Here is a 144,179-nt window from a genome sequence, read left to right on the forward strand (position 1 = left end):
GTCTTTACTGAAAATACCAAAAAAATTTAGCCAGGTGTGGTGGCAGGCGCCTGTAATCCCAGCTACTCAGGAGGCTGAGGCAGGAGAATTGCTTGAACCCAAGAGGCGGAGGTTGCAGTGAGCCGAGATGATGCCACTGCACTCCAGCCTAGGCTACAGAGCAAGACTCTGTCTCAAAAAAAGAAAAAAATATATATATATACATATATATATATATATATATATCTCCAGGCATGGTGGTATGCACCCATGCTCCCAGCTCCTCAGCTACTCAGGAGGCTTACACGGGAGGATCACTTGAGCCCAGGAGGCTGAGGCTGCAGTTAGCTATGATTATGCCATGGCACTCTAGCACAGACCCTGTCTAAAAAAAAAAAAAATCCACATGCAATTATAGTTGGCCTGAAGAGGATGAGGTCCAGCTCTGGGTGGTGACAATCATATTTCTATAGTATGTGGCATGGGTTGAAAGAACAAGCTGAGACCACATTCTCCTTCCTGGATCCCTCTAATACTCTGGCCAGAACAAAGAACCATAAGAAAGATGAAGTTCAGAGTCAAGAAGGCTTCCCAGGATCACAAAGCAAGCTGGAAACAACTCCCCACCCAGGCTGGAACCCACCTCCTGACCTCCAGTTGTGAGATCCTTTAGTCTCAGAAAATCAAAACCATCTTCTTCCAACCCCCAGAAGGGGAACTATCAGGCATGACTCCTCCAAACAAAGACAACTACCCAAGAAGTACTCGAAGTTCAGCAGAATCTAATTTTGCCCTGGAGGCGACCAGAGCATGGGGTTACCTCTACACTCGCTTAGAGAAGGCCTGGGTTTGAACAGCGAGAAGGGGCCGTGCCCTCTCTGAACATCTTAGCTACAGACGTGTCTCCACGGGGCCTGGGATGCCCAGAGAAATGTGCATCCTCTGGCACAGGCATTTGGGTGTCTCCTGGCAGTTACAGGTGTATATGAAGGCGGCTGAAGAGCCTGGCTCACCTGGCTGGTGGAAATACGTCTCAGGAACACCGGGCCCTTCAAGTTGGTTTGACAAGCTCCCTTCTGGAGTCTCTGGGGTCCTCACTGCTAAGACAAATTCCTGACAGAACCCCATACTCACCTTGACCTTGGGCCACTGGGGGAAGCCTGCAGAGGGTTTGACAGGAGCACACAGCGCAATGTCAACGCTGCTGCAGAGGGATCTGCAGAAGACAGGCCCAGACCGTCAGAGGATCACGGTCCATCCCGGCACTCAGCAAGGCCGGCACCCTCTTGGAGCCTCTACTTCCTCATCTGTAAGAGGGAACAGCTGAAATCCTATCCCTAGAGTCACTGTGAAAAGTCACATTTTTGGGTTTTGTTTTTTTGGGTTTTTTTGAGCCGGAGTCTCACTCTTTCGCCCAGGCCGGACTGCAGCGGCGCTATCTCGGCTCACTGCAAGCTCCGCCTCCCGGGGTCACACCATTGTCCTGCCTCAGCCTCCCTAGTAGCTGGGACTACAGGCGCCCGCCACCGCGCCTGTCTAATTTTTTGTATTTTCAGTAGAGACGGGGTTTCACCGTGTTAGCCAAGATGGCCTCGATCTCCTGACCTCGTGATCCGCCCGCCTCAGCCTCCCAAAGTGCTGGGATTACAGGTGTGAGCCACCGTGCCCGGCCTTTGGGTTTTTTATTTTTTTTAGAGACAGAGTCTTGCCCTGTCACCTAGGCTAGAGCACAATGGTGCAATCACAGCTCACTGCAGCCTCACCCTGCCAGGCTCAAGCAATCCTCCCACCTCAGCCTCTCAAGTGGCCAGACTACAGCCACATGCCACCATGCCCAGCTAATTAAAAAAAAAAAAAATTTGCAGAGATGAGGTCTCATAATATTGCCCAGGCTGGTCTGAAATTCCTGGGCTCAAGCCATCCTCCCACCTCGGCCTTCAAGTCATGATTTTTTGTTTGTTCGTTTGTTTTATGGAAGCAAAACTCACAGGATGTAAAATTGACCATTTAAAAGTGAACAATTTAGCCAGGCATGCCGGCTTTTGCCTGTAATCCCAGCACTTTGGGAGACAGAGGCGGGCAGATCATTTGAGGTCATGAATTCAAGACCAGCCTGGCCAACATGGTTAAACCCCATCTCTACTAAATACAAAAACATTAGCCAGGCATAGTGGCGCACACCTGTAATCTCAGCTACACAGAAGGTTGAGGCAGGAGAATCGCTTGGACCCAGAAGGTGGAGGTTGCAGTGAGCTGAGATCACACAACTGCACTCCAGCCTGGGTGACAGAGGCTCTGTCTCAAAAAATAAAAAAAAAAATAAAAAATAAATCTAAATAAAATCAAACACTAAATAAAAGTGAACAATTCAGCAGCAATTAGTGCATTCATAGTGTTGTACAACCACCACTTCTATCTAGTTCCAAGCATTTTAATCACCGCAAAAGGAAACCCTACACCCATTAAGCAGTCACTCCCCATTCACCCCTCCCCCAGCCCCTGGCAGCCACCAATCCACTTTCTGTCTCTATGGAGTTGCCTATTCTAGACACTTCATATAAATGGAACCATATAACTATGTGGCCTTTTGTGGCTGGCTGCTTTCACTTAGCAGAATGTTTCCAAGGTCCATCCATGTTGCAGCATGTCTCAGTATTTCATTCCTTTTTAGGGCTGAATAATACCCCATTGTTTGGATATACCACATTCTGTTTATCCACATCAATGGACATTTGGGTTGTTTCTACCTTTTTTTTTTTTTGAGACGGAATCTCGCTCTGTTGTCCAGGCTGGTGTGCAGTGGTGCAATCTCGGCTCACTGCAAGCTCCGCCTCCTGGGTTCACGCCATTCTCCTGCCTCAGCCTCCTGAGTAGCTGGGACTACAGGTGCCGGCCACCATGCCCAGCTAAGTTTTTGTATTTTCAGTAGAGACAGGGTTTCACCATGTTAGCCAGAATGGTCTCGAACCACCTTTTGCCTATTGCGAATAATGCTGCTGTGGACCTGCGTGTAAATATCTTTTTTTTTTTTTGGAGCGCCTACTATGTGCCTGGCATGTCCCTGAGCACTGGTAAAACAATAGGAAAAGAAGCTAGAAACCTGGTCATCTTTCTGAGCCCTGGGTCTGTGTGGTACAGCATGCGTGAGGCAGGTGGATTACACGGTGTGGTGCCTGCTGGACAGCTTCTCTATCAGTTCTCCTACTCACCTCAACCAATATTGGATGAATGAATGAGTGAATGAATGAATGAATGAACCAATGTCTTCACTTTATTCATTACTGGATCCCCAGTGCCTGCAGAGGGGTGATACGTGATAGATACTCAACATATGTTTGCAGAATAATTGGACCTAAAACCCAATGCCTGGTCCCACAGAGGAGCACAGGGCTTACATTCAGATCCAAATTCAAATCCTAGCAGTGCCACTCACGTGCTGGGTGATCTTGATTCAGTCCATCCCCTGATCCCTGCTCCACGTCTGGAAATTGAGGACGGTGCTAGTGTCCCCTCTCCAGGCTACTGTGATGAGATCACCAAGCCTGGGAAATATCAGGGAAGAGGGGTTGCCAGCCTCAGGACCTGCAGAGTTAAGCCTTCCTCCCCCACCCCCACCACCCCATGTCATGTGGCTGATGGCCATTCCCTCCAGGACAAAAGGCCCGATTTAATCCAGCCCACCATCACCACTGTCGCCACTGGGACACAATGCAGCAGGTTTGTGGCCAACGTCTACCGATCCGGTTTCGTGTAACATCCCTGCCAGCCTGCCCGGGCCGGCAGACAAAGGCCTCTTTGTTGCAAATATGTTTTTTAAATCCCTGAAGATATTAGCAGTGCGGGTGAACTCACACTGTGAAACAGTTCAGAAATTGTTTAAGAACATGTTTCAAACTGGGGGTGATCATTTAAATGGAATCTGCCCTCCTGCTTTCTTATCGAGAGCAAGATTCCTCAGAGCCAGCTTGGGCCCTGGACCTGGGCAGGGAAGTTTCCGAGGCCAAATAACCCTAACACTCATCATAACAACAATGCCAGCAGCCATTTATGGAGTCTGCAAGGCCAGGCGCCAGCCCGCTTCTGCATGTGTGCATGTGACCGCCAACCTCGGTACTTAGAGAGATTCAGATGAGCAGTCCCATTATACAGATGGAAAATCTGGGGTCTAGGGAAGTGTTTGGCCCAAGTCCCAGCTGGCCTTGAACCAGGTTTGTTGGATCCTCCACACAGCCCCTGTGCCCTCTTCATGCTGTTGATGGCCATAGGCACGGAACACATCCTCACCTCTGAACTCTGTCCCATCAGGCATCCCGGAGGGCATCCGACGGGCACCTGGTCCCTTCATATCCTCTTCCTTCAAGTTCACACAAGAGGGCCTCCTCCGACATATCTCTCCACCTACTTCTCTGTTACCTGGGCTGAGTGCAGGGGCCACGATCATGGGTTATTGCAGCCTCAACGTCCCAGGCTCAACCAATCCTCCCACCTCAGCCTTTTGAGTAGCTGGGATTATAGGCACACACCAACACACCCAGCTAATTTTTGTATTTTTAAAATTTATTATTATTTTATTTATTTATTCATTTGTTTTGAGATGGAGTCTTGCTCTGTCACCCAGGCTGGAGTGCAGTGGCGCAATCTTGGCTCACTGCAACCTCCGCCTCCTGGGTTCAAGTGATTCTCCTGCCTCAGCCTCCTGAATAGCTGGGACTATAGGCGCCCACCACCACACCTGGCTAATTTTTTTTGTTTTTTTGTTTTTTTTTTAATTTTTGTTTGTTTGTTTGTTTCTGAGATGAAGTCTCACTCTGTCACCCAGGCTGGAGTGCAATGGGCTGGTCTCAGCTCACTGCAACCTCTGCCTCCCAGGTTCAAGTGATTCTCCTGCCTCAGCCTCCCACACACCTGTGACTACAGGTGCATGCTGCCACACCTGGCTAATTTTTGTATTTTCAGTAGAGACAGGGTTTCACTATGTTGGCCACGCTGGTCTCAATCTCCTGACCTCGTGATCCGCCCACCTTGGCCTCCCAAAATGCTGAGATTACAGGCATGAGCCACTGCACCCGGCATTTTTTTTGTATTTTTTAGTAGGGACGGGGTTTCACCACGTTGTCCAGGCTGGTCACGAACTCCTGACCTCAGGTGATCCACCTGCCTCTGCCTCCCAGAGTGCTGGGATTACAGGCGTGAGCCACTGAGCCCAGCCCTAATTTTTGTATTTTTTGTAGAGACAGTTTCACCATGTTGCCGAGGCTGGTCCACCTACTATTCTCACCTCCTCTGAGCAATTCCATTAGTCCCAAACTGTGCCATAAACTTCAGCTTTTAATAAGTGACACAGTGACAACTCTTCAGAGCTGTGTGGGGGCCTAACCTGGGCAGGCACTTCCGTACCCCTCAGAACCAGGAGAGCACTGTGGCAATGAACTCAGGCTCAAGTCAGAAACACCAGCTCTATCTTAATTTTCACAAACTGTGACCAATGGCAAGTTAAAAGTTAATTCAGGTTTATCAATAAGTTAAACTTAGAATTACCCATAGGCCCCAGCAATTCCACTCCTAGGTATAATAAACCCAAGAGAACTGAAAACAGGTCTTCAAACAAAACTTGAGCACACCTGTTTATAGCAGCATTATTCATAGTAGGCAAAAGGTGGACACCATCTAAATGTCCATCAGCTGATGAATGAATGAAAACAATGTGGTACATGTATCTATGCAACAGAATATTATTCAGCCATGAAAAGGAATGAAGTCTTGATGCACGCTATGTCATGGATGAACCTTGACAACACTATGCTAAGTGAAAGAAGCCAGACACAAAAAGTCATTGGTTATATGATGCTATTTATAGGAAATGTCCAGATTAGGCACATCCAGAAACACAGAAAGTAAATGAGTGGTTGTCGGGGCCTGGGGGTGTGTTGGGCAGGGGAATAGGTACTGACCGCTTAATGGATATGGAGGGGTTTTTTGGTGTGAAGATGTCCTGGAACTATTTAGAAGTCGTGTTTGCATAACACTGTGAATGTACCTAATGCCACTGAATTGTACCATTTAAAATGGTCAAAATGACAGGGCACAGTGGCTCATGCCTGTAATCCCAGAAATTTGGGAGGCTGAGGAGGGCAGATCACTTGAGGTCAGAAGTTTGAGGCCAGCCTGGCCAACACGATAAAACCCCATCTCTACTTAAAAACACAAAAATTAGCCAGGCATGGTGGTGCACATGCCTGTAGTCTCAACTACTCTGGAGGATGAGGCAGGAGGATTGCTTGAACCTGGGAGGCGGAGGTTGCAGTGAGCTGAGATTGTGCCACTGCACTCCAGCCTGGGTGACAAAGTGAGACTCTGTCTAAAAAAATACATAAAATAAAACAGTTAAAATGATAATTTTATGTCATGTACAGTTTTTAAAAACTGCATGTCACTCACCTCTCAAGAGGTGGTGTGGGAGCAGGAAAGAAATCATCAGAAGACACAGGTCCCCCAGCTGATCTCTGCACACCGTGCTGGGCACCCTCAGGCAGGTCAGCGCACCTCTCTGAACACTATTGTCCTTTGTGTCCTGGGACTATTGCCCTTGGCTCTGCAGACCTCACAGGCTCAGGGGAGGCTCATGCGGGAGACTACAGAGCACGCCATAAAGTGCTACAACAGGGTTAGAATCATAAAGGAATAGTACCACGATAATGAGAACACACAGGAATAGAGCATGATGTAGTTTTGGATATTTGTCCCCACTCGAATCTTACGTTGAATTGTAATCCTCAGTGTCAGAGGTGGGGCCTGGTGGGAGGTGTCCGGGTCATAGTGGAGGATCCCTCATGGCTTGGTGCTGTTCTTGCGATAGTGAGTGAGTTCTCTTGAGAGCTGGTTGTTGTAAAGTGTGGCACCTCCCCAACCCCTCTTCTCTTGCTCCTGTTCTCATCGTGTGATGGAGGTACAAGCTCCCGCTTGGCCTTCTGCCATGATTGGAAGCTTCCAGAGACCTCCCCAGAAGCAGATGCTGGAGCTATCTATGCTTCCTATATAGCCTGTATAACTGTGAGACAATTAAACCTATTTTCTTGTAAATTACCTAGTCTTAGGGATTTCTTTTTTTCTTTTTCTTTTTTTTTTTTTTTTTTGATGAGGTTTCACTCTTTCACCCAGCCTGGAATGCAGTGGCGCCATCTCAGCCTACTGCAACCTCCATCTCCCAGGCTCAGAGGATCCTCCCACCTCAGCCTCCTGAGTAGCTGGGACTACAGGTGTGCACCACCACACCAGCTAATTTTTTGTATTTCTTTGTAGAGATAGGGTTTCGCCATGTTTCCCAGGCTGGTCTCAAACTCCTGGCCTAAAGTGACCTGCCCACTTTGGCCTCCCAAAGTGCTAGGATTACAGGTGTGAGCCACCACACCCAGCCAGGTATTTCTTTATAGCAATGCAAGAACGGCCTAACTCAGAACCCTTGGGCTCCATTCTGACAGCTAAACATCCCTTCCATTGGTCAAGCTTTCCTCCCTTTTCCAAAGGGCCCTACCCCACATTGTCTCATAAAATCCCTGGAAAGAAGGCAGGCCAGAGATGAGCAGGGGTTCTTCTCCCAGTGTGACCTACCAATGTGTCTTCCCTAGCTGGCTTTCCAGAGGACACCCCCTGGGTGTGCACATGGAGGGGGATGGGGAGCCTTCAGATGTCTACGGATGTTGGTGAACCTGGACCTATCTCATTGCCAATGTGTCTTGGTAAGAGACAGCAGGAAGCAGCAGCAGGCACACCAGCCTTGACGCCCCCTGCTGGCACTCTGCTGTGCAGGCCATGTTCTTACCTCCAGGCCTTTGCACATGCTGTTCCCTCTGCCTGGAACTGTCTTCCACTGTATTAGTTTCCTATTGCTGCTGTAACAAATTACCACAAACTTACAAGGCTTAAAACAACATCAATTTATGAATGGACAGTTCGGGAGGTCTGAAGGCAGCCATGGGTCAGACTGGACTAAAATCGAGGTGCTGGGGCTGTGCTCCTTTCCAGAGACTCTAGAGGAGCTCCTGTCCTCTTGCCTCTTCCAGATCCCGGAGGTTACTGCATTCCTTGGCTCCTAGCTTTCTCCTTCCATCTTCAACGCCAAGCAGCGTTGCCTCTCTCCAGCCATTCTTCCATAGTCACACCTCCCTCTCCGTGCGGTCAGGAAAAGCTCTCCGCTTTTAAGGACCTAGATGGTTAGATTGGGCCCACCCAGATAATCCAGGATAATCTCCCCATCTCAAGACTCCTTAACCCTAATCTCATCTGCAAAGTCCCTTTTGCCCTGTAAGGTAACATAGTCACAGGTCCTGGGGATGAGGAGGTGGATATCTGTGGGGGCTATTATTCTGTCTACCACAACCACTTCCTCTTACCTTGCCTACTTGTTCAGTGATTCGATGCATACATTTTGGGTGCCTACAATGTCTCAATGCTGGGCAACCATGGTGAGCAGGATAAATGCAGCCTCTGCCATCATGAACCTTCTAGGCTGGTATTTCTTGGTGTAATCACCACCTCCAAGAAGCCTTCCCTCACTGCTCCCTTGGACCCCCAAGATGCTCCATTCCAGCACTGTCACTTTTCAAGGTCTCTGGCCTATCTCCCCAGCCAGACACCTTAAGGACTAGGAGTGCGTCTCATTCACCTCCACATTGTCAGAGGCCTCACCTAGCAGCATGAGTATTTGGGACACATCGATTGAATCGGGTGAACGTTGGTTCCATCTCCACTCCACCGTCTCCAAGCTGTGTGACCTTGGGCAATCCCATTCCCTCTCAGAGCCCAGGTTCACTGGCTCTACAGTGGGTATACATGGCAGCACCTGGCTTCAGAGGTTTTTGTAAGGATTAAATCAGACAAGGTCCATCATGCATATAGTAGGTGTTCGGCCAATTGGCAGCTCCTTTCTCTCTTTGAACTGTTTCATGGACGCAGGCTCTGAGTTAAGTGTTTGCAATTCTTGATCTGGGGCCAACACTGAAATTATCCCAGGCCTCAGATTTCTCCATCAGAGAACCAGGTTATAAGAGCATTCATCACAGGCCCATTAGTAAACACAGTGTGGCTGCAGGTGCCAGCCTCTAGAACAGAACTCTCCCCACCCCGAAAACACCAAATACTGGCCGGGCGAGGTGGCTCACGCCTGTAATCCCAGCACTTTGGGAGGCTGAGGAGGGTGGATCATGAGGTCAGGAGATCGAGACCAGCCTGGCCAACATGGTGAAATCCCATCTCTACTAAAAATATAAAAATTAGCCAGGCGTGTTGGCGGGTGCCTGTAGTCCCAGCTACTCAGGAGGCTGAGACAGGAGAAGTGCTTGAACCCGGGAGGCAGAGGTTGCAGTGAGCCAAGATCGTGCCACTGCACTCCAGCCTAGGCGACAGAGTGAGACTCCGTCAAAAAAAACAAAACAAAACAAAAAAAACACCAAATGCCACCTTTTGGAGGACTGGCTAGAAGTATGGAAGCTGGCCAGGTGCCGTGGTTCATGCCTGTAATCCCACTTTGGAAGGTGGGTGGATGGCTTGAGCCCAGGAGTTCAAGACCAGCATGGACAACATGGTGAAACTCCATCTCTACAAAAAAAAAAAAAAAAAAAAAATAGCCAGGCATGGTGGCATGTGCCTGTAGTCCCAATTACTGAGGAAGCTGAGGTGGGAGGATTGCTTGAACCCAGGAGGTCGAGACTGCAGTGAGCCACGGTTTCACCACTGCATTCCAGCCTGGGTGACTGAAGGACACTGAATCTCAAAAAATAAAAAATATAAAAGAAGTATGGAAGCTGAGTCTTGGCTAGATATTCAGCAGGAAAGCCCCATGAAAGCTGAACATGCATCTATCTGCACACAGCAGGTACTTCATCTGACATCATGCAGTGGTGGTCTATATTTTGGAGTCAGGCTGACCTGGATTCAAATCGCTACTCTCCAGTAATCAGTACGCTGACCTTGAACAAGGGTCTTCCATTTCTCTGAACTTGATTTTTCTCCTCTGCAAAATGGGGATAATAAGAGGACCCATTTGTGAGGAAGAAATAAGATAAAGGAGAGAAGTGTCTCACCTGGCACCTGGCACGTAGTAAGGACAAGATCACGGTCAGCTGTAATGATCACAGGAAAAAGCCCACCGCCGTTGAGGAAGCAGCCAGGAGACGGGGCCCCTGGAAGTTACACCAGGTCAGCCTCCAATTTCCCGTAACTCAGCGACTCCTACTTGCCTGGTAACTTTGGAAAATATTATCTTAGTGTTTGCAATTCTTGATCTGGGCCCAAGACTGAAATTATTGCAGACTTTCTTCTCCTTTTTCTTCTTCTTCTTCTTCTCTTTTTTGACAGTTTGAGCAAAAGGAGTTGTTTTTGAACTTCAGAAGGGGAAAAACACACGCGCTCACGCACACGCCCCAAACAGCATCATTTTGCAGGACAAAATGTCCCCTGTGCTCCAGAGCAGGCAGCCCCAGCCGCACTTCAGCAGGCCTCACAAACACTTAGTGTCACTGCGGGTTATGTAAGCGTGGTTTGGGCCTGTGAGGTTGGACGTGGCCTTGGGTTTTGAAAGGAGGCAGAGGAGTTTGGGTGAGGAGCCGTTTGGCTCAAAATAAATCCAGGAACTCAGTGCAGAAAAAAAATAAATAAAGAAAATCTCCTAGACTCTACTGAAAGGAATATTTAGATGTATAGTCTGGAGTGTCCAGAACTGAGAAAACACAAGCCAGACTGTGGCCAACATGGCTTTCTTGGCCCCATCACGCACATGGGTGGGGCTGAGAGGTCGTGGAGTGTCACAATGTGACCTGTGCTGTGGGACAAGGGTAACATGCAGACCACGCCACTGCTGGAAGGAAAACGCCAGTCCTTAGTATTTTCAAAACTGGTTGGTCCCTTTGTTCCTGGAGTTCCCTGCCTTTCCGTTGTGGTGCCGGATTTAGTGATTCCTACTGAACAGTGGGGTCAGGGCAGGCAAGCAAGATCTTTGTCCCAGGGAAAAGAAAGAAGGAGATGCAGGGTAACCAACTCATCCTGATTTGCCTGAGACCTTTCCCAGTTTCAAAACGGAAAGTCTCACATTCAAGGAAACCCCTCTGTCCTGGGCAAATGGGGACAATGAGTTGCCCTGCAAGACAGCATAACCCTAATGACCATCATAACCACTGTGGAGCCCTAACTAAGTGTCCCTCGACAGGCTTATATACATTGTCGCACTTCATCCCCCCAGCTGCCTTCCCAGGTAGGTTTCTCATACCCATTTTACAGACAAATGAGGCTCAGAGGAGGAAAACACATGGGGCAGTGGGGGAGAGAGGAAGATGCTCAGGGGTCTTATTAAAATCAGAGATTCGGCAGGGAACGGTGGCTCACGTCTGTAATCCCAGCACTTTGGGAGGCCGAGGCGGGTGGATAACCTGAGGTCAGGAGTTCAAGACCAGCTTGGCCAACATGGTGAAACCTTGTCTCTGCTAAAACTACAAAAATTAGCCGGGCCTGGTGGTGGGCACCTATAATCAAAGCTACTCGAGAGGCTGAGGTGGGAGAATCATTTGAATCCAGGATGTGGATTTTGCAGCGAGCCAAAATCACGCCACTGCACTCCAGCCTAGGCAACAGAGTGAGACTCTGTCTCAAAAAAAAGATTCCTGGCCCCCATCCCAGAGAATCCAACCCAGTAGTTGGGGGGAACTGCATTTATAATGCACACTCCTGGTAGTTCCATGAGCAAGTAATTTCAATGTGCAAAACCCAACCCAGCTCCACTGGAAATTAGCTTGGAACTGAGCATGGAAGGTGAAGTTCAATGGGGACAGGCATTTGAGCTGAGGGAACAGCATGAGGAAGGGCACAAAGGTGTAGTGACAGGGAGTGTATAGCTGAATATAATGTCCTTGATGGACGAAGTGGGAAAGGAGGCTGCCATTGACAGATCTAGGGCTTGAACACCAGGCTAAGGAGTTCAGGCTTTATCCTGAGGGGACTGGGGAGACTTGCATGGCTTTAAACAGTTGTGACAAGGTCAAATTTGTGTTTTGGAAAGATGATTCCAGCTCTTATGCAGCAGTTATGTTGCACAGGAGTATGAGTGGAGGCAACAGAACAGTCAGGAGTGACAGAAACCCAGCGCAAACTGGCTGACACCAAAATGGAAATTCATTGACTCAAATAATTGACTCCTGCTTCAGGTATGGCTGCATTCAGGGCTCAATTTAGAAACCAGCCTCTCTCCATGTCTTGGCTATGTTCTGGCTTCTTTCCAGACAGGCCCTCCCTCTGTGATGACAAGATAGTCTCCGGAAGCTCAAGGCTTGCCTCCTGTGGCTTAGCAACCCCACCAGAGAGAAAATCCCTCTTGCATAGAACTTTCAGCCAAAGTCTGAGAGCTGGCCCTTGCTGGCTCTGATGGGCCCATCCCCCAGCCAATTACAGTGGTATCTTGTTGGCCAGGTCTGCATTAAGGCCCACCCCTAGAGTTAGGGAGTGAGATCAGCCCCATCCCAAATCCGCAGTCTGGGATGGGAGAGCAGGTGCCTGGCCCCAAAGGAAAATCTGGAGTCTGTCCCCAGGAACCTTGATCATGGACCATGTAGGGGAGAGAGCAAAGTGCCCCAGCTTGGGCTGGAACCCAAGGATTATCACCCCTTGCCTGAAGTGGAAAGAGAACAATGAAGTGAGTGGCAGAAGGACACACAGCGACCCAAGGGCAGCAGGTCTCAAACTTCCTTCAGACAACCACTAAGGCCAGCAGTTTGTGATGGGGGCCCCTGCAGGGTGGGATTTCTGCACACTCCCTGGAAGTAGACCACAGAAGCTGCTCAGTGATTCTCAGAAACTTAAGAAGTAACTTCCACAGCTGCTATCTGAAAAGCCCATTGCAATCTTTAATAACTGCAATTTTTTTTTTTTTTGAGATGAAGTCTTGTTCTGTCACCCAGGCTGGAGTGCAGTGGCGCCATCTCGGCTCACTGTAACCTCCACCTCCCAGGTTCAAGTGATTCTCCTGTCTCAGCCTCCCGAGTAACTCGGACTGCAGGCGCACACCACCACACCCGGCTAATTTTTGTATTTTTAGTAGAGATGGGGTTTCACCATGTTGATCAGGCTGGTCTCGAACTCCTGACCTCGTGATCCACCCGCCTCAGCCTCCCAAAGTGCTGGGATTACAGTCATGAGCCACCGTGCCCAGTGTGTATATTTTTTTAATGCATTAATTTCTTTTGATTGATTGAATGATTGAGCTAGGGTCTCACTCTGTCACCCAGGCTGGAGTGCACTGGTGCAATCATGGCTCACGGCAGCCTCAAACTCCCGAGCTCAAGCAGTCTTCCCACCTCAGCCTGCAGAGTAGCTGAGACCACAGGTGGGTGTCACCACACCTGGCTAATTTTTTATTTTATTTTTTTTGCTATGTTGCCCAGGCTGGTCTTGAACTCCTGGGCTCAAGCGATCCTCCCACCTCACCCTCCTGAAGTGATGAGATTACAGGTGTGAGCCACCACACCTGGCCTTTATATTTAATTGACAAACAAAAATTATATTTATATTTATATTTATATTTATATATAATTTATATTTATATTTGACAAAAACTATATGCATGTATATACACATACAAGGGAATACTATTCAGCATTATAAAAGACAGAAACCCTGTCATTTGCGACAACACAGATGAACCTAGAGGACATTATGCTAAGTGAATAAGCCAGACACAGAGAGATAAGTACGGCGTGATCTCATATATATGTGGAATCTAAAAAAGTCAAACTCACAGAAGCAGAGTAGGAGACTGGTTACCAGGGGCTGGGGGTGGGGCATGGGGGAATGAGGAAATGTTGATCAAAGAGTACCCAGCAATCAGGCAGGAGGAATAAATTCTACAGGTAAATGTTAAAAGGGGAGAACCCTCGAGTAATCTCTGGTCTAAAGTCAGGATTGAATGGAACAATCATATCTCATGCAATGGCCTCTCTGAATTGCAAGGTCACACCAGGGGAAGACAGAGCCAGAGGCTGATGGAGCTGAGGTTCCCTGAAGCATGGGATACCACGGTCCTTGCCCAGGCACGATTCATCCAGACATGCAGAGCTGTGGCTGCCTGGAGTGCGGTCCTCACAGCATGGGCCAGGGAGTCACCAGTCCTGAGCTTCCCCAGCCCCTAACCCTGCCTTGTACACTGTAAGACCCAACAAATAGTTGTCAGATCAATGGATGGCTGCCCCAATTGTCTTGCACACCTCTGGGCATGGGAGGCTCACTGCCACCCAAGGCAGCCTGCCCCTTTGTTGAACAGCCTGCTGGAAAGGCCGCTCTTTACCCCAAATGGCAAAATTACGGAGCAACATCCAGGGAACTCTGGCTTTGGAATTTATCCTCACGAGAGAATTCAAAAGCAGTAAAAACAAGTAATCAATAGGAAGGTGTTCATTCTAGTGTTGTCTGTCATGGTAGAAATCTAGCAGTGATCTGAATGCCTCACAGATGGCAAAGATTCTCTCTCTCTCTCTCTCTTTCTCTTTCTCTCTGTGTATGTGTGTGTGTGTGTGAGAGAGAGAGAGAGAGACAGAGACAGAGAAGGAGTGTGTGTTACTCCTGAGACACCACCACAATGGACAACCTAGCAACCATTAAAAACATGAACTCTGAGAAGCATGTAGAAACATGAGGAATTGCAATCTAACAGAAGGTTAAGAAAAGCAGAATGCACATTGCGCCTGCAGCCACGTAAGCTAAATGTGCACAGACAGGAGGGGGTGGAAATAAGCAGGAAAGAAAATAGCTGTGTGGTCAAAGTGGCTGCACCTTAGGCTGTTTTAAAAAGCTTATTTACAATTGTATCTCCTCATTTTCTATGTACGATTATTCCCATTTTAGAGATGACGAAATCAACGCCCAGAGAACTGAAGCCATTTGCACATAGCGGCTGCTGGGACAAACCTGGCAGTTGACTCTGAGCCCCTTTATGATCCTGTTTGTCATCCCCTACCTGGGCCTGCAAGTTCTGCAGCCCTTCTGAGAGCTGAAGGCAAAACCCTTGCCCCGAGAGCCTTGTCTTCTCGATGACCGTTCCTGTGCCCTCATTGTCCCCACTTGGAGACTTGGTCTCAATTCTCCCTATCACAGACCAAGAAGGAGACATGGCCAGAGAGAGATGCCTCCCCGATAGACAAGAATTGCCTGGAAACATTCATGCTACCACAGCCTGACCTCTGCATGAATCTCGGGAACAAAGACCCCGTGTGCCCACCGGGGCGACCCTGCCAGGCGAGCCAACAGAGTGATGTGTGAAACCACCTGGCATGGCCATCTGCTCTCCAGGACGCTATTAAACCTGACCTGGCAATTATAACTTTGCAATAGGTGATGGCCTCATAACCACAGTACATCCCTGGGCTCCAGGTTCTGGGCTCTGTGGAGAATTCTAGAGCATCAAGACCAGGTAAAGAGCCCCTTCTTTGAAGAAAAGTAGAAGACATAACCTATCTGCAGATAGAGCTGGCTTTGCTGAGCCATGTATTAGGTGGTGCAAAAGGAATTGTGGTTTTTGCCATTACTGTCAATGACAAAAACAGCGATTACTTTTTTTTCTGAGACGGAGTCTCACTCTTGTTGCCCAGGCTGGAGTGCAATGGCACGATCTTGGCTCCCCGAAACCACCTCCCGGGTTCAAGCGATTTGATTCTCCTGCCTCAGCCTCCCGAGTAGCTGGGATTACAGGCGTGCACCACCACACCTGGCTAATTTTGTATTTTTAGTAGACACAGGGTTTCTCCATGTTGGTCAGGCTGGTCTCGAACTCCTGACCTCAGGTGATCTGCCCGCCTCGGCCTCCCAAAGTGCTGGGATTACAGACCTGAGCCACCGTGCCCAGCTGTGATTACTTTCGTACCAATCGAACCACAATACTTTTTCACCAATCTAATACTTATCTCCTCTTCCTGACAACTCGCTAAGGTGCATGTTATTCTCCCTGTTTTACAGATGAAGAGCCTGAGGCTCCACAGGTGGGCAGCATCACTGAGCTTGCAAGAGCCACAGCTGGGCTCTGAACACAGGCTCATCAGGCCCCACAAACATGCCCCTTTCCTCCAGCCTGGACTAAACAGCTGAAACAAACACAACTCTCTTCCCTCACCTACCCGAGCCCAAAATTCTTTACATTTGAGCTATACGTTCAGGAGTTTCCTGAAGACACAAGCCTCCTATTCAGACATTCACTCAACAAACATTCATTGGGCATTGATTGTATGCCAGAATCTGCATGCAGAGGTAGGGAAGCTTTCACAAACCAAAAAGCCATGGCCCCTGCCCTCTTGGGGCTCAGGCTAAAGGGAGAGGCCACCTCCAACAAGCATGTGAAGCTGTATAGTTGGAACAATGGGAAGGAAGGTTATGAGATGCCATTTGGACGTCAGGATTGTGGAGGGCTTCCAGGCAGCAGAAACAGCACATGCAAAGGCCCTGTGGTGGGAACAAAATAGGCCATTGTGGCAGGAGTATAGTGAGTGTTGGGGATAAAATACATTTTGATTAACTCCTCATACCACTGGTTCCAACACTGCCACATGGCCACTGCACACTGCCTCTGAGCCTCTTGTACATAACCTCTAAATCCTTACAGTGCTTTCATGGTGAGGATATTTGCCCCCACTTCCCATTTTACAGGTGAAAGCAAATGGAAACTCAGAGAGACATTGAAAGTTCCTGAACCCAGCAACTGAGTCTCAGCCTGCACACCCAGCCTCCATGGTGAGGGTTTACCACGTGCCCAGCTCTGTATGAAGCACTTACACATCTTATTGCAACGAGTCATTTCAGCAACCTGTGATGCGGAAACTCTTCCACAGACAAGAAAAGTGAGGCTCAGAAGCAGATGTGACCCACAGAGCCCAGCAGCTGCGGGGCTGGAATCTAAACCCAGGTGGGTCTGACTCCAAGCAAGCCAGGGCTGTTTCCCCAGGACCACAGTTGCAGCAGCTTCGAGGTGTCTCTTGGGGCCTCGGGCAGAAGCCAGCCCTACTCTGCGCACAGACATGAGTGATGAATTCACCCGCGGTTCCTCGTCCGGCCACTGACCTGCAGCCTCGGCAGATCCCCAGGCTTAACAATCTCCAGCCACAGAACTAAGAACTCTCCTGGTGACTGGGGGCATCTTTCTGTGAGTCATCTGAGGGCCTGGCCCCATTCTTCATCCTGTAGGTCCCCTCTATCATCAGCCGATCCTTTGACATCTGCCACTACCTTGGCTGGAGCCATCAGCTTGAACTCCACTTCACCACTGCCTCAGTCTGGGTTCCCCCAAAAGAAGACCCTCAGGCAAGGATCTCGGGGTGAGCCCTTTGTCTGTCAGGTAATTCCAGGAGTAGGGTCGGGAGTGGGGAAGTGAGAGAGGAGGAAACCAGCAAAGGATGCATTAGGAAGTGACTGACCACTGTGGGAAGCGGGCGCAGTCCTGCGGGGGACCTCTGGGAGACTGTGCGCACTACGCTGCAGCTGCCCCAACGGAGGGGCGAGGGAGCTGGGGTATTTACCCACCAGCGCCTATCCCTCTCTGGCTGAGGGCTGCTCCTGGGGTGGGGCTGGGGATGTTAACTCTCCAGCCCTTCTAGCCAGCCTGTCCAGTCACCCGGCCAAGAGCACAGGGGTTATCTCTCCACAGATGACCTGCAGGGAGCCGAGACATGTGAGTGGGGCATTGATTAGGGGAAGTTCACCCGTCCTTCCAGTCTGCCAAGGCAGCAAACATTTCTACAGCCTCCATCCTGTGCCTGGCAGTGCTACCATCTGAAAAGAGGCAGCCTGGAAGGGCAGAACAATCAAACGCCTACTATGCGTGAGGCACCACGCTGAATACTTAAATATGCAAGCTTTTCAAAATACATGTACAGGTATAAGCGTCAACACCACCTCACGGGGCCACGTTTGGTGGCTCACGCCTGTAATATCAACACTTTGGAGGCTGAGGTGGGAGGATCACTTGAGCCCAGGAATTTGAGACGAGCCTTGGCAACACAATGAGACTACAAACAATAAACAAAACTAGCCGAGCATGATGGTGCGTGCCTGCAGTCCCAGCTACTCGGGAGGCTGAGGTGGGAGGATCACTTGACCCCACGAGGTTGAGGCTACAGTGAGCTGTGATCACACCACTACACTCCAGCCTGGGTGACAGAGGCAGACCCTGTCTCCAAAAGACAAAAACAAAAGCAAATGCTTCAGCATATTTTGCATTCCCTACATACTGACTGTGACCAGTATGAGCATGTGAATCCCCCTTGGAACCCTGGCTTTGCCATCCATAAAACGAAACCCCGTCTCCTAGGGTTGATGAGAGGGTTACATTGTAAAGTTCACAGACACACTGCCTGACACAGAGTAAGCACTCTGTGCTCGGTGGCGATTGGTAGTTATTCTTCTATTTTTCTCTTCTTATCATCCTAGTTCACCAAATCTAAGACACCGCCTGTTGTAAACCACATCACAATTCTAGAGATGTTAAAATGAGGGAAGAAAAGCACTTCTTAGAATTGATGGGCTATGGTCTTGTTCCCATTTTCCAGATTAAGGCGTTATTGAGGCTTGGGGCAGGAATAGCACTGGCCTGTTTTCCCCCTAGGATCCCTGCTTCCCGTCCCTGGGACAGGACCCTCACTAGGTCACCCTGGTGTCAGGTTCAGGCAGATTTTGCTGTTCTTGCTAAGCTACAGGAGGAAAATCAACACTTTTCAAGCGGTGGATTAATTTATTTCAGTGCTGTGTCAAAGAGAACCAGAAGTCTGGAGCAATTATGCTGATGGGGCCCACACCCACCCAACACCCTCCTCCCAGCCTCCACCAGGATGACTCAGCCCAAATTATCCCCCTAATTGTCTCAACCTGTGAGGACTCCAGCTGGGGCCCTCCTTCCCCCAAACCCGCATGACTGGATCCTTGAGGGCTGCAGACAGGCAGAGCGCTCCCCTCTCTCTGAAATGGAATGTTGCTTTCCAGGCCCTTCCACCATTGCTCATCAACTCAGTTTCCGCTTCCCTCCCGCTTCGGCCCACCCTCCTCTGCGCACAGGCCTGGTTGTTGATGGTCTTTATGAAAGCTCCTGGGCCAGGCATGCACTTTGGGAGGCCAAGGCGAGAGATTGCTTGAATCTGGGAGTTTGAGACCAGCCTGGGCAACATAGTGAGGCCCTGTGTCTTTAAAATAATAATAATACATTATTTATTATGATAATTTTTTTTTTTTGAGACGGAGTCTCACTCTGTCACCAGGCTGGAGTGCTGTGGTGTGATCTTGGCTCACTGCAACTTCCCACTCCCTGCTTCCAGCGATTCTCCTGCCTCAGCCTCCTGAGTAGCGGGGATTACAGGCACGTGCCACCACGCCCGGCTAATTTTTATATTTTTAGTAGAAACGGAGTTTCACCATGTTGGCCAGGATGGTCTCTATCTCCTGACCTCATGATCCACCCGCCTCGGCCTCCCAAAGTGCTGGGATTATGGGCATGAGCCACTGTGCCTGGCCAATAAATTAATTTTAAATTTTAAATTAATTTTTAAAAAATTTAAAAAGTAGCTGGCATGGTTGCATATGCCTGTGGTCCCAGGCACTTGGGAGGCTGAAGTGGGAGGATTGCTTGAGCCCATGAGGTTGAGGCCACAGTGAGCTGTGACTGCACTGCTGCACTCATCCTGGGTGACAGAGTGAGACCCTGTCTCAAAAAAAAAAAGAAAGAAGGAGAGAGAGAGAGAGACAGAAGAAAGAAAGAGAGAGAGAGAGACAGAAGAAAGAAAGAAAGAGAAAGAAAGAAAGAAGGAAGGAGGGAGAGAAAGGAAGGAAGGAAGGCAGGCAGGCAGGGAGGGAGGGAAAGGGAGAGAAAGAGAAGAAAAAGAAGACAGAAAGAAAGTTACTTCTCTGAATAGACCTCCCTTTGGAGATCCCTGTTCCTTCACAGCTGACCCTGCCTTACCCTGTTGCTAGGCCTGGGGGAGGGGACTACTGAATTTTAAGTCCCTTGAGGGGAGGAACTATCTTGCACTGCCATCTGGATCCCACCCAGCAGAGATCATGGCACAGAGATGATGTTCAAGGTAAGTGGGGTTGGATGGAGAGAAGGAAAAAAAAAAGAACCAAAGAAGTTTGATCATAGAAGAACAAAGGAGGCCTCTGAGGAAGGAGGGGATGTGCTAAGGCTGAATCAGCCTCCCTTAGCAAAAACAAGAAGATATAACAGCAAAAACAAGCAGACACAGTGATGTTCCACGTAAACCAAAGAACACACAGGATCTCCAGGCAGACGGGAGAATGCACTTGGGGGTAGACTTTTATATTCAGGATTCAGAAGAGAATTTTTTGTTGGCTAAGAAAGCTTTCCTAGTATATTGATTTTATGAATGCAGAAGTCTCATGAATTGGACAGGTATTTTTTGAAGACCCATTGGGGAGGCAGATTGGGAGTCATGGGCCCCTGGCCCAGGCTGTGTTCATTGCAGGCTGGGAGACACTGGGAAACTTATTCGCTTATTTTAATTGGCAGGCACAGAGGAATGAATTGATTCCCTCAAGGACACTTGTCTGTGAGAGGCTCAATATCATCACTGGTCTGGACAGCCCCTCAAACCCAGTCAACTCCCCTCCCCATGGCCACAGACATGGGCCATCCTGTATTCAACATAGTTTTGTTCTTCCAGGCTATCTGCCACCCTTTTATGTACACACATGTATATATTCAAGAACTGCCGTGGGTAAACAGTTTTTAAAATGAACATAAATGATATTACCAACTGTGGCTCCTTTGCAACTTTCTTTTCTTGGTCAATATTAATTTTTAAGAATCATCCTTGCTGGTAAGTGTGGCGATAACTCACTCCTTTTCATTGCTGTATAATAATCCATTCTACAAATATGCCTTTAAAAAAAAAAGTTTAAGAGACAGGTTCTTGCTTTGTTGCCCAGGCTGGAGTGTAGTGGTATGATCATAGCTCACTATAACCTCGAACTCCTGGGCTCAAGTGATCCTCCCACTTCAGCCTCCCAAGTAGGGGGGACTACAGATGCACCACCACACCTGGCGATTTTTGTTTTTTAGTTTTTATAGAGACGGGGGTCTCATTCTGTTGCTGAGGCTGGTCTCAAACTCCTGGCCTCAGGCGATCCTCCTGCCTTGGCCTCCCAAAGTGCTGGGATTACAGATATGAGCCAATGTGCCCACCTAGTATCCGTTATTATATCTATCCATTTCCCCACAGATGAATATCTAAGTTGTTTCCAACCCTCACCCACTAGACACTTCACTTCCTCCTTTAATGGTCTCATCTATAAAAATGAGATGCCACAGATGACTTCCAAGTTGCCACAGGCTGGCTGCTTCAAATGCAGACTTCACCCCCAGGAAGTTCACAGTTCAGTCGGGGAGCCATGATTTGTACATAAGTGAAAGAAATCTCACTCCATGACTGAATTGGGTGATAACTGGCGTCTTAATCCTCATCTCTGTTATTGGCCTCTAAACTCTTGCCACCCTGAGAATGCTTTGCACAGTGTCTGGCACTCCTGGAAGAGTGAGGCTAGTGGGTGGTGTGGCATGGGTGAGAGAGGGAGGAGTGGGGTGCAGCTCTGCCAGTTGCATCAATTGCATTGGGGGGCCCTGCCTGGCGCATCCATAGCAGTCCAGCCTGGGCAGCTTCCTGTCCCAGCCTGGCAGGATGCACCTCACGTCACACAGTGGGAATCCTCTTGCTGTTATTTACACTGCTTGCAAAATCCAGGAAATCATCCCTGAATATGTGGCCCAATGTCTTGAGATTAAATCCTTTCAGCAGGATTCTCTCTCCCCAGTATTCTCCTGTGATCCAGACCACAGAGCCCGCCTGACGGTGGATCTGGATTTGATGTTACTGGGAACAAGAAAGAAACCGTGTTGCAAAAGCTCAGAATCAGATCTCCGGCCCGGTGGAAACACTGCCATATGCTTAATTGTGCTCCAATTACACAGAATGCTCCAGAATCGCTGCTCTGGGGTGGAGAGACGCTAATGGCCATCATTACATTTGGACAGCCCTGTTCAGCTTTATGTGATCTTTGCAACTACTGTGAGGTTCACTGAGAGTTGCTGGCCTATTTTAACACGGGAGAGGCGGTGGAGTTCCTCATTTGCAAAAGCTGACTGAGCACCTAGGATGGACCAAGCCTGGTTCCAGGCACTGAGGACAGTGCAAACTAGGCTCTCATGGAACTTCTAGTCCAGTGGGGAGACAAGCAAAACACACACACACACACACACTGCCCGTAGAGATAAGTGCCGTGAAGAATTAAGAGCTATGAGAAATGGGAATAGGGCCTAAACAGTGGTCCAGGAAGGCCTCCTGCAGAGGAGCATTTGGGTACCTATGTGAGGTAAGGGAGGGAGCTGTGAGGAGGAGATCTGGTGGAAGAGTGTTCCAGGCAGCAGGAACAGCCAGTGCAAAGGCTAAGGGGAGCTGCTTAGTGTGTTGGACAGCTGGTGTGGCTGGAGTGGCGAGAGGGACTGGCAGATGGGGAGAGGATGACACTGTAAGGGCCACAGTAAGGAATCTGCACTTCACTATGAGTTGCATGGGACAGCTTTGAGCAGAGGAGGGATGTGACCTGTTGGATACTTAGAAGAATCTCCCCCACTTTTATTGGAGACAAGGTCTTGCTCTGTTGCCCTGGCTGAAGTGTAGTGGTGTAGATAGTTCACTGCAGCCTCAAACTCCTGGGGCTCAAGGAATCCTCCCACCTCAGCCTCCCAAGTAGCTGGAACCACAGGCATATGCCACTGCGCCCAGCTAATTTTTAAATTTTTTGTAGAGATGGGGTCTCACTTTGTTGCCCAGGCTGGTCTTGAGCTCCTGGGCTCAAGCGATCCTCCCACCTCGGCCTCCCAAAGTGCTGGGATCACAGGCATAAGCCACCACGCCTGGCTAGAATCTCTGTGGTTCCTCTGCGGGAGGGGAAGGGGCCAGTTAGAAAGCTCTTAAGCAACAATCCAGGGAGGGAGGATGGCAGCCGGACAGGGTCAGGGTGGAAGCGACAGAAGCAATGAGAAGATGAGAAGAGTCAGACCCTGGGCAGATTCTGAAGACAGAGCCAACAGGATCCACTGATGCATCCAGTGTGGGCATGAGAGGCGCATCTGACCCAGTCAGAGAGCAAGGAGTTGAGCCAGGTTTCCAGCTCACCGGTGCCCAGGGCTGTCTGCCACAGCCTGTCACTGGAGCTTTAGTGCATGCATTTGAACAAGTATGATGACTGCCACTAAATCCAGTGGGTTCGATCCCTTGTTAAGGGGGTCACTCGGCTTCTTTTCCATTTGCAGACTCTATTCCTCACCTCCGTTCTCTCTTGCAAACAAGAGGATCTTGGGCAGGGTGTGGGTCTAGGCCCCTGGGTCAACTGCAGTGTTTCACGGAAAGGTAAAGCCCATTCAAATAATCCTGTATGTCTGCACCTACTTTGAAGCCTCACCTCAAGAGAGAGAAGGACCTTTTCATCTTCACTGCACAGACTGGAACAGAGGTGGCAAAATCTGCTGCTCAAGGCAACAGCGCAACTTGGAGTGATGGGGAGATAGTCAGGACCTGGGTGAGCCCTGCGTAAGTTGAGTGAAGGATCACGGTACTGGGATCCTGCTGGACCCAGACACTAGTTCCCACTCCCTCCCCATGGCTTGGCCTATTTCCCAGTTCCTACTGCCCGGCCTGGAGACCTCACACTTGAGTCCACCTTCATGCACAGCTGTACTGGAGGAGCTTCGAACTTTAAATATTTGAAAGCACTCAGGAATGTTGAACTTCGTTAATCAGGTACAAGGGGTCCAGCTTCTTATTCGTTCAGCCAACAGAAGCTCCCATGACGATTAAGGAAGAGAGAGCAATTCCATCTCAGAACATTCACAGTTCTAGTCCATTCTGTCTTTGAATCTCTTAGATCTAATTCCTTATCTGTTCCATCTTGAAACTTTCAAGGTTTTCATTCCTTTGAAAAAATAGCCTAGATCAGATGCCTGCCCTACTAGAATTTCTGTGATCTAATTTCTAATAGACTCCACCCCAGAACTTTGGAAAAGTGTGTGGCAAAGAATTGTGTGTCCCATTCTCTACCATGAATATCTGCTTGTATCCAATTATTCCTCCAGTCAATCTTTTCTGAGTGGTAACTGCAAGCCAGGCACAGCGTTGGGAACTGAGAACAGAAAAGGGACCCGGACAGAGGGAGACAAATGCCGTAAGTACATGATGATGGTGTACTAAAATCATAAGAATGTCCTCTAAGTCCACTGTGTGCCAGGCACTGGAGAGAGACAGCATGGGTCCTGCAGCCACCTGTGGCTGATGGCTTTTAGAATCACCATCAGAATTACACATGAGAGCAAATTAAAATGCAGGTCTTTAGGCCTGAGCCCTCAGAAGTTCTTGTTCTGCCAGTCTGGATCAGTAGGTGGGCCCAGCTAGGGTGACCCATCGTCCCAGTTTGCCCCCAATCTAACGGGTTCTACAGGAGGTGGGGCTTTCAGTGCTAAGACCAGGACAGTCCTGGGCAAAGTGTGGTGGTTGGTGCCTCCTACACCCAAGAGTCTCTATTTTTAACACACTCCCCCGTTGATTCAGACACAGGGAGTCTGCAGGGCCAGGTCAGGACAGAGAGGAAGCCCTGAGTTCTCATCTTCCCTGGGACAGACTCCAAAATCCAGAGGAGTTTGTGCGGGCAAGGCTGGCTGGCAAAGGATGGGTAATCCAGGCAGAGGGGGCAGCCAAGGCCCCCTAGAGTAAAAGTGCTGGTGAGTTCTAAGACCCCAGATCTGCTCACCTAGATCTGCTTCAGAGCATTCCCAGCACAGCAGGCCAGTGCAAGGAGAAGTAAAAATTAAAAAGGATTTGATGAGCCTAACTGAGTGGAGAGGTCCGAGCTCACCCATACTGCCAGGCCAAATTTCCCTGCAGCCCCCAGCTGGGCACAGCTGAGCTATGGCTTCCGTGAGCTGCAGGATATTTGGAATAAAGGCTCAACCTTGGAAAAGTATTAATGAAAATGTCACAGGCACTAAAGTCAAAGCAGATGTGAATCCAGCTACACGGGCAGACATAACTGATAAGAAACAGCCCAGGAGAGAACAAAACCTCTTGAGATTAGGTCAAGGGCAGACAAAAAAAAAAAAAAAAATGACATCCGGGGGTCCCCCATGGCAACTCGGAGGAACACTGTCACTCCTGTGGAACAAGCTGACATTTTTGTGCTGCTGTGTTATATATTGACATCCCAACAGGACAGCATTCAGAGGCCTCCACATCAGCAAATAAATATTACGTCTCCATCTTCAGCTAAGCAGAGCTGTGGTGCATTCCTATTACTTCATGTGGATTAACCATCTGGAAGTTGAATCAAGCCACAGAGTAAAGAATGAGATCCAATTTTGCATTCACCAAAATAAGCTGTACTAGTCTCAATTTATGGCAGATGGTTATGCAGTCTCAGCGGGCCAAAAAATCTCTCTGCAAAAGAATAAAGTTTATGCCAATTACTGTAATAGGAAACAGCACAACAACTGTGTGGGGTTGACTAAGATCGCAGATATTGCTGTACAGCTCATAAACTGTGGGGGGCCAGGGGAACTATGGGGACCCAGTTAATTCATTAAGATAACGCAAGAGAAATGAGGAGCAGAGTTCGTCATAAAACAGAAATATTTCCCTGCAAAGGATGGGAGGGAATCGAGGTAGAGTGGCTCCTTTCGGGGTGGGGCCTGGGTCATGCTGCAGGCAGGGCAAGGGAAATGGTTAATGGTCACAGGGAGGCTGCCTGGTGACCAGTGGGAAAGGTATAGGAAGAGAGCCATTAAACTCTGGCCTTCTCCACTCCATTCATTCAAAACAGGTCTGTTGAGCATGGGCTAGTCTGTGGCAGGCAATGGGCAGGCCTCGAGCCTACCGTGGCCAGTGCCCTGCACTCCCGGGATCTGCCCTTAAGGAGCTCCCAGCTTGGCGGTGCCCAGGAGGGAGGCTGGTCGAGTCGGGAGGTCCAGGGAGGCTTCTTGGAGGACATGGCCTTGGGGCTGAGGATGAAGGATGAAGAGGAGGGAAAAGGGCTCTGGGCCTACAGGACACACTGTGGGATTTGGTCTCAGAGAACCTGGAAGGCTATCGTGAGGGGCAACAGCTAGGCAAAGATGGAGAGGGTGGCTGGGCCTTTTGGGCCCAGAGAGCTTTGTGTCCTGAAATCAAAGATGGAATGATATGCTCTCTCTTCCTTTTGGATAGGGATCTTTGGCTACAGGAGCTCTTGACTCTTTTCAGCTGAGAGCAGCTTTTTAAAATTTTTCACTTTTATTTTGAAACAGGGCCTCACTGTTGCCCAGGCTGGAGTACAGGGGTGTAATCTTGGCTCATTGCAGCCTCAACCTCCTGGGCTCAAGCTATCCTCCCACCTCAGCCTCCTGAGTAACTGGGACTACAGGTGTGCACCACCACACCTAGCTAATGTTTTACCTTTTTTTTGTAGAGATGTGGGTCTTGCTATGTTGCCTAGGCTGGTCTGGAACTCCCAAGCTCAAGTGATCCTCCTGTCTCAGCCTCTCATAGTGTTGATATTACAGGCATAGGCCCGGCCTGAGAGCAGCTTCCTGACCTATGTGTGCTCAAGGAGATGGGAGGGCAGTAACTCCTCACTCCCCAGGGTGCTGTCATGATGGAATGAGGCACTATAGCACAGAGGAGGGATTCACTCTTTCTCCATCATCCTGCCTGAGGAAAGTGCTGCCGGTGACCTCCTGGCCAGCACCTCCTGGGATAACGGCTTCCATGTAACCTGTTCCCCACCCCCACCCTGGGAACTTTCGTGCCCTGCTACGACTCAAGTGGGAAAGTTTAGGCAGTTGGTCTGGGACACATCGGGTTTCAAAACAAGGTTGCCCGTTTCCTATACAATGTTGGTTCAGCTCTTGTATTTGTTTTTAAATGAATGCTGACATTTGGGGTTCACAATAGGGTGACCAGCTGTTCCAGTTCCCCCAGGAATGTACTGGTTTTAGCACCAAAAGTCCAGCCTTCCAGGAAACCCTCTATCCTGGGCAAACCAGAATGGCTGGTCACCCTCGCTGAGTAACAGACCAACCAAGAGGCAACCCCAGTGTTGCAGAGATTTCCACACATCACTGTGGCATTGCCTGTCGCATGGCCACATTCTGTGTTGGTATAATGACCTAGAGTTCCACCAGCAGGACACTGAGGCTCAGGGAGGCTGCGACCACATGAGGGCCCGTTGCTTGGTAAGTGGAGGCAGTGGGCTTGGAATGCAGGTGTTGGATGCTAAAGCCCCAGCAGCAACATCAGTCACGACCGCCGAGCTGCACATTCTCGAGATAGGTTGACAAGTAATGGAACGAAGCTCTTCCCAATCAACAGCAATCCCACTGTTCCTTGCTTGGCCAGAGGTCTCTTCCCTGTTCCTATGAAGGCCTGACCAGACAGAGGCCATCTCCTCTTGGTGGCCCGGAGCCAGGCTGGGGCTGGCTGCCCACAGAGTGACTCTGTCACCCCCAGAGTCCCCCTCCTGCCCACCCCCCCATCCCCAAGGATACTGGGTGCCCTGCGGCACACCCTGCGGGGACAGCGGACCAACGTGGAGAGTGAATCGCAGGGCAAGTGGGAGAAGCCCCCGCCTGAGGTGGGGAGCTCACCAGCAGGAATGCAGGAGCTGACCTCAATCGCACAAGTGGAAAATCTGAGCCTGTCGGGTTGGAAGAGGCCGGGAGGAATCCTGAAATACAGCCCCCACCCCCACATGGACTTTCTGGCACGCACTGTGCCGAGGAAGGGGAGTGAGCTCATGGGCCATGAGATGCCAAACTGAAAAAATCTGATCCCCAGTGTTAGAAGGCACCGCTGGACAGTCACATATGGAAAGGGTTCTTGAGGCCTTGTGCTTTACAAAAAGCTTTAGTGAGATTCTCTTGTCAAGTAAAACACTGAAGACAGTTCTGGGGGTTAGGGAGGCGTCTACCCTCGATCCCCCCACGCTAACAAAACCACCACAGAGGCTCCCTTCTGGATGCTGGCAGGCCAGGAGACTTCCTGCCTGGCTATGGCAGGAGAGGGAGGGCAGGTATTCTGATTTCTCACCCCACTGCAGCACAGTTCCTGTCTCTGCATTTCATTATCATTAAACCTTGCCCTCTAAGTACTCGGAGGCGGCTTACAATAGAGGCATGGATACAGGAGACCCTGAAACCTTCAAGCCTCCCAGCACCGTTGCAAAAACCAAGGATGAGGGGTGGGAAGGGGGAATGAGGAGTTATGCCAGAAAGCCTTGCCTGAGGAGGGTGTCTCAGTTGGATGTAAAATGCAACATGGCGGTTCCTGACACCAAGACTGAGGGGATGCTCAACACTGTCTAGGAAGAAATGTTTTCTCGGCTCTGGGAAGAATCAGCCATGGAAGTTTACTCCTAAGGAGTGTTTGGGAGCCTAGGGTGTCCATAATACAATTTTTGTCATTAGGGTCGCCCCGTGCTGAACGCCACAAGCATGGGACTTTGCAGTTCTCAAAGACAAGGCAGCAGGATGAGCACCTCTGGAGCAGCCCCTGGATGACAGCCCTGGCTCCACCACTTTTAGTAATAAAATCTGGGGCAAAATATATTAATCTGGGCCCCAGCTTCCTCAAGCATAAAAGGATAGTGACAGCACCCACTTCATAGGGTGATTGTGAAGATTAGAGGTCAATTATGTGCTGTAGCTGACTTACAGTAGGTGCTAGCTATTAAGTGCTGGTTGGTACTGCTATTATTGTTTGCAATCTGATATGTTAAGAGGAATAACCATGAAAAGAATCTTAAAGCAGGGGTTGGGGAAACTGTGGCCCTTGGGCCAAATCTGGCCTGCTGCCTGTTTGTGTGAAGCTCTGTTGAAACAGCCATGCCCATTTAGGTAATGTCTATGGTTATTTTCCCACTATAAAGGCAGCGTTGAGTAGTTTAGTTGCAACAGAGACCGTATGGGCCCACAAAGCCAAAAATACGTACTATCCAGCACTTTACAGAAAGTTTGCTGACCTCTGATTTAAGGGAATGAATGGATTGAGTGATGTCTATGCATGGCTGTTCTGGGCTTGATCCCGAGCCTCCCTCCAGCCTCACTTGGGAGAAGTCTCTCATCCTACACAGCACCTCCCTTAGAATGACACTGGGAGAGAAGGCTATAGGACACATTGGGTGGGGAGCACTCGCAGCACCTCTTGGTAGGCTGAAAAGTTGTTTCAGGGACTCCCTGGGCCATGGGAAAGTGGAGATGGCGCTGACAACCTGGCATCAGTATTCTGGGCTGCAGAGAGCCAGCATGCAATGGGATGCCCAGAGACGAAGCTTTTGTTTAGCACATACATTAATAAACACAGGAGGCCACTCCTTCGTTCCACTTCATGAACCTCCCTCAGTCTGGAGTGCAAGGCAATTCTGCTATCGACTGATTAGCAGGTGGTGTCAGAACATATAAGGGATCAACAAGACAGAAGCATGTCATGGCGCTTTACTGCTTTCTAGAAATCCAAGAAGTAAACAGATTCAACTCAAGGTGGAGTGTCACTGACTCGCAGAAACTCTGGGCTCATTTTCTAGGCAAAGGCCTGGCCTTAGCACATCCCATCAGAAGCCAAGACCCCAAGCCCAGGGTAAGGCGTTCGTATAGGGAGTCATATTTCAATCGTGGAAAAGGTACAGGATAGCTATGAGCCTTGTTATGAGTGTAGGATTTAGTTTAAGAGCCACAGACAGCATTTTCTGGACAACAGATGCAGAGAGAAATTATGCCAGTTGAGAAGAGTTTAATCAGAATTATCTTTTTTTTTTTCTTTTTTTGAGATGGAGTCTTGCTCTGTCGCCCAGGCTGGAGTGCAGTGGCGCCATCTCGGCTCACTGCAACCTCCTCCTCCAGGGTTCACACCATTCTCCTGCCTCAGTCTCCTGAGTAGCTGCGATTACAGGTACGTGCCACCACGCCTGGCTAATTTTTGTATTTTTAGTAGAGATGGGGTTTCATCATGTTGGTCAGGCTGGTCTCCAACTCCTGACCTTGTGATCTGCCTGCCTTGGCCTCCCAGTGTTGGGATTACAGGTGTGAGCCACCGCGCCCAGTCTATCTTCATTCTATTCCATATATCAACTGCTTTCGTTAACCCATCATAGCTCTGCCCTTCAGCTTTCTGTGCATATTGGTGGGGGATCAGGTGCTTAGCGCTATTTCTGTGGTCAATGTGCATGTTTAGGGCAGCAGAGAAATCAGTTTGATTCCTTCCACCTGTGACTGACCCTGTACAGGCAGTGAGACTGATGAGCCTCACTGGCTTCACTTTAAGAATGGCAAAAGGACACTGGCTTTCGCTGCAGTAGTTTTTTGGGCCTCAGGAAGTCATGCAGGTGTTCCAGAAGGGGCACAGCACCAAAATTAACTCTGGCAGAGACTGATTATCCACACAATGCCCTAACCAAGGCTTGGCAAACGAGGCATGGCCTCTCCAGTCAAATCCGGCCTCCCATTTCTTTGTGTAAATAAAGTTTTATTAGAACAGGTACAGTGCTCATTTATGTGTCTTCTATGGATGTTTCTGCACTGTGAGGGCAGAGCTGAATAACTTGGAGTAGACTATATGGCCCACAAAGCCTAAAATCTTTTATAGGAAGTTTGCAGACCCCACCCTAGATGAGAGGACGGTGCATCAGAGCACAGTTTGCATTGGACCAGGACATACAAAAGGGGCAGGATTTCAGTTACTTGGGGGCGTTTTTTAGACTTAGGGACCAGTTAGGATTTCTGGCTTGGGCAGCACAGCCAGTGATACAGTTAACCGATAGTAAATGCAGACAGTACATTTGGGGGAAGGAGGAAGGACTAAAAAGAGTTTTGCTTTAGATTCGTTTAGTTTGCAGTCTCTGAAACCTCTGGTTTAGGTGCCTGGAAAGCAAGGAGGGAAATGCAGACTTGGAGCTCCCTCCTCTGTTCTCATCGAATTTTCTACAATCAGCTACCAAAACTACTACTTCCCACTGCTAGTTTGTAGGCTTCAATTCTGAGGGCAGAAGTTACATCTTACTGACTTTTTGGTTATTCTTCCCTCTGCTCAAACCCCAGGACTCAAAAGGGGCCTTGGTACAGTGCAGGCAGATATCTGTTATAGGTAAAAAGGAGCAATTTTCAGAGTCAGTTTCCATCAGGGAAAGTTACTTGGGGGCACAGCTGTGGCGCTTACCTCTAAGGAGCTCCCAAACTCTTTGGGACACAAAACACACAGAGATCTAAAGATGACATCTATTAACCAAGGCATAGTCTATATGAGCCAAATGAGGGGTGTGGACTGCTGCAGTGGGAGTCATTCCAAGTTAAGGCCCCCTAGAGGAAGTGCCACTCGACGCCAGAGCTTTGAAGAATGGGTAAGGGAGAGAAGGCAGTCATCTCAATGATCTTCCAGGAAGACAGAATGGGAATTCTCTTAGCAATTTACCCCATCCTTTGAACAGAGAGCACACCAAACCCAAGCCACAGAAAGACAACTGGTAGATAAGTGATATTTTCTTTTCTTTTTTTTTTTTTTTTTAGGCAGAGTCTCACTGTGTTGCCCAGGCTGGAGAGCAGTGGCACGAACTTGGCTCACTGCAACCTCCGCCTCCCGGGTTCAAGCAATTCTCCTGCCTCAGCCTCCCAAGTAGGTGGGACTACAGGTGCCCGCCACCATGCCTGGCTGGTTTTTTTTTTTTTTTTTGTATTTTTAGTAGAGACGGGGTTTCACTATGTTGGCCAGGCTGGTCTCGAACTCCTGACCTCGTGATTCACCCACCTCAGCCTCCCAAAGTGTTGGGATTACAGGCGTGAGCCACCGCACCCGGCTGATAAGTGATATTTTCAAAGCCTCCCCACATGGGTTCCCCACAGGGTGGAGGGCACAGGTTTACACGAGCTGAATTTTTTCAAACCAGTCTTTCTAGCATAACAGAACTGACAAGAGATGGAGAGTCCTGAAGACACAGTCTGGGTACAGTGAGAAGAGCCCAGAATGGAGGAAGCATTCTTTTTTCCTCTAGGGACAAGTTTTAGTTCATGATTTAAGTCAATAGAAGAGAAAAATGTAAATGCCTGAGGAAGTCATGAAGCAGCGATTCCTCCTAAGAGGCTGTAACCCCCACTGGGGAGTGTATGTGATCTTGAGGGAGTGGGGGAAGTAAAAATGAGTCCTAAAATATTTTTAAAACAATAGATGCCTTCCAGTGGGGGCCCTTTTGGATGGAAGAAAGGGATGGCCACCAATGCATCAGGTGTCCCAGCTGCTGAGTACTGCATTCAATATTTAGCCTGGCCTTGGAACTTCTGTGAGAGGCACTTTTAGAAGAGCTGCAATCTCTGCTTTCCCAGGGCAATCCGGCTGAAGAACCAGTTCTGGAGAGACCTGCTACTGCTTAATGTTTCCAAATCAGAAAACATAACCCCAAGTGACACTGGCAGGGTTCCTGGGAAGCACTCCGGGTTGGCAGGAGATGCTCCAAGCTCAGCGGGACAACTTTTAACCCGTTCTCCAGCATTCCCTCTCCCTCCCAATCATGCAAAGTCCCAAATCCTAACATTGGCAGTAAGTCTAACTTGAAAACATTCCTTCTGTATCCACAGAACTCTACCTCGCAACATTCTACGGCTCTCACATGAGAGCTGAGGGTCTAAGAACAAAGAACATTCTCCTTCCAAATGAGCAAGAACAGGAAATCCCACACGGTGCCCTTGTCAACTAAGCTGCTGAGAGGAGAGGTACAAAACAAATGTTAACAAATGTCTCTTATTTCCTGAGACAAGATTTGTGGAGGTTGGGCTGCAACACTTTTCAATTTAGCAAGTTGAAGAAGGGACAGAAAGTTAAACTTTAAAAGCCAGGTGTTAGGTCCACAAAGACAAAAGATCCAAGTGATTTCAGATCATTTAGGAGGCCTTTTGGTAAATGAATGAAACAGGAGGGAAGAATCACCCCCACTGTGCTAGAGGGTATAGTGTCTCAAGTGATCCTGACCACCTTACAGCTGGGCATCATGGCCTCCAATTAGAGACAAAGAGTCCAAGACTCAGCCAGGAAACCAGGAGGGCCCCGGGTGTGCCTAACCCCGCACTGCCCAAGGAGTGGCACCCTAGGCTTCTTGGGTCCCAGCTGCCAGGCTGCCTTGGTGACTTTTGCTTTCTCATCTATACAATAAGGATGGTGTCTAAGATCTCTCTCAACCAACTCTCTCCTCTTAATCACACTGCCTTGTAATTTACCTGTCCACATGTCTGTCTCCCACACTGCAATGTACACTGCTTTCATTCATCTTGGCAGAGAGACCCGAGTGCCCGCTGTATCCACGCTCAGATGGCCAAGTGCATGAATGATAGTGTCACCATAAACACAAACACAATGTCTAAAACACAACACTAAGAAACTTACCTCAGAAAACAAACCAGTAAGATATCCCAACATATAACATTATATATTAAATCCAACCATACAGCTGGCTACCTCTCCTTATGTTCAGCAGTTCTACAATGTGAGCCAGAACCACAAGAATATGGTTGTGACATGCACAAAAAGAGTAGACTAGAAAGGACTAAATCCTAAAAGGAGAGGTAAAAGGTGACCCCGCACCAAAAGGCCCTAATCTTCAAACAATCAGAAACAAACGGCAAAATCCTTACTAAGTGCTTTACAAATACGACGGGTTTTCCCTGTTTTCCCCTTTAAAAATAAATCCGAAAACCGCTGTGACTAATAATATATAATCCTTTAGTTTACTGCTTAGCTTTTAAAGACAGAAAATTACTTAAGAAATCAAACGTAACCACTTAGTGTGGCACAGGTACATTTCAAGAATAAGAGTTTGCAGTTAAAACAAAACAATTTTCCCAGAGTGGTAGTGCTGCAAATTACAGAATTCTTGAAAAACAGAATAGTGGTCTGAGGTGTTGCGAACCAGACATGGCTCAGGGAAACAACCACTCAAGCACACAAGTGGCATTTTGTGATCAAATTTATTTTTTCTTTAAATTTCATTTACTTTGTTTTACTGTAATTTACACAAGAGACTGCCAAGTAAACTAGGTATTTTACATTCACCACACATTCCCTCAAATCTCCACAGTTGTTAGAAAAACATTAAAATCCATGCGCCGGGCTCTCATTTCCATGTGCGCCTAAGCTCCCAATGATACTACAGATGCCAGCGAGAGTTAAGTTCATTAAAAGGAGAGGGCTAGACTCTTTATTTCACAAAATTAGCAATAATCTTCCTCGCACCAAACACTTTGCAGACAATGATTATGCTCTGACAAAAACCTATCTTACAACAGTGCCCAGAGAGTAAACATCAGTCTTTATCCTGAGTACACAAAGGATGTATGAAATGTGGGTTTTGTTGCTGAGGATAACAGGGTATCGCAATGCAGTAGTGATCCTACACATCCTTCCTTGTCTGATTCACTGAAATCACTTCAGTGGGGGAGGGACGCAGGACATGTGGGAAAACGAGGAGCAGGCAGGGCAGGACTGTCAGCAAATCAGATTACTAATGTGATTTGACTGCAGGGGTTGGCGTGTTTTAGGAGGGACACGAGGTTAAAAACGACAGTTTGTGACCTGAAGGCTTCAACAATATAATTCTATTCAAGCTTCCAGGACTGACAGAGGAAAAACTGGATTCAGACAGAGAAAGCTGATAAAAATCTTACCTAGCTATTGTTCCTTCCTTTAAATAAAAAATAAAATAAAATAAAAAAAAAAGTGGCAGCCGTTTCTGACCAGCATTCTCATGATGCCTATTCAGAATCTGTTCTGATGACGTCCTACTTGAGAGCACATCCCACAGTCGGAGGTCCACCAGCCTCTTGGCGGGGCCTCCTCACCACACGCAGGCCAGACTCACACTGCATCTTAAACTGTTCCTATCTCAAAGTCACCATCTACCCCTTGAAGTGTGTGTTTCCACAAGAAGAGCAAAATGTCATCACTAACTATATCCTATCATGTGAGCTCTAAGGAATCTAGACCACTTGCATAGTTTCCAAGCTGTAGTTACAGAAAACTGTCATCTTCAAAACAAGACTCCATGAAGTGCTATATTTCCAGCTTTTCTACACAGCCTACAATCCTAACAAGACTATTTTTTTCATCAATGTGTTTGCCTAATAGGAGCCTGAAAATTGTCTAGTGTTTATTATAAATCAGAAACCGTCATCTCCATTTTTGCTAGGTTTGACGTAGAAAAATATTTGAAATTTAAAATACAAAAATCCAATAAAAACCAGAATTTTTTTTAAAAGGGTTTTTCCCTCAGGGCAAACAAGTAAAAACTGGCCTGTAACTTTGCTCCTTACTTTATATTGTCAAATTTGGCTACAAGATAATGACCATCCAGAAATAAATAGTTATAAATACATTCAGAGTTTACATCCTAGATTCATTGGAATACCAAAAAATTTTGAAGAAATTTTCTGTGGGAGTCTACTGGTTATGGGACTAAAATAAAAATTTATAAGAGACTGACTTAAAAGAAGAGAAAAATAATAAAAGGCTATATATGTTGGTCCACAACTTGACATTTATGAAACATACCAGCTAGTATTACATTGCAGTCAATTTGTCCATTAATGGTATTACTCTGATAATTATTAAAATCTGTTCCAGGTATATATATTGAAAATATTTTCTTTTGCATTCTTGCTGAAGATAGGTACAGTACTTTGGAGAAATTGTACTAATCCCTTCAGTATGTCTGTATGTACATATATACACAAGTGTGTGTATCAGGATCTGTAGCTCTACATGCGCTTTATATACAGCTACAGACATATGCACACATACATATATACACACGTGGTTGAGAACCTGTGCTTGTGTGTGTATCATCACAAGCACACATCTGGGAAACGTCAACACTGCAAGATACTGGTCAGATTCTTCTTCACTCATCACTGGCTGCACTTGTTCCCCTCACTTGACCTTGATTACGTAACTGTAAGAAAAGTGAAAGACAGTGCAAAATGTGTTAAAATACAGAGACAGGAAATGTTAGACAGCAGCTTGTCATACACACTCTCCAAATGCATCAAAACTTTTGGCAGAAAATGTACCCCAACTACTGCATCTTACAATTTTCATCTGTTTAAAAAGATTTTGGTCTTACTACTAATGCCACAATATATTGTCTCATCAGAGGGGAAAATAAAGTCAAAGCAGAAATAAATCACAAAAACTTAGGAGAGTTTAACAAAAGTAACAATAACTTAAATTTTTTTTTTTTTAATGAACATGGAATTTAAAAGTGTTTGGGGGGAATCTTGGAAGAGTTACTTCATTCTTATTTGGCACAACTAGCTTTTCTCACAACTGAACATTTCATTCGTCCCAGTGTTCAAAAATTAAAGAGCAGGTAGCTCATGTGGCGCAGCAAAGAACCACAGTGGAGGGAGGGGAGTGTTACATCTCGTTCTTTATAATAAACATTACAGTTCAATATAAATAAATGATGACAGCATACTGTCGATTTTTGTTTACTCACACTGGTTTCAAGTTGTGAGGTAGATTTTAATTTTTTTTTTTTTTTTTTTTTGCATCTCTGGGAAAATGTGTTATATGGGCATATAATGTGTTAGAGAAATAAGACCACAGAAATGTTTTATACCATAAATTAAAACTAAAGTGCATTTACGCAGAGTAAAGCTAACTGTAATAACTGAAGATGAAACATCAAGGAAGACTTTCTGGTGCACAGAAAATATTGCAGCCAAAATAAATTATTGAGGTTGGCTCGTATGGTATGGGATAGAAGATCTTTATTTGATCTCAAGTGATTTTGCATATTTCCTTACCACAAATGGTTCTACAAAGAACCAGGTCAATTAACTCGGTACTGAAAAATCAGCCAGCTTCTAGGACAATGTGCTACATGATGAGTAAGAGCACCTGGCGGCTGGGTTCTAACCCATAACACTAAAAACTAACCCAGGATTACCAAATACAACCTGGTCCACAGGTAAAAATTTTAAAGACTATATAATAAGTGTTCACTATTAATTTCTAAAATATTTATCTTTTAAATTCTAAAAATAAAACCACATTTAACACTTAGAGCTTCTCCTCAGCAAGTTAACTGGCCCATCACCAAAAAGGTACAGGTTTTGAAACATCTTTTTACCCAGGTCTTCACTTACACAGTTTGATATTGTCTCTGACCCTACAGGGGACTCATCTAGACATCAGCAGCCGACGTGCCTCGAACGGAACCCCTCTTACGCATCTAAACGTAAAATAAAATTGTGAGCTGCTGAAATCATACTCTAAATAGGGGTTAGTAAGCAAGGGGAGAAAAAAGATCTAGAAGAGATTATGAAGTGACGGCTGACTGTTCATAACCATATCCACATTAAGAATGAAGTTCTGAGGCCCCTCGAATAACCTTGGTTTAAAGACATTCTTGCAAAAGGCTTTTCTTGGCACAGAAAAGGTTTATCTATCCTTAACTGTAAAAAACAAAAGCCTGCAGACTGATAAAAAATTATGAAAAACAGCCAATGGGTAAATAAATTGTTTGCCAATATAATGTGAGAAAATGCCCCAAGGGTCTGGTCCATATTTGTATAGTCCCTAGGCCAGAAAAGGAAGCCATGAGGGTGTGGGCCACACCTCTTTGCTGCTTCTGAGAACAGGGTCTCTCAGTGGAGTCCTTTAAAGGAAGTTTACTGAAAGGAGGGAGAATGAAAGGGAGAAAAGGCAAGCAAAGAAACAATGTATGGCAAACCATGAAGGGCACACAGATGTATTAGAAAGGACAGGCATTCATAACAATAGCCTCCAGACAAGCAACACAACTCAATGAGAAAACAAAAAACCAAATGAACAGAAAACAAATAAATGCAATAAATACATTAAAACTCAACACATCCTCGCCCCCACCCCCATACCAGAAGTGCCAGTTAAGAACAAACAGGTAAAATGTTAACCTAAAGTCCTCCTTCAGCTGCTGAGCCTCAACCCCAGGGCAGTTCCCTGCAGATCATAGGCAGGGGCATTCCTCGTGTGCTTAACCTCTCAAGATGCTAGTCCTCTCCAGAGCCAAAACCCATTTGAAAGAAATCCAATTCTTAAAATATTTGTGAATTAAGAGCATTATAACATCATTAAAATCTATCATCAGGTGTCAGGGGTCAGGACCTCAAGGAAAAAGAAATTCCTGTGTGTGAAGAGGACTCTAAAACGGGATGCCTCTTCAGGAGGCAGGTGCTTTCTGGGTAGGCATTCTTGGCCTGCAGGCTTGATGCTGCCCAGATTCTGAGGATGCTTTCACAAAGCCACCATTAGGACTCAAAGCAGCAGCATCTTGATTCTGTGTGTGGAATCAAGCACTCCCCAATGACCTACAGCAAAATAACTTAAATGGGATTCAACGTTAAGATGCAGCACTTAATGGCGAAATTTGTCTTAAAATGTTTTTGAGATATTTGACAAAGCAACTGCTATGTGCCCTCACTCTGAACCAATGACAGATTTTCTACCAGCTTTATGAGGGGGTTAATCAGTTTCAGCAATGTAGGTATAAGAATGGTGACACTGTCTAAGGAATTGGGCTTTTACTTGTCTATCTTATACCTTCTTCTCGAGTGCAATTCCCAACTCACAAATAACTGATCTGCATGGAGCAGCAGCTGCATCTGCAGGCCCATTGCCATAGGTGACAGCAAGAGTCACCAGCTCCACAGCGGAGGGTCACAGCGTGTTGAGGCTGGGACCATTCTGTGTTCAGGTATCGTGAGACTGAGAACTTGTTAGGGAAGCAAGAGCACTTCCCTGGGGGAAGAAATCTCAGTCAAGTTCTGTCCAAGGGGTCCAGAGATAGGTAGGGTTCAGAGTCCAAACCAGATAGGGCTTATCACCTGGCCAATGGTAACTACTCTTCCCCATGTGACACACAGTTCTTCAGCGTAAAAATTAAAAACTGAGAGAAGGGCTCTCTCCCAAGAGTTTGAGCTGTTGGTAAATCCTTGTTGGAAATGCCAGCACTGCATTATGGGCTTAGCGTGGATGGGTGTCTCTTGCTGCTTCTGTTTCATGTTCAGTGGGCACCCACCAGCTGCTTGGAAGGGCCAAAGGCAGAGCTGGCAGGTATTCCTGAAGCCTTGGGCACTTGGAGGGAGTGAAACCAGACAAGGCAAATGGGACTACAACTGGATAGGGTATCAAGGGCCAGGTGGGTGCTTGTTAAGAGTCAGAGAAAGGCACCTGACTCTTGAAAAAGGGGAACACAGAAGTGGGAGAGAGGCCTAGAAAGAAAGGTAGGAAGTGCCCATGACCTGCTCTTGCCTATTTAAATGTTTTGCCTGTGGCTAGACTAAAAATAAGGAATGAGGGGGGTATCTTCCGCTCTTGCCATCTCATCACCCTATTCCCTATATCCAGAACTCAGAGCCCTAATATTAATATGAGAAATTGGGGTCAAAGAGGCTTATGCTGGCTAGTCTAGAAACCAAACCCTAATTTATAACATTGTCTCTATGGGAAAATATGTTCCAAATTTCAAACAATCAACTTAAAATTTTTTGGAGCAAAATCCATTCATAAGTTGGAGTCTGCCTATAGTTTACTTTATGTATAAGATAAGGTTAAAATATTTTATTGCCTTATAAAGAAAATATGTCCTAGTCCTCTCAGAAGGTTTATATAAAACTAATTAGAAGCAGATCTGCTGTAATCACCAAAAGTAAGCAATTTTAAACAGATTCTTTACGATGCTATGTGCCAGAAAAATAGGTTTCCTTTTGTGCCAAAGAATCTGATTTGCTGCCATTCTCCTGTGATTAAATGGAGTTTCTGCCTCACACGCAGGCATCTGTCAAACGCTGACACCTGCAGGGCTTCCAAAACTGGGCCTGCTGGCAGGACTCGAGATGACCACATGGAAACCACTAGCAGGCCCTGGACATTCCTTGGGTTTGTTTCACCCACGGGGCCTTACTGCCAACTGAAGACAAGCATGGCCCAGGGCAAAAACAAAACCAGACACATGCAAGAGGAAGCCAGGGGAGAATCCATCCCGAGGAGAGAGAAGACGCCCACTGGCTGCCGGCCCTGCCCACTGGTGGTGGGGAGCAGCTGGGATGGGCTGTCAACACTGAACTGTGGCATGCTGACCTCCTGCCCAAGGATCACCTGAATCTGCCTAAAGCTTAGGAAGAAATAAGGATTCACTGCTAGTTGGGGGAAGCAGAGGAGGCATTTCCAGAATTAGTAACAATACCATTAGCCTTACCTTTTCTACAAAAAAAGCGAACTAGGACTTATCGTTTTAACATTTGTAAGCTTGCTGTGATACAAACTGAGCCAAAAGCAACTTAGTCTGACAAAGTGTCTAAAAGGACTGTGAACCAGGAACCAGCATACAGAACTAAAGCTAGTGTGTAAGAAAGAATACAGAACCATTAGATATTTAACAGGTAACAAATTCTAGACTGAGAAAACTCTAATCTATCTTTATGCAAGATGCTCAACAAAAGAGAGATCAGAATATGTGAAGGAATAGCAGTGTCTAAGAAACTCCATTTTGATGAGAATAAGTAGAATAGGGAATGGCTTTTAGCAACAGTCTTCCTAATTCTAACCCTGTATTTACCAAGCATGTATACAGTTTTAGAAAAAGGAAAATTAGAGAATTGCCATAGAACAGCCAGTCTTACTGTTTCTAGTTCTTTCTGAGTCTCGTCTTCCATTCTCCTAATGTCTTCCATCGTGAGATCGATCCACTTGTCAATCCAACAAAAAAGCTGGCGATGGAAGTTTGTAAATATCCGTTTTTCTTGCTTTTAAAACAACAACAAAAAAGTAGCATAAGATGACAAAAACCTAAGATCAATGACACATTAACTTTACATGTTCCAATTAACCCATGAAATTTACACATCTGGTTCAAAAAGACTACTCTGTAGATTTGTGGAAATCATAATTCCATTTTATTATCGTGTCCAGCAAAATTAAACAAACAACAAAAAACTTTCCCTGTGAAATGAAAAATAATCTCCCAGGCAAACGTGTCATGATCTCGTAGAAACTAAAAAAATGCGGTGTGTATGACCTAATCCAACACATTCCTGCTGGGCCTGATTTATTTTTACCTTTTTCTAAATGTCAATGAGCAAAGGTCAACTAGATTTCTTCTGCTATAAAACTATATATTGTCATTCTTAACATCCACTATGAGGTGGAATACAATAATGCATTGAAAGAAAAGAGTCCTGGGTTCTTTTATTAAATTAAGAATCATTACAAACTCTCCCTTAATTTTTCTACACAACATGTTGCTGCCACTATTATAAATATATTTAAAAACCATGTATATAATTAGTGGTTTCAACTGCTGGATTATTTAAGTTTTATTCAGCTTTCCCAAGAAGAGAAAAAAGTGCATGGAACAGAAAGTACTTCTGGACAATCTTCAACTTAAAAATCTTCTTCCATGAATAGAAAGGACTTTATCAATTACATGTGTGACTTCTATTTATCAGAACTGGATTGTTAATCTATGATTATGATCCAGAGGAAGGAAGAATGCCAATATTTACAGAATGCCTACTGTAAGCAGGGCCCATGAATAATCAAAGTTTCCAGCACTTTGAGATCCTTGTCTTATAAAATATTACAGCAGCTATAGTTTAAAAATAGAAAAGTTATGATGAAACAGACATAACTAATTGTGGAGATCTGAGATATAATGAGGGCTTCTTTATAATAATAACAGAACAAATATTCACCCTACAGGAAAAGTAAATACCAAGGAAATGTTTCAACATTCCTAGGTAGTAACAACCGTGTGCATTTATAAAATTCCAATTCTCCCCTCCTCCTAGATCTAACTGCCCACGTTACTTTCACTTTAATAAAGAAGACATAAAAAACAAACAAGTAGAATCTGGATCCTCAGATTGTGTACCTTAGTTCAGGGTGTGCCTATTTTTCAGTAAAGACCTCTAAAGAAGACGTCCCCTATGACAGCACAAGGCACACATATATATTCTGAGAGATATGGAGGGCAGGGGGAAGGGTCCAGCTGAGATGGGGCAGGGGAGCCCTTCAGCAGGCTGGGCCCGCTCTCTCCCTCCAGCCAGGATCAGAACACCAGGTCCTCTTGGGGATGTGCTGTATGGGGAAAGGGCTCTCTACAGAAGCACTGGGCAAACCATAAGGTAAGCACTTTGAACAAAAAGCTGCTGTGCTTGTCTCCAAAGAAAGTTCCTTAAAACCTCTGCTGCCATCTGTCTTTGCTGCTTCGAGGTATAAAGAAGGGCTGAAATGAATTACGTAGGGACAATAATTTTCATATCATAAAGAAGGAAAAAAGTAACAACAGAGAAGATATCCCATTAATAGCTAGCTCCGATCTCATCCTAAATCTAAGTCGCCACATTTTGAGCAGATTTTACCTTTTGAATGAAGTTTTCTACTTTGCTTTGCAGTCCCCACCACTTGAATTTGATGGTCACCAGCTTATAGGCACACATCTGGGGACAGTCAGGGCTATTTGCCAGCTCCTTCTAGATGAGAAAAATTGAAAAGGAGAAATTGTGACTTAAATATTTATGTTTTCATTAAAATTGACTGTTGTGTAACAACATCACAGACATACATGAAGAAAATTACAATCTCATGTGTTTAATTCAGATATTTGAAAATTTGAAATCATTTTAGCAAAAGCCACAGTATTCCCCTGCTGTAAACCCTCCTTCCACAGACCAAGTTACTTCGTAGCTCTAAAGTTTAATAGGTATGTTGTTCTGCCTCAAATTACACTATTCAGATTTCATATTAAATACCAAATTCTATTCACATCAAACCAATAGTGAGCCTTTAATACGTAAGGGTTCTCATAACACCATTACCGCACTCCCACTGTGGATGTGGTGAGGCACAATAAAAAATGACAAGGAAGTTCAGCCTTCTTCTGTATCTTCAGATATTGGCAAGTGGAGCTGCACTGTTTATTAACTGAGGTATTTTCAATAGAAGGGAGATATGAAAAGTGACGCAACAGCAAAAATGATCTGTAATTACCAAATATTTGGAGGTAAATCCTATACATACAGACTTCAATTTCCACAAATGACTACACACCTCACAGTTTTAATGGTGTAGTCAGGAATCAAATCAGGACTTGTTCTGGTAAACAAGAGAAAATAAACTATTTTTTTTAAAGCGCCAAGAGATGCTGGGCACAGTGGCTCACGCCTGTAATCCCAGAGCTTTGGGAGGCTGAGGTGGAAGGATCACCTGAGGCCAGCAGTTGGAGACCAGCCTGGGTAAGATAGCAAGACCCCATTTCTAAAAAAAAAAAAAAAAAAAAAAAAAAGAAAAAAAAAATTGGCTGGGCACTGTGGCTCACACCTGTAATCCCAGCACTTTGGGAGGCCGAGGTGGGCAGATCACTTGAGGTCAGGAGTTCAAGACCAGCCTGGCCAACATGGTGAAACCCCGTCTCCACTAAAATATGCAAAAATTTGCTGGGGGTGGTGGTGGCAGCCTGTAATCCCAGCTCCTAGGGAGGCAGAGACAGGAGAATCACCTGAACTCAGGAGGCAGAGGTTGCAGTGAGCTGAGGTCACATCGTTGCCCTCCAGCCTGAGCGACAGAGCAAGACTCCGTCTCAAAAAATAATAATAAAGAAATAAATAAACTGGGGTGGGAGGTGGGGCACTGCAACCTATGTTATTATTGATGATTTCTGTGAGTCTTACTGAGGCTTTGCCTTACTTAGGGAGTTCAATATACTAGCATGTTTATTTTCAGGAAGGAGTGAGTGGGTGTGAACCAGGAGCTTGCAGCATACATCAGTGACTTAAATATACAGGTCCACTTCCAAGGTGATGTGTGCAAAAGACCAAAATACTTCTGAGCTGACCCAGAAAAGCCTGAAACAGGTTCACAGCAGTGAGCAAACACAGGCATGGTCCTGTCCTCAGGGGCTCAGTCTACTGCAGAAGGCACATATCAAAGCACCACAGATAGCAGAGGCAGAATGCACGTATGGTCTGGGGAAAAGAGCCATTCTGTAAACTTGAAGCCCCAGTGTTGGTGTGCTTACAAGATGATTTAAAAAAAAAAGGGGGGACATCATCTTAGGACTGTTGTGAGGTTGTGCGGACTGAGTAAGGCAGTGTAGTAGGTGCTTAGTAGGTGAGACTGAAGGGCTTAATACACATTAGTTCTCTCTTTCCCTTGTTCTTTAATAAGTGTTGTATTGACCGCTTTTGAATCTGCAAGACAGTTTTAAACAAATTGCCTCATAAGAGAAGAAAGTCAGTGCAATACGACGGGGATCCCTTTTATAAAAACTAAATCACTGAGTCAAAGGCCAAAGCAGTCTCTCCCACGGAATCTTCCCTCATCACCGCTGTCCCTGTCTTCAAACGGTGGTGCCCAGACTTCACCACTGATCCAGTGATCAGTCCCACTGGGTGCTGCCACCACTGCTTGTCAGCTTCAACTTACCAGCTTCAACTCATCCCACACCTTCAAAAAGCTGCATGTGAGCAAAGATTCTTTATCAAATCGGTCACATACATTCAAAAAATGACTAACTTCTAAGTCTTATTCTAAACCTCAAGATTATTTTTCCTTTATATGATTGAAGCACCAGACCTCATTTTTCCCCATTATCTGCCATGGCCCAGTTTTAAGTTAATTCTAGGGATATACTATATGAAAAATTATATCTTGGTATTATTAATGCAACTGAATGTTCTACAGAGTCCTACATGATTGATCAACTTTTCTCAAGATATGTGTCCTGTAGTAACATTTCATCTTCTGAAGAATAACCTGATACATGGGCTAAATCAATGAGGTAACACCAGTAAGCAGTTAAATAAAAACATTATAATAAACTGTCCTCTTGCAGGTGAGCTCTGTTAACAAAATATCTCGGCTAGCTTAGCTCTATTTTTCCATGACTTTTCCCCCATAAAACAGAGTACCAATGTGAAAATTCAGGATGTATGTGTATGTGTATGTGTATACACATACAAACCCATATTTTAGTAATACAATTCAGCAGGTATTAAGTGGGCACCATTTACCCTTTACTCTGTGCTAGGTGCTGTTAGGGGACATAAATGTAGCTAATAGAGAAGAGGATAATTATGTAAATAATGCTGCCCTTGGTGTCAATATTCTCTCCCCGGAAACATCCTCCTGTTGTGGATGCTGGCTTGGGCTAAAATCAAATATTTACATACTACTCCCCTTGCTCTGCAGGCCCCTGGCACTTAAGCTGGGCTCCTGGATGCAGAAGCAGTCAACAAGCCTTCCATAAGACACAGCTAGCTTCTAAGTGCCCAGCTTTATTGAAATGACAACAAAGTTAGTCTTTCACAGATCATCTGATCAATAAACAACGAGCCAATGCTGAAGTACTTTCTAATTCAATGAATGTCACTGAAAATCCTCATATGCAATACAACTTGGGTATATGTAGAATACGGCATTTAATTGTGAGATATAGCTGACAAACAGTAGCACTAGACTAGGAGTAAGGGGACTCGGGTTGCAAGGTAACTCCTGTTTAACAAAGGGCAGGATCCTTAACCTCTCTCTGGGCCTCGTTTCTCCATCTGTAACAGGAAAACTAGACTCTATCGGGACTTTTCATTCCCCACTGAGGAAAAACTAAAAGCAGGGGTGAGCAAACTAAGGTCCTTGAGGGCCAGGATTGGTCTAGGGCTGTAGGTGGTAAACATTACATATCCTTGACATCCAATGACTTGTCCTAAAACTTCCTACAATTTTGTGTTTTATTCTGTAATATGACTGGGCTTCAGAAAATATTCCCCTGCCTGCCACCCACCCATAGTGAATTTCCTCTATGACTGAGTACCCCACCAAACCACTGATGAACTCTAAGATACTTTCCAGATTGAACATTAGAAGGTCCTATTAATTATGAGCTCCTGAAAGCTTTCTTTTACAATTTCAAATCATTGGACACCTTGTACTAAATGAAAATCTTGGGTGTCCCTAGAACACTGACGCTTCAGAATTCTCCAGCAATTTTATAAAAGCAGTGAGATGAAGCATGGTTCTAATTAAAGGAGTAAGCTAAATGTAATACAAATATGCCTACACTAAACTTGAGCTCCAAGAACAGAGTACACATACGTGACTTCAACAATTAACCAAGTTTATTTCTCACATTCTTTCTAGTGACTCTGGCAAGCTGCTCAAATCAATTAATACTGGTAATTCATCAATTAACACTGGTCTATAAAATTCATTTTAGAAACTATAAGCCATGGGACAAAAAGAAACCAGTTCTCTAAGCTATCTTTTCAGATCTAAAATGTATATTCAGTCCCAATCTGATTTTTGTTTTCCATCCAATTTACAAGTAATTATTTTTTTAAAAACCCGTCAGAGAAGAACACGTACCCAACTAAAAAACAAACAACTAAACAGCCTGCTGCCTAAAAACATAAATATTACCAGAAGAAAGTTGAGAACACACAAGCGATATACATTTCTTTCAATCATTATTATTGTTAACGTACACATGGTATCTAAAAGTTCTCACACAATTCTCAAAATGATTTGTGGGGGTCATCTGTTAAATGTGAGCTAAAAAAAAGTACTGATTAAGTTAAGAATATGGCTTTGAAAGTCTCCATACTTATGATGGCACAGAAAATAGTGAAAATGTCTGAATGTCGTACATTAACCTAAAAGAATCCTTTTGGTATCATCTCTCTGGAGTGAAATCTGACACTAGGTAATAAAAAGTCTTAAAAGCTGTTCATATCCTACCCTGTACCCTTTAAGCTGGTAATTCCACTTTCAGAAACATATCCTATTAACCAAGTAAAGAAATGATACCACAGATTTATCTGTTAACAGCAAAAATCTGGACTTACTAATTATTAACTGAAATACCCACTACAGGAGACAGGTGAAATACTTCATAGGCCTTCCATACAATGGGCTATTATGCATACAGCCATTAAAAAACATTTTTTTCCAGCAGTGCAGTGGTTCACACCTGTAATCCCAGTACTTTGGGAGGCCGAGGCAGGTGGATCACCTGATGTTAGGAGTTCAAAATCAGCCTGGCCAACATGGTGAAACCCCGTCTCTACTAAAAATACAAAAATTAGCTGGTCGCGGTAGCGGGTGCCTATAATCCCAGTTACTCGGGAGGCTGAGGCATGAGAATTGTTTGCACCCAGGAGGCAGAGGTTGCAGTGAGCTGACTTTGTGCCACTCCAGCCTGGAAAACAACAGCAAAAGTCAAAAAAAACTCTCAAAAAAAAAAAAAAAAAAAAAAAAATTCAAATAACAGTCAACAATGTGGGAGGAAAAAAAGGAGAATTAATATAAATAGGTATCTATGTATGGTATAAACATTCCTAACAAAATAAACTACAGGAATCAGAAAATATACCAAATAATAGTAATTAAATGAGACTACAACTAATTTTTTTCTTTTGTGTACAATTATTTTCAAAATTATCATTTAAAAATTTAAAAAAACCTAATATGCTGAAAAACAAATTGACTCTAAAAAAGTTTTTTTGCCCTCAGCAGAGTATTTTCAGACAAAGACTGACTTTACCCTAAATTATCTGGGTACTATTTCAAGCCTTCATTCTTCTTTCACTATAAACAATCTGGCTTTTGGCTTCTTTTTTCTGATATTTAATAAATCTAAACAAAGTTAAACAAAATCAAGTTAAAAGCTGAATTAAGATCTTTAATACGTAACTTTAGTCCATCCCGTATTTAATTTTTCTTGAAAGCAATCACAAGGTATACATGCAAAATAAAATGATCAACTCTTCTAGGTTATCAGCAACATTCTAGTGAAGAAATGTGTAATCTTCAAAATGTGAAAAATCTCAATGAGGCAAATATTTGGGACCCCACTCTCAGAGCAATGTTCTAGAATCCACAGGACCCAAGGAAGTTCCAGCATCTCTGCCCAGCTCTCAAGAGGTTCACAGCCTGTGGCAAGGCAAAGCTTCCTCTCTGGCTTTAAAAAAATACAAATGTTGTGCGGAGGGTGAAAGGAGGGAGAGGAACAAAAAAAGATAACTATTGCGTATGGGGGGAGCGGGCGGTGAGAAATACTATGTACAACAAATCCCCATGACATGTGTTTACCTACATAACAAACCTTCACATGTACCTCCAAACCTAAAATAAAAAGTTTTAAAAAAATGTTTTCTGATTCTTTCTTCTTCATTGGCTAACAAATAACCCCAAAGCAAATAAAACCAAAATCTGAATTAAGATCTTTAATACATAACTCCAATCCAGTCGAAACCTAACATTTTCCTCCTCTAAGACAAAACAGTTAACTCTTTCCTAATCTGAGAGTAAATAAAATGATTTTGCTAATAAATTGAGTTTTACATAAAGCATGAAAATTTAAAAGGACAACTTAAAAGGGTAAAGAATGGTTGATTACAAAGAGAACAATCAAAAGTTCTACAAGATGAACGTCATGGGCTAACAAGAACCTCAAATTTTGACTCATTGCTACGTAATTTAAATTTCATCTGTAATATAGTAAGCACTAGTTGTGAAATGTTTCCAAAATTGTATTTAAATAGTTTGTATATTCACTGAATTCCTTACATTTCATGTTTCTAACTGTAAATGAAACTCCCAAGCCCGAGTCATGTTTTTAATTTAACAACACATATTAGGTTACTCTAAGGTATGTGGATGAGGTCTTAGGGGGAATAATGTATACTAGAGGCACATAATGTAACTAAACAAAACACAGCGTGTTTAACTGGAAGAGTGAGCAATCAGTGCATGTTATCCACAAGAACTAGTTTCTCGAATCTGTGACAAACAAATATAAACAAACGTAAAAGAGATTTAACATTTTTTAAAAAGAATCCAAAGGCATTCTGGAAATGTATTTTCTAAAAATACAGTCCCTTCAGTTTCATGAGACTTGTCAAGTTTACACATACTTTTTCCTATTTAAAACTGTGTTGGGATGAAGATGGAATAGGTATGTGCTACACTGAACCAGAGTTAATGCTTTGCAAAGACACAGCAGTTTCTATAAGGCTCATAACTGTCTTCATGTTTTCATTTTTCAATTTTAGGCAATGTGAATGCTTAATTTCAGCTGCTGATTTTATGATGTTAAGTTTCCAACCCAGATTTCACCAAGAAAGTTAAAAATAAATGCACTGCTGGGAGTGCTGCCAGTGTGTGTGCATCAGTAAATATCAACACAAGATTACAAAATATATGTGACGTCTATGTACTGAAATTTCAAGCAGAACCCCATTCCCCAACTCAGCTATTCTCTCTATTTAGGTAACCTAAACTTTATTTAGGTAACCATTTATTTTAGTAGCCATTTGGACAGACCTACATTGGACATTATATTTCTGTAAATACATGGGAAGTCCAATATTTGATTTTTATTTGGTTTAAGGTAGTTACCTTGAATCTAGCAAATACTTACAAGCCCCCACTATGAGCAAACCTCCCCGCTTGGCACTGACCCATATCAAGGTTAAGTCAGACGCAAAGCCTATCGTTTAAAATTCAGTGTGAACAACAGGAGATGGAGGAGGTGGGGGGAAGGAAGACAGAGGGAATACATAAACCACCGCCCTGACCCAAGACACACCAGGAGCCATGAGAAGGTCATCGGCAAGACTCTAGTGGCATTCAAAGGTGGGGGAGTCCCATCTGGTGGGGCAAATGGAAAATATTAAATGGAAGAAGTAAACGTGAGATTAAATGTGAGTTTAAAAAGACTGAACTAATTGTAGGTTAATCTAGTTTCACAAAAATAGGCGAAATAAGATCCAGACAGGAAAGCTTACTGCCTGTGAGAGGATAATCAGTCACATTTTCCATGTTCCTCCAAACTTAATTTTTTGTGTGGCTCACACCCATTTTACTAAAGAGGACTATGTTAAATGCTTCATGCTTGTGTCTGATTACTCCAGGAGTGACACTATTTTCAAGTAAAACCCCAAGTTCACCTTCAAATGAAACTCATGAAGAGAACTTTGTTTCTGGAAGTGTCTGGAAGAATCTCTGCAAGAAGCTCACGCTGCCAAATCACTTCTTGAACCTGAATAAGACATTCATTCGTCTGTGCCTGAATCCTTCAACTCTGTCTGAGAACAGACATTCCATAGCCAAGATAAGGTTAGAATTAATCAGTTTCATTCTTTGGGCACTTAGCTCCTTAAAGACATGGAACAGCTTTTTTTTGATATCTTCTGTAGGAGTTAATATAATTAGTACATACTATGTGCTATATATTTATTTTAAAAATCAAATAAAAAATGTAGTCATCAAACTAGATATTAAAAAAAAATCAGCCATGCTTGAAGGTCTGCTTTATTATACATAATCCAAAATGTGGTCTAACCAGAAACTAATTACTAAGCCTCTTTATGACACCCACTATGGGGTTTCAAATATGAGATTACAGGGAGGGAACATGTTTTCAAATGCTTCGTATCCTCCCTGGACCTCACAGACATGTCGAGGCTAAGAAACAAGAGAGCACCTCCCCGTCTTTCCACTAGGGCGGCTAACAAGTAAAAAACACTGCTCATAAGCCACTTGAGTCTCTGAGTGGCTTTCCTGCCACTCTCTATCTCAAAAGAGATTTCCACACCTGAATTTCAACTTCTCCCTCATCACTCACTTCTACTCCTCCTATCCCTGGCCAAAAAAAAATTGCAGTTTCCTTATCTTAGGTCACTGACACCAAGGGTACCAACATCTTTTCACAGACATGGGGTAGAAAAAGAAAGACATCTTGGTAGCACGGCAGTAAACAAATTAACATCTCTATAATGCACAAATATGGTTTCCCTCCACTGGCATGAAGGATCCAGAATGGCCTCTACGGCTGTTCTAGAATGAGTCTAAAGCTGACTGAGCAGCTAAATAGTATGAAAACCTGAAAGGCCAACCTCAGACTGCTGGAGCATTTGCTCAGGCTAGAGTTAACACAGAAGACAAATGGGGCATGCCTTTATGATGAGAAAGAACATGTACATAAAGATAATTTAAAAACCACCATAATTTCTGGATCAACTTATTTATTTGACCTGATCCCCTTATATATTCCAAAGTTCAGAGCTCTGGCTAAGACTTCCGAGACAAATGAAGCCCTATAAGGAAGAGACGCTTTGACAAAGCCTCTTACAAAGACCTTTAGAGCCTAATTATTAACTATCATGTATTTGTAGACACAGAAGCTTAAATCTTCAAGAGGTGTCTGGCTTAAATGAAGGAAGAAATGAGGCCTTGCCATGGGATAAAAATGAAACCATAATCTTCAAAGATAGTGTTTCAATCTATTAAAATGATAATTCCTCACCCAAATCAGAGAAGGGAAACTGAAAAGCTAAAAACAAATGGAAACAGGTACACACACACACACACACACACACACAAACACACGTGCACACAGTGCTATAGAGAAGCAAGACATTTACATCCTTCAGAAATGCACAGTTCTGCCTTGAAGCAAAAATCTTAATCAGGTTATAAATCGCTTTCCTATTACTATGCACACAGTCACTTCATCAAGTGCTGAACCCTAAGTAACAAAAATATAATTTATGCACTCAGATTTTAAAAATTCTTTCTTCAGAGGGAAAATAAATATACAACTGAGGCCTGCATCTCTGGGTTTGTAGTTTTTTAAAAATAAAAGATATGTATCACATCATAGGCTAAAAAAAATTGTCTGTACTCTTAACAAATGTGGAAAATATGAAAATATATTCCTTAGCAACCTCATCATCCCCAGCTAGTGAATCCTCTCTAAACCATGTGGCTCTCTGCTTTATGGATGACCAAATAAAATCACTCATTAAACATATATAACCATGAGGGGTAAAGACACGTGAACCCGGATGTGTTTATCAATCCTTAGATACCAGAATGAGGGGAACACATTCTAGAATGAGGGGAACTCTCTGGATACTAGACAGATAAGAATTACACGTCATAAATACAGGGGCACATTTATAGATCTCAGCAACCCCAAGAGACAAAAGACAAAAGCATGATGACAATAACAGTTAACATTGATTGTGCACTTCCTCTGTGCAGGGAACTTAACATTATTTCACCCAGTCTTTACAACTACCTTCTGAGGTAGTTACTAAAATCATTTCCATTTTGGAGATGTGGAAATCAAGGCTCACAGTGAGGGCTGTTACAACTTGTGTAGATTCCCAATGGCTTTTTAATGGATCTCCCTTAGTGCCTCCGACACTTACAGATTCCCTGACCATTGAAAACGTACCACTAGTGTAACAGAAATTATCAAATTCTGGCAAATACCATGAATAGGGAGTCACACAATTGCCAATGATGCAACAGGGCATAAAAGGTACAGAATGGTGATCTAGGAGTCACTGGATTAAGAGTTAAAACCTGCTACATCTCCATACCTTACGCACTGCTGTAACTACCACCAAATCAGGTGTTCCAGATATGGCAGACATTGTGCTGTTTCTCCTACAACTATTACATGTGTTTCTCTGCCCAAGTTTCTCAACTATATAAAATAAAGCAGCTGAACTTACACCACAGGAAGGTTGTAAAGATTAAATATAACCTTGTATATAGCACCTGGTACCAAGGAAAAGTTTCTTTACCCCAGTCAGTCTGGTGCAGACAGGAAGTAAATACTGCAATAATTCAGAGGGAAAATACCACCATCAGACAAGTAAGGAAAAGTTTCAAAGAAATCATAGGATTTACATTTAGCTTTGAATAGACTTTGGAATCTGTACTGGTAAGGCAGGTTTCTGCTGAAGGGTATGTGTGGGATGGCTCACGGAGGCCTTTTGAGAGAGAGACTGTGGAACTACCAGGCAGCTCTTCTATAAGAACATTCTTCCACACAACCCTGGTTAAGCGGGTCCACAATAAGATTTCTTCTTCCTTTAAGCCATAATTATCATGTTTGTTCCCTATTTCTTCCTTGCATTTCAGAAGTATAAAAATTTCCAACTATTATCGTTCCCTAGTGCTACCCTCAGTGCCTCCACCAGGACTGTAATTGGCACAGAGGGCCTGCTGAACATGTTTACAGAAGACACTGGTAAGATCAAGTCCAAAGGTTCCTATTTTCCTGTATGCCATATTATCAGCTATCTTCTTACTCTTTATTTCCCTCCACAGCAGCAAGTGGATGGCTTAATTATTATTAGTTATTCTTGACTGCACTAGTTATTTCTGAGATCACGGTAATTCACAGAAATTCAATCAGGCAGTAGCTCAATTTATAAGAGTAGCTGGATCCACCACCATCTGGATAAAATGAACAATCAACAGGCAAATGGGCAGAAACAACCAGCACCCTACCAGCCTAATAAGTTACTGTTTAACACAGGGGGGAAAATGGAAAAAAACCGCAGTTCTGCAATCTGCAGAAATATAAAATTCACATTATTTCTAAGAACTAAACCTATTCTAGAATTTCAATCATTAGTCAATAATAAAAGACATAGCAATATCAGTTAAAAATCAGGCCAGACCTGGTATATATTCCAAGTTTCTAAAAAGTTAGAAATCAGTAGAAGTCACAGTATCAAACTACTTTTGCTGCCTGTTATAAAATCAGGAGTTCCTACAGGAAGGATCTGAGCCCAAACATAAAGTCCACCACATAATGTAGCATTGTCTTTTAATGTTTATACTTGAAAAGCTAATAATTTCAAGAAAATACAATATTTAATTCACCTCTGGGTCTCAACCTCATACCCCTTTACTCCCTGTAAAAGTATTGTCAGCTACAGCTACTACTCACTGGAACAAGATGTACTTTTTTAGAAGTTACAGCACCAGTGGAGGTAGCCACCATCTGGGCTGCTCTCTGGCATGGTGTCCTTGTTTAGAAGACCAGTGTGAAATCTCAAAGGGCTTCTCCTCCAACTAAGATTGAGTTCTAAAGTCTGAAGCTAGAAATCTGGAAAAGGGTGGGGACATTTTCTAAATCCATTAAAGCAAATTAACATCAAGCAGGCTGAATTTGTTAATTTATAAGTGGTATATATCACTTTCTGGGTAATATAGATTGGAAATTTGTCCCTGCTCAAATCTCATGCTGAAATGTAATCCCCAATGTTGAAATGCAATCCCTAATGTTAGAGGTAAAGCCTCTAACAGGTGTTTGGATCATGAGTGCAGATCCTTCATGAATGGCTTGGGCCACCCCCTGGTGATAAGTGAGCTCTCACTCTGAGTTCACATGAGATCTGGTTGTATAAAAGTGCATGGCACACTTCCCTGCCCCACTTCCACCATGTGAGACGCCTGCTCCTCCTTTGCCTACCATGACTGTAAGCTTTCGGAAGCCTCCCCAAAAGCAGATACCAGCACTATGCTTCCTGTACAGTGTGCAAAACCGTGAGCCAATTAAACCTCTTTTTCTTTTTTTTGGGGGGGACGGAGTCTCACTCTGTCGCCCAGGTTGGAGTGCAGTGGTGCAATCTTAGCTCATTGCAACCTCTACCTCCCAGGTTCAAGTGATTCTCCTGCCTCAGCCTCCTGAGTAGCTGGGATTACATGCAAGCACCACCGCATCCAGCTAATTTTTGGATTTTTAGTAGAGATGGGGTTTCAACATGTTGCCCAGGCTGGTATTGAACTCCTGACCTCAGGTGATCCACCTGCCTTAGCCTCCCAAAGTACTGGGATTACAGGCGTGAGCCACCATGCCTGGCCCAAGCCTCTTTTCTTTATATATTACCCAATCTCAGGTTCTTTATAATAATGCAAGATTGGCCTAACATGCTAAGTATTAAAACTGGGAGAATTTTGAACTAAACTCTACCCAGAGAACAAAAGTGAAAATAAGATAGTTATGAATCATTTCTTATAAACCAAAGTCAAATTCATTTTTCCTTTTAGTTGATGCACAAGACAGTCCACAAAACAGTCTAACGCGCAGGGAGAACCACTCAGTGAGTTCTCTGTGGGGCTGTAACAATAATCCTCTATCTGCATGCAACAACTAGTACCTAGACATCATTTATCGATGACCCGTAACTGGCTTCAGCACAGACAGGTTGGTTACCAAGTAAGACCCTGTGAGTGAAAAATACGCTCCGGGCATGTTTAAGTTTTTATGCTCTTCTCTTGTCAAATTAGCTGTAGTAACTTGCCAATAACACATTAAGACTTCTTTAAGGATCTGTCATTTAGTTTAGTAGATGTCTTTAAAATGCATTATATTTCTATAGCAATTTAAATTATTACCTTGACATTACCTTACTTCCATGAATAAAGTAAAGGTGTGCACTTTATTTAGCCGGGCGCAGTGGCTCATGCCTGTAATCCCAGCACTTTGGGAGGCCAAGGCAGGTGGATCACCTGAGGTCGGGAGTTCGAGACCAGCCTGACCAACATGGAGAAACCCCGTCTCTACTAAAAATACAAAATTAGCCAGGCATGGTGGCGCATGCCTGTAATCCCAGTTACCCGGGAGGCTGAGGCAGGAGAATCACTTCAACCTGGGAGGCAGAGGCTGCAGTGAGCCCAGATTGCGCCACTGCAACCCAGCCTGGGCAACAAGAGGGAAACTCCGTCTCAAAAAAAAAAAAAAAAAAAACAAATATAAAAACTACTTGCCACAAAAATTGCTCGCTCGTGTCCTGCTTTCCAAAAATATAACTATTAAAAGTCCAGGAATATGAGCTTGGGTGAAGGGAGCTTGTTCAGTTTTTACTAAGACTAAAGTTAAACTAGAAACCTTCATTTAACATGGATTTTTATACTGCTTCAGGTCTCAGAACACTACAATCCCCAAAGACTAAATCACTTGTCTCTTTTAAGAGTTATTGGAGCAGCATTATGCTGAAAGTGACAGTCTGGCTCTGTTCTGTTTGTTAATGCAGCACAGATTTGCTGGCCAACTGCAACTGGCTGTAAGTCCTTATCGCAAATAAAACTATTTTTGTGCCATTTCTATTTTTCACTTAAACGTCACCAGCTCTTCAAGACTCAGGACCTGTCAAGTATTCTGTTGCCAAGACTCTGCCTGTCAGAAAGGTCAGCATCCAGTACCTTCCAGTTGGGTCCCAAAGGGCCTCTCTTGGTCTTGACTGACTGGAATAATGCTGGGTCTTCATCAGCTTTGTAGTCCTGCAAAGCAAAACAAAGTCAGAGGCAGAGAAGAAAACCAGAGAATATTCTTTAACCTTGCCAGAACAGCTCTTCGCAGCTACCAAAACACAGGACAGAAATCAATTAGACTCACTGTGCTTTTGCGTAAAAGTAGAAAACTGCTTCTTTAAGACATTGTTTTCAGTTTGGCTTCCTTTGCTTTAAGCTTTTACCTTGGGCTAAATAACTACATAATAAGAAATAATAAAAGTCCTGGACTAGCAATCCATTCTGACTGGTTACTGGACAGCTGTCTCCAAGAACAAATCTTCCAACAGTTTTTTAAATAATTTAAACATTTTGATATATGGATAATCACATTCAAAGAATGAAACATACCCATCCCAGTTTTGACACTACAGGTAAATGACGACACTGGACTGTTAATGCTGGCCACAGCAACTACTGTGGCTGGGAACAAAATCAGAACTACCGATTCTGCAGCATCCCCAACCTCTTCCTACAGCTGGGTCTGTGGTGGACATCGCAATTTCTTGACTGGCCTCTCCAAACCCTTGTTCAGAGAGCCCTGGGATACACATGGTTTGACTTCCTCATAGAAGGACTGCACTCACGTCAGCCCCTCACTGTCAAAGGAGGCGAAGGAGGGGTGTCACGGGACTGCCTCAGTTATATACCACAGAGGAACGGCTCTAAAATGAAGGTTTTATTCAGGGTTCTAGTGTGTGCAAATTCTGTTTCCCTTAGGATATCCTTTTCCTGACAGAATGGAGGAAATGAAAAAAGAAAATCTTTTAAAATCTATCTGCTTTACAAAAGTTCTCGTCATTACACACACACACACACACACACACACACACACACAATCTCTCTCTCTCTCTCCAGAAGAAAAGATAAAATTATTTTTGAAGAGCTAGAGCCCAGATTAATAATAATAAGAGAGACTTGCAACAATAACTTGACCGTGGTCGGTTGGTCAGTTTAAAACACTGCAAAGAGAGAGAGGCAGGGAGAGTCCCTTCCTTCTTGAGCAGACTTTCTGACTCTGGGGTCCTTCACAGAATTCGTGAAGAGACCCCATACTTAGTAAAAAATGCCCAGATAAGTCAGATATGAAAACTTAACTAAAAATCACTGTTCTAGAGATAAGGGCAGTACGAGCAAAAGCAAGAACTGAACATGCTCTACAGTATAGTACGAACTTTCCACAAATCAAAAAAAAACAAAAAAACACGTTGAGAAGCAGCCACTCAAAACTCAACAGTTACTCAGTAAGTGCATATGCCATGCTAATAATTCCTAAAGAGAAAGTTACAAACAAATTATGTGAGGCAGGAAAAATGTTCAGTTCAGAGAGAAAACAAAACTTTAAAGAAAGATAACTGTGTAAATATGTGACCCAGAACTTGAAGCCTCTCTAAAGGTTGTCTACAAAAAGGACCAACAATAAGCTCAAATTATTAAACAGCAAATAGGTCTGGCTATACTGGGTCTTAATGTTTTACAATATGCAATGTGGCACAGCCACAGGCATCAGCATTATCCAGGAACGACAAACTGGGATGGACAGTCTGCAAGGAGCTGGACAACTGGACTTACTTCCTATGTCTGGGCAAAGAAGCAGAAACATCAGTTACTGTCAGCAAGTGTGAATTCTTAAACTACAATTTTGAACTGCATCCTAAAAACGAATAACTCCACTTCTGATTGACAAAAGAATCAACTGTGTGTACAGGTGGTTTCAAGACCTGGATTCACAATGAGAAATAAGCTACTCTATTAACATAAATAAACCTGTAACACCATAAAGCATTTTCTTCTAGGTCAGAGACTTGGAATTAAAACCTAAAACCAAGCTCATTTTTTTTCAAACATTGAAAGTATTTAACATTGTATCAAATAATCACGTTCAGCATCATTTCCCTCAATCAAAATACAGTTATTGAACAGCCACCATATCGCAGGTAGCACACCAGATGTTATTAATAAGAGCTAATTCAAGGAAACAGATAAAGTAAAGGAGAACTAGCACAGTTCTGGCTCTTAAAGAATCAGTCTAGTTGGGATAAAGAAAGAAGCAAGCAAAGAACAGGTAACTCAAACCCCAGGAAGTACCTGTTAACTGCCAACAGAGAATGGAGACAATTACTGTCAGAATCAAAACCAAACAAAACCAGCAAAGGAAACGCACTTTTAAAATGAATTTTAAAATCATGTTTAACAGGAGAAAAATCTGAACTATGGATTCACAGAATCACAGAAGTAAAGTGAACCTTAAAGACCACCCAAGCTCCTTCATTTGACAGATGCTAAAACCACAGTCTGATGAGGAAGTGGCAGGGCTCACCTACTCCAGCACTTCAACTCAAGCCTCCTTAGCCTCAGTCCTGGGCACATTCTGGTACACCTCACAGGATGATGGCAAAACGTGTCAACAAATGCCAGACAATCAAACCACATTTCAAAAATACCAAGAAGCCGCAGCACTAGAGATATCAAAAGTGGATTTTCCTATGAAGCACAACTGTGTGTATGTAAAATATCATACACATATACATATGCATATATGAAATGAAGTCTTCCTCTCTCTGCTTTTTCTCCTCTTGAATACAAAGCAAAAAATATTAAAGATATTATACTGAAAACATAACAAAACCCAATTATTAACAATAGCAATTTAACTTTGAAAGATGAGAATAATAAATCTTGTCAAAACCCAGGAATTCCTGTTTTACGTTACTTTGAATATGAAGAATATGTAAATGTTTAATCAGCTGAATTAAGTGGCAAGATATTAAGAAGCAGGAAGTAGCTTTTTAACAACCTCAGTTTTGTATTTCCACAACATACACCTAATTTTTTGAACAGTATCGTCTTTGCTACATTTTCACTGTTGGGTACCTAGTTTGGTCTTGCTGTATCTGAAAACTGGCCAATTTACATCCGTATCACAATGAACAAATATATTCCTTCATGTATGACAGTTTCAGCATACAGAATGCAACCTCAGCTACCAATTATAGCTGCAAATGAGCAATAGTGTGGAATGAGACAGCCTGCTGGCTTTGTTAGTATTCTGTCTCCTTCGGGATCCCATGGGGAAAGGGGAGGCTCTGATGAAGAGAAGCCCTTGGCTCATGGTTTATTGTGCTTGCCACCAGCTGCAGACTTCTCATCTCATTAGTTCTTTTAGAATACTGTGGGTGAAGACAGCTGTAGCCTACTTGAGTCTTCAGCTCCTGGGTATTCTGAAGGCTGAATTTGCTATGCACTTTCTGTAATCTTGGGAAAAAAAAAGAGAGCAAATTCACCAGGCCAAGGAAATGCATTTTTAAAATGGGTTTTAAAATCATGTTTAAAAGTAGAAAAATCTTATTGCTAAGGTGCATTGTGTTTAAAATTTTTTAAGATTCAATTTTAATTATCTGTATAATGCCCAGAGGCCTGGCCAGGATAAGAGCTTAGTAAAACCATCATTATCAAGTTAGGTGTAATATCCCTAGACACTACTTGCTCCACCAATAATAGTGCCTGAACAACGAAAAAATACAATAGTATCAGCATAAGGTATATTCGGATTAGTGTTAATACAACTCTATTTAATTGAAAACTCTTATTTAAGAAAAAAAGGCAGGATAGCCTTCAGAGAACAAAATAAAATATAATATGGTAAATAAATGGATTACTGAGCTCCACACTGGAGTCACAGACTACACTCATTAATTTCTTATAAATAACTGTTTTCTGTCACTGGAATACTAAAGTTGTGCTACCTCTTGGGCGTACATCTGTTACTCACTACAGATCTTAACAGAAACTCTCAATAGAAACCAGATTCATTTCGAATACAAAGAATATTAGTTTCATGAATCTTTGAGCATAGTGGCCGCCCCCCAAATGAAAGTACAAAATCTGTCTGTGCTGAGCCAAACTAAATGTCCCTGAGCCCAGATTTAACTCCTAATTATGAATGGGGAAGTGAGTAGGAGGTGGGGGGCAGGCTGGTAGGAGTTTCTTGACAGCTTGTGGAAAAACTGAGATGAGCTCCAGACACCAGAAATTGCTTAAATAACCATGCATGGGTTACCAGAGGTGAGGCTAAGTGTAAACCAAGGAAAAGAGGACCCAAACCACAAGCATTAGCAACTCCTTGGCACCTGCTTATAAAAGATCAACCCCTATTTTCTATCCTGTGGAGAGGGGGTGTTTTACTGGGCAAGCACAAAAGCTTGAGACAGACATTAGGATCCTGCAGCTTGCTATATAAAATGCTTTCCTTTAGCATACAATGATTAATTAGGTGTCTATTAAAATAGCTCAAAAATAATCATTAAGTTTTAAATGCATGGGTATTGCAGTTCAACTTAGCAAGGCTTATTTCCTCTAATCGCATCCTAAAAATAAAGCCCAGGATGGGGTTTAAAGCTGAATTAAATATGAAGATAAATAACAAACATCATTTATTAGCACTGCCCTGAATTTTCCAGTATTGTGGCACCTAAATGAGTTCCTGGATCCTATCACTGTTGACCCTAATGCCAAACGAATAACTAACTCGAGCTGACAAAATTCAAGCGAGACTCCAAAGAGTAAGTAAGCCCATTAAAAAAAATGTTTGCATTAAATTTTGCAAAAGCAAGTAACAGAGGTGTAAAGAGAAATAACATTTACTAACTTGTTTAAGAAACTGATTTCAACAGTTATTTTCAAAGAAGCAGCTTTCTTTTCTATTTTTAATTACATCTCCCCAGTGACTCCTCAACCTTTCAGGTTCCCACAGAGTACCATTAATATAGTATAAGTAAATCTCATTAATTCAGGTCCTACTACCTTGGAATACATAATCATTCGGACAGGGGCTGGGCTGAAGTTTATCTTTGCATGATCTATGAAAAAAAGATTTGCTACACAAATTAATAGAGTAACAAGATCTCAGGAGGGCTGTTTAAACAGTTCAGAAGTGTTTTAGAGCAATTCAGAAGCATTCATTTGCATATAATTATTATGCTAATTACAAATCATTCTTATCTATTCATTAAAGCACATTCCCAAAGGACCACTAATTGTCAATAACTTGTTGGCCTAGTTTCTGTTACTGAATGTACCTCAGAGGGACAAAACTGCATTAAAAAATATTCTGTAATTCAGCCCTCTCATTAAACCTTACTGGCTTTCCACCAATGAATCCTAAAAGCTGAATTTTAAACAACTGTATTGAGAACTGAGAAATGCAGTCAAATCTACAACCCTGAACATAACACTTTTTTTTGGTAATCTTTCTGATCTCATAGAGACCCTCCACAGAGTCCTGAGATGGTGGGGGTGAGCCTGGCATGTGGGTGGTGGGAGCACTGCTAGGCTAGAGCACAACTAAACTAATCGCTCATTCCATTCTTTCTGATCTTATTCTTATCACCAATACTGTCATGTTTATGAAGGCAGACTCCTAAAGCCTTTGGAAGGATACAAATTAATAGAGAAAGAGAAAGAAATCAGAATTTCAGCACCAAGAAAAGGTTACAACCAGATGGCTATGTGACACACTCCATATCCTACAACACAGCAAGGAAACCAAATAGCTGTGCTCCAGGATAAGATGGGAAAGTGAGGCCCAACGGAGCAAGCTCTTGAGATTCCTGTATAGCCCAGAGCTACTGGAGCTAGTGAGCTGCCTTAAGCAGCTGCCCATGGGCTACACCCCAGCACTCTCCTCAGGAGGAGGTGGGTTCCTGCTTTGGGCAGTTCATGTACAAATATAGAATATATTTATTATTGTAATATTGTATTTATTACTAATATATGTTTATACATTATAGCACTTAAAAATGAAGACATTTCAAACTCTGTACACCAATGAAATGAGTTTTAACAAACAAGTTAATTCCATAAAGGTGCTTGTTAAACATTACATATTTTAAAATTATACTGCATATACCTGAAATGTAAGTGCTACGTTTAGAAAAGTTTTATTTACAAAAGGCATGTTTCCTTAAATGATAGTAAATCACTGAACATATATCAATTTCCTTAAACTGAAATGGGGGAAAACACCCTCTCTCACTCTAAATGTTAGTTCATGATTTGGCCTTTAGCTTCTAAGTCTCAAGATTCCATTTAGTCCATTAGCATTAAGTTAACAAATATTCAATATGAAAACGTTAAAATATGAAAAAAAGTAAACTTTTTTAAAAGTAAGAACAAAATCCAATAAGCAACATCATTCCTGCTACCATTTTGAAGCACACACTTATGTGTCAGGCCCCCACATTCTCCCAGTTAATACTCAAAAACTTGAAATAAAGGTACTGGACTATCACCGCCACTAGGGGCAGGGAAGTGAAATTCTTTGCCAGAGTCCAACATCACTGCGCAGAAGAGCCACGACTCAGATGCTGCCCTGTGTGACACCAAAGCCAACCATGATCCTTTATTGAAAAAACGTGATTTACACTCTACCATTTGATTAGACTCAAGTACCTGAAGGGATGCTTGCTCCCTCTCAGCCTAGAGAGCCTTCCATAAAAAAGAGTTTACACGGCTGAAAAGGGGCTTTTATAAGAAATGCACTTTAACGCCGGGCGCGGTGGCTCACGCTTGTAATCCCAGCACTTTGGGAGGCCGAGGAGGGCAGATCACGAGGTCAGGAGATCGAGACCATGGTGAAACCCCGTCTCTACTAAAAATACAAAAAAAATTGGCCGGGCATGGTGGCGGGCGCCTGTAGTCCCAGCTACTCAGAGAGGCTGAGGCAGGAGAATGTCGTGAACCCGGGAGGCGGAGCTTGCAGTGAGCCGAGATTGCGCCACTGCACTCCAGCCTGGGCGACAGAGCGAGACTCCGTCTCAAAAAAAAAAAAAAAAAAAAAAGAAATGCACTTTAAAAACTTGGCTTGGAGCTGTTTATGCTTATTTCTTTAAAAATATCTGCCATGAGCTGCTCAAAAACATTTTCTGGCTCTCAGAGAATTTTATCCCCCACCCAAGGAACTAGAGCAAATCCTATTCACACCCCCATCACCTCCATTACCCTCCCCTCCTTTTTACTTTTAAAACATGGAAGAAATTAGGAATAAACTTTAAATTAATAATGGGTTCTAGTGAAAAAGCATTTTGTACAAAACATGCTTGTACGCACCGATTTTTTTTTTTTTTTTTGAGACGGAGTTTTGCTCTTGTTGCCCAGGCTGGAGTGCAATGGCGCGATCTCGGCTCACTGCAACCTCCGCCTCCCGAGTTCAAGCGATTCTCCTGCCTCAGCTTCCCGAGTAGCTGGGATTACAGGCACGTGCCACCACGCCCAGCTAATTTTGTACTTTTAGTAGAGACAGTTTCTCCATGTTGGTCAGGCTGGTCTCGAACTCCCAACTTAGGTGATCTGCCTGCCTCAGCCTCCCAAAGTGCTGGGATTGCAGGCGTGAGCCACTGCACCCAGTTAATAAAATTTTAAAATCCTTGCTAATGTTTAAAGCAAGCATGACATAAGCAATATGTTGTTTTCCCACAAGAGGGCACTATCCAACCATGCCTTCGAATATAGTGGACATTCTCTAAAGCTACTACTGGAAATGACCTGAAAGTGTGTGACCATGTAAGGCAGTGGAATAATGTAGGAAACATTTTCACATTTCTTTTTAATAGAAACCATGCCTACATTTATTTATATCTTCTTTGAAGATGGAGGAAAAAATCTCTTACAAAAGACCTTGACAACAGTCTGTTTCACAGTGCAGTAAAGGCGAAATGAGACAAGCGTTTGACAAACAGAAATTTCTTAAGCATAAGCAAAATCACTGCTACCTCAAAACATGTATTTGAGATGCTTTCCCCCTAAGTTCAGGAAAGCTACTATCACATGCATTCATCTTGAGTTAGGAGCTGGGTCACAATTCTCATGTTTTTAGTATGCACACACTTTAATAAAGAGTTTTTGCATCACACACCCTAGTGATAAGTAACACATTTTTAAGACAGAAATGAACGTCTAGGTTCATTTTAACAGCAAAAAGACATGGTACTCTCTACTGAGATCAAGTGTGTCTCTGCTCATGCCGAAGAAAACAACCAAAGCAGCATTTGGCAACCATAGGCCTGGCTAGGACTGGCTGGATCTCAGCCACAGACTTCTAATAAACAAAAGCTCTTTTCAGGTCTAAAGAGCCGGGTAGCCACCGCATAGCTCCAAGAAGCAGAAAGCCCTTCTTAGGAAATAAGCAGCAGCAGTTGGAACAAATGTAACATCTAAAACACAGGAGCTTCTTGAAAGCTGCGAGAGAGAACCAAAAGGACTGCTGACCATTTAGGGTATCATCTACCAAAAATTAATTTGGAGGATATATTAGGTTGACCCATAAGAAAATTTCATTTTTGTAGCTCAAAAGCTTACAAATATTAACAACTTCACATGGCTTCAACCAATATTTAACTTTTTCTGGTCATGTTCCATCATTCTTTTTCATTTTGAAAAGAAAAAAGTTTTAATATTATAAAGATTATTTAGAGAATGCAATTACGAAGTTTTTTCTAAAGGCAGTGCAGTAAAGCATGCGTTACCAAGGCTATCTACTCAAGTATGTAACATCTGGGCATTGTCTCAGAGAATGTATGATCAAAAGAAAAGATATACTAAATCCTTCTGAGAGCACAAGAAACAAGCACTGTTTAAGGTGTGACCAAAACTTACATGCCCCTAAGATTCAATCCAAATAAATTAAACCAAGTTTCATCAGTTTGCCAACTTTCAGAAAAAATATGTTTAAAAAGAACAAAATACCTTTTTTTAAAACAATATACACCCGTGGTTTAAAACAATTAAGAAGTGTCAGATTGCTCACTAAAAACTCAAAAAATGGAACGGTATGTTCAAAGTGAAAAGTGAACGGTATGTTCAAAGTGAAAAGAACTAAATGTATGGAAAAGCAAATCATTTATGTTCATTCCCAAAGGCAAGTGAAATTTCAAAAAAACAGGTACTGGCTTAGTATATCCCTGCCCTCAACTAAAACAGGACACTGTTCTTCCTACCAAGACATACTCACCAAATAAAGAACAAGCAAAAAGTACAAACTTTAAAAAACAATTCATTTTCTTTGACATCACAATCCTTAAAAAGATTAACATGAGACTTCTACAAGCTGCTCAGAAACAGTTTAGATGAGCCCAACAATCCCTTTACAGTCCTTTGACAAGCAATTAAAATGTCTGTTCATTTAGTAAACTGCAAAACTCCAAAACTCGTGGCTCTGATTAGTCTTTGAACTTTGACTATGGCAGCAGCCTGATGCCCAGCACTGGTCTGTATCAGCTGTAAGGAAAAATAACCCTCTGGTGAAGGAGCACTCACATACTACACAACCAACAGTTGGAACTTGTAAGTCACTTAGACACACCTCATCATGTCCGCGATTAAGAATCTCACTCTCTTTAGACAGATACAATTGTTCCTTTAACTGGAGAAAGATGTATCCACAGTAACACAGAACAAATAGTAAGTTCCAATAAATGTTTATTAAATGAACAAATGAGAAAATGTATGAGTGGTGTTCCCTGTAAGTACCCACATCAAAACACATCTTTGAGTGTCCAATCCTTTTACTCTATTGCACATATGCGAACTTCGAAATACATCAGAGTTCAGCAGTTGTGGGAGGAGGTGACCAAGACTACTACTGATAAAAACTGGGGTTTCAAGGGACTAGGGAAGAGGGATGGAAGAACAGCTGCTGCCTGTTTCCTTCAAATAAATTAAGAATGCTCTTAACATATTGCAAAGGAAGAAACGTCATACAGCAAAAAGTTGTTCTAGAATGACAAAAATAAAGTCACCAGCTCTGCATTAGTCCTGGCTCCCCTTCCACTGCTTACATGGATGGGGAGTTACAGCAGTTCCCCGGGCTACAAATTCTCTTAACAGTAAAAATAAAGGTTGAGGGGAATATTGTTGGACCATGGCCTCCAACTGAGATTCCTTCTGCTTCCAAAATCCTAGAAGGGTGCCTATGCTACAATCTTCACCATTAATAATGTATACTAGAATGCAGCTTCTCAAAGGTGGGCACGCGCAGGAATTGCCTGGAGGGCCAGAAAGAGCCCTGAGCCCTACTCCAAAGATTCTAAACAGGGAGGGGGCAACAAATTTGCATTTCTAATAAGCTGCCTGTGGGCAGACCACACTTGAATGCAAAGGGACTCAGGGTTTTGGCTTGAGTCCCAATAAAGGCTTTGACAGGCAAGCTCTGAAGTTAGCTAAAAATGCTCCCCAGCGACCCTCAGGGGCTCTAAAAAGAACCACTTCCAGGCAATCTTCAGAGAACTGGACTAGTGGACAGACAGCCCACAACTGGGACTCATGCATGTACAGACCTGCCTAATGACCGTGGTCTCCAAAGGAGACCAAACCGGGGACAGGACAGGGGAGGTGTGAGTGAGCTGGACTCAGCAGAGGTGATTCACTTGTTGCAAAGGGGGCTGAGCTGATTATCAGCAGCCTCATCCTCCCACTTGGGAGTGCCTGTGTCCTCTGGGGTATTAAGAAAAAAAATGTGACTAGTGAGTGGACCCACAGCTTTGCTACAGAAGCTGGTGCTGAAAAAGCTGCTTGCACGAAGTGTTTCTGCTGGAAAGAGATGTTGCAGACTGGTCCAGAGTCTCAACAGCAGCAACAACCCAGGGACCACGGCGTAGGGAGGGAAGGCTGGCTGCCTGGGGCAGGCAGGAGGGCTGCAGCACTCGAAGCCCATAACTGTGTCCCCATTACCCCCTGGGGGGGACATTTGCAACTGAGGAAAAGGATGGAGAAAAAAGGATGGAGATTTTGGGTAAATATGACAGTGGAACTTATATTCATGGGCAGGTAAGGAAGAGGCACATGAGAGTAACAACTAGGGTGAAGTTAAAAAGGACAAAAAGATGAACGTGATATGAATGAAATCTGAGCTTTATCTTAGGAGCACAACACACTTACTGCGTAGCCCACAAAGCAGGGGCCCCTCCTACTCTGCAGGAAAGTTCCCTATCAATCAGAGCATATCCTGCACATTCTGTGACCCAAAATCAATATGGCACACGAGTTTCTAGCTTGTGTCTCATCCTTTCAGGAACATCATCCTTGGTGATGCTGAAATGCCATGGTCATGGCACTGTGGTCACACAAAGCTAATGCTTGATCTTGAACCATCTCATTTAGGAAAAATTTCACCATGAATTGAAGCATTACACTCAAACATGCTGAAAGATGAGGGGAAAAATTTCATTCTCTCTTTAAATTTGCTTCATTTCAGTATTAAATGGATCCAGATTTTTAAACTACATCTCTCAAACAATTTACATCTCTCAAACAATTTAATGCTTTTAAATCATTAATATTTCCTTATTATTAACATGTAAAAAACACTCAGATGTTAAGGGTCATCACTTTTAGGTATGTAAGCTTTAAAATTTTGGATTAAACATTGTTTCTACTTAAAAAGTACCTTGAAAATTATATAAATAAAGTCACATAGTATGTACTATAGAGGAAGACTGATACTATCCTTTCTTGTTACACATAAATATCTAAAAATGTGGTTCCAATTTCTTTTTTTTTCTAAACCATGCTCATTTTCTTTCAAATTACTTCCAAAAACAAAAGTCTCTCTGATGTTAATCGTGTGTATACTTCAGCTTACACTTTAAAGAGTCTTCCTCTCCCGGGAAGTGACTTTTGTATACAAATCAGAGAAAGCTACTTAGACAAAGTGCTGGAGATGATTAAAAAGAGCCAGATTCAAATTTATACCTAAAAAAAAAAAAAGCAGAAGCAGATGTCAACTGACTCATTTGTGTATATTTTGGAAATGTGTTGAAGATATGCATGTGCATTTCATCAGGACATTTAAGGAATCCTAAACTTTTTACTGTGGTTGTGTATCAGTGACAACTTTAGAAATTAAAAAACTTTAAAACTTACACTGTGGTGTTTTATGCTGGATACTCCTGGCTCTTACTACAATTTGATCTAACCAAAACACTTTTTAATCTGACCAAAAAGGTATTTGCTCGTTTAGAAACAACACTCAGAAGTTTTATTTTCTTGAGACAGTCTCTGTTGCCCAGGCTGGAGTACAGTGGCATGATCATAGCTCACTGCAGCCTCGAACTCCTGAACTCAAGCAATCCTCCTGCCTCAGCCTCTCAAAATGCTGGAATTGCAGGTGTAAGCCACTGTGTCTGGCCAAAATTTTTAGAATTTAAGGCACACAATATATATCTTATCTAGAATTACTAAAGAAGGAATTAAAGTAGCATTTTATTTTTTCATTTACTATTTGAACAATAAAAACTTCAACTCCTCCAAAAAGCCTTTTCTTCTTCTTTTTTATAATACTAGAGAGAAAAAACATTTGCAAATTCTCTCTGATCTACCAAACCTTTATGGAAGAGCTTACTCCACGCCATGCATCGAGTCTCTTGCTAGGTCCTGGAAAGAGAAATGATGAGTATAGTACAATCCTGACCGCCAAGAGGCATCTAGCTTACTGAGGAAGACTTTTAGAAGTGATGCCTGGGTTTAAAACAAGGGGCTCTGAGGATGGAGAGGGTGTGAGGTGTGTCCTGCTGGAGCATGGTGTACTCTGTGACCGCTGGGATGACTGGCAGAAGGATGCTTCCCTCTTAAAGCATATAACACCTTAATAACACTTCGCTACAATGTCACTTTCTCTTGAAACAGGAAATCCATTTCCTATGGTAGGTACATTCTAAAGGGACAAAAGATAAGGTGGGGACATTATGTAGAAATCCCAGACTACTTGGCTTGTTTCATCAGGAAGTGATGTAGCTTCTGGAAAATTACAGAGAACAGTGGCTAATGCAATACTCATATACAAACTTCCCATAAGTCATCAACAAAAAGTCCTAATGACCCATATATTTAAATACGTATGATTTCTGTAGCAAACTACTCTGTGACCCTGGGTCACACTGACAGATTTTTAAAACAAATCCTTGTTCCTAGAGTTATTGTGACAACGTCACCCTCCAATTATGTAAACATGTCAAAGCATCCACTCAAGTATACAGTTGCGCCATGAGTCAAATCGCATCTCTTCTCTGCATGGTGAAGTATAGTTCATAAACACTACCAAAGACAGCAAATCTACAAGAGTGGTATGCAAGCCACCTGACAACCTAACTGAGAGTTACATCTTAAGAGTAATCAACAATCACTCTGAATTAAAATATTTGGGGCTGCATTTGTATTAAATCCACCTGCAATGACAGAAAGCCCCCACCAGGTGGAGTTTCAAATTCTTGGTTTCTCGTACTCCCAACTATTTCATGTTTGTCCTGACTCTGAGGACTTGCCTACCGATTCACTCACATTTAATAATGCAGCTGTTTTCTTTCTTTTTAAAAGCAAGTAATATGAAATAAACTCAACGATTTAACTTTTTTTTTTTTAAATTAGCTCACTCAAGAAAAACCAGAGATCATTAAATACAGAATGAAAAATCACTGATTAAATCAGACTGAGACAAAAATCTCCAGGAGTCAAGGTGCCACAAGTACTAACTTTGAGGATCACTATACCTTCAGAAGGTCTTCCTAACTTTCTTTTTCCAAATCACCACCAACACATTCATTTAAGGGAGAAAAGGTCAAATCATGAACTTTTAAATTGGGTAAGACTATAGACAGTGATTTACCTAACTTCTGGATATTCACAACTGCAGAGGTAACCAGATTCTGCATGTGAGGTGTTACCACTAAACACAGGAGCATTAGAGGAACATGCATTCCCAGTAGTCACATGATCTCCCATTCAGAAGGTGCTGCCCTTTGGTCATAAAAATAGTGTTGAGAAAAACGCAGGTTCTAGCCACAGCCTCTTAGTACAGGCCCAGACATGACGGTGGTCTCGTGAAAGGGGATCATACCCTGTTTACAAAGCAAGAGAGTCAGGCTCCCAGCTGAGCTGCAGGATAAGAGCTGGGGCTGACTGAAGGGGTAGGATCTGGATCTGGCCATTAACCATTCCCCACCCAACCTGAGCCTCCATAAGCTGTCCTCTGGTCCCCGGAACAAGACAGACTCAGCAATCTAGGAAGGAGATTCTGCCCCAATATCCCCACCCACCCCACCTCCCCAGATCTAACAGGCAACCCAATCCATGGGGTGCAGCCCCACCCCCACTCAATCCCACACCCACTTGCTGGCCTATTCATAGTTACTAAGCTCTCAATCCTAGTGTCACTCCAATCCTTAAGGAGCAAGTTCTAGGCACTAAACATTAACTGCTGGTATGGCAGATGCACCCTAAAGTGAACCCCTCTCCGCCATAAGTCACTCTCATATAATTCCCTCCCATTAAGTGCAAGCAGAACCGCTAACCTGCTTCTAAGCCAGACTGTGGCAAAGGTAATGGGAGGCCATTCCCTTAATTAATCAAACTAATCAGGTCACAATACCCGGCCACTAAATATGTAGTGATCTGTTATGCAGCAACAGAAACCATACAGTTGGTGACAGGAGTTTATCCCCTGATCCACTGCACACATCTCTGTCAGACCTCAACTCTTCCATCCCATTCCTGTCCTGAGGGAAATCACTATCAACAGCATCTTACGCATTCTTCCTGATAGTCCATACATAACTAAGCAAACTATTTTTCTCCCTTTTAATATAACAAATGCAAGCATATTTACATACTTTTTTGTCTTTCTCCCTCCAGGTTGTCTTGAAAAGGATTCTCCATCAGTACAAATAAAGCTCACTCCCTTTTAATGATTGCACTAAACTCCATCATATGAGTGTGCCATAATGTTTTTAATCAGTTCCCGATTGATAAAGAAACACTTAGACTTCTGATCTTAGGTTTATACACCTGTCACTTTACAGTGGGTAGAGTCAGTTCCTAGAAGCAGAATTTTGCTGGGTCAATAGGCTATGTACACTTGTAATTCTGCTAGACTAGTACCAGTTCCACCAATTTATATTCCCACAGGCAATGTATGGGAGGGCCTGCTTCCTCATCCCTTGCCAACCCAGGTGTTATCAAAAGGACATCAAATTGATTTTGTATTCCAGTACAAACTCTTGGCTCATAGTGTTTAGTTCCATCATTATTCTCAAGCTCATGAGGTTCATCTGACCGATATTTATGAAGGGCCTCTCTGTATAAAGGGAACAGGTTGCTAAACAAAGAGAACAAAACACACCAATGAAATGAGCAAAAGCTTCTGAAATTAAGCAGAGAGGAAGACTGATTTCAACTTGAAAGAAATCTCCCTGGAGGAGGCAAGCTCCGACCTATCTAGATCCTGAAGAACATGTCAACTTTGGACAGAAAGAAAGGAGTCCCAGAAAGGAGGTGAGAACAAGCAGTGTGTTGGAACAGGAAAGCACAGGGTATGGTCCGTGGCAGAGCAGTGCGATGAGAGGAAGAGAATTCTCAAGTGGCAGCTCGAAGAGTGACTGCCCCGGTAACGCCTGAGCTAGGGAAGAATCAGTCAGCTGATCTGAGAATTGGGATTCCCACTTTAGGCATTAGCTAAGTGATCATACTAGCTTACCTGGGCTTCAGGAGGTTAGCCCTGAAACCAAACTTTCTGTAGCTGCAGAACTGTGTGTTCATTGTAAATCTTACAGTCAAGACTAATGACAAGCAAGCACAACTGCGCTGGCAGAGGGAACAGGAAGGAATTCAGCCCCTTATTCTAGTCGCTCCATCCTGATAACCTGAGGGAGGAGGGGGGCAAGAAATTCCTAGGATTATGTGAAGCACAGTCTAAATGCAAGGAGGCCTAGGTAGCTAAGGTTCCCTTCAGCCCGAAAAACTACTCCAATTCAATGTCAGATGGTACATCTGTACCTTCATTTCTATTCTGCTTGCCTATGATTCATTTATTAACAGGAATTCACTGAGTACCTACTATATTTCAGACAGTGTTATAGGATCTGGGGAGACATGGGCTAAGGTTACAAAGACTCTTCCCTCTCAGGTTTAATTTCTACCTGGAAGGGAGAGAGAAAAATGAAGAAATAAACATATAATGTGTCAGAGCAACAAGTTTAAGAGGAAAAAGTGTAATGACTGTTCCACTCATCAAAACCCTACAAATCCTCATGTCAGGAGTCTTCCCTTCAGCCTTTTCAGCTTTGCATTCTTACAGATCGTCTGTTCTCTTCTCTGAAACCCTACAGCACTTTGGACCATGCTATAAGCCTCTGCCACTTGTTAACTACTTCGTTGTACTGGGCTTCTCTTGCTAAGACTGTAAGTCTCTTGTGGGTGCTATACAAATCCTCGACAGCTACCACAGTGCTGCATGCACAGCACTGGTACACACTGCACAGGCATTCAGTACTATTCATTGCTACGACATTACCACTTTAGAATAGCAAATGTGTTGTGCCTTTTCTCTACACTGTAGACTAGAATATTTGAGTGACAAAATTACCTAAAAGGGCAGAATGAAATGAATAAATTAACAGAAAACCAAGTTAGATCTGGTAAGAAGTAGTGACCGCCAGGTGGTCCAGGTGTTTGGGATAGAAGCTAATCCTAAAACACTAACTAGTCAAGGCCAAAACAATGGGGCAGAAATTAAAGGGATAGAGTGTAGGGGCAGCTGTCAATGCCTGGGAAAGTGGACAGATAAGGATGTGCAGAATAAAAGAGCAGACCCAGGGTCCCTGCACCACTAGATTTCACAGTCACCTCCTCCCTGAAATGAGGGTCTGGTCCTAGCTCTCCTGCCACCACCCATACCAGCCTTCAACATCGCCCGCCCCTCACCCCCCACCCCAACCCTGGAAGCTCAATGCTCCGCTCCAGGCTTAAAAACTGTCAAGGGCACCTTTGACACCAAAAAGTTCCTTTCCCTTTCTTTTTGTAACAGAGAAATATGCATACTGGAATTATTTTTTTTTTCACATCAAAAGGTCTGATAATCCTTACGTAACAGTTCTTTAATTATCCCCAACTAAGAGAGCACATTAGACAAAAAGCTCCTACGACACAAAGGTTTACAGTTGCACTAGTCACAACAGCCAAGAGGTAGAAAAAACCCAAATGTCCATCAACAGATGAACACATGAAGCCAGGTGTGCTGGTTCATGCCTGTAATCCCAGCACTTTGGGAGGCCGAAGCAGGAGGATCACGAGGTCAGGAGATCAAGACCATTCTGGCTAACATGGCGAAACCCTGTCTCTACTAAAAACACAAAAAATTAGCTGGGCATGGTGGCGGGCACCTGTAGTCCCAGCTACTCGGGAGGCTGAGGCAGGAAAATGGCATGAACCCGCAGGCGGAGCTTGCAGTGAGCCGAGATCGTGCCACTGTACTCCAGCCTGGGCGACACGGCGAGACTCCGTCTCAAAAACAAAACAAAACAAAAAACAGATGAATGCATGAACAAAATGTGGTCTATCCATACACCGGAATATTATTCAGCCAGAGAAAGGAATGAAGTACTGACACACACGACGAAGATGAATCTTGTAAATAAATGCAAAGTTTAAGAAAGAAGCCAGCCACAGGAGGCTGTGCACTGCATGATTCTATTTATATGAAATATCCAGCACTGGCAAATCCCAAGAGACAGAAAACAGGTTAGCAGTTGCCAAAGGTTGGGGGAAGGAGAATCAGGGAATGAATGTTCATGAGTACAGGGTGATGAAAACGTTTTGCAGCTAGACAGTGGTGATGGCTGCAGGACCCTGTTAATGTACCAAATGCCACTGAATTGTACATTTAAAAATGGCTAAAAGGGTAAAATTTAGGTTATGTGTATTTTATCCCAATAAAAAATGGTTCCTGCAAATTCAATAAACTTTAAAATATATCTTACTAATCTCTAAAACGTAAGGGAAATAGGAGCTGTGAACATCAAAAAACCACATAGATGCAGGTTGTGATTAGTCCCCAAACAATGCCTGGTGTGAACACAGACTCTCAGAACTCTTGAACAACTGGAGCTAATAATAATGACAATTACAGCTAGCATTTACTGAACTACGCACTGGCTATATAAGATCTGGCTCTGTGTTACCACCCAAATCTCATCTCAAATTGTAATTACCACATGTCAAGGGAGGGACCTGTAATCCCCATGTGTCAAGGAAGGGAGGTGATTGGATCATGGGGGCAGTTTCCCCTATGCTGTTCTGGTGACGCTGAGTGAGTTCTCACAAGATCTGTTTAGGAGTTCCTCCTTCCTCCTCCTCTCTCTCCTGCCGCCATGTAAAACGTGCCTGATTCCCCTTCCACCATGCCTGTAAGTTTCCCAAGGCCTCCCCAGCCATGCAGAACTGTGAGTGAATTAAACCTCTTTCCATTATAAATTACCCAGTCGTGGGTAGTATCTTTACAGCAGTGTGAAAACAGACTAATATACTCTAAGTGCTCATATTTAATCCTATAATTACTCTCATTTTACACAATACAGGCAAAGAGAGGCCAACCAACCTGTCCAAGATTAAATAGCCAGTAGGTGGCAGAGCCTCAGAATGGAAATCTGAAGCCCACCTAGTTTCAGAATGTATGTTTTCAGTCAAAGCTCCATGCCTCACAACACAGATCCTCCTCACTTGGGCTCAATCCAGTCTTTTTCACTAGCCATCCACCCCAAACATCACCATTTTCACACAGAGAACTACCTACTCAGCCTTTGCACGTGCGGTGCCTTCCACCTGGAGCACCTATCTCAAGTGCTGCTGTCATGTATCCAGTGCCTCCTCTCCTCTCTGAAGTCTGTGCTGAGGTGGAGGGGATGGGAACCAGGGCCTCCAGGGTTCTTGTGCAATCAATCTGCCCTTACACTGCTCTTTCCACCAGCATTCATGCCTGTAAACACTGCCCATTTTCGCCTAAGGACAGGAACAAAGAATTTTTATGCCTCCAGCAAAACAAAAGGTATCTTGTACTCTGCTGTTGAACAACGTAGACTGCAAACCTATGGACCATAAGTCTGAGTCAGTTGAGCCATTTTGTTTGGCCATTATAGCATTTTCAAACACCAACAACATAATGGGAATGCCTTCCCCAGGGCACCCGATCCTGGTGTGGCATACTGCTGCTTGGTATTTTAGTGATGGGCAGCTCCAGGCTTGTAAGCTGTCCTGACCTAGTCATTAACTGACTCACTCATTACTCCCAATTACTTCTCTTCCCATCATTCTTTCACATATAGTAAATCTTAGCTGTAAACAATACCAAGAGAAATAAAAGGGCATAACAGATATATCATTTCATTTCTACAGATTGAAAAACTCCCTATATAATGTCAAAGGTGGAAATATCCCTAAAATTGAAACAACTTCAAATCGCAGCAAAACTAAAATTTAAGAACTTCTAGAACAAAAGTCCCTTATCAGTGCTCACACTTCTAAGCAGGAAGGGGGCCCTAGCAGAGTTGGCCCAGCCTGGCACTGGGTCACTGCTGGCAGTCTCAACCCCAGTGACATCTGAGAAAAGGTCAGGGACCTTTGTTTAGGCAAGTTTACCTTTAAATTTCAACACCAAAACCAGACATTTAGTGTTTGACTTATTTCTGTTTCGCTTATAACACTGCTCAAGTTCAGGGAATAAGCACCAAAAATAGAAATGGAAGGGGATGCCTACTGAACACACTGTGCCTACTGAACACACTGTGCTTGACCACGACAAAACAAAGGGTACCACTCTTATTCCAAAGCTTTAGCTCTCTAGATTAGAGAAAGAGTACCAGTGCTTGTATTTACACGTGCTGTGTAAAACCAAAGCAGCACTTAGCACACTACAAAGTAAGAACCACATTAATATTCACAAACTTTGGCAAGATAAGACAGGGGTCCGTTTTTTTCCTTTTTTTTTTTTTTGAGATGGAGTCTCGCTCTGTCACCCATGCTGGAGTGCAGTGGCGCGATCTCGGCTTACTGCAAGCTCCGCCTCCCGGGCTCATGCCATTCTCCTACCTCAGCCTCCCGAGTAGCTGGCACTACAGGCGCCCACCACCATGCCGGCTAATTTTTTGTATTTTTAGTAGAGAAGGGGTTTCACCGTGTTAGCCAGGATGGTCTTGATCTTCTGACCTCGTGATCCTCCTGCCTTGGCCTCCCAAAGTGCTGGGATTACAGGCGTGAGCCACTGTGTCAGGCCTTTTTTTTTTCTTGAGATAGGATCTTGCTCTGTCACCCTGGCTGGGGTGCAGTGGTACGATCACGGCTCACTGCAAACTCAAATTTCTGGACTCAAGCAATCCTCCTGTCTAAGCCTCCTCATGTAGCTGGAATTACAGGCACATGCCACCACGCCCAGCTAATTGTTTTTTTCTTTTTTAGAGACAGGATCTCACTATGTTGTCCAGGCTGGTCTCAAGCTCCTGTGCTCAAGCAATCCTCCCTCCTTGGCCTTCCAAAGTGTTGGGATTACAAGTGGAAGCCACCGCGTCCAGCCTAAGATTATTCTATTATGCTTACATATATCATCTTTATCTTGAGTCTTAATCTGGCATGAGGAATAAGTGTCTTGTGAAAAAGAAATTTTATTAAGTCAAAAGCCAGGAGTAGAAATATTTACATCTTAATAGGATTCAAAATAGAAAGCTAAACAACTATTAAATTAAAATACTCTATACCTACTTCTGGAATCTAAAAGAACATTTTAAAAAAGATACTCTACACCAACCATTTTCCACAAATAACAACTGTAGCTGAGTTACTAAATACTTGTATGCAAATTAAATTTTTGCTTTCTTAATCACATTTGAAAAAGTAAGAGAGACCTAGCTCAAGGGAGAATTATTTTGTAAACAATGTGTTTTGTTTTGTTTTTCAATGAAAACAACCTACATTTCCCAGGTATACTGGGACTTCCTAAAGGGATCACTTGTACAAAGCCAAAATCTACACAGAAAACAAATCACCTTCTCTCTTACTCTGGTCTCTTTGCTGCACAGACGTACTAGACTACACTCCAAGCTCATTTCGGCATAGAAATGTAGGCCGTACAAGAAAGAAAGGAAATAATTTTTTTAACTTAATCCCAAATGTGATAGTAGAAAATAATTTTTAACTGTAAAAGGGAACAAGTTAAATGTCATTGAGTAATACTTACTGCTGGTTCAACTTGACTTCTATCTGCAATATCTATATGGACAATTTCAACAGTTTTCCATGTGTTTGGATCTAAACCATGTACCTACCAATGACAAAGAGAAAAGAAACAAAACAAACTGTAGATTATTCTATTATGCTTACACATATAATCTTTACCTTGAGTCTCTCAGGATACATTATAGGGAATTAAAAGACCCAAATTATTATTTCATTATATCAGCTGACATTTTGCAAGATCTAAAAGTCTTTTATTACCACTTATAACCCTAAATAATAAGGAAGGAGAGAATGAGGATGCTGCCAAATGAGTAGAAACCTGTCAATATTACCTTCTGACAGTCCTCACAGATGATTTATGTAACTAAATATACAAGACCTACGTTTAACCCAAATGATACACAACAAAGTACCTGTAACCTTTGTAACCAACAAAGTCCTATACAAACATAAGGTGACATTACAAGTAGAATTCAAATGATGCACTGTATGGTCTAAAATTTCTCCAAAATTTGATTATCCTAAAGCTATTCAGTTTCAGTATGATGCCAACTCCTCTCTACTGCATGTTGATCAAGCATTTATTTCTGAAATGCCATCTATGAACTAATTAGGAATTGTTTGAAAACTGCCAAAGATATGCCCATTTAAAAGCTGAAAATATCAGATTAAGTCATACAGATTAATACACACCAAATAATCTCATCTAGATTATAAATTATAGAGGATTACTACGAAAAACAACATAAAGGCCGGGTGCAGTGGCTCACACCTGTAATCCCAGCACTTTGGGAGGCTGAGGCAGGCAGATTACCTGAGGTAAGAAGTTCAAGACCAGCCTGGCCGACATGGTGAAACTCCATCTCTACTGAAAATATAAAAGTTAGCCAGGCAGGGTGGTGCATGCCTGCAGTCCCAGCTACTTGGGAGGCTGAGGCAGCAGAATCGCTTGAACCCAGGAGGCAGACATTGCACTGAGCAGACAGCGCATGACTGCACCCCAGCCTGGGCAACAAAGTGAGACTGTCTCAAAAAAAAAAACAAAAAGAAAAACAACATAAAATGTCAAATGATCACTTGAAAGAAAACTCAAGTCAAATACTACATATTAAAATTCAATAACATAAGAGCACAGTAATAGAACAGTAAAAACAGAATTTGCCACAATCATTAACCTACTCTCCTGGAATGAATGTGCACCAGAAAACAGAAACTGCTGAGTCCCACCCCTAGAGATTCTGGTTCGGTAGTTCTTCGGTGAGGTCAGAGTATTTGCATTTCAAACAAGTCCTCAGATACTGTGCTGCTGCTGGCCCATCCAAAGACCATACTTTTGAGAACCCCTAGACAAAGGGTATCAACCTATACAACAGGCCTTTTCCCAAGTTACACGACAAATCTTACCAAAAGTTAATGATTACATTTTTTTAAGTCCTAACTCAAAGATGTTCTTGAATCTTAAAGAGATAAATGTGCACCAACTTATATAAGTCAACAGCTTTTCAACATTTTTGTAAGTTATTCAAGTACTTTATCCCTCCTGCCTTTTGGCCATTTCTCTGACATGAGCCCATACCCTAGCAAAGCAGACAGGAAGTAAAAATTAAAGCAATCAATCCTGCTATGCAAAGCAGCTCTGACAAACACTCAGAGATAAAAGCAAGCTATTAGCAAAACTAATGGCTAAAATTGGGCTGGGGATTATCTGTGAATTTTGTTTACTCATGCTCTCCTCGTCTCATCTCGGATAAAGAGAGTTGCTGATCAAAACAGCAACTCTACCAAAGTGTCAAGGCAAGAGGACTGATAGGGAAAGCCAATTTGCTTTCTGGCTGCTTGCCCGCCTCATCTCAATTTGACACAGCTTGTTGCTGTCAGATACTAGCCTAACACAGGTGACATTACTTTGATGATGACAAAGTGAACTACATATAGTATTCTCGTTTCCAGGGGGCTTCTGTACTAAAAGTGCAGAGTTGAAACTTACATTTTCTAATGTTCCCAAGTCTGGTTTGTGCCATGTTTCGATTTTAATGAAGAAATCATCTTTCATATATTCATTCTGCAGAAAACACAACAGGAAAATGACAGTGATCTTCTACCTGTTTCTTGGTGACCACGTCTGAAGGAGCTTTTCCCAGTATAGGCATCCATGCTTTGACTCTACAAGGAGACTGATCCTCAAGTGACAAAGAATCAATAGCTACCGATTTTTATAGGCTTGTCAGGCAAACCAAATGCTGCATGCTTTTAAATAATTTAAACAATTCTACTTGCCACGCGGCATACTGGGCTAATAAAGAAGCTGTGAGGTCTGATAAACAAATATGGCATTTGAAGGGAGTAACAAAAGCAAAATAAAATCAACAGGGAGATTTTGAAACAAGGGTGGAAAGGGCCCATGAACACTGGGAACATGTGGTAGAGGGTGGGGGCTGGTTGGCGGGACACAGGAAGGAACCATGCAGTGAGGGACAGTTAGCAAAGAATGGTTGAAAATAATTACTGCGTAAAACAAAGTTTAAAGATAAAGAAAGTATGAGACACAAAAATAGTTTTACTCACCGTTACAACTGAGGCATAATGGAGAGGTAGGTAATGGAAGGAGAAAAATTTCAGAATATTAATTGGAGTCAAAACAATCTGTCCCAATACTTAATGTCACAAAGACTAAACTATCTGAAAACACAGAACATTTATTTAGTAACTTATGTCTGCAAAACAGTTTCTACACAAGTGACACTACACAGTACATTAGATTATGGAGTATAAATAAAATATGAAGAATAATCTAATTTTAAAAATAATGCTAAAAAGAATAATAATGTCACAACAGCAAAACATTATTTATAAGGTCAATTTAGTAAATGATAGGATGCTGTTTCAGAAGTCTGTCTTATTCCTCCTCTACTATGTAGCAATTTAAGTAAAACACTGTTGAAATGCACCAAAACACCCTTCTGAGTGTAAACGACCTTTCTTTTGGCTTACCCCTGGAGCCAGCATAGTCAGCTAGAACCCCAAAGCGGCTGCCACGTGAGAATGAACTTATGCCTGTCACAAAGTTCTGGGGACAGGAACCCAGTGCAGGCCAGGCGCGGTGGCTCACGCCTGTAATCCCAGCACTTTGGGAGGCCGAGGAGGGCAGATCACGAGGTCAGGAGATCGAGACCATCCTGGCTAACACAGTGAAACCCCATCTCTACTAAAAATACAAAAAATTAGCCAGGCGAGGTGGTGGGCGCCTGTAGTCCCAGCTACTCGGGAGGCTGAGGCAGGAGAATGGCGTGAACCCCGGGGGGCAGAGCCTGCAGTGAGCCGAGATCGCGCCACTGCACTCCAGCCTGGGAGACAGCGAGACTCTGTCTCACCTAAAAAACAATCAAAAAAAAAAAAAAAGGAACCCAGTGCAGCCCTTCCTCTGCCTCATTCTAGCAGTGACTATCCAAGAACCCAAGGAAGATCCTGCTCAGTGTAACCCTTCTCAAAGACATTGGTACTGGGAATCTCTCTCATTCTCAGGGTGGAGGGGTGCAATGGCTGCTGGGGGCCAGGCTTACTTGTTCTACAGTAGGGGTACGCATTCCAGGCTTTCTCATGAAACACCAAGGAGCCCTCGGGAGCAATCATCCTCACGAATGCAGGAACTTTGCTGGGAGAAGAGAGATACTGGATATTATTTAACAGCACCATCAATTCTTGGTATCTATCAAATTGCTTGAAAGAGTATGGCAATCAAAGGTGACCACGTTCTAAGTTTGATGAACTAGTTTATTTCAATCCTAAAGTAATCCAGTAGAAATGAACACATAATTTTTTACACTTTAAATAAAAATGATTAAGAATATTTAGCTGGGTATGGTGGCTGATGCCTATAATCCTAGCATTTTGAGAGGCTGAGGCAGGAGGATGGCTTGAGCCCAGGAGTTTGAGACTAGCCTGGGCAACATGGTGAAACCCTGTCTCTACAAAAAACACAAAATTAGCCAGGCATGGTGGCACATGCCTATAGCCCCAACTATTCAGGAGGCTGAAGTGGGAGGATCACTTGAACCTGGGAGATAGAGGTTGCAGCAAGCTGAGATCACACCACTGCACTCTAGCCTGGGCGACAGAGCAAGACCTTGTCTCAGAAGGAAAAAAAAAACGTTAACTGTATAAAACGTTTTGTGTTTACGTGTGTATTTTTTTTTTAAATAGAAGCAATTATTTCTTAAGAACTTCTGATCTACTACCCCAATGTGAAACCTAAGAGTTAATGGCTATTCATCCTGCACATTAATACAACGTAGTTCTTAGAGTTAGATGACATTATACTGTTTCTTAATGCAAAAAGCCCCAGAATAAGGAGATATCTCTGAATAAAAGTCTGAATACATTTTACAGAACAGACCTGAAGAAAAATGACAATGTAAACAGACCTGAGGAAAAATGACAATGTAAACGACTCATGTAGAAAATGAGAAATTAAAGCATATCCAAGTATAAAATTTTGTAGGTATGGGAGATGAATGTCACTTGCTGCCTCAAGTATGTTCAGAGGAAGAGAAAGGTTCAATACATGATTAATATATGAGAAGCTTGTGCAAGCATATGATAATCAGAAACAATCCCAACATATAAAGGGGCAAAAGTCATCCACAGGCCCATTACAAATAGAAAATGTTACTCGTTAACAAACAAATAGGAAAATCAGTCTTAACAGTATTCAAATAAATGCAAATGAAGTGACTGATTTAGTGACTGGAGCCTACTGTAAAAAGTAGTTTTGCTAGCACAGACTTTTCACACAGATCGAATTCAAATCCCAAAATCACCATTTAGAAGCTGTGTGACCTCAGGCCTGCTACTTGGCTTCTCTGAAATTCCTCATATGTTGAATGGAATTCCTATTACCTGCTCTGCAGGGTTATTGATAGAATTAAATCAAATAATGGAATGTGTTCAGCACACTGCACAATACAATGAGCTCAAAAAATGGTAGTTACTGCTTTTTAATTATAAGCTGACACAGAGCTGGGTACTTTCATATGCCTTTCTTCATTTAAATCTTCCTTAATGTCTTCACATCCTTAAAAATGAAAGAGGCTAATTCTTTGTTCACTAATTTTTTTTTTTTTTTTGAGACGGAGTCTTGCTCTGTCACCCAGGCTGGAGTACAGTGGCAGGATCTTGGCTCACTGCAAGCTCCACGGACTCCTGGGTTCACACCACTCTCCTGCCTCAGGCTCCCGAATAGCTGGGACTACAGGCACCCGCTACCACCCCCCGCTAATTTTTTTGTATTTTTAGTAGAGACGGGGTTTCGCCGTGTTAGCCAGGATGGTCTTGATCTCCTGACCTCATGATCCGCCCGCCTTGGCCTCCCAAAGTGCTGGGATTACAGGCGTAAGCCACCACGCCCGGCCTGATCACTTATTTCTTTTCAAATGGTGAAACGATTCATTCAAACTTCAGAAACACCAAGCCAGGATAACTGAAAATAACATCATTTTAAAAGTCAAAGAGTATCTAGTTGTCCAAAAAATTAATCCCATTGCCAAAGAACTAGAACCAAAATCCCTTTAAGTGTGGGTGAGGTCTAATCAGGGTACAACGGAACACATGAGCATAATTTTTTAAGCCAAGCTACAAGACTACCTATTCATCTGAGAGTATGACAAACGGATCTATCCATGGTTCAGTTGGTCAACTTAGAAAAAGCAGGAGAGGCCAGGCGTGGTGGCTCACGCCTGTAATCCCAGCACTTTGGGAAGCACAGGTGGGTGGATCACCTGAGGTCAGAAGTTCGAGACCAGCCTGGCCAACATGGTGAAACCCGTCTCTACTAAAAATACAAAAAATTGGCCAGGCATGGTGGTGGGTGCCTGTAATCCCAGCTACTCGGGACACTGAGGCTGAATTGCTTGAACCTGGGAAGTGGAGGGTGCAGTGAGCTGAGATCATGCCATTTCACTCCAGCCTGGGTGACACAGCAAGACTCTATCTTAAAAAAAAAAAAAAAAAAAAAAAGAAACAAAAAATGAAAAGGCAGGAGAAACAATTCTGTATTAACTCAGACACATATTTTAACTATCCATTTATTCCTATAGTGCCTGATGTGTGAAGAACCTTAATATTCATAAAATGTTCTAAAATTTGCTGACTCAAATAGAAGGAAACTGGCATTTATCATTAAAGGCCAACATGAGCCAAATCTACATGAAAATTTTAATATTTCTTTATCTCACTCCTAAATGCCTACTATCTTATTTCTAAGATACTTTTCCCACCATGTGAATTCCAACAATTCATTTTATGTTTTGACTGAGTTAATAAAGTCCAAACCTATAAGCTAGATTTATTTCAAATTTACTCCTTTTTTAATGTTTAACGTGAGAACATTATCAAATACATCTCTCCTCAATGAATCTAAGTAACTGACTAAACTTGAGGAAAATGTATATATGGAGCAAATAAAATTAAATTTCAATTCTACTTCAAAGGTTAGAAATTTTCATTAATGGCAACCTCAATATATTCCTAACATGGTAGTTCAAGTGTGCCAACTATATATAATTGAGAGTATATACATCATTTTGCCACCACAGTTATCACTTAGTAAGGCACTTTAGTAAAATGCAGCAGATTCCTGATTTGGAAGCTTAGAGAGCCTCAGAAAAGAACAATTATTAACTGAATGAACAATAGTAAGGCCCTTTAGTAAAATGTAGCAGATTCCTGTTTTGGAAGCTTAGAGAGCCTCAGAAAAGGAACAATTATTAACTGAATTAACAAAATGGGACGTAGGCCTTCAAAAACAAACACGCAGAAAGGACAATCCTTCTTCTCTTGTCCTCCCAAACTATTCACAAAATGGTGCTCCCTCATGATAAACCAATACTTGGAACAGTGCTTACTTACCTCAAGGTAAACATAGCTAGATTTCAGGTGCTTAAGACTGAAGAGTTGAGTTACCCATAGCACAATGCCCAGGACCATGAAGACTCTTTAGGAATACATACCCCTTCTCCCATTCTGAATAGTACTTTAAGACTATTTAACTTCAGGGTAAAATATGACCATAAGGTACACTGAATGCCTGATCTAGGCGCATTCCTTTTTTAATCCTATTCCTGAGATACATAATTACCATGGCAAATCATTTCTAACTGCACTTTTCCCTGGAAATTATTATGTCTATCTGTAAACCACACAAGCAAGACAACTTTTCCCACCCTTCTCCTTCCCACTGCAGATGAACATCAAAACACAGAAAAATATAGGGAAGAATTTAAAGACCAGATTAATTTACCATAAATAAACCAATTAATCTTTCATTTTATGATCAACTGAAATATCCCTTAAATACACTGTGACGCCTTCTCTTCACTAGTCAGGAAAAGCTCAGTTGAGAAGGCAAAAAAAGAAAACAAAGGGCCAGGTGCAGTGGCTCACACTTGTAATCCAAGCACTTTGGGAGGTCAAGGTGGGAGGATCACCTGAGGTTGGGGGTTCGAGACCAGCCTGGCCAACATGATGAAACCCTGGCCAACATGATAAAAACACAAAAATTAGCTCAGCATGGTGGCGGGTGCCTACAATCCCGGCCATTTGGGAGGCTGAGGCAGGAGAGTCACTTGACTCAGGGAGGTGGACGCTGCAGTGAGCCAAGATCACACCACTGTACTTCAGCTTGGGGACACAGTGAGACTGTGTCTCAAAAATAATAACTATATATATATACATACATATATAAATAAAATACTGGGTACCTCATTCATTCATCCACTCAAATATTTACTGTGTCCACTGTGCCAGGCCAGGGGCTGTGTAAATTATGGTGAGTACACAGGACAATTCCTACTCAGAACTTATTTCGAGGGATGGAGGCAGAAAACAGATTAGTAAACAACAAAACACAAAGAGAATTACTTAACAAGCAGTGCAGTGAAATTAAAGAACAGGATACTGGGCAATTAGTAAGTGGAGCAAGGGTATTCGGGAAGGCCTCTCTGAGGAAATAATATTACAGCAGTGATCCAAGGGTACGGAGGCAGGGAACAGAACAGCAAGTAGAGGGAACAGCATGACTACAGGTCCTAAGACAGCAAAAGACTTAACCTGCTTGAGCCACTCTTAGGCCTCCAGCATGGCTAGACTGCAGTGACCAAACATGGAGAGAGGGCAGAAAGACCACATGGGCCCCACCTTATAGGTCACAGAGTTTAGATTTTATTCTTTGTATGATGGGAAGCCACTGAAAGCTTTAAAAAGGGGAATGGCACAACCTGATTTCAGCTGTATGACCATTCTGGCTTTGTGTGAAAAATTAATTGGAGTGGGCAAGAATGGATGGCTGCAAAAATTAACTCAAAATGGATAAAGACCTAAATAAAAACTAAAACTATAAAATTCTTATAAGAAAATACAGATGTAAATCTTTATGATCTTGGATTGGGCAATGATTTCTTTGATGACATCAAAAGCATAAACTACAAAAAGAAAAAATAAATTGGACTTCATCGAAATCATAAACTTTTTTTTTCTTTGGTTTTTTAAGAGACAGGGTCTTGCTCTGTCACTAGGCTGGAGAACAGTGGTGTAATCATAAATCACTGCCACCTCCAACTTCTGGGCTCAAGCGATTCTCCCACCTCGTCTCCTGAGTAGCTACGACAAACAGGTAAGCTGTACTGTGACCGGGCTAATTTTTAAATTTTTTTGTAGAGATGGGGTCGCAATATGTTTTGCTATATTGCCCAGCTGGTCTTGAAATCCTGGCCTCAAGCAATCCTCCCACCTCAGCCTCTTAGGTAGCTGGGATTACAGGCAAACACCAAAATTAAAAACTTTTTAAGCTTCAAAAGACACTATCAAGAAAGTGAAAAGATAACTCACAGAATGGGGGAAAAATCGGCAAATCACCTCTATGATAAGGAACTAGTTTGCAGAATATATAAACAACGCAACTTAACACAGAAAACTCAATTTGAGAATGGGCAGCCAGAGGCCGGGCATGGTAGCTCAGGCCTATAATCCCAGCACTTTAGGAGGCCAAGGCAGATGGATCACCTGAGGTCTGGAGTTCGAGACCAGCCTGACCAACATGGAGAAACCCTGTCTCTGCTAAAAATACAAAATTAGCCAGGCGTGGTGGCACATGCCTGTAATCCCAGCTACTCGGGAGGCTGAGGTAGGAGAAGCTCTTGAACCCAGGAGGTGGAGGTTGTGGTGAGCTGAGATCACGCCATTGCATTCTAGCCTGGCAAACAAGAGTGAAACTCTGTCTCCAAAAAAAAACCAAAAAAACAAAAAACAAAAAAACAGAAAAAAGAATGGGCAGCCAGGGCCAGTGGCTCACACCTATAATCCCAGTACTCTGGGAAGCTGAGGCAGGATGACAGCTTAAGCACCAGGAGTTGGAGACCAGCCTGGGCAACACGGGGAGACCTCCATCTCTACAAAAAAAAAAATTAGCAGAGCACAGTGCATACCTATGGTCCCAGCTACTTGAGAGGCTGAGGTGGGGGGATTGCTTGAGCCCAGGAGTTCGAGGCTACAGTAAGCTATCATCAAGCAACTGCAGTCCAGCCTAGATGACATAGTGAGACCCTGTCTCCAAAAAAAAAAAAAAAAAACTAAAAAGAAAGTGAGGGTATGAGATTTGAACAGATTATTTCTTCAAAGAAGATATACAAATGACCAGAAAGCACTTGAAAAGATGGTAACATCTTTAATCACCAGGAAAATGCAAATCAAAACCAAAACCACAATGAGATACCACTTCACACACACTAGAATGGTTGTAATAAAAAAGATAATGAGGATGTGGAGGAACTGGAACCTTCATACACTGCTGGTAACATTATAAAGTGGTGTAGTTGTTTTGGGAAGCAGATAGACAGTTCCTCAAAAGGTTAAATATAGAGTGATCATATGACCCAGCCAATTTCACTCACAGCAATATATATCTCCAAGAGAACTGGAAACATGTTCACACGCACACAAAAAAGTATGCAGAAATGTTAACAGCAGCATTACTCGTAACAGCCAAAAGTGAAAACCCAAATGTTCAACAACTGATAAATGGATAAACAAAATGTGGCAGGTCTATACAATGGAATATTACTCAGCAAAAGTAATATATTATCAAATATATAATATATTTGATATATTATATCAAATAATTATAAATATGATAAATTATAAAAAAAGATAAATATCAAAGTAGTGATACATGCTTTAACACAGACAAGCCTTGAAAACATGCTAAGTGAAAGACGTCAATCACGAAAGGCCACATATTACATGATTCCATTTACATAAAATATCCACAGTACATCTACAGAGACAGAAAGTAGATCAGTGGTTGCCAGGCACTGGGAGGAGGGGGTAATAGTGACTGCTAATGAATACGAGATTTCTTTCTGGATTGTGGAAAATGTTCTGAAATTAAGTAACAATGGCAGTTGCCCAACTCTGTGAATATACCAAGAACTACTAAAGTGTGCATTTTAAAAGAATGAATTTTATGGCATATAAATTATATCTCAATTAATTTTAAAGCCAGAAAAAGAATGGATGGCAAAATATCAGCCTGGAGGCAAGTCTAAGAGAGAGAACGGTAACTTTGATTAACAGTAGTGATGGAGATGGAAGAAAGAAAAGAAGATACATAAGGAGGGAAATTACAGAAATGATTTAAAACCCCAGTTTGTGGGAAGGGAGTAAAATAACCAGACACAAACTGCCTAACTTCTGGGAGACAGTAGACTCCAAAGTCCTGGAGAATTACAAAAAACAAAGAGAAAAGTATTTTTCACCCAATAAAAGGGGAATAATACATGAAAAATGAGATACACCATCAAGAGGAAAAATATATTTCAGAAAATACTTCTGATATTTTTCTGAAACAGGATCACTCTTGATTTGGAAAACTGAACTGTGAAAAATTTAGGACTAAACTACATACAATGACAAATAACATGTGTCTATAATGGCTAATTCTTGACTCAAGAACAAATTATATTTGGCTGATATTTATTAATTTTTCTTTTTCTTTTTTTGTTTGAGACAGAGTCTCACTCTCATTGCCCAGGCTGGAGTGCAATCATTATCTTGGCTCACTGTAACCTCCGCCTCCCAGGTTCAAGCGATTCTCCTGCCTCAGCCTCCCAAGTAGCTGGGATTACAGGTGCCTGCCATCACATTCCGCTAAATTTTTTGTAGTTTTAGTAGAGATGGGGTTTCACCATGTTGGCCAGGCTGGTTTCGAACTCCTGACCTCAAATGATCCACCCACCTCGGCCTCCCAAAGTGCTGGGATTCCAGGCAAGCCACCGCACCCAGCCTATTAATTTCTTATATGTGCAAGATGCTCTCTGAATGTGAACAACTATATACAATCAATCCTTTCATTTTCAGGTGATTTAAATTTCTCATTTTAAAACATAATTTAAGTTCCTGGCAAATGACTCCCTTTGCTTACAAAAATGAACTCTTACCTTAGAACCACATGAAATTTTAAAATAACGATTTTTCAAAAAAAACTTCTTCTGTTTCAACCTTTGGGAAACAAGGTGGTTCTGGAGTTGGCAAAGCCTTATAAATTCCCCATCAATCAGGACTGACTGAAGATGGCGAAAGTGTAACACTTATGCAGAATAAGAAAGAATAAAGCTGACTTTCCTCAAGAAGGGTGAGCAAATAAACTAGCAAAAAGGACTGGTCAGTGTGTTCTTACAGTGAAGTCTCAGGAGAGCTACAAGCTTTTCTCTGAAATACCATCTGAAAGTTACAACACATTTCTTTGTCTTGCTCCAAAATTCTCTGCCCAGTAAATTCCTTCCTCTTTCACTACCATCTACTACTGAGCATTAAAGAAACTAACTTTAGTGGAAAATGGGATACAATAAGACAAACATGCACACATGGAAATATGTGACTAGGTATCAAAATGAGAAGAAATTATAAATATGATGGGTTTAGGGAAGAGGGATCAAAGTGAATAAAATCAGCCATGGAATGCCTCTGCATAGGATAGTTCTGAGGTGTACTCAGAAAACCAAGCAGGTTATGAGAGACCCCAGCATAAGGGGCTGAAAAAAACGCTCAGGGTGGGCTGAACAGTTTATGTTAGGAAGACAACAAAGAGACTGGCTTGCTTAGAGCCAAGGGTTTTTGTTCTGGATGGACTTACACAATTGGGAATCTGAAATACCTTGTTAAGTTTAGCTTTATTTTGGAAGAAGACTTTAGATGTTAAAGACTTCAGAGAAAGTAAGAGACGGTGAAACCTGTGGTTTTGGAAGAATTTTTCTGTAAACTCCCAAGGAGTTAACTTCAGGAAATGGAAAATAACTCTTCCACAGGATTCAGACGTAGAGCAAAGTGGTTAGTTGAGCAAAGTGGTTAAAAGGGCAGGTTCTGGAGTTGGTCTGTGTTCAAGTCCTATCTCTGCTACCAAATAGCAGTGAGACATGGAGTAAGTTAAACCTTTCTGGACCTCAGTTTCCTCACTATAAAAAGTTGCTGTAAGGAATGAATAAACTCCCCCCTAAAACACTTCCAATAACCCAGTGACCAGCACACAGTAAAAATACATTAAGTACTAGATCTTCTGTTCAGAATTACCATGGGCAACCACTCACTCTAAGTTATCAAACAAAATATGGACAAAATCTCATTATCCCATGAGATGATTTATCACCTGAGATTCAAGGAAACCAGACATTTCAAATGTCCTGTGCAATGAGTCACCAACCTTTGGATTTTGTCAATATTCACAAAGACTGTTTCTCAACCTTCTGGTTGAGATTAAGCATATATATGCTACCAAGAAGTGTTTTGCTGAAATGGGAAAGCATACAGGTCAGGGAATCCAGAGACTTGAGTTACACTGGCTAAAGCAGATCTCAGAACTTCAAGTATCTCAAAAGTAAAATAAGGCCTTGGTGGCCTTAGTCAAGTTTGTAGTTTTATTGATGTTGTGATGGTGCACCCAGCTTAGGATAATTTATGGAGTAAATGTTGAAAAAGCAAACATATTACTAGACACAAATTTAACTTCCTCAGGGAGAGCTCTAAAACTAGCTAGGGACTGTGGGTATGTCTTCAGCATGCTGAGCTGATGCCCTAAAGAAAACTGTAAGTCTGATGGGGCTGCACCTTTAGGCTTGCCTTGGGATGGAGGTCTTTCCTGCAGAACAGTGAAGGCCTCAGCACTTACTACTAAATGATTCTTTCCCCCCTTCCATAATATAGTTATCCTGTGGCTGATGTGCTTTCAATGTTGACACTGACAAATTTGTCAGTGTGGACATCTGACTGCCCCATAGCCATTCCCTCCTCCAGAGGACAGCAAATGGGCCCTGTTTTGCCCAGTTTATTTATTATTGGATAGGTTTTTGTTCCTCACTACTGTCAGAAGAGTCATTATTTGCCATGCTGCCTGAGACTCATTACTGCCACCCTCTTGCCTTTTTCCCTTTCCTGTCTCATTCCTCTCTGTGCTTCTGCCCACAGCTGCCATCTTTGTGTGATAAGGCCAACCTTCCATGGGAATCAACCCTCGCCATCCCATCAGATCCCCTCTCTCCCTTCTCATGGGAGTGCCTTGTATTTATCAGGCACCTGGGACAAAAGGGTGTGGGATTTGAAATCAGAGCACCTAGGTCTCTGTCACCATTCCATCACTTATTAGCTGTGAGCTTGGGTAAATATGTGCCTTAGTGTCTTAGGTACAATATGAATTATTGTCTATTTCTCAGGATTGCAATGACAAGTAAATGAGTGCAGGGTAAAACCACAGGGTACCCCGCTCCTCCTAGGAATGGAGAAGTTGTTCTAGAAGCCCAACTGTGCTGGAAGGTTGGCCGCCAAGAGCCAAAATCTTCTTTTATTTAACCCACTAAAGCCTGAGAGGAATTCTGAAACTCATCCCCAAATAACCTCTCCGGAATAAGAATATCTCTTGCACTAACCATATTTATCTAGCCCTCTTCAACTTATGAGACTCCTTATTCATGACTGGAGCGTTACCTAAATCAACTATTTCAAAAATCATATTTAACATTCCTTTTCTTTCTTATAAAAATGAAAATACAGAAGAGAATATTTATCACCTGGTTGATATATGGGTGATTTAAGTGGGATTTTTTAAATCACCCATATCCCACTACTAGGTGACAAATATTCTCAACATTTTAATGTACCTCTTTTAGGCTTCTTTTTTCTGATTTTTTTCAAAAAACATGTAACATATTATGTATTACATATTATTTCAAACTGTTCTTTTCCATGCAGGAATGTATCAAACACTTTCTCAACATTCCAACTCTCAGATTTCAACCAGAGGACATTTTGAATCTATTTCAAATTTATTTACTTATAGGATAGTGATCTAAACAGGACATCAGAGGCCAACAAAAAATTTTATACATCAAACTTTTTGGCTTATTTTAGAACCCCCAGGAAGAGTCCAGTGTCTTTAAGAGGAACTTTTATATGTGGTGGTGCAATTCAATTAACAGGTAAATGCAAAAATGCTAGAAAAAGAAAGCTGAGTATATATAAGCAAATTCAAAACTTAAAATACATATAGACTATACCATCTGGAATGCCAAAATCATCTCTCAATAGACATATTTTTCAGATATACTTAGGGTACTAACAAATTAATAGGAACCATGAAAAGACCTTCTCTATGGATAACTGATCAGAGTTACTGCCTTATTTCTCAAGTCAAACCTGCAACAGAAGCAAAGAAATGCTGTATTCTAAGAGAAAATAATGATAAAATTTAAGGTTCTATAAAGAGATAAGATTATGTGTCACTATAAACCAAAGATGAGTAGGTTATGGGTCACTATAAACCAAGTAGCAGAGTTAAGCTGAGGAAATATAAAAAAATTCTGATCATGACAGCTACAACTTTGAGGAGTTCCACAAAACATGAGTATGATTCATTTCAATATGAAGAGAACAGAGGCAAAAGATCCCCCACCTGTAATTAACTAGGGAGATTAATGACAAAATGAACTCTTAAAAGCCATTACTGGTCTTCTGCCCTTAGATAAATACTGGTAGCACTTTTTTGGTTTTTTTGGCTTTTCTTTTTCTAGAGATGAGGTCTCACTATATTGCCCAGACTGGTCTCAAACTCCCGAGCTCAAGCAATCCTCCCACCTCAGCCTCCAAAGTTCTGGGATTACAGGCATGAGCCACCGCACTTGGCCAGCATTTTTTGTTTTAAAATATTTATGCCAATGATACAGATTAGATGGCCAAACTTAGGGGAATGTGCAAAAAAACTTCAACGAACCAAAGAGAAAAAAAGCAATGAAAAAAGGATATGAAGAGTCAAAAGTCATACAAGAAATTCAAATGGTCAATTAACATAAAAAGACATTCAACCTCACTAATAAAGAAATACGAATTTTAACAAGAGACTATCTTTTGTCTATGAAATTAGCAAAAATTAAAAAGAAAAATACGGAAAAATACTATCAAACTCCTGAAGGGCAATTTTGGCAGTAATATCAAAATTTAAAAGGTGCATGTCCTCCCAGCAATCCTTTTATTAATTTCTCATTTTATAATTTCTCTTAGGAACAGTAACCTAAGGCATATAGACACATGTACAACCATGTTCACAAAAGTTTATTTTTTGAGACAGCGTCTTGTTCTTTCGCCCAGGCTGAAGTGCAGTGATCATAGCTCACTGCAACCTCTAACTCCTGGGTCCAAATGATCCTCCCACCTCAGCATCCCAAGTAGCTGGGACCATAAGGGTACACCACCATGCCCCGCTAATTTCTTTTTTTTTTTCTGAGACAGAGTCTCACTCTGTCACCAGGCTGGAGTGCAGTGGTATGATCTCGGCTCACTGCAACCTCCACCTCCCCGGTTCAAGCGATTCTCCTGCCTCAGCCTCCCAAGTAGCTGGGACTATAGGCGTGTGCCACCACACCCAGCTAATTTTTGTTATTTTTTGTAGAGACAGGGTTTCACCATGTTGACCAGGGTGGTCTCGATCTCTTGACCTCGTGATCTGCCCGCCTCAGCCTCCCAAAGTGCTGGGATTACAGGTGTGAGCCTCTGCGCCTAGCCAATTTTGTTGTTGTTGTTGTTGTTGTAGAGATGGGGTCTCCCTGTGTTGCCCAGGCTGGTGTCAAACTCCTAGGCTTAAGCAATCCTCCTGCCTCTGCCTCCCAAAGTGCTGAGATTACAGATGTGAGCCACCAAACCTGGCCAGAAACATTATTTATAACAGACAAAAACTAGAAAATATCTAAAATACCTAAATGGACTTACAATGCAGGGAATGGTTAAGTAAACTATACTATGTCCAGAAGAAATTTTACTTAGCTTTAAAAAGAATCACACAGATATTAAATAACAATATGGAAGATATTCATGAGAAATAAAGCAAACTGCAAAACCATTCATACGGTCCACTTGTTGTAGAAAACTAAAATTGATACAAGTAATACATCGCTATCTATGTTAAAAATTCCTTTGACTATATACAGAAAATTATCTAGAAGGATAAACTCTAAGCTGCTTCTAGTGTTTCTCTCTGTGTTAGAAATATTTGATGGCAAGGAGAACGGACTAAGCTTTTATCTGAATTTTTGTTATAAGCAGATATAATACTTTTCTAATTTACAAATAACAAATAAAGGAGGAAGGTCTCTCAAAAAATTAAAGTGCAATATATTATCACACTGAAATTAAAAATGTACTTCATATCTACTAGTTAAGTTAGCTAGTTCCATGCATCATAATTAAGCCAAGTAGTTACGAGGCGTCAAATGTGAACACCGCTTACCTCTTTAGGTGATAAATTTTGTGTGTATACTGTCCCTTCTCTCCATCCTTCTCATAAGGTTCATTCTTTAAGACTTCAATTCCTTCTCCACCACCAGTCTCATTCTTACTAGCTTCTGCAACAGAGTAAAGCTGCCCAACCTGATACTGAAATTTCAAAGAACACAGAAGTTGAGTAGGTCAGTACTAACTGCAGAAATTTAGTATGCTAAAATCTTAATATAGACGATATAGAAAAGCATATCCAAACCATTCAGCATAACTGTGTTCAATATGAAAACACAACTCAAATTAGAAATTAATATGTTTAGGAAGACAAACCGCAGATTATTATACAGTTTTAAAAACCTGTATTTTATAGAACTTTCATTATTCAAAAAATTTGCCAGTTACAAATACTTTGGTGCCTTTACACTATCAATCTATCAAGAAAATGTCTCGAAACTTGGTTCAACTTTTGAACAATATATTTGTACTTTACAAAGCATTTTCACCTCTATTATTTCTCATTTAACTTCACAAAATTCCAAGAAAGGTATGGCAGAAATACAACTGGCACTTTGCCAACTAAAGCTGAGCAACCAGCATATTGTTCTTAATGATAAAGGGGAGGGATGTAAACTGTAATAACAAAAGCCTGGAGATCCAAAGAAACATAATAGATAGTCCAAATCTTGGTAGACTTCTGGGGTCATTTTCTCCTTATGACTTATTTATGATACACTCAATTTGGTCCTTCTTCAGCTAACCAGAAACAGTATTGGGGGCCCAAGATCAGAAATGGTTCATTGTGGGTCCTCAAGTAAACAGAATAAATAGAAACTGTTTTTAAAGTAATATAAATGTATACATATTACCATAAAAGGCAGGAAATTGCTCACAGTAGTTTCTAGTTCATTTAACATGAATCAGAAATCTCAGAGGCCTGCATCAATATCTGTAAGTCAACTGTATTTTCTACGCCAATCTGGAGTCGCTAGTTCCAACAAATGTTGGAAAAAGTTCTCGTGTTCTAATTTGTTACAGTGACCCAACTGTGGCACTATCTTCCATCACTTCAAATTTGGCTAAATTTCTTCCTTCTAATGAAAGCAGCTTGAAGAAGTGTATTTCTTCTTTATAAGCATATTTTCAAAGAAAAGCTACAAAAATCTACCTCTAAGAACTTGTAATTTCAAAACTAACATTTTATGTGAGGGACCAAAACAACAGGTAGTTTAAGCTCAGTAAACATTCATATCTATAAATCACATGGAGATATGATGCTATCTTGCCTATTAGTTAAATTTAAAAACACACCCACACACACACTCTTACTCAATTTGGAAGTGTTTGGGAAGTTGAAACCAAACATATTTCTTAAATGCTCCCAGAATAAATTTCTGTAGGACCTGCAAAGAGGACTGTATTTCTTCTTTCGGCTTTGCATGATACAACACTAGGGTTAGTCTAATAATGCCACAATCCTTAAATACCTTCAACATGTACTTTTAAACACTATCATATTCTAAAACAGGACTAAAATGAGTCTAAGTCAAAAGATAAATTTCATTTTGGTCAGGAACACACAATAACAAAATTCAAATGAACTGTATCCAAAAAAAGGTTAATGGACTGGTATTTCATGGCATGCTACTTAGGTTTCTCTCATTCTCCTTTTTTAAGAATAAAAAATTTTAAAAAAAGAATAAGAAATAGACACAGAAGGCATGTTTTAAAAATGTGCATATAGGCCTGGCACAGTGGCTCATGCTTGTAATCCCAAGGCTTTGGGATCACTTGAGGTCAGGAGTTTGAGACCAGCCTGACCAATATGGTGAAACCTGGTCTCTACTAAATATACAAAAATTGGCCAGGTGCAGTGGTGGGTGCCTGTAATTCCAGCTACTAGGGAGGCTGAGGCAGGGAGAATTGCTTGAACCCAGGAGGCGGAGGTTGCAGAGAACTGAGATCGCAACACTGCACTCCAGCCTGGGCGACAGAGCGAGACTCCATCTCCAAAAAAAAAAGGGGCGGGGGGAGTATAACAAAAAGCCGAGAACAGTATTTTCAGTGACAATACCAAGACTCAAAAAGATTTCGACAAGCTGATTCAACCAGCTGAAATCAAAAGAAAAAGTCTAACAGAAACAAATGTCAATTTCCACATTCAACTTCAAACAATCAATTGTGCAAATAGAGAATAGGGTGCTTAGCTTCTCTGGAGTGTTTTAATACAGTGAATCCTCCTGAGATATATACAACTGTGTTCAAGCCTACACTAAACAGTGCCAGACAGCTACTCTTTTTCACTTCCTGCATTTCTTTCTGTCTTCTGTCAGCTGTCACTTCTTAGGTTATCAGTTTGTTTTGTCCCACTTCCAAGTCACTGCTTCTAATCTACTGTCAGCTCCAGGAAAACCAGATAACTGAGCAAATGGGAACTGTGTGCAAGTTACAGAAGAGCCTAGAGGGTTTTATGGGTTTTGCTATATATATCCTGATTTCTCAGAAGCTGTTTCTGCTCTTATCTTCATTCTTGGCTACAATACACATGGCTATAACTGCAGGACATGCAAGTTCTGAATAGGTGATATATTTCTGTATCATGTCCAGACTGAGGAAAACAATAAGCTCTTACAGTCATGTGCTGGTCATACCATGTCTGGAATACTGTTTTCAGTTCAGATCAACAATTACAACACATATAGTAATAGAACCAGCTGGTAGGAAGTCTACATATCATGCTGTATTAAGCCAAGTGAATGTGTTGGGAATGTTTAACCTTCAGACTTTCTAAGATGAAATAAAAGTGCTTGTGGGGGGATGGGGTTCGCTGGAGGGGAGAGCTGCCATCAGAAAACCTGAAGGATTAACCACTGCAAGACAGAACAGGCTTATTTCCCATTGCTCAAATGGGATAAACTGTAAACAAGAGTCAAGCATTATAGGAAAAGCAGATTTTGGTTCAAACACAAATGTTTAAAATGTCCAACAGTAAAGTAGGCTGCTTCTCTAAGTAGCATGCTACTTAACCTTAAAGTACTTAAGTTTAGGCTGGAGCCTCATTTCTCTGGGATGTTGCAGAAAGAATTCCTGCACTAGACAGGAGGTTAAACTACATTCTTTAGACTCTTCCAAAACAAGGCAGTGTAGCAAGAAATTCATTATCATTCATTTAATTCATTTTGCAATTCATTGCAACTATCATTCATATGATTAATTTTGTCACATAAGGTGGAATGAAAAGGTAAATCAATACTATGAAAATATGAGTTTACAGTAACATATCAAAGTACAGTACATATACCAATAAAATGATGCAGAAGCAAGAAAAACTTACCTCCTGAACAGAACATGGCAAAACCACACGGCTAAAAAGACAAAAGAAAAAAATATATATATTACATATGAAATAGCTTTAAACACAGATCTCTGAAGAGGTTTTCTCTTAAATCCAATGATAACAGAGACAGGTCTCTCAAATAAAAAAATACAAGGGTGTCATTTATGGAAGAGGGTCTTTGCAATGCCTACACCGTAACTGGGGAACTAAAACTATCATTCTTGGGTCTCAATGATCATTTGCATTTAGTGTTCCCAGGACCCCAAACAGCAGCTGCAGAGATTCTTGAGTAAAGAAAAAAGAGAAAACTCAACATTGAAAATTGCAAGGTACAGAATGTATTATTTGTAGATTGTCTGGTCAGGTTGCCCTGACTAAATTTTTAGTATGGTTTCATTCTCCACCTATATACTATGCATTTTGTTTTCATGATGCTTCTTACAGAATACGTGTCTTGAATCTCATTGAATAAATGCTTCCAGAAACTGTTCCCCCACTATTCAATTATTCCTCAAGTTTACTAAGATAAAAATAAGGAGTCGTGTAGAATTAGTAAGAAAAATTTTACTATGGAAACTACTTGAACCTCCCTACCAGCATATATACAATATAAGGTTGACATGTGTTTGGTCCTGTCCAAGAGTTTCTTATTGTATATACCAAAAAGATGTCATTATAGCTCCATTGCAAGCAGTCTTAAAAGTTCAAAAACAGTATCATGGTATATTATTTTATCAAAATATTCCATCTTATCTCTAGATTTTATAAGGAGAGTCCTTATTTCCACCATAAATCCTGAAAACCAAGACCATCCCTGTATATCCATGGTCTCATAATTATAGTTGGTTCCAAGACAGCAACTTCCTTTTTTGGGGGATGGGGGTATACGATCCTTCTCATACTTTCCTAATCTTACCTGTCATTTTATGGAAAATTTTCAATAGTTTTCCTCATTCCAATTTCTTTTCAGCTATAATTTTTATTTTTTTCTTGCAGTAAGAGTCATTTAGCTTATTGACTGTATTAGTGACAATCTTTTTGGCCTAGGCATTCTTATTAGTATTTCTTATTCGTAAGTATGAAGACAGTAATACAACCCAGATTATATCTAGTTTGCATTCCAGCTACACTTTCCACCTACTCCTTTCTCCCTACTCTCCTCAAACATCTATGCCTGAATGTTCACATTACTTCAATCTCCAACATGTACAACATGTCTGTTACTCCCTCCCCTTTGACTACTGAGTTACTCACCACTCTTTGTCTTTCTGATAATGGTGATTCAAAAACAATGAACACTCTCAAACTCACAATGGTCACTAATTTCTACTCTCCATCAAGAATAAACTTCTTGTAAGTCCTTCCATACCTAAAAATTCCCAATCATTTTAGTTCTCTTCTCAGTACACGCTAACTTGCTCACTGTCCCAGCGCATAAAATAGGGGAGGGGAAACTAGAAAGCTATAGGTTGGGAGCAGATTATCAGGACCTGGAATACTATGGTAAGAAATCCATTAAATTCATTAGGCAATAAGGAATCCCAAAAGGTTGGTCCAAGAGGTAAGTGACAAGTACAGCTGACCTGAAGAAGTCATCTGCAGGTGGTTAAAAACACTGACAAGCAGGAGAAGTGGGGAAAGCTATCTTTTGGGAGGCTAGGCAAGACCTGTCACAAAGGCCTGAACCAAGATGATGGACTGCAGAGGGAATGGAAGGAAGGGATAGAGAAGGAAGAGTCAGTCTTCCCTGAAGTTTCACAAAACCAAAGAATCACTGCTGAGTAATTTTACACTCACTAACAGGAAGATCCCTATTTTTATTTAAGAACACTTTCAAGGAAATTTCTTTCAAAAAACGAAAGTGACTGATTAAGACATTCAGAACAATGAGTCAAGTAAGTTCTTCAAAATTTGCTTAACAAGTAAAAGGGAAAAGGAACATATAGGCTTTGATTTTCTGTTGTTATTCTAAAAGCAGTATTCAACTTTTAGTGCCAATCGAAAATGTTCAAATGTCTGAAAATCCTCATAATTTCCAAATGGAATCAGTAACTAATTGTTTAAAACCAGGACTTTACATTAATGGTAACTTCATCTACTGCTTAAATAATAACTTGAAGGGAAACAGCCCACCTCGAAAGTCATTTCTAACATTTTAATTCTTATAAAAAAATAGAGGGCCAGGCACGGTGGCTCACACCTGTAATCCCAGCACTTTGTGGGCGGATCACCTGAGGTCAGGAGTTCCAGACCAGCCTGGCCAACAGGGTGAAACCCTGTCTCTACTAAAAATACAAAAAACTTAGCCGGGCATGGTGGCGTGCACCTGTAGTCCCAGTTACTTGGGAGGCTGAGGTAGGAAATCGCTTGAACCTGGGAGGCGGAGGTTGCAGTGAGCAGAGATCATGCCACTGCACTCCAGCCTGGGCAACAGAGTGAGACTCCGCCTCAAAAAAAACAAAAAATAAAAAAGAATTTTGTAAGACAACAAACATTTGCCAAAGTATTTTAGTTACCAATATCTTCACATAGGAATAAGCTATTCATTGCTCCTAACCAACAAGAATTTTAGAAAGTTGACTTGAGAGTAAGTATCAATTTTTCATTGAACAACACTGAATACTTCAGAGCATGTTAGGACTAGATGCTGTGCTAGATACTGAAATTACTTAAGAAACAGCTCCTACCTTCAAAAAGTCTAGGAGGAAAAAAAAATGTAGGGGAGATACACATAAAGAGTTAACATCAAGAAACTTAATTTATAACTCTTTGGGAAAAATAATTAGACTTTGGGCATGAGTCAACATTCATTATCTGGGTACATTTAAATATTCATAACGAAAGCAAATGTTTGCAAAAAGCACAGTGCGCAAATTCCCAATAGGAACTGCTTTCCAAGAGTTAGCTTCATACTACTCACATACTGTCAAAGGGATCTACTGAATACTGTGTGTCTGTAACATTTTTGGAGGAAGGAAATACTCCAATGAAAGAAAAATGACTAGATCTATTTAAAATCAGTTCTGCAACTCAACTTGCTGTGTAACTTAGGCCAAGTCAATTTCCTTCTTTCTTATTTTCTCCATTTGTTTTAGTGTTTGCCACCCATCTACCCACATCATATAGAAGTCAGAGTAATGAACACTTGGTTTGATACACTGTATAAACGACTTCGAAGAAAAGTTTTATATAAACCCAATATTCAGTACTATAAATAAGCTTTAATTGCGAATTTTCACTCTACCAACAAAAGGCAAAATGTCTCTTCTCAAAATCCCTGTCACTGACCCAAGTTACTATTTTCCATCAATTCATTAACAAATATTTACTGAGCACCTATTACATGCGAGGGACTATTCTAAAAACTGGGGATATGAGAGTGAGCAAAACAAACTCATGGCCCTTACATGTAAAAAGAGAATACAACTAGTAGAAAAAAATTAATAATACATTGTATTGCATGTTGGATGGTGATAAGCACTATGGAGACCGATAAAGCAGGGAAGGCAAATACCACCCCAAATAGTGGGAACTACAATTAGGTCTTCAGAAAGGGATTCCCTGAGAAGGTGACGTCTGAGCAAAGACCTGGAAGGAGGTGAGTTAGTGCACCAAGGGAAGAACACTTCAAGCAAAGGGAACAAAAGCAGGTGGAAAGGCCTTGAACTGAACTTTTTTCTAGAGTAGTAGAGGAACAGCAAGGAAGCTTGCGAAGATGGAATGGGCAAGAGAAAGGTAGTACATGAGATCAGGGCAGGAAAAAAAAGTGTAAAGCCTTGTAGCTGTTGCAGAGGCTTTGACTTTTATTCTGGGTGAGACAGGGAGTCTTTGGGAGGTATTAAGTCTCAGAGAGGTGACATCAGTGACTTTTTAAAGGACGTTTAAGAATACTAAAAATAAAGTGTCTGAAGAAAGCTAAATTAAGCCAAAAATATTTCTAAGAATTTAAAATGAAGAATTTGAAAACCAACGAATGGGCCATACTCGACCTCCCTAGCTGCCCAAAGGATGCTGACGATACGAACCAGCTGTGACAGGCGAACATTCAAAGGCAAGCAGATTTCCCTAATGTTCACAGTCCTTGCCAGTGGGAAAAGCCGTGACTTTTCAACAAAATCACTTGGCCGGTCGGATGCACCTCGAAATCCCTCCATTTGACAGACCACGTGTTAACTTCTAAGAAAGTAGGTGGGGCCCGGGATGTCAACTCATTTTAAAACATGCGGAAACCAGAAAGAGAAAAGGCTCTCCCGTCAAGTCAACGGAACTGCCCAGTAGAGCGGAGGCTTTCCGGATTCCCGGCTCCACCACGAACTTCAGGGCGCCAACGTCCCACCGCGAGTCCTCACACGAGGGCTGCCTTCAACCGGCAAGCCCATCTCCCGCTGGTTACCAGCGGACTCCACCCCGGACGACAAATCACAGTCAGAACCAACGTGCCTCTCCCACCCTCGGACTGCGGCTCTTTCCCACCGGCGGGCCTGGGGGTGGGCCCAGAACCAGCCTGGGGGTGGGGGGTTGGGGAGAAGGCGGGTCCCAGCGGAAACTCCCGGCCGCGCCTTCCCGAGCCATGCGCTCGGGCCGGGACCCAGCTGCCTTCGCCCCGGGGAAGGGAGAGGCCGTGTTACCACGGCAATGCCTGGAGGGCCGAGGGGCGCCCTCGCTGAGGGGCTTCGAGGGGGCCGGGAGCGCGTGTCGGAGGGAGGGGGCGCCCGCAGGGAGGGGCTGACACAGGGCTGACTCCGATTTAGGAATATCCTGCCACTTCTCCATCAACAAATATTTCATCACTGCCGTCCCACGGCCTCGCTCGCACCCACGGACCCACTTACAATTCCTTGATCAGCACCATCTTCCCGGAACCCCCTCACAGCTGCCGCCGATACCACCGCCGCCGCCGCCGCTACCGCCTCTCACAACGCCTGCGCGGCCCCGCCTCCCTGCCCCCCGCGCCACCATCGCGCCTGCGTGCCTACACCCTTCCGCCGCGACCAGTCGCGTCAGCGCGCGAGGGGGCCTAGCTCCGCCCAGTTTCGTGCCCCACCCCGGGCACACGAGGCCTCCAATGCGGTTGCGCAGCCCGCCGAAGAGCTTGCGACTTCTACTGCGGCTGCGCAAGCTCGGCGCGCGCACTCTTGTCTGTTTACGAGGGCTCCTCCCTTCAGCTTTGGTCCCTCGGGGCGTCTGGGCAGCCTACGCTTTCCGGTGAGTTTTCCAGTTGGTTCTTTGGAAGTCGTTTTGCGGTGACCGGTTTTCTGCTCTCTCTTACTGCTCTGAGCCAGGGCCCACCTCCTTGACCGACACCTCACCTCCATAGTCCACATAAAAGACTCCTGACAGGTTCTGGAGGCAGCCGACGCCAGCTTCTGTTCCCCTCCCCAGCCCTTGGCAGCTCAGGTTCCGCGGGAGGACGTTCACCTGCTTCGCGGTCTCGTGGAGGTCCACCGCGGCGGCGAATCCTAAACCTCACCTGTGACTCGGCAGGATGAGCGGCCAGCACTCCCGACGAAGGCCCTCTGGGGGAGAAGAGGCGCTTGGCCTCGAGACCCAGGAAAGGGGGCTGTTCAGGAGTTGGTTCGCGCAGTTACAGCGAAAGCGCCGTGGGCCTCAAAGCCGCAGCCCGGAGGTCACTGGCTTGCTCTGTGCCAGACACGGTTCTAGGCAGTGGGGATGCATCTAGAAGCAGACATAGTCCCCGTTCTCAAGAAGCTCACAACCTAGAGGAGACAACTCACTTGGAAAGAAAGCAGGGAGAATTTGGGGTGGTGGGGAAGTGCTATACTATGAATACAGTGGAGTACTGGGAGAGGCAGAGGACTCAAGACAAGGGCTGTCTTAGGAGGCGGTGTTTGAGCCTAGCCTGTTAGGATGTGAGAGAAGCATTCCAGTTGGAAGGAAATAGGACCCGAGGATGGAATAAGCTTAGGGTATTAAGGATCAACTAGAGGGCAGATGTGGCCAGAACATCCTGAGGGCGGAAATGAGCTGGGACCAACTGGATCACTAGGCCATAGTAAAGAATTTGTCTTCTAAGAACCATGAGAACCTACTGAAAGGTATTAAGACGATTAAAATATCACGAAAACATTTTTGTATAAATATCTGCTGTATCTGATACTGGAATACATCTGTGGAGTCAGGGCTGCCTCGAAAAAAATAATGGAAATGAACTGACTCAGTGACTCCCAGGGACTGCCTTATGAGAAAGTTTCTGGAATGTCAAAACTTCCAGAAACTTTCTCCTAAGGCAGTCCCTGGGAGTCACCGAGTTTCTCTTATGTGTGAATAGTGCTAGTTATTGTGAGGGCAGAGAATTAAGGAAATACACCCTCTTTCTTGGCAAGAGTTGAGAAGCTTAGGATCCGCTTCGTTGATTGGACATTGGATTTTATGCCAAGTACTGTGCTAAGTAATGGAGATATTTTATCTCATTTCACCCTTAGAACATTATGAGATGTATTTTAGCATGCTTTACGAGGGGGAATAAAATGAGATTCAGGGAGCTATGTTAAGTGACTTGTACTAGCTTGTTTGCAGAGCCAGGTTTCAAATCCAGATTTTAAAAACTTCAAAGTCTGGTCCATTTATTTCACTAATTTCCTAGATGAAAGTTAAGTTGGGGCGTGAAAACCGTCTTTATAACAAATAATTGTTCTCAATTATGGAAAGGAGACTAAAGTCAAATTCTAGAAATTTAGAAAAATTGAGGGATTGAGTACTATAAATCTGTATGCTTAGGGAGTGTTCTTTAAAATCTAAGGAGGCAATATTAAAATTAATTGCCAAATTTATGTGGTATGGAGTCATTATATGTTGTAATCTCTCCCCACATGTTATGCTTGTTGAAAAATACAACTTTTTAAACGTTGCAGATAAATTTATGGTTGACATGCTTTATCATTAAGAAACATGAGGACATTTTACTTAATTTCTCTAATTTTTGAAGTCTCCCACAACTGTTCACTAGTTCTTTTGTCTGCATAACACAATTCTTCTCATAGATAGTACTCAGATGTTTGTGAAATAAACGAGACAGTATGCTGGATGGAGCATACCTCCAAACCAGTATACAATATAGACGGTTCCTCCCTTTCCTATTTAAAAAAATTATTTGATGATGATACTTGTTCAAGTATAGTAAGGCAGACTTTATTCAGGACCTTCGAAATAAGTATACGGACCACTGTAATGGGATTTTGTAGTGGGGTAAAGAGATTAGGCTCAAATCAGAACATAGCATGGGCAAGTGAGAATTTATAGCCAAGGAGCAAGATGGTTGGGGGCAGGGCAATCAGTGGATGGAAAATTATTAAGAGGATACATCAGGGAGATTCTGGCTGAAGTAACCTAACATAATTCTTGCTGAAGACGTGGTCAGACATCATCTGGGGAATGGTGGAGGATGAAGAACAGATACCAAGGATTGGGGAGGTTCTTGTTAAAACTAGATTTTATAACTGTTGCACAGATAAGCCTAGGCTTGACTAAAGTTTGGTCGGGCAGTGTATCTTTGTCGCAATCAAAAGATTCATGTTAAAATACTCAACTGAGAAACAAGGATAGATAAAGTAACCAGTTTAGATGTATTTATTGACGGAAAGATTAGGTTGCTGGAAAACGAAATTTATATAACAAAATAATCCTACATTACATCTATTTACAGGATAAAAATGGCAGAATGAAAGAATTATGAGCGGGACTAGAGAATAGGAAAGACAGGAACCAACGCCCAAAATGAGAAAGAAAGACATATAAAGAAAAAGACAAATACAAGTGAAAAAAATAGACTAATGGATTAACGTCCCTGTTGTGTGACATTTTCTTGTATGACAGCTGAAGATGTTGAACCCTATGGTGCATTTTTGCAAATAGTGTATGAAGTGGGATGTAAGTTTTTCTAGTAATTGTCTATAGATACAAAAAGGAGCCAACCTCTTTTTTTCTTTTAGTGTGATGTTCCTTGTTCTATCTTCGAACTCTCAAAGGTAGCCTTTACACAGATGTTCAGTTAAACTAATTCTACCAGTGTTGTTATATGCCTACCAATCTCATTACTTCCCTTGTATGTACTTCTAGAGCAAAGAGCTCATTTCAGTAAGAATTATGGTAAATTTTGCTGAGGCAAACAAAGATTTCTGAACATGAGCAGTGTGTGTGAAACGCTTATGCACTAGCTGATAGCATAACTCTGGTCAAAGAAATTTGGTCACTTAAATATTATAATTGAATTTACCCCTAAAGTAGCCGTTCTTTACCTGGAATCTGAAGAAAGGCCTGTCGGTGGGGCTCCCAGGGAATTTGTGAACCACGGAAATTATATACATAATTTCATGTCTGTGTACTGTGTACATTTATTTTTTTTTACTTTTTTTTGAGTTGGAGTCTCGCTCTGTTGCCCAGCCTGGAGTGCAGTGGCGCGATCTCAGCTCACTGCAAGCTCCGCCTCCCGAGTTCAAGCTATTCTCCTGCCTCAGCCTCCCGAGTTAACTGGGATTACAGGCACCTGCCATCATGCCCGGCTAAATTTCTTTTGTATTTAGTGGAGGCGAGGTTTCACTATGTTGGTCAGGCTGATCTTGAACGCCCGACCTCAGGTGATCCACGTGCCTTGGTCTCCCAAAGTGCTGGGATTACAGGCGTGAGCCACCGCTCCCGGCTCATGTGTACATTTATCTAGGGGAGAGGTTTGTAGCTTTCATTTGCCTTGCTTTCTCTGCATTTTGCCATCCCATTTCTTTTTATCTTCTGCACATTCCAGAATGATCTTGATTGAGGATCTTTCTATGAAAACTAGAAGTATTCCCAAGAATGCTTTAATTTTGTTAAATATCAGGGTGTAGGTTATAATATTGTATCACTCTGGGATGTATAGGGTTAGGCTTTGGAGCAGAAAGACCCTAGCCTCAATCCTGCACTTACTCTGCCACTTACTGTTCTGAACCTTGAGAAAATGACAATCTCTCAAGAGATTCAGTTTACACTGAAACTCAGTTTTACACATCTGAAAAAAGAGGACTATTAATATCTGCAACAGATTTAAGAACTAACATATATGGAGTATATAAAGCACCTATGTTATCTAGTTTACTGGATACATAAGTGTTCAGTGAATGGGAGCCATTTAAAAGCTTACAAAAAGCAGGAACAGTAATTGAAGGTATCAATCTGTAGAGTAACCACTATGTTTATTCATTATTTGTTATTCTAATACATGCATAAGAATGTATAAGTGCATTCATGCGTGTATACATATTGGCCATAATTACCTTTTGTCTATTGTGTATAATACAGATTCTTGTTCTTCTGTGTTATCACCAACATGTAATATTGTCAGAATTTTTATTTTTTGTCAGTTTATTGGTTTTAAAACTCTTGTGTTCACTTTGCATTCCTTGCAGGTTGAGGATGTTTTGTTTTCTGGTCTTAGTCTCATTCTTCCTTCTTTTTCTTTTCCTGTTGGTCTTGTTCTTTTCTTTTTGGTTTGTAGGGTATATTAGGATGGTGCAAAAGTAATTGAGGTTTTTGCATTGTTGAAATTTGTCATTTGATACTGGAATACCCTCTTAAACCTTCTTAAATGTGGTTATGTTATACATTATTTTAATGGGCATTTCTCACTTTGTTTTTTTTGCTAATGACTTATTACTTGCTGTTTATATTTATTTTAGACTATGGAAATTATATTAGACAAAAAACAACTTCAAGCGTTTTCTTATTTGAGTTCAAAATGGGTCATAAAGCAGCAGAGACAACTCGAAACATGAACAGCGCGTTTGGCCCAGGAACATACAGGGCAGCTGTGATTCAAGAAGTTTTGCAAAGGAGACTAGAGCCTTGAATGTGAGGAACACAGTGGCCGGCCATTGGAAGTTGACAACAACTAATTGAGAGCAATTGTCAAAGCTGATCCTCTTACAACTACACAGGAAGTTGCCTAAGAACTCAACGTCTACCATTCTATGGTCGTTTGGCATTTGAAGCAAATTGGAAAGGTGAGAAAGCTCAGTAAGTGGGTGCCTTATGAGCTGAGCAAAAATTTTTAAAATCGTCATTTTGAAGTGTCGTCATCTGTGCAACAACAACAAACCATTTCTCAGATTGTGACGTGCAACGAAAAGTGGATTTTATATGACAACCAGTGATGACCAGCTCAGTGGTTGGACTGAGAAGCTGCAAAGCACTTCCTAAAGCCAAAATTGCACCAAAAAAAGGTCATGGTCACTGGTGCTCTGCTGCCAGTCTGATCCACTACAACTTTCTGAATCCCAGCAAAACCATTACATCAGAGAACTATGCTCAGCAAATTGATGAGGTGCACCGAAAACTGCAACACCTGCAGCTGGCATAGATCCACAGAAAGGGCCCAATTCTTTTTTTTTTTTTTTTTTTTTTGAGACATAGTCTTACTCTGTCACCCAGGCTGGAGTGCAGTAGTTCAATTTCAGCTCACTGCAACCTCTGCCTCCCAGGTTCAAACAATTCTCCCTCGCCCTCCGAGTACCTCAAATTGCAGGCACCTGCCACCATGCCTGGCTAATTTTTGTATTTTTAGTAGAAACAGGGTTTCACCATGTTGGCCAGGCTAGTCTCGAACTCCTGACCTCAAGTGATTCACCCGCCTCAGCCTCCCAAAGTGCTGGGATTATAGGTGTGAGTCACTGCGCCTAGCAGGTCCCAGTTCTTCCCCATGATAATGCCCAACTGCATGTTGCACAACCAGTGCTTCAGAAGTTGAAAGAAATGGTCTATGAAATTTTGCCTCATCTGCCAGATTCACCTGACTTCTTGCCAACCAACTACCACTTCTTGAAGCATCTTGACAACTTTTTGCAGGTGAAATGCTTCCACACCAGCAGGATGCAGAAAAATGCTTTCCAAGAGTTTGTTGAATCCAGAAGCACGGATGTTTATGCTGCAGGAATAAATTTATTTCTTGTTGGCAAAAATGTGTTGATTGTAATGGTTCCTATTTTGATTAATAAAGATGTGTTTGAGCCTAGTTATAATGATTTAAAATTAATGGTCCAAAAATGCAATTACTTTTGCACCACCACCAACACACAAACACACACCCCTACACATTCTGGATTTGAATTGCATGTTGATTATGTGCACTTGGAATATTTCTTTTCCATCTGTGGATTGTTCTGTCACTTATTTTCTTCAATAAATAGGTTTCTGAACCTCTGTTGTATTGACATTTTGGGTCAGATTATTCTTTGCTGTGTAGGCTGTTCTATGCTTTGTAGGATGTTTAGCAACATCCCTGGCCTCTATTGGCCAGGTGCCGGTAGTACCCCTCCAGTCATGACAATCAGCAATGTTTCCAGACATTGCCTAGTTTCTCCTGGGGGGCACAATTGCCCTAAGTTGAGAACCACTGGTTATAGTGACTTTGTCTTGCAGTTATCCTGCTAACATTTAATTTGTTTTTATTATATGCCAGACAAGCCTTAAGTGTTTTGTATGAACTAATCCTAACTCATTTACTCATCACAACAACATATGATGTAGATATTATTGTCCCTATTTTAAAGAGGAGAAATCTTATGTCCTCTAATATGCAGAAAATGTTAACTTTACCAAGCTATAACTTACATATAAAATGCACCTATTTGAAGTGTACAGCTGTAGGGTTTTGTTAAAGGTATACTCAGACTTCTGTAGAGTTTCATATCATTTATCATATAGTGCTTTTTGTTATCTTCTTCTAGCATAATGGTTCTGAGATTCCTGAATGTGTGTCATTCAGTCCTTTTCATTGCTCAGTGGTATTCCTTTGTGTGGATATACCAGAAGTTTTTTATCCGTTTACCTAGTGATGGATTTTTCAGTGCTATACAGTTTTTGGTCATGATAAAGTTGCCATGAACTAGATGTATAGAAGTCTTTCTGTGGATATATGTTTTCATTTCTCTTGGATTATAAGGTAAGTGTATGTTTGACTCTGGGAGAAGTGGCCAACAATTTACAAAGTGGTGGTACCATTTTTCATTCCCAGCAGCAATGTGTGAGAATCCAGTTACTCCACATCCTCATCAACACATTTTAGCCACTCTGGTGGAAATGTGGTATCTCATTGTAGTTAAAGTTGCAGTTCTCTGAAAACTAATGATGTTGAGCACTTTTTCATGTACTTTTTGGTTATTTGTACATCTTTTGTCAAGTAACTATTCAACTCTTGCCCATTTTCAAATTGTTCTTTTTCTGTTTTTGAGTTGGAAGAGTTGTTTGAATATCCTACTTATAAGTCCTTTCTCAGATGTTTGCGTTATGAGTATTTCCTCCCAGTCCGCTGCTTGCCTTTTCATCTTAGTGGTATATTTCAACAGCAGAAATTTTAAGTTCTGATGAAGTCTAGTTTCTCATTTTGTTTTATGGTTCATGCTTTCTGTGTACTTCCTGAGAAATCTTTGCCTAACCCAGAGGCACAAAGATTCTTATTTTACTATGGTTTCTTCTACAAGTTTTAAAGTTTTGGCTGTCATGTTTAGGTCTGTGAGCCATTTCAAATAAGTTTCGGTATATATGTGGGGTAAGAATCAAGTTTGATTTTTTTTTTTTTGCATATGTATATCCAATTGTAGCCCCCGTTATTAAAAAGACATTTCCTTTACTCATTTGTTGAAAATCAGTTGACTATATGTTTGCGGGTCTATTTCAGGAGAGTATTCTGTTCCATTGGTCAATATGTTTATGTAATATCACACCGCTTTGATTAACTATAGCTATATAGTAAGTCTTGAAATCAGGTGGTTTATTTCCTCCAGTTTCTGCATTTTCAAAATTGTTTTGGCTCTTCTAGGATTTCATTTCATTAATTTGTTTAAAAAAGAACCTGGTGGAATTTTTATGGGACTTTCATTCAATCTGTAGAACAATTGGGAAGAATTGACGTCTTAACAATATTGAATCTTTATAAATGGTATATCTCTTCATTTATTTAGATCTTCAATGTTTCTCGGCTCTTGGCAGCATTTTGTAGCTTACAGGGTATAGGCTTTGCAAATATTTTGCTTTATCCTTAAGTATTTTGTGTTTTTTTTATAAAAAGGTAATTTTTAAAAATTCCTCAAGTATTGATAATATGTAAAGATAGACTTGATTCTTGTTTATTCCCCTTGCTGGACTCATTAGTTATAAGAGTGTTTTGTGTGTTTTATAAGATTTGCTATATAACAATCTCTGAGTAAAGACAGTTTCATGTTTTTTTCCAATCTTTATGATTTTTATTCTTTTCCTTTATGGCACTGGTTAAGAACTCTAATACTGTTGCTATAAGTGGTGAAATCAGTTTGTTGATCTTTTTTTCCCACCAGCCCATGTAGAGAAAGTTTACCAATTGGATAGATGTTTTTACCACGTTCTTTGATTTTTCTCTACTTATTTTCAATTTGATTGATTTTTGCCTTTTATTACTTTCCTCTGCCTAGTTAGTTTTGGTTTAATTTTTTCTATTTTTAGCTTTAAGACAGAAGCCCATATCATTGCTTTTGGACTTTCTTCTCAAATATAAGCATTTAAACCTATAAATTCATCTCTAAGTTCTGGTTTAGCTGCATTTATATTTTTTGTTTTCATTGTCATTCAATTCAAAGTATTTTCTAATTTTCTTCTTTTTAACTTTGGACTATTTGGAAGCATTAATTACCAAATATTTCAATATTCTCCACATTTTTAAGTTTCAGTTTAATTTGGTTACAGTCCAAGAATATACCCTGTATGATTTTAATCATTTCAAATTTATTGAAACTTATAGCCTAGTTTGTTCTTGCTTTGTGTATTTTGAGATTTTGTTAGTAGATCCCTACACCTGTAGGACTTCTGTGTCTTTTTGATGAATTATCCTCATTATAATTGTGACATACTTCCCTTTATCCTTGATAATATTCCTTGTTCTGAAGCCTATTTTGCCTGATATTAATGTAGAGTTTCAGCTTTCTTATGATTTGTGTTTGCATAGTAGGTTTCTTGTTATTCCTTTTAACCTTTTTGTCATTGTAGTGATAGTAATTTGTACACAGCATATAGTTGGGTCTTGCTTTTTAATGTAGTCTGATACTCGACCTTTTAAGTAGAATGTTAGGCCATTTATGTTTAATATAGTTATAAAATGGTTGGGTTAAATTACCAATTTTTTTATGTTTACTGTAGAGCTTATAAGATGTATCTGTAACTTACCACAGTCTACCATTAACCCTTTTCTTAGAAAAAAGAAAAAGGTGCAGCTCACTGCCAGCACTCATTTAATTTTACATCAACATGCTTTTTGAAGATGAAGCAAATCTGATTTCCAATGTGAAAATAAAACATAAAAACTGTTCTTGGAGTTATTTCTAAATAGAACTGACATCAGAATTGTGTGAATCATTAGAATCATCTATTTCAGAAAAATTGGATTTATCAAATTTTTGGCCAACAACTGTTCAGGAACAATGTTAACATCACTCATAGGAATGCTATGTATTCTAGGATTTGACATTTTCAGTGATTGAGAATTACTATATTTTATAAATGGAAATACCACTACTAAAAACAAAATGCTATAAATAGAATGATGTCTTTTGTTTTCAGAGTCAATATTACTAGAGCAATGCAACAATAATTATAAAAGTGAGATATTTTGTGGCAAAGGTAGCTCACGGTAAACTCTGTAGCTACAAGTGCTACCGGCAAGTATTCTTGGGGCAAATGGAAAAAGGGTTAAATGGAATTAAACTGTTTCACATAAAATGTTAAGAAACAAGAGTGTACTTTCATCTCTCTTCTTGTTTTTACAATCTCACAAAACATCATTATTTTGCTTTAAAACAGTCAATTGTTGGCCGAGCACAGTGGCTCACACCTGTAATCCCAGCACTTTGGGAGGCTGAGGCAGGTGGATCACTTGAGGTCAGGAGTTTGAGACCAACCTGGCCAACAGGGTGAAACCCCGTCTCTACTAAAAATACAAAAATTAGCCAGGCATGGTGGCACATGACTGTAATCCCAGCTACTGGGGAGGCTGTGGCAGGAGAATTGCTTGAACCCAGGAGGTGGAGGCTGCAGTGAGCCAAGATCATGTCATTGCACTCCAGCCTGGGCAAAGAAGTGAGACTCTGTCTCAAAATAAAAAAAAAAGAAAAAAAAGTCAATTATCAACCAGGTACAATTTCTCATGCCTGTAATCCCAGTACTTTGGGAGGCCGAGGAGGGAGGATCACTTGAGGCCAGGAGTTTGAGACCAGCCTGGGCAATATAGCAAGACCCTATCTTTCAAAAATTTTTTAAATAAATTAAAACTGAGAATATAGTATTTTCTATTATATTGCTAACATTTGTTCAGTATTTACTTTGTGCTGGGTATTCTAAGTGCTTTGCATGATTTAATACATTTAATCTTGTAAGCAAACACATGATGTAGGTACTACTATCTATTTTACAGTTAAGCAAAGTGAGAGACAGATAATTAACCCAAATTTAGTCAACTAGCTGGAATATGAACCCAGCCAGTCTGGTACCAGGGCCTGAGTTTTTAACCACTTTGCTATACTGCCTTCCTAAATTGGCCATGGCCTCCAGTATAGTTTCAAGCAGAACATATAAAAGTAGGCGTTTATTTTTTTTAAGAGACAGGATCTCTCTTTTTCACCTAGGCTAGAGTGCAGTGGCGTGATGGTAGCTCACTCCAGCCTCAAATTCCTGGACTCAAGGGATCCTCCCACTTCAGCCTCCTCAGTAGCTAGGACTACAGGCATGTACCACCCCACCTGGCTAATTTTAAAACTTTTTTTTTATTACATGGGGTCTCACTGTGTTGCCCACGTTGGTCAAACTCCTGGCCTCAAGTGATCCTCCCTCCTTGGCATCCGAGAGTGCTGGGAATATAGGTATGAGCCACCATGCTGGACTGGACTGGCATACTTACCTTGATCTTGACATTAAGATGCTTCCAGAATCTAAGTATGTTTGCTACAGGTTTTTGGTAGCTGCCCTTTATTAGATTAACGCTGTTTTCTTCCTAGTTTGAGTTTTTGTCTTTGTTCAGTATTGAATTTTGTGAAATGCTTTTCTGTGTTGTAATAATCATGTTCTGCTTTGTTCTGTTCGTGTAATCTATTCCGTGACTAGATTTTCTGATGTCAAGCCATCCTTGGATTTTCAGAATAAACCTTAGCCAGTCATCATTTATGTTATTTTTTATTTTCCATTGGTCAGCTGTGATGTTAGGATAGGTTTGCTCAATAGTTCACGAAATTAAAATTATGAAAATGAGACAGATTTATGAATAGTACTGATCTTAATTTCAAATAATAGATGAATGGCTTATTAGCTGGATTAAAATGAAGATGGCCTATGTAAGGTATATCACTAATTTTATTTGAGAAGTCTTCTTAAAGCACTTATTTTTGAATAGATAACACAATCACATTTCATAATTCAAATTGTATAAAAGAATGTATACAGTGATACCCCTCTTCCATTCCTATCTTGACACCTCCAGAAACCAATATTACCAGTTTTTTTGTCCTGGAGATTTTGCATATATAAGCAAATATATTTATTTTCTTTGTCCCTCTTAAAAAAAAAAAACCAAAAAAAAAAAACATGAATTGCAGTATACACACTATTCTGCATCCTGCAGTTTTTCTTGATCTTGAGGACTGTATGAGACAAGGTTCAGTCAGAGAAGTGGAGCTACTATGTGTGTTAAGACATATGGCATTTATCAAATGAATTGGCCTTTACTCAATTGTAGGAGTTGCTGAAGAAATGAAAGTCCAGAAGGGAGAGGTGGAGAATGAGAGGAGTCACTAACCAGGCTTTCTGAAAGATTAGTGTGGTGAACAAGTCAGAGCTTGTTAGGGAAATCTGGGAAACAGGCACATCAAGCTGCTGAGGTGAGATTGCAGAAAGAATTATTTGGGAAACTCTTGCCTCTGTGTAGTTAACTGAATTTGATAGCCTGGGGTGCTGATAGTCCAATGGAGTATGCTTTCAGGAAGAGCAGGACATGAAATGGAGGAGAGTGGGGACAATCTAAAGCTTTCCACATACCTTTGCGAGTGTCCATCACTATCCTAATCCTGAAATCTTCATTGAGTCACGGCTGTTGTATTGTTCTTGCCTTCTAAAATCTTGTGCAAATTCCTCTTGGCCAAATCTTACTCAGAGCCATACAAGGAAGGGGATTCTGGAAAACAGTTCCAAGCTTAACTTTACTAACCCAGCACAGTTCAGCACCAAGAGCATGCCGTATTGATAGGTAAAGTCAGCTTTATCCCCCGCCCTTTTTTTTGTGGTAAAATACACGTAACGTAAAACTTACCATCTTAGCCATTTTTAAGTGTACAATTTAGTGGTTTTAAATGTATTCATCATATTGTGCAACTGTTACCATCCATCTCCAGAATTCTTTTCGTCTTGTAAAACAAATTCTGTGCCCATTAACAATAATTCCCCGTTAAAAGTGGAATCATACAGCATTTGTCTTTTTGTGACTGGCTTATTTCACTTAGCATAATGTCCTCAAGGGTCACCCATTTTGTAGTGTTTTGCAGAATATCTTTCTAAGTTTGAGTATGATTCCATTGTATGAATATACCACATTTTGCTTATCCACTCACACGTGGATGGACACTTAGCCTGCTTCCACATATTACCAATTACGAATAATTTATGCTGCCATAAACATAGGTGCACAAATATCTCTCTGAGACCCTGATTTCAATTTTGGGGTATATATCTAGAAGGAGAATTGCTGAATCATAAGGTAATTCTATTTTTAATTTTTTTGAGGAATTGCCATACTGTTTTCCCCAGTGGCTGTTGCCATTTTACATTCCCACCAGCATGGTGGGGGCATGGATTACTCCACATCCTTGCCAACACTTATTTCTGCTTTTTTGATAGTAGCCATACCAGTGGTTGTGAGGTAGCATCTCTCATAGTTTTGATTTGCATTTCTGAAATGAACAGTGATGTTAAGCGTCTTTTCATTGCTTTTTGGCCATTTGCTTATCTTTGGGGAAATGTGCCTTCAAGACCTTTGCCCATTTTTAGTCAAGTTTTTTTTTAATTGTTGAATTCTCTATTCTAGATATTGTTCCCTTATCAGAGTTGTGGTTTTTAACTTTTATAAAATCCAGTATGTTTCTTTTTTGTTTTGTTGCCTGTGCCTTTGGCGTCATATCCAATAAGTTATTGCCAAATCCAGTGTCATCACACATGTAGGCAATTATCCATTTCAGGTTTTGTTTGTTTTTGTTTTTTTTGAGACGGAGTCTTGCTGTGTCACCCAGGCTGGAGTGCAGTGGCTTAATCTTGGCTCACTGCAACCTCTGCCTCCCAGGTTCAAGCAATTCTCCTGGCTCAGCCTCCCGAGTAGCTGGGACTACAGATGTGTGCCACCATGCCTGGCTAAATTTTTTGTATTTTTAGGAGAGACGAGGTTTCACTGTGTTAGCCAGGATGATATTGATCTCCTGACCTCGTGATCTGGCCGCCTCAGCCTCCCAAAGTGCTGGGATTACAAGCGTGAGCCACCACACCTGGCCTTTTTGTTTGTTTTTTAAGAGATGGGGTCTCACCCTGTCACCCAGGCTGGAGTATAGTGGTGCAATTATAGCTCACTGTAATTTGAACTCCTGGACTAAAGTGATCCTCTTGCCTCAGCCTCCAAAATAGCTGGGACTATATTTGGGACTACAGGCGTTTGCCACTATACCCAATTAATTGTTTTTGTTGTTGTTTTGTTTGTTTTGTTTTGTTTGCTTTTTGTAGAGCCAGGATCTTGTATTGCCCAGCATTGCCTTTAACTCCTGGTCTCAAGCAATTCTCCCACGTCAGCCTCCCAAAGCACTGGAATTACAGGCATGAGTCATGGTGCCCGTCTCATTTTCACTTAATTTTTTGTATGGGGTATTAGGTAAGGATCCAGCTTCATTGTTTACCTGTGGATATCCAGTTTTCCCAGTGCCATTTGTTGAAAATTCTATCTTTTCCTCGTTGAATGGTATTAGATAAAAATTATTTGACCATATAGGCAAGAGTGTATTTCTGGGCTTTCTATTGTGTATATGCAGTGTGATTTAAATTGTCTCCTGTTGGTACCCACTTAGGCTGTATTCAATAGTTGCTGTTATCAGAGTCCTGCAGTAAATACTCGTTTACATAGATCATTTCATGTAATGTATAAGTGTAACTATAAGCGAAATTTCTGAAAGTGGAATTGTTAAAGGGTAAGTTTAACATAGTGCAGTGTTTACATATTTTGTCTAGTTTTCCTTTAAACTGTAGCAGTATACAGTTCCACATGCAATGTATGAGAGTACCCATTTCCCCAAACTCTTCAACATCATATTTTCAAACATTGTTTAAAACCTTTTGGTTGTATGATATAGTACTGTAAGAAACACACTCACCCGTCCAAACCCAAAGAATGGACTTAGAGGCACGAAGAACAGCGAAAGTGAGACTTTAATAACGATCTTGCAAGGTTGGGTGTCTGAGCAGGTACACCCAGTGAAGTCACAACAGCTAATTTATCTCCTAGCACGCAAGTCCCTCCACAAGTTCCGCATTGGTTGAGTACTATGGGGTTACAATCTTCCAAGACGTTGCCTAAGTTTCTTTATCCCCCTTATAAGGTTATACCCCGTCCCTTTCCCTCCTTAAGTTTCGACTTCCTGATAATGAAACTTTCTTTCCTTTTATGGGCTGAACCCTCCTCTACATTCTGTTTGCTTATTGTGAACTCCTAGGTGCATGAGCCAGGCAGTTTGTCACATTTGCAGGCTAGCTGCCAATACTTAGATTTATCATGCCTTGAAAATTGACCATTTAAAATGTTTTCTTACTGTACAAATACAAAAAAGTTACATAAAATGAATTAGTTACTGTAGGGAGATCAATAGTTTTTACCTCCACCAGGTCAAGAAATAGACCTTTGCCAGTCTTTCCATAAGTCCTTCATGTACTCTGTTCTAGTCACACTTCCCTCTTCTCTAAAAGTAACTGCCTAGCCGGGCATGGTGGCTCATGTCTGTAATCCCAGAACTTTGAGAGGCCAAAGAGGGAGGATCACTTGAGCCCAGAAGTTCAAGACTAGCCTGGGCAATATAGTGGGACCCCATCTCTACAAAAAATAAAAAAAATTATCTGGGCATGGTGGCATATGCCTGTAGTACCAGCCATCTGAGACAGGAGGATGGCTTGAGCCCAGGAGGTCCAGGCTGCAGTGAGCAGTGATGGCGCCACTGCACTCCAGCCTGGGTGGCAGAGTGAGACTCTGTCTCAAAAAGTAACTGCCTTCTTGACTTTTATGGGAATCACTTCCTTCATGCTTTTGATCACCCTACTGTGTAGCTCCTAAACTATAGTTTCTTTTTTGTTTCTTTTAACCTACATGTAATCCTGTTCTTTCACCACACTCTCCCACCTACCATACAACTTGTTGAGGAAATTGAATTGTTTGATAGAATTCTCTGCACTCTGGATTTTGCTGCTGTTAGATCTTGATATGGTTTGGCTGTGTCCCCACTCAAATCTCATCTTAAATTCCCACGTGTTGTGGGAGGGACCTGGTGGGAGATAATTGAATCATGGGAATAGGTCTTTCTCATGCTGTTCTCCTGATAGTGAGTCTCAAGAGATATGATGGTTTTATAAGGGGGAGTTTCCCTACATAAGCTCTTTTCTCTTGCCGCCACCATGTAAGAAGTGCCTTTTCCTTTCTGCCATGATTGTGAGGCCTCCCCAGCCATGCGGAGTTGTAAGTCCATTAAACCTCTTTCTTTTGTAAATTGCCCAACGTCAGGTGTGTCCTTAGCATCGTGAAAACGGACCGATACAGATCTACAGGCTTGACTAGGTCCAGTTGGAATATTTTTGGTAAACTTATTTCATAGGTGGTAATGTGTTCTTCTGTGAAAACACATATATATAGCCAAGACAATGGGAAAATTAAAAAAAGAACAAATGTATATTGTCTCTTTGTGGTGATAGCAACCATTACTGCTAAATCCTTAGCTCCATTAATTTATTATGGACTGGAAAATGGTGACATTCCTAATCATTTCTTAATTCATTGGCTGGAATATTTCTGCAAAGAGAAGCTGGTCATTTACTAGTGCAATTTATATAAGAAAGGCAGACTAGACCCTTGATTTTTGTCCCATTATTTACCAGTTCTCAAAATGCAAATGTTTCCTGTTATCCTCAAAAGGTGGTCAATTACTGTTTCTTAATGTGGACTTAAACAAATCTGAAATACCGATGTCAATTTCACTTACTGCTCTTATTGCTCAGAATGTTCTATCTTTGGCCAGTTGAATCCCTTCAAATTGTCTCCTGAATCCTGTTGATGTGTTCCTGGTAAGTAGTCTTTGACAGCTTCATTGGTATAACAAGATCTAGCACAAAAGCTTATCTCATACATTTTCTGCCGTTCCAGACTGGAATCAGCCATTTTACCAAGAAAGTTGGGTTTCTTTTACTGGCAAATAGTACTTCAAGAGCACAGCCTTATGTAAGGTATGTCATGGCATCTGGATTTGTCATCGTTTTTAGGCCTTTTTAGTTGCTAGGTTGAAAAAATTTTGTGCACTTAAATATATAGATAATGTGTAGGGATATCGATTATATAAATATGACAGGAACACTTAATGTATTATGTGGATACAATTGACCCTTGAGCACCATGGATTTGAACTGCACAGATCCACTTATACATGGATTTTTTTTTCAATAAATATATTGGAAAATTTTTTGGAGATTCACAATGATTTAAAAAAAAAAAAAAAAGACTTGGCCGGGTGCAGTGGCTCATGCCTGTAATCCCAGCACTTTGGGAGGCCGAGGCAGGCGGATCACGAGGTCAGGAGATCGCGACCATCCTGGCTAACACAGTGAAACCCCATCTCTACTAAAAATACAAAAAAGGTGTGGTGGCACGTGCCTGTGGTCCCAGCTACTTGGGAGGCTGAGGCAGGAGAATGGCGTGAACCTGGGAGGCAGAGCTTGCAGTGAGCCGAGAACACGCCACTGCATTCCAGCCTGGGCAACAGAGCAAAACTCTCTCAAAAAAAAAAAAAAAAAAAAAAAAAAAAAAAAAACTTGCAGACTGTGTAGCCTAGAAATATTGAAAAAATTGAGTAGTATGTCATAATGCATAAAATGTGGATATTAGTCCATTGTATCATTACTGCCATAAGATATACACAAGTCTATCATAAAAAGCTAACACGTATTAAAATTTATACACACAAACACAGATCATACATGCCATTTGCAGTTGAGAGAAATGTAAACAAAGATGCAGTAATAAATCATAACTGCCTAAAGTTAGCTGTAGTACATACTGTGCTACTGTAACAATTTTGTAGCTACCTCTTATCTTTATTGGTGTGAGCTCAAGTGTTGTGAGTATCTGCTTAAAATGTAATGCTAATCATCTCCGTGTGAGCAGTGTGTCCCAGTAAATTGCATATCATAGTAAAAAGTTATGCCTTGTGGTTCTCTAGTATTTTTTTTATCGTGTTTGGTGTAATACTGTAAACTTTGAGTAACACATTGCAAAGTACCACTAGTGATGCTGGAAGGGTTCCCAAGAAGCAGGAAAAAGTCATGACATTATAAGAAAAAGGTGAATTGCTTGATGTGTACTGTAGATTGAGCTCTGCAACTGTAGTTGCCCACCATTTCAGACATATACTTCATTTTGTGACATAAACATACGGTATCAGTAAATACATTATTAATATTTTCTGTACCTAATTTTATTGTAAGAATACAGTATTTAATACAGTATAAGAATACAGTAAAATATATGTTAGTTATCAGTAAGGATTCTGGTCAGCAGTAGGCTGTTAATAAGTTTGCAGAGAGTCAAAAGTAATATTAACAAATGGATTTTTGACTGTACAGGGGCTGGCACCCCTATTCCTAGAGTTGTCTAAGAGTCAACTATAAAATTTATGTATCATCTAAATATGTGACTTAACATATTTTGTTATAAATAGGTATTATGTATAAATAGACTAAGCATACAAATTATAAAGTATATAAAAATAGCCTTTTTAAAGATAAAGTACCTTATGACTTTATACTGACTTCTAACTCAAGTCTAAGACCTCATAATTTTTTACTGAACCTCTTTTATATCTTCACCTTCTTTCCTCAACACTGAGAATCCTAGTCCCTTCTAAAGAACCACAATCTTGGATTTCTGCATTCCCCATCCTCCTTACAGTTCTCTTCCACAAAATTCTATAAATGTTCAGCTTCATTATTTTCCATAATTTAAAGGACCAGAATTTTTGTAGCTAAATTATTTATTTGTGTGCTTTGAGGCATACTAACTTAAAATCATATTAGTTTTAAAGCTGTAAAGGGTGTAGGAAATAATCGCTTTGGGTTTTCCCAACTTGGAAGAGCAGTGCCACTTAGAATAGCCTGAGGGATCTTAGCAAGCTGGAGTGAAGGCAGAGAGATCAGCTGTAATGTTTTACATCCATGCATTTAGGTTTTCATTTTTTCATTCAGGAAACATTTATTGAGGCCCTCTTGTATTCTAGGTGCTGATGACACTTTCATCCACAAAGGATGTAGATCACTCAGTATGTGTTGAAGGAAATTTTTGTTTTTGAAGTGAATGTTGAATTTTCCACGTCTCATATTTTATGGTAGAATGTGGCAGTATTGTGAGATTCAGGTAGTACTTTACAAAGAGGGACAAGTGATGCTTAGAGAATAGAAGCTTGAGATGGTTTTTTATTTTTATTTTTCCTGGAGGACTATGCTGGGATGAATAACCTCCATGATCTTGTGGCTGTATGGTTGATGCTGCTTCTGTGGCTAGATCTAGGTCAGGCTTACCTGGACTGGACTCAAAGACCATGTCATTTTTGTTTTATGTACACATCTTTTAAAGACTGGTGATCATCCTCACATATGCATCTGTACCAGCTCCCCCTCTTGACTATGTCTATTAATACCCACATGTTACACAGTACTGGGAAGAATATTGGCTTTGGAGCCAGGAAAACTAGCTGTACCATTTATAGTATCTGAGACCTATCTTTGATATAGTAATAATATATACTTTAAAGATTAAATTATTTAAAGCATATTCCCAGCACCTTGGGAAGCCAAGGCGGGCGGATTCACTTGAGGGCAGGAGTTTGAGACTAGTCAACATGGTGAAACCCCATCTCTACCAACAAATGCAAAAAAAAAAATTAGCCAGGTGTGGTGGTGCATACCTGTAGTCCCAGCTACTTGGGAGGCTGAGGCACGAGAAATTGCTTGAACCCGGGTGGCAAAGGTTGCAGTGAGCCTAGATAATGCCACTGCACTCCAGCCTGGGTGACAGAGTGAGACCTTGTCTCAAAAAAAAAAAAAAAAAAGCACATATAACATATATAGGCACCATACAAAAGCTAGTTTTCTACTCATTGTCTTATGTTCCATATCTTTTTTTTTTTTTTTGGAGACAGGGTCACTACAACTTCCCAGGTTCAAGCGATTCTCCTGCCTCAGCCTCCCAAGTAGCTGAGACTACAGATGTGTGCCACCACACCAAGCTGATTTTCGTATTTTTAGTAGAGATGGGGTTTCACCATGTTGGCCAGGCCAGTCTCAAACTCCTGGCCTTAGGTGATCTGCCAGCCTCGGCCTCCCAAAGTGCTGGAATTACAGATGTGAGCCACTGTGTCTGGTGTATTTTCCATATCTGAAGAGATGTTAATTACTCCCACTTCCTCTTCCCTCTAACTAGGATTTTCTTTGTCGAGTTTCTCATATATCTTTCTTTTCTGTTTGCATGGGTACTGTCTAATCCATTTCACCCTAATCCTTAATCTCACGAATGAACTGTTGTCATATATTGCAGTAGTAAAGATGAGTGTCTGTTCTGTCTCTTTTTATTCATATTTAAGAATTCTGGCCCCACACAGTGGCTCATGCCTGTAATCCAACACTTTGGGAGGCCAAGGTGGAAGAGCTGCTTGAAGCCAGGACTTCAAGGCCAGCCTGGCCAACATATTGAGACCCTGTTTCTACAAAAATAAAATAAAATAAGCTGGGTATGGTAGCACACACCTGTAATCCAGCTACTGAAGAGGCTGAGGCAGGAGGATCACATTTGCCTAGGAGTAGGAGACTACAGTGAGCAATGATTGCACCACTGCACTCCAGGCCAGGTGACAGAGAAAGACCCTGTTTTGGGGGTGGGGGGGAGTAAGTACTTCTGACATAAGAGGTAAAAGACTAAGATAATAAACATCTGTGTGCATAATAGCTAAGAAATAAAACATTTCCAGTAAAAGTGAAGCGCCTATGCTTACCTACCTGATTGCATCTCTCTCTCCCATTTCCTTCCCCCTCCTGCAGGGTTCACAATCCTGAATTATTTTAGATTAAGCTATCATTTCAAATTTAATACATGTCCCTGGCTGCCTGGTGGCTCACACGTGTAATCCCAGTACTTTGGGAGGCCGAAGCAGGCAGATTGCTTGAGGCCGGGAGTTTGAGACCTGCCTGGCCAACATGGCGAAACCCCATCTCTACTAAAAATATAAAAATTAGCCACACATCATGGTGCGTACCTGTAATCCCAGCTGCTTGAGAGGCTGAGGCCCAAGAGTTGCTTGAACCCGGGAGGCAGAGGGTGCAGTGAGCCGAGATCGTGCCACTGCACTCCAGCCTGGGTGACAGAGCAAGACTGTCTCAAAAACAAAAAAAGTAATACATGTCTCTGTCCTGAGGTCATAAAGATATTCCATATTCTAAAAGTTTTAAGTTTCACTTTTTATATTTGGGTCTTTATCTGGATTTACCTTTTGTGTTTTTTCCCCCACATGTATAACAAATAGTCTTAGCACTACTTATTGAACAGTCTATCCTCTGACATAATATACTAACTTGACATATATCAATTTTTTCTAGGTTCTCTGTGATATTTTTATAAATATTCCTATTTTTGAAAAAATCTGTTTTCTCTCATTTTTTAATGCAGTACTCCATCTGTAACTGCTAGGTCAAGTTTAATGTGTTTGAATACTCTACCTTCTTAGTGATTTTGTGTGTGTGTGTGTACTTGATACAACAGTAACTAAAAGAGATATGTTAAAATTTCTCAGTACAGTGACTGATGTGGTTTTTATTCTTGTTCTATTTTTTGCCATATATTTTCAAGACTGTGCTATTAGTGTGTAAAAAGTAGAACTTTCGTATGTTTCAGGTTAAACATGCCTCTCAAGATACATTTTTATCTTATGTCTGATATTCAGGGAGCTGTACCAAGTTATTTTAGGTCAGAATTCTCCTGGGATATCTTTTTTCTTCACCTTTTTAAACTTGTTTATTATAAAAACAGTGTTACCATATGCAAAATTAGAAGAGTGTAATAAATTCCTGTGTGTCCATCATCTATCTTTAACAGGTATGAATTTGGCATTCTCATTTATTCTCCCTCCCAATTTATTTCTTCTGGGGGGTATTTTAAAGCGAATTCAAAACATCATATAATAACTTTACCTTATGTTCTAAGTGTGGCTCCTGTTAACAGATTATAGGCAGATTGTATGGTTAACATTGACTTTCTAGGCTTTTTTAATACATTCTGATATTCTTTTAATTGATTGTCTATTTCATTTATTGTGGGCTTATTTCTACAATTAATACATGTATTATTGTAGAAATTGTAGAAATGTAATACAAGTTTATATTCATCCCACATATTCCTTTTGTTCCCCTGTGTTACATTTTTGGTTTAAGAGTTCTTCCCCCACCCCACTTACTCAGTTTTGCTTATCTATTTCGTTAGAATTCATATGCTTTTGTCTATTTTTTTCAATTATGCTAGCTTTAGCAGCCAGCCAGTCTGTCTTTCTCTCTCTCTTTTCCTTTCCTTTTTTTTTTTTTTTTTTTTTTTCGAGACAAGGTCTCACTCTGTCACCCAGGCTGGAGTGCAGTGGCACAGTCATGGCTCACTGCAGCCTCAGCCTCCTGGACTCAGGTGATCCTCCCACTTCAGCTTCCCTTGTAGCCAGGACTACAGTCGGGCACCACCATGCCCAGCTAATTTTTCATTTTTTTTTGTTTTGTTTTGTTTTTCATAGAGATGGGGTTTGACATGTTGCCCAGGCTGGTCTCAAACTCCTGAGCTTAAGTAATTTGCCTACCTCGGCCTCCCAAAGTGCTGGAATTACAGGTATGAGCCTCCACACCCAGTGTAAAAATTTTTGTTGAGATAGGATCTCAGTATGTTACCCAAGCTGATCTCAAATTCCTGAGTTTAAGCAGTTTATACACCTCAGCTTCCCAAAGTGCTGAACTGCACGCATGAGGCCCCACACCCGGCCTACAAATTTTTGTTGAGATGGGGTCTCACTATGTTACCCAGGCTGGTCTCAAACTGCTGACCTCAAGTGATACTCCCATCTCAGCCTCCCAAAGCGCAGGGATTACAGACTAAAGCCTCCACACCTGGCCTTCTTTTTTTAATTTTTAGAGACGGGTTATCTCTCTGTCACCCAGGCTGAAGTGCAGTGGCCTCCTGAGTAGCTGGGACTATAGGCATGCACCACCATGCCCGGCTAATTTTTTATTTTTTATTTTTTTTTAGAGATGGGGTCTCTCTATGTTGCCCTATCTGGTCTTAAACTCTTGGCTTCAAGCAGTTCTCCCTCCTTGGCTTCCCAAAGCAGTAGGATTACAGGCATGAGCCACCACACCTGACCACATGCATGCTTAGTCTAAAAAACATTATTTTTACCCTCCTTATGAACAATGCAAAGACCTTAGAATGCTCTAACCTTGAACAACAATTTGAACAATATACTGGACTATATATTGGCCCCATCCTGTTTTTCTCTTAGAAATCAGACATCTCTGTATCAGAGATGTTGTATCATACAACAGATTAGACATTTGTTGTATGTTTTATACAATAAATATTTAGATTTGCTCACCATTCCCTTTTGCATCTCAGCCCTTACATCTTGGTTAATTTTGTGTGAACTTTGTATTCAAAAGTTTAATGGGTTTAAACTTTCGGGTTTGCACAAAGGGCTTTTGGTGGTAAATTATGGGATCTTTTTGTCGAAAATGTCTCTATTTTGTCCTTATTCTTAAAAAAGTGCTTTGATACAGAATTCTAAGTTGAGATTTGTTTTCACTTGGCATGTTTAAGATATCATTGTCCTGTCTTCTGGCTCTCATTGAAATAATCTAATACCTAGTCCTTTGTAGGCAATACAATCTTCTCTCTCTAGTTTTTAAAGAAAAATTTTTACAGAAATATAACATGCATACAGAAAAGCACAAAAATTATATGCTTGGTACATTTCCAATAGTAAAAGCACTCATATAACCATACCTCGATAAATAAATAAATAAATAAATAAATAAATAAAGCAAGCATTATCAGAACCCCAGATCTACTTCTTTTAGGCCTTCCCAGTATTCACCACCCAAAGTTAATCAGTGTTTTATCTTATTCCATGGTAGATTAGTTTTTTCTTATTTTACACTCTTATTTTCGGTATTACATATAAATGGAATGTTAAGATACACATTTAACAACTGGCTTTTTTCTACTTAGCACTACATGAGATTCATCTGCAATAGTTTATTCCCATTGCTGTCGAGCATCCCATTATTGGAATATACTACTATTCCATGTGGTACTATCACCATGAGGCGTGGTGGCCTGACCTCAAATGACTTTTTTTTTTTTTCTTTCCGAGAGAGAGTTTCGTTCTTGTTGCCCAGGCTAGAGTGCAATGGCGTGATCTCGGCTCACCGCAACCTCTGCCTCCCAGATTCAAGCAATTCTCCTGCCTCAGCCTCCCGAGTAGCTGGGATTATAGGCATGCACCACCACGCCTGGCTAATTTTCTATTTTTAGTAGTGACGGAGTTTCTCCATGTTGGTCAGGCTGATCTTGAACTCCCGACCTCAGGTGATCCACCTGCCTCGGCCTCCCGAAGTGTTGGGATTACAGGCATGAGCCGCCACTACGCTTGGCTTTTTTTTTTTTTTTTTTGAGACAGTCTTGCTCTGTCTTGGAGGCTGGAGTGCAGTGGTGTGATCTTGGCTCACTGCAACCTCCTCCTCCCGAGTTCAAGGCATTCTCCTGCCTTAGCTACCCAAGTAGCTGGGATAACAGGCACACACCACCATGCCCGGCCAGTTTTTTTGTATTTTTAGTAGAGACAGGGTTTGAAATGTTGGCCAGGCTGGTCTCAAACTCCTGACCTCAGGTGATCCCGCCTGCCTCAGCCTCCCAAAGTGCTGGGATTACAGGCGTGAACCACTGTGTCAGGCCTCAGATGACTTTTAACAGTAAAGTGTTATCCCATCACTTTCGGAGGCCTAGGCTGGCGGATTGCTTGAGCCCAGGAGTTTGAGACCTGCTTGGGTAAAATGGCGAGAACTCATTTCTACAAAAAATTTAAAAAATTAGCCAGGTGTGGTGGCATGCCTCTGTAGTCCCAGCTACTCAGGAGGCTGAAGCAGAAGGATTGCTTGAGCCCAGGAGGTCAAGTCTGCAGTGAGCTATGTTTGTACCAGTACACTCCAGCCTGGGCAACAGAGCAAGACCCTGTCTCAAAAAAAATAAAAGTCATTTGAGTTGTTTCCAGTTTTTCACTATTACAAATCGTGCTATTTGTCTTTTAGTGGCATTTGTGCTCATTTCTCTTGTATATACCTAGATATGAAATTGCTGGTAATAAGAAACTGCCAAATAGTTTTCAAAAGTGGTTGTATCATTTTATGCTCCTACTAGAAATGTATGAGAGTTCTGTTTACTCCATAAAAACTCATCAACTTTGCTGCTCTCAATCTTACCAGTTTTAACCATTTTGCTCGATGGGTAATGGTATCTCATTGTGGTTTTAATTTCAATTTCTCTGATGACTAATGTGCTTGTTGGCCATTCATATATCTTCATTTGTGCAAATCTCTCATTTTTAAAATTGGGTTGTCTTCTTGAATTGAGCTATAAGATTTTTTTAAAAAAATGTATTCTGGATATGAGTTTATTGTTAGATATATGTTTACTTAATGGTGTTTTTTAAAGAAAAAAAATTTAATTTTGATTAATTCCAGTTTATCAGTTTTTTAGATCTTATTAGATCTAGTTATATTTCATGTCTTTTGTCTTCTAAGAAATCTTTTCCTACCTCAGAGTTGCAAGGATTTTTCTCTTACGTTTTCTTCTAGAAGTTTTGTAGTTTACTTGTTTTATTTAGATCTTCAAGTTAATTTTTATCTGTGATCTGAGGTAAAGGATGTCATTTTGTTTTGTATAGGCATATTCAGTTGTTTCAGTGGAATATATATGTATATACATATATATATATTCTTAAACCAAGAAGACAACTTTGCATACTCTAAGTTTATAGTAAGTATTGGCCAGGTGCAGTCAGTCAGGCCTGTAATCTCAGCACTTTGGGAGCCCGAGCCATGATGATTTCTTGAGCCCAGGAGCTCAAGACCAGCCTGGGCAACACAGGGAGACCCTATCTCTGTGAAAAATAAAATGATTAGCTGGGTGTGATGGCATACACCTGTGATCCCAGGTACTCCGGAGGCTGAAATGGGAGGATTGCTTGAGCCTGGGATGTCAAAGCTGCAGTGAACCATGATCCTGTCACTGCACTGCAGCCTGGGCAACACGGTGAGACCCTCTGGGGTTGGTGGGGGGTGGTGGGGGAGAGTTTATAATAACTCTTGAAATCAGTCCTCTCTCTTGGTTATTTTTCAAAATTATTTGGCTGTCCATTTTTATATACATTTTAGAGCTTGTTAATTTCTACAAAACAATCCTGCTAGACTTTTGAGTGGGATTGCATTGAATCTGTTAATTTGGGGGGAATTGACCTCTTCACAATATTGAGATTTCCAGTCCACTAACATAGTATATCTCCAATTGTTAAGTCTTCTTTGATATCTCTTGGCAGTGTTTTATACTTTTTATTATAAAGGTCTGAAACATATTTGTTCCTAGCATTTTATGGTTTTGGATGCGATCATAAGTGATATTTTATTTCAACTTCCAATTGTTATTACATGTATACACATTTATGATTGCTACATCTTCCTGAAGCATTGAACCTATTATGAAATGTTTTTATCTCTGGTAACATTTTTTGTCTTGAGGTCTTCATTATCTGATTTTAATATAGCTACTTCACTCATTCATACTTTTGTTCTTTTGAATAGTAACCTTTCTGTTCATTTACATCCTGTCTTTATTTAAAGAGCATCTCTCATGGACATCATCTTGATGGATAGGGTCTTTTTTTTTTTTTTTTGAGTTGGAGTCTCTCTGTATCACCCAGGCTGTAATGCAGTGGCACAGTCATATAGCTCACTATAAGCTTCCCACTCCTGGTCTCAAGCAATCCTCCCATCTCAGCCTCTTGAATAGCTGGGACTACAGGCACAAGCCACCATATCCAGCTAGTATTTTTACTTTTTTTTTTTTTTCATAGAGATGGAGTCTCACTATGCTGCCCAGGCTGATCTCAAACTCCTGGCCTCAAGCAATCCTCCTACCTAGGTCTCCCAAAGTATTGGGATTACGGGCATGAGCCACGATGCCCAGCCTTTTTTAAAAATAAAAATTGATTCTGACAAATATCCGCCTTTTGGAGTGTTTAGTCCACTAACAGTTTATGGAATTATCGGTACCATTTTATTTAGTTGCTTTTTTGGTCATCATTGTTTATCTCCTTTGTTTTTTGTTCTTCTGCTTTTCTGTTTCTGCTTTGTTATTCTGTGTTTTTTAAAGTGGTTGCTCTAGGAATTAAGATGTATGAACTTACTCATAATCTACTTAGACTTAAGATTTACGTATCACTGCACATGAAATATAAGAAACTTTTAGCCATACAGGCCCATTTATTCCATTCCCCTGTCCTTAATGGGATAATACACCTAGAAATGTGGTCAACCCCCATTATACAATGTTATAATTTTTGCTTTTATAGTCATATGTATGCTAATGAAATTAGTAGGAAGTAATAATGTTTTATATTTATCCTTGTATTTACCATTTATTGTCCTCTTCATTTCTTTGTGAAGTTCTGTGTTTCTATCTAGTATCCTTTGCTTTCTGCTTAAAGCCCTTCCTTTAGCATTTCTTTTTTTTTTTTTTTGAGACGGGGTCTTACTCAGTCACCAGGCTGGAGTGCAGTGACATGATCTTGGCTCACTGCAACCTCCGCCTCCCAGGTTCAAGTGATTCTCCAGCCTCGGCCTCCCAAGTAGCTGGGACTCCAGGCGCACGCCACCACACCCAGCTAATTTTTGTATTTTTAGTAGAGATGGGGTTTCACCATGTTGGCCAGGATGGTCTCTATCTCTTGACCTCATAATCCACCCGCCTTGGCCTCCCAAAGTGCTGGGATTACAGGGGTGAGCCACCGCACCCAGCCTCCTTTAGCATTTCTTGTAATGCAGGTCTACGGACAATAAATTGTCTTAGTTTTCTTTTATTTGAAAATATCTTTATTTTACCTTAACTCTTGGAGAATTTTTTTTTTTTTTTTTTTTTTTTTTTTTTTTTTGAGACGGAGTCTCGCTCTGTCACCCAGGCTGGAGTGCAGTGGCGCAATCTCGGCTCACTGCAAGCTCCGCCTCCCGGGTTCACGCCATTCTCCTGCCTCAGCCTCTCCGAGTAGCTGGGACTACAGGCGCCCGCCACCACGCCCGGCTAATTTTTTGTATTTTTTAGTAGAGACGGGGTTTCACCGTGGTCTCGATCTCCTGACCTCGTGATCCGCCCGCCTCGGCCTCCCAAAGTGCTGGGATTACAAGCGTGAGCCACCGCGTCCGGCGGAGAATATTTTTACTGGATGTAAAATTCTGGTTTAATTTTTTTAATTCCCGTAGAACTTTAAAGATGTTTCATTGTCTTCTGGCTTTTACTGTTTCTGATAAAAATCTGAAAACATTTTGAATCATCCATTCTTCCCTGTATGTTAGAGAGCGTGTGTGTGCATGCGTGTGTGTGTGTGTGTGTGTGTGTGTGTGTGTGTGTGTGTGTGTTTCCTCCAGCTGCTTTAAGGATTGTTCTCTTTAATTCTTGCTTTATCACCTTGGTCCAAGCATGTGATGTGCCCAGGCAAAGTTTTCTGTATATTTGTCTTTCTTGGGGTTCACTGAGCTTACAAGTTTATGTTGTTTACCATTCTGAGTCAGTTTTTGGCCATTATTCATTTCTTTAAATATTTTTTTCTACTACCCTTTCTCTTCTCTTTCTGGAACTCCAGATTTGTAATACTTTTTTTGTTTTTGTTTTGTTTTGTTTATAGTTGCATCAAGTCCCTGAGGCTCTGTTCATCTTTTGATATATTTTTTTCTTTCTAAGGTTGGCTAATTTCTGTTGCTCTGTCTTCTTGTTCACATATTGTCTGTCTTCAAACTGTGCTAAACCAAACCAGTGGTTTTTTATTCAGATATTATAATTTTCTAATCTGAAATGTCCATTTAGTCATTTTATATAGTGCATCTTTCTCTGCTGAGATTTTTTAATCTTTTCCTTCCTCATAAGTATGTTCTCCTTTATGTCCTTGAACATAGTTGTATTAGCTGCTTCAATTCCTTGTATGTTAATTTCAACATCTGGGGTCCTGCCAGGGTAAGTATCCATTCAAAGTTTCTTGAGCATGGCTCACACTTTCCTGTTTCTATTTATGTGGCATACTTGGATTATATCCTAGATACTCTGAATGAAACATTGTAAAGACTTTGGATTGTGTTATCTTTTTCCTGAGAGTACTGATACTTTTCTGTTTTAAAAAAATTAAGTCGGCAGGGCACGGTGGCTCACGCCTGTAATCCCAACACTTTGTGAGGCCAAGGTGGGCGGATCACCTGAGATCAGGAGTTCGAGACCAGCCGTCTCTACTAAAAACACAAAATTAGCCGGGCATGGTGGCACATACCTGTAATCCCAGATACTTGAAAGGCTGAGGCAGGAGAGTCACTTGAACCTGGGTGGCGGAGGTTGCGGTGAGCCGAGATGGCGCCGTTGCATTCCAGCCTGGGCAACAAGAGCAAAACTCTGTCTCAAAAAAAAAAAAAGTGAAGTCATTAGGTTGGAGGAACTGGAACTCATTCCCTCTATGGTGGGCAGCAGCTGAAATTTTAGTTCAGTTCGTTTAGCCTTACCTAGGCTACTTGGAGACAGCCCTTCAGTGCTTACAAATACAATTTGGGAATACTCCACTCTGACTCTTACCTTAATAGCATTTTCCTCCTAACTAGCTACTGTATTTGCCCTGAAATCTGTCCTCTGGGACAAGAAAGTCAAACTATGGATTTTAAAACTGAGTTTTAACATCTATGCATGGCATGGATTGGAGTCTGCCCAAAGAAGAAAATCGAATTTATTCCAGTGCTCAACTCTGCCCCCTCTCCTGCAAAATCTTCCTCCTTTGATTGTTCTCCAGTGCCTTTAGGTAGTTTTGGGTTTTGTTTTTTGTTTTCCTATTTCATTGAGGGTTTATAGTTGTTATTTGTGGAATTATTATTCTGATAGTCGCTACTCAGCCATGATTAGAAGCAAAGTTGCTTGATTCTTTTTGAGGCATGCAGTTTTATAGATACTCATATGAGGACAGTGGTCCTCTTGAGTCCCTATTTTAACATGTGAATTACATGACAGGTAGCAGTAACATTAGCCATGACTACCCTGGGCTTTGGCTGTTAGATTTGGCTGTAGTAACTGGATCAGGAACACTCTATTAGAGTTAGTTAGATCAAGTCAAGGTATTCCTCCAAACTCTGTGATGCGAACACTGCAAACATAGAGTGCCAGTATGTTTCAAGAAGTCTTAGGTTTCATATCCATGTAGAGCTGAATACCAGAAAAGCCCATTTCACGTGGTCAGTAAATGTTAAATCATTATGATAAACAGCTTTAGTCCTTGTAAATGATTTTAAAATAATATATAATTTAGAGTAGTGATGGATTTGGGTGTGCCCAAGGAAAAGAAAATTGCCTACAATATTAGGAAGTTCAAAATACATAACCATCTGTGACTTGATGGAGGGGGGTGTAACATAAAGATGTATGATGCCATTTGTGAAACTAATTTCTCTTTCCATTTAATCTCTTGTTGCCTAAGAAAATGCAGCTAGTAATTAAGATACCATTTTGGTCTTGCTTGTAAATGCTGTTGCCTTCATTAAATTTCACACTTGTGAAAAGGAGCTATTAAGAGACAGCCTAAGGTAACACTTTTGAATAGCTAACTTTGTTAAAAATACGTTTTCCAAATTTCTTGCAATAAAATGTAATTGCATTTTCTGTTTTCACTTGTGTAGAATCTTCTCACATATTATCTATTAGAGATAAGACTTGGTGCTAGAGGGAATATTTTGGCAAACTGGAGCAGTACAGTGACTTAAGTTCTTTCCTTGCCATTCATAATAAATAAAGTTTTCTGGTTTCTCTGCTAGTTTTTCTTAACATTCACTTCTCATAAGGTTAAGGAGTAGCACTGAGAGGTTCCAGGATATATGCTATTTTGAAACAGTGTCAAAAATTTTAAAGATTTGTCATTAAATTATGCAAAGTAGTTAGGAGGCAGTCAATAAATAATCATTAAGCCTGTATTGCAACATCAGTGTACCTTGATAGCACAGCTACTATGTTAAACAAAAAACAGAGTGGGGGAAGAGGAAAAAACTGTAATCTTTTGTCGTTGGTAATACAAAATCATAGCCAATGAAAATATGTTCTATTTTTACAAAACTGGATACATAATAAAGGTGTTGCTATTGTATATATGAACAATGAACTTATGATATGTATTCTTTATCCTTTCATGTGTTTTAATATTTTCCATTGGATTTCTACGTCTTTATTTCTGTGACTGGTCTGTAGCAAGACTAATATTAATAGATGAAAATGTTTTGAGGTTGATTGTATAACCTTTAAGCTTCCCGCATCAGTTTACCTTAAGACAGATCTTAATTCACATATCCTTATTAATAGCTTAGTCATATATAAGAAACATTGAGTGCTCCTTTCCACTAATTTTAAGTCCCTTTCATGTATTTTCAAAGTGACAGTATTAACATGCTTGCTTCTAAAGTTGTTTTTCCAGATACTGGAAAAAGATACTGATTCAAAGGTTCTCTATCATACATTAATTTTAACCTCAAAAGATCACCTTGAAGAAAAAATGTCTAGTTTTATCATTTAGGTTTATTTTGGCCTTTGCCTCTTCCTAAAATTATTAATAGAATGTAGTTAGTGTGGGCCGGGCGCGGTGGCTTACGCCTGTAATCCCAGCACTTTGGGAGGCCGAGGCGGGCGGATCACGAGGTCAGGAGATCGAGACCATCCTGGTTAACACGGTGAAAGCCTGTCTCTACTAAAAATACAAAAAATTAGCCGGGCGGGGTGGCGGGCGTCTGTAGTCCCAGCTACTCGGGAGTCTGAGGCAGGAGAATGGCGTGAACCCCGGGGGTCGGAGTCTGCAGTGAGCCGAAATCGCGCCACTGCACTCCAGCCTGGGCAACAGCGAGACTTCATCTCAAAAAAAAAAAAAAAAAAAAAAAAAAGAATATAGTTAGTGTGAGTGAATTTTGTGATATGAATACTTTCTACAGAGAATAAGACCAAATCTCTTTGCTTTGAACTGAAATGTAAGATGCTTTTGAATCCAACAATTTTTAATCTAGTTTGAGATCAAACGACTATAGATTGCGCAATTGACAGTATGTTTTCTTCAAATGAATACACAAAAATCTATAGCCTACATGTATATACAATCAGTGAGTACCTAGAAGATACAATTTCAATTAGAATAAACTCAAGAGCTCTATTGTACAACATGGTAGCTGTAGTTAAAAGCAATGTATACTTGAATATTCCTAAAAGAGTAGATTTTACTCACCAAAAATAAATGATAAGTATGTAAGTTAAGTACTAAATAAGTAAATTATCATTTTTAATACTAATAGAAAGAAATACCTAGGAATGGAGTTAATGCACATACTTTAAAGTTATATAAAAATAACCTTGTACCATTCCTGAAAAATCCACAAATGTAGACTTGAACAAATGGAAAGATAGTCTATGTTCTTGAAAAGGATGTTTCAGTACCACAAAAAATGTCATTTTCTCCCCATTTAAAAAAATAAACATAGTCCCAGTAAAAATACCACTTTTTTTTTTCCAGGAGATAGAAAGCTTAATTATAAAGGCACGTATAAATAAGGAAGAATAACCAAGAAATCACTGAAAAACAACGATAACGGGTCAAGTGTGCCTAGCCCTAGCAGATGTTAAGACATACTATAAAAGCCTCCACAACTAGAAAAGAGTAATGTGGTCACATTATAGACAATTCAATGAAACAGAATAGAAATTCCAAAAATGAACCACATACTAATGGAAATTTGGCATATAGATATGGCCATCTCAAATCACTGGAGGAAAATGGACTTTTAATAAGTAGTATTGAGATCACTGAATAGCAATTTGAAAAAAAATTGAATGTAAACCTCATATTGTATGCCAAAATAAATTCAAGTAGGTCAGAGAGATAATATAAAAAATGAAACCATATAAGAACTAGAAGGAAAAAAATGGGAGAATCCTTTATAGCCAGGGAGTGTCAAAAACCTTTAAAAAAAAACACATATTTATCATTTATTTGTGGTGGGAACACTTAAAATCTCTTTTAGCAATATTCAAGTATACATTGTTATTAACTACAGTCACCGTGTTGCACACTAGATCTCTTTATTCTAACTGAAATTTTGTATCACTTGACCAGCATCTCCCCAGTCCATACCTCCAGCCCCTGATAATCTTACTCTCTGCTTTTATGAGTTTAACTTTTTAAAATTCCACATATTAGTAATATCATGCAGGATTTGTCTTTTTCTGCCTAGCTTATTCCACTGATGTTGTCGTGTAAATGGCTGAATAGTATTCCATTGTGTATATATACCACATTTTCTCTATCCATTTGTCTATTGATAGACACTTAGGTTGATTCCGTATCTTGGCTGTTGTGAATAGTGATACAATGAGCATGGGAGTGCAGATAAATCTTTGACATACTGATTTCATTTCCTTGGGATGTATACCTGGTAATAGGATTGCTAGATCATATGGTAGCTCCATTTATAATTTTTTTGTGGAACCTCCGTACTGTTTTCCATAATGGCTATACTAATTTACATTCCCGCCGGCAGTGTGCAAGGGTTCCCCTTTCTCCACATCCTCTCCAGCACTTACTGTTCATCTTTTAAGTAATAGCCATTCTAACAGGTGTGAGGTGATGGCTCATTGCAGTTTTAATTTGTATTTCCCTGATAATTAATAATGCTGAGCATTTTTTAATATACCTTTTAGCCATTTGCATGTCTTCTTTTGAGAAATGTTTTTTATTCGGGTCCTTTGCCCATTTTTTTAAAAGACAGGATCTCTCTCTGTCACTTGGGCTGGAGCGCAGTGGTGTGACCACAGCTCACTGTAACCTAAACCTCCCAGGCTCAAGTAATCCTGCCTCAGGCTCCCAAGTAGCTGGGACCACAGGTCTGCACCAGGCCTGGCTTTTTAAAAAATATTTTGTAGTCTTGCTATGTTACCCATGCTGTTGTTGAACTCCTGGGCTCAATCAGTCCTCTCATCTCAACCTCCCAAAGTGCTAGGATTAGAAGCATGAATGTGAGTCACTGTGACTGGCCTTTTGCCTATTTTTAAATTGGGTTGTTTTCTTGCTGTTGAGTTCTTTATATACTTTTTGGTATTAACTCCTTGTCAGATGTATGGTTTGCACACGTTTTCTCCTATAGCTTGCCTCTTCACTCTGCTGATTGTTTCATTTGCTGTGCAGAAGTTATTTAGTTTAATGTAACCCCACTTGTTTATTTTTGCTTTTGTTGCCTGTGCTTTTGGGGTCCTATCCAAAATCCCATTGCCCAGATCAAAAGCCTTTCTAACTCTGACTCAATCTAATACATTAAAGAAAAGGTGAATAAATGTGCCTACACAAACATTAAAGAACATTTGTTTCCAAATACTTTAAGGAGTAAACGTAAAGCATTTGCCATTTGTCTTTCTATGCCTGACTTATTTGTGTCACAAGAAGATAATCTCAGTAACATAAGATAATCTCAGTAACATACAACAACATACAATACTCAATCTCAGTAACATGCAGTAACATACAAGGAGCTCTCACAATGTGAGAAGGATAAAAACTCAGAAATCTGAACATTCAGTTCACAGAAAAAGACAAATGGCATTCGAACATACGAAAAAATGCTCAATCCCACTCATAAGGAAGTTCAAATTAAAGCTACACTATGATATCATGCAGTGAATTACTACTCAGCAATTGCTGATGCCAATATAATGTTATGTGAAAGATGCCTGATATGACATTCTGAAAAAGGCAATAGGCCAGAAATCAGTGGTTGACAGGGACCAGAAATAGTGAGGCAGGACATGAGGAAACTGGGTTGCTGAACATGTTCTGTGTCTTCGCTGTGGTGGTGGTTACATGAATATGTGTTTATCGAAACTCATTAGACTATACACCCCAAAAAGGTGAATGTATTGTATGTAAATTATACCTCGGTAAACCCGAGTTTTTTCTTTCTATCACTGTTTGATTGGAAATAAACCTAAATTTTAAAACAGTCAAAAGCCACACTATGATATCATTTCTTATATATAGCTTAGCAAAAATTGAAAAGGTCACAGCACTGTTGGAGATGCAGTGGAGAAACAGGCTGTATCATACATTACTGGTGGATATACATCTGTTAGGGAGGTCTGTGCATTTTGATATTAGTGGCAAGTATTTTTCCCACTTTGTCAGTTGTGTTTTGAGTTTGCTTATGTGCAAAATGTCACAATCCTTATCTAGAGGAATTTGACAATATCTAACAAAATTACACATGCATTTATCCATTGGCCTATCTATTATTTTCTAGTCTATTCTACTTTTATTGCTGTCTATGTCCTACCTCATCCCACAAAAGAGACTACTGTTGTTGTTGAGTATGCTATCAAGATTTTGTTTAATGCATATACATGCAAGTAGAAGTGAACATTCTTCCCCTTCCCCCTTTTACGCAGATGCCTGCTCTACACACCATTCCATGATTTGTTTCCTTCACTTCTGATATCTCAGAGATTTTTACATATCAGTACATGAAAATCAGCCTCTCTGTGGGTTTTCTTTCAGGGGAGTAGGGAGTTAAGATTTTTTAAAATTAATGGTCTAGAGTATATTTCACTGAGCGCATAATTTTTTTTTTTTTTTTTTTTTTTTTTGAGACGGAGTCTTGCTCTGTCACCCAGGCTGGAGTGCAGTGGCGCGATCTCGGCTCACTGCAACCTCCGCCTCCCGGGTTCACGCCATTCTCCTGCCTCAGCCTCTCCGAGTAGCTGGGACTACAGGCGCCCGCCACCACGCCTGGCTAATTTTTTGTATTTTTAGTAGAGACGGGGTTTCACCATGGTCTCGATCTCCTGACCTCGTGATCCGCCCGCCTCGGCCTCCCAAAGTGCTGGGATTACAAGCATGAGCCACCGCGCCCGGCCGAGCGCATAATTTTTTATGTAACTAACCTTATAGTGGACATAAGATTGTTTACTCTTTTTCTGTTACAAAGGATGCTACAAGGCAGAATCATTATGTTTATTATCTCGTGTATGTATACTACATCTATAGGATACATTCTAAGAATTAGTATTGCCTAGTAAAATGGGAGGTACATGTGTAATTTTAAAGGGTATTGACAGATTGCCATCAACAGGGTTTGTAGCCATTTACACTCTTAACCAGTGATGTCTGAGAATGCCTGTTTTCCCCTCAGCATTGCCAACATGTTATCAAGATTTTAGATTTTGACCAAAATCTTATTTTAGTTTTAACCTTTGGTCAGTTCTATATACTAGGAAGATTTGTCCTTTGCAATACGAGTTGCAAATTTTTTTCCCACTTTGTCATTTGTTATGGTTGAGTGTTTTATTTTTCTGTATTTTTTCTTTTGAGTTAGGGTCTCACTCTGTTGTGTAGGCTGGAGTGCAGTGACACGATCATAGCTTGTTGGAACCTCCACCTCCCAGGCTCAAGCCATCCTCCCACTTCAGCCTCCCAAGTAGCTGTAACTACAGGTGTACGCCACTAGACCCAGCTAATTTTTTAATTTTTTTGTAGAGATGAGGTCTCACCATATCACCCAGGTTGGTTACGAACTCCTGGGCTCAGGGGATCCTCCTGCCTCGGCCTCCCAAAGTGCTGAGATTACAGGCACACACCACTGCACCCAGCCTATTTTTATTTTTCTTATGTTAAATATCTTTTCTTGTATGGTTTGTGGATTTTGAGGTCAGTTAAAAAGGCCATTCCCAGCCTAAATTTATTAAAGAACTTTGCTCCATTTCCTTCTAGTGTCTTTATGATTTTATTTTTACATTGAACTCTTGGTTCATATGGAATAGATTTTGATGTATAGTGTAAGATATAGATCCAGCTTTATTATTGTTTTAAAGTAGTGAGTTGTCCAAATCCTAGAATAGTGATTTGATATACCATCTTTACCCTATATTAACTTTCTGTTTATCAGAATCTGTTTCTATTCTTTCATTTCATTGGTCTGCCTATTACGTGCTAGTACCAGCTTTCTTAATGGAGGCTTTTACTGTTTGGTATGACTAATCCCCCTGTTACAGTTATTTTTCCCCTTGAGAGTTTTTATAGATATTTCTACATTTTGTGTTTCCAAATGAACTTTAGAGTCACCCTATCTAGTTCAGCAACAATAAAACCTTCCAAAACAAAACTCAGTACTATCCAGAAGCTTATTATTATTATTATTTGAGACAGTCTTACTCTGTTGCCCAGGCTAGAGTACAGTGGCGTGATCTCAGCTCACTGCAACCTCCACCTCCTGGATTCAAGTGATTCTCTTGCCTCAGCCTCCCAAGTAGCTGGGACTATAGGTGCATACCACCATGCCCGGCTAATTTTTTTGTATTTTTAGTAGAGATGGGGTTTCACCATGTTGGCCAGGCTGGTCTCAAACTCCTGACCTCAGGCGATTTGCCCACCTTGGCCTCCCAAAGTGCTAGGACTATAGGCGTGAGCCACCGTGTCTGACCTGGAAGCTTATTTTTTAAAATAAAACTACCTTAGATGTGTATATTAGCATCAAGAGAATTTATATTTTCTTCCCAAACAAGAGCATAGCATGCTGTAAACTTTCAATACTAGAATTTTGGCTTTGCATTTGAAAATTAAAATACTGAAAAAAACATTAAATACTGCAGCATTAGTTTATAACGTCACAGTATCTATAAAACTATTCACAATTATATTCACTAAATTGCTTTCAGCAATATGCCCGTTTGACCACAGTTATTTACTTCTCTGAGTCTCTCATACATTCTCATAAAGCAAAGGTTATTTTCATAAACACTCTTAAGTGTTGGCCTGACATTATGATACAGTTTTTAACCTCCTACTCAGCATATTGTCTCCTTCTATACTTTATCTCACCACTTGCTTATGTCATATTGCAACAGATTAAACACAAATATTTTATGGGTATTTTGAAAATCCAAATGAACAGAAAAAGCAGGAATATAGCCAAATATAAGCAAATATTTTAATTAGTTTTTCTGTATGCTAGAAATATCAGTTTAGAAAATACAATGGGGAAATGTCCCTTTTAAATAACAACAAAGCTATAAAATACCTAGGAATACATTTAATAAGAAATATACAAGGATCTATTTGAAAAACATAAAATTTTAATACAGGAAATGAGAAACATTTGAATAAATGGAGAGACATACTTGAATAAGAAGACAGTATCATCAAACTTTCCTTAAATAACATTTATACTTAATGCAATTCCAACAAAAATAAAAACAGATTTGGAAGTTTAAGAGTTTATTTTGGGGCTAAAGTGGGAAGATTGCTGAAGCCCAGGAGTTTGAGACCAGCCTCGGAAACATAGTGAGACCCTATCTCTACAAAAAAAAAAATTAAAAAATTAGTTGGATGTGGTAGCGCACACCTGTAGTCCCAGCTACACAGGAGGCTGAGGTGGGAGGATTGCTTGTAAGTGGGAGAGTTGAGGCTGCAGTGAGCCATAATTGTACCACTGCACTTCAGCTTAGGTGACAGGGCAAGACTGTCTCAAAAAAAAAAAAAAATTGAAAATTTTAAAAATTAAATAGGATTTTTAGCTTAACACATTTATTTTGAAGTTCATTAAGAAGGAAGAACTGGCCAGGCATGGTGGCTCACGCCTGTAATCCCACCACTTTGGGAGGCCAAGGTGGGTGGATCATGAGGTCAGGAGTTTAAGATGAGCCTGGCCAAGATGGTGAAACCTTGTCTCTAGTAAAAATACAAAAATTACCCAGGCCTGGTGGCAGGTGCCTGTAATTCCAGCTACTGGGGAGGCTGAGGCAGGGAGTTGCTTGAACTCGGGAGGCTGAGGCAGGGAGTTGCTTGAACTCAGGAGGCAGAGGAGGTTGTAGTGAGCTGAGATCGCGCCACTACACCCTAGTCTGGGTGACAGAGTGAGACTACATCTCAAAAAAAAAAAGGAAGAACTTTCAAAATCTTGAAGCAGCAGCATGAGGACTTGTCCTATAAGATATTAGAATGTACTATAAAACTGCAGTACTTAAAACTGTGTGGCAAGAACAGGTTTAATTTTTTTTTTTTTTTCGAGACAGAGTCTTGCTCTGTCACCCAGGCTGGAGTGCAGTGGCACGATCTCAGCTCACTGCGAGCTCCGCCTCCTGGGTTCACACCATTCTCCTGCCTCAGCCTCCTGAGTAGCTGGGACTACAGGCACCCACCACCACACCTGGCTATTTTTTTGTATTTTTAGTAGAGACGGGGTTTCACCATGTTAGCCAGGATGGTCTCAATCTCCTGACCTCATGATCTGCCCACCTCGGCCTCCCAAAGTGCTGGGATTACAGGCATGAGCCACCACGCCTGGCCCAGGTTTAATTTTTAAAAAGCAGAAGAAACTACTAAAGTACCAGAAGTAAATGTGTTTTGCTCCACCATGGTATTATAAAAATTTGCAAAAGTACAAAGAAATGAAACCTAAATGAATGGAAAGACATTCTATATTCATGGATCAGAAGATTCATTATTGAGATGACAGTACTCTGTAAATTGATCTAAGATTCAATAGCAAAATTTCAACTGGCTTCTTTTCACAAATTTACAAGCTATTCTTAAAATTCACATGGAGATTCCAAGGGCCCAGAATAGCCGAAACAATGTTGAAAAAGAACCTTGGGGGTCTCACACATCCTGATTTCAAAGCTTACTACAAAGTTATAGTAAGGAAGACAGGGTGGTACTGGCATAAAGATAGACATATAGACCAATGGAATTCAATTGAGAATCCGGAAATAAACCCATACATCTATAGTCAGTTGATTTTCAAAATGGGTGCCAAAACAAGGATGCAGAAGAATGAATTTAGGCACCCTACCTCACACCATATTCAAAAATTAACTAAAAATGGATTACAGATGATGTTAGCCAAAACTATAAAACTCTTAAAATGCAGGCATAAATCACTGTGACCTGGTAGTCACAATGTTGGTTTCTGAGATATGATACCAAAAGCACAAGCAACAGAAGAAAAACCGAATTGGACTTTATCTAATTAAAAACTCCTTTGCTTCAAAATAATCCATCAAGAAAATGAAAAGACAACCTACAGAGTGGGAGGAAAGATTTACGTTTGATAAGGGATTTGTATTTTTAATACTTAAACTCCCATAACTCAACCCAAATAAAATATGGGCAAAGGATCCAATATGGTTTGGCTGTGTCCCCGCTTAAATCTCACCTTGAATTGTAATAATCCTGGCCGGGTGCAGTGGCTCACACCTGTAATCCCAGCCCTTTAGGAGGCTGAGGTGGGTGGATCACTTGAGGCCAGGAGTTCGAGACCAGCTTGGCCAACATGGCGAAACTCCATCTCTACTAAAAATACAAAAAAGTAGATGGTTGTGGTGGTGCATGCCTATAATCCCAGCTGCTCAGGAGGCTGAGATAGGAGAATCACTTGAAACCAGGAGGCAGAGATTGTAGTGAGCCGAGATCATCCCACTGTACTCCAGCCTGGGCGACAGAGCGAGACTCGGGTCTCCAAAAAAAAAAAAAAAAATCACATCTCAATAGAGCTATTAAAAAATAAATTTGCATGAGTTGCTCTATTAACAACAAAAAAAAAGTGACCATATTTGATACAGAAAAATCATTTGACAAAATCTTTTCTTTTCTTTTCTTTTTTTTTTTGAGACAGAGTCTCGCTCTTTCACCCAGGCTGGAGTGCAGTGGCGCAATCTCAGCTCACGGCAATCTCCACCTCCTGGATTCAAGCGATTCTCCTGCCTCAGCCTCCCGAGTAGCTTGGATTACAGGCACCTGCCACCACGCCTGGCTAATTTTTTGTATTTTTAGTAGAGATGAGGTTTCACCATGTTAGCCAGGCTGGTCTCCATCTCCTAACCTTGTGATCCACCCACTTGGGCCTCCCACAGTGCTGGGATTACAGGCATGAGCAATCGCGCCCAGCCTCGTTTGACAAAATCTAACTTTCATGTTTGATAAAAATTATTAGCAAACTAGAAATAGAAGGGAATTGCCTTAACATAATAGAGGCATCTTCAAAAACCCTGAAGCCAGCATGATACTTAATGGTGAAAGACTGAATGCTTTGCCCCTAAGGTTGGGAACAAGACAGGATGATTCCCTCCTCATCATAGGTCATAATTTCATGTTTCTTTGCATGCCTGATCGCTTTTTGTTGGATGTTATACATAGTGAATTTTACCTTTTTGGGTGCTAGATATTTTTGTATTCCTAGCATATTCTTGAGCTTGTTCTGGGACACATGTAAAATACTTGGAAACAGTTTCATTCTTTTGGGTCTTGCTTTTGAGATCTGTTGGGCAGGACTGAGCTGTTGTCAGCCTTGGGCTAATTACTGCCCACTATTGAGGCAAGACTTGTTTACTTCACCCAGTGCCTCATGGAACATGAGTCTGGCTGCTGGTGGGAACAGGCACTTTTCTTGCCCTTGTGTGAGTGCTGTGACATCTAATCCTTTCGGGTGGTTCTTCCGCAGGCCTCGGGTAGTTTCCTCATGTACATGTACAGATCACGAGTGACTCTGCCGACCTCTCGAGGTCTCTCTCTGGACAGCTCCCTCCTCTCTGGCATTCTGCCCTTCGTGTAAGTCACTTAGTCCCCCTCACACTCTCATTCAGCTCTGTCTCCTCAACTACGGGAATCCTCTGTACTCCAAAAGGTTTCCCTCCTGTGCCAGGTCTTGGAAACTATCCAGGCAGTAAGGTAGGGCAGTTGGAGAGCTCACTTCATATGTTTCCCATCTCTCAGGGTTACTGACCTTTGTTCCCTGATATACCTCAGGTCTTGAAAACTGTCGTTCCATGTATTTTGTGTCTTCTCTGATTTCAGGCAAGACAGTAAACGTGGTCGCTGTTACTCCACGTTGGCTGGAAGCACGTGATTTTTCTCTTTACAAATCTGACAAAGTAATTCAAAGGGGAAAAGCTGGTCTTTCCAACAGATGGTGGTAGAACAATTTGATATCCATATGCAAAGGAAGGAAAGAAGGAAGGAAAAAGAAAGAAAAGAGAACTTAGACCCTTACTTGGCACCATGCACTAAAATAAATTTCAAAAGGATTATTCATAGGCCTAAATGTAAGAGCTAAAACTATAAAAAATCTAGAAGAAAAAATAGGAGAAAGTTTTT

At 41.6% G+C, this 144,179-nt stretch overlaps 1 protein-coding gene across 2 annotated transcripts; it reads right to left on the bottom strand.

The window, feature by feature from the left end:
* Positions 1 to 33,965: 33,965 nt before the first annotated feature.
* On the bottom strand, positions 33,966 to 102,282 carry PITPNB (phosphatidylinositol transfer protein beta). Of its 2 annotated transcripts, XM_032138046.2 has the most exons (12): positions 102,204 to 102,282; positions 97,369 to 97,399; positions 94,048 to 94,193; positions 80,795 to 80,886; positions 79,800 to 79,807; positions 79,222 to 79,296; positions 77,236 to 77,319; positions 56,103 to 56,180; positions 42,458 to 42,568; positions 40,718 to 40,840; positions 37,202 to 37,287; positions 33,966 to 36,003 (listed from the first exon to the last, which is right to left on the bottom strand). In XM_032138046.2, exons 1-11 carry the CDS (start codon positions 102,221 to 102,223, stop codon positions 37,240 to 37,242), a joined length of 816 nt encoding a protein of 271 aa, XP_031993937.1. In that variant the 5' UTR covers positions 102,224 to 102,282; the 3' UTR covers positions 33,966 to 36,003; positions 37,202 to 37,239. The 2 variants fall into 2 exon arrangements, with proteins under 2 accessions (XP_031993937.1, XP_031993936.1); XM_032138045.2 differs by lacking the exon at positions 37,202 to 37,287.
* Positions 102,283 to 144,179: the final 41,897 nt, after the last annotated feature.

This window comes from Hylobates moloch, unplaced genomic scaffold (assembly GCF_009828535.3).
Source record: "Hylobates moloch isolate HMO894 unplaced genomic scaffold, HMol_V3 SCAFFOLD_19, whole genome shotgun sequence".
Classification (NCBI taxonomy): Eukaryota; Metazoa; Chordata; class Mammalia; order Primates; family Hylobatidae; genus Hylobates; species Hylobates moloch.

Bases quoted from the DNA above. Each gene is read 5' to 3' on its own strand.
- PITPNB (XM_032138045.2), bottom strand. From the start codon at position 102,223: ATGGTGCTGATCAAGGAATT. The intron at 94,194-97,368 runs GTAAGTTTTTCT...TTGAAATTTCAG, and splicing joins TGCCATGTTCTGTTCAGGAG to TATCAGGTTGGGCAGCTTTA. The intron at 56,181-77,235 runs GTAAGTATTACT...TTTGCTTTGCAG, and splicing joins GAAGTCAAGTTGAACCAGCA to GACTACAAAGCTGATGAAGA.